Source organism: Oncorhynchus keta, chromosome 25 (assembly GCF_023373465.1).
Source record: "Oncorhynchus keta strain PuntledgeMale-10-30-2019 chromosome 25, Oket_V2, whole genome shotgun sequence".
NCBI classification, from domain to species: domain Eukaryota; kingdom Metazoa; phylum Chordata; class Actinopteri; order Salmoniformes; family Salmonidae; genus Oncorhynchus; species Oncorhynchus keta.
This window is the reverse complement of record NC_068445.1, coordinates 7891649-8035827: the sequence shown is the minus strand read 5'-3', so window position 1 is coordinate 8035827 and position 144179 is coordinate 7891649. Positions and strand designations below refer to the sequence as shown.

Genomic DNA, 144179 nt, shown 5'->3' with positions numbered 1-144179 from the left:
GCTCGCTCCGTTTTTGCTCAATGCTGATTGGCTATTGTTTTCTACTTTTTTTAATCAAGTGAGGCCAAATGCTTGCTGGCTTCCCTTGCATTCAATGCTATGGGTGGCAACAATGTCATACTCTTCATGACCAGATAGAATCAGATAAATGGCCTTACACATGACATACAGAGACCGTAAGGCACTGTTTCCCTCGGATGCTGTCTCCTGTGAGATACATTCAGCCTCTTGTGAATTGAAGGAAAATTCTGAAAACACAGAGATGAAATATACATTATTTTATGTTTTTTGTGTGTCATTTTTGGTGTAAGACTGGCTTCCCTTGGCATCCATGAATACACGTCACTGCTTAGAAGTACTTTTCACATGCAAACTTTAAAAGTCTGAACTCAGAATCTAATATGCTTCCCAAAGATAACACGGTTGCTGTCATAGAACGTTTATTTTGATTGGCGATTTTCTGCATTTATCAGTGCCATCAGGTAATAATACTGTCCATATACCAGTATTATTAGGGACATTGTTCTTCTTGCAAAGCATATATACTTTTTAATCAAAATATTATATTGTGTGCATGTAATCGTACTCATTGAGTGATAGTCATAAACCTTAATTTACGTTACAATGGTTTGGGTTAGTTCTGTATAATTGTAGCTATCGTACAAGTGCAGCTGTTTTTTGGCGAATCGCCAAGGCGCCAAAAGTTGGAGGCATGGAGAGTCCAAATGTTTGTGGTGCTAAGGTTCCCATAATCATTTTTGGACTTCGCGCGAAACACACTAAATATGTGATATATCTACATGTTAGAACGATAATAGCATTAGCTAGCTACAACCCTATATGAACACAACTAGTAAGTATTTATTTACATTATGATCAAGACTGAAAGTAAAGGACTGCTGCAAGTCAACCAAACTATTTCGGTACGGAAGATTGGTGGGAACAATATCTTCAGACCCGCCTCCATTATGTGAGTGACAGATGAGTTATCCAATGATTGCTATTTATTTACAATTCAATGTCACTTTCCACCAATCGAAGCAGCTACCTCTTTCTTCAGATACACATGATTTCTTAGCCATTTTTTGTTCTTGCGTTCTTCCTCAGCGAAGGGTCGAAAAGGAGTAGCAACGATACACGGTGTAGCGCAGGTCTGTTTTACACACATTTCGATGTATCTCTGCAACGAATAAGTCCGTCATTACATGTTGATGCGATGGTATAAGCAAACACATTTGAAAGAATTCGCGTATCTAGCTATACCATTTCCAACTAAGACAACTAAAGTAGCTGGTTAATTATTGTAGTTAGCGATCCAGTGTAGCAGGCTAGCTAGCATAGCTTACACAGCTAAATTTAGAAAGGTATCAAGTGTAATTAGATATGGCTTTCAGAGCTTTATCCTAAAATACGATTGTGTTTCTTGTCCCTAACTAACGTTAACTACACTAGCTACATATTACTGTAGCAGTCCAACCGCTAACGTCGTTAGGTAACGTTAACATTAGCTAGTTACCTTAACTAACTAGCCACCTTTACTAAATACTTTCACCAGCTGAATGAACTAAGTAGCTTCCCAATATGCTAGCGAGCTATGTTTTTCTCGTATACACAAGAGAACTAATAGCTTGCTAACGTTGTTTTCTCAAACCGTATGTGCACATATGGCCTAGGAAGCCGATAGTGGGCGCCATAATTCGCCACGGCACTGTCGTCTAGGACTGATGCATTCCCTGTATATGCTCTTGTCCCCGGTGGACCATCCCGTAGACAAAGCATCCTCCGTTCAGTTTGGAAAGGCATCATTTCCCTCAACTAGGAGAGCCGCCGGGGGGGAATGTGTAGTCTTAATAAAACTAGATTTTCCACCACCATTTTCTGACCATTTAGGATGTGGTACACCCTTGGCCTGACGTGGTGTGCAACGTCCTAAACGAAACGTATTTGATTACAGTAAGACTACACATATTTTTCCCGGCGGCTCGCTATTAAAAATGGTAAGGAGGGATGTGATGCATTGCAGCTTGAATGGAGGATGTTTTATGTACGAGCCGGTCCACGGGGGACACGAGTGTATTAACGAGAATGCACATCAATCCTAGACGATCATTGGATCAACGCTGTAGGCTAGCTCGCACCATTAATCCAAAAATAATGCCAGATGAGCAAATGTATGATTGTAGCTAGCTATTTGTTTAATTACGATCAAGATAATTATCGGCGCGAGGTGATTCTGAGATGAGCCCTCGTTGCATTGTCATTTTGTCCCGACTCCGATATCATTGTGCCAGGTCGTATTATCAAATACATCTGTTTTGTAACTTCACTCATGCATTGACTTTCTTTAGAATAATAAATTAAATGTGCATTATTTCTCATCAATTCAGTACGTGTGTCTTCTGGTCGCCTTCAGAATTGTATTAAAGGCCAGGGGCATATTCATTAAGCCAATTCTACTGCAAAATGTTTGTTAAACGAGACAGGGAGGGAACCTACCTAAATATGTACAATAGAAATTCTAATTTTGCTCTGTTTGCTTCTTAAATTATTTTTTTTGTAATGAATATGGCCAGTTCAAGATAATACATTAATTTGAATCAATGCTGTTCCTCATCACACCTTTTAATTTTATGAATGTTGTCATTCATTGCCAAATGTTTATGCACTATTTATTACAATTTTATTATCATAGCGGTGTGTTATACAATTATTCTTGGGTAGGTTATTTTTATGCCGCTAATCAACCTTTGCCTTTTTTCAGTAGGTTTGCAGCAGCTCTGAGACTTTGTTTCGTTCCGCCCATAACACGCCCATCTTCTCACCATAAATAGTGGTAAGTGTTGGTCACCAGTCTAGTCTCTCTCCTCTGTCGTACTTTGTTTCGTCAGTTCTGAAAACCCCAAACCCTGATCTCATCTCTTTCCCTCGACCATGTCCATCCACAGCCAGTCAGACAGAGGTGCCCGCTCCTCTCTCCCCGCTGTTACCTGCTCCCAGGACCGAGGTGCCTGCCCTACCCAGCCCGGTGTTAGCCGACAATGGAGACAGAAATTGAGCAACAAGAAAAAGAGACCTCATTCAGCAACACAGAGACAAACGGTGAGTTGTAATCCTTTTGTGTATTAATTAAATAATTGTAACTGATCTAGAAAATGAATAAGAACAGTGTAGTTATTTTTTAAGCGGTGTGGTGCAAGGTTTATGCCCTCCTGTGTTTAAGACTTACTAATAATCAATGTCTGGTCGAAAATATAAACATTTCGATTCCTAAATTGAGGCTGCCAGTTATGTGCCAAAAGAAAGTGCAGAGCAGTTTTAATATGTCAGGACAATGAGTGGGCTATTAGTATTACATGTATATCATTTCTACATCAACTGAATGCAGATCCAGAGAACCAGTCAGTGTGTTCAGGGCTCCAGACTAACATTTTCCCCCGGTGACACTAACTTTTTCAGTTGGTTGCACCAGCCTATGATTTGGTTGCACCATAGGTTTTTTTTGCAATAGAACAACCTAGTCATAATCACCTTCAAGTCATTCACAGTGCTTTAGACAGTGTACTAGACTATAGAGCTGGTAGGCTATTCAAGAAACAAGTTGTATATTTAACATGTCCAGGTAGGAATGCATTATTGAATATATTTTGATGTGGTATCTAATCCATTGATTGTCATGAATTGTGGGTTGACAGTTGGATATTGTAATATTTTACTGTTAAAATAGGGCTCCAGAATTGTCTGTAGTTTGTTGTTCAATACAGGTGAATTTGTGTGTGTTTATGTCCACTAATTTATTTTGGGCTAATTCACCACATGAGGAAGTGAACTCAAAACACATTGGCAATACTGAACTAAAATATAAACACAACATGTAAAGTGTTGGTCCAATTTCTCATGAGCTGAAATAAAGATCCCAGAAATGTTCCATACGCACAAAACGCTTATTTAACTCATTGTGTGCACAAATGTGTTTACATCCCTTTAAGTGAGCATTTCTCCTTTGCCAAGATAATCAATCCACTTGACAGATGTGGCATAACAAGAAGCCGATTTAAATAGCATGGTCATTACACAGGTGCACCTTGCGCTGGGACAATCGGCTACTCTATAATTGGCAGGTTTGTCACATAAAACAATGCCACAGATGTCCAAAGTTTTGAGGGAGCGCGCAATTGGCATGTTGACTACAAGAATGTCTAACAGAACTGTTGCCAGAGAATTAAATGTTAATTTCTCTACCATAAGCCACCTCCAACGCCGTTTTAGAGAAGTTGGCAGTACATGCAACTGCAGACCAAGTGTAACCACGCCAGCCTAGGACCACGACATCTGGCGTCTTCACCTGTGGATCGTCTGAAGAGGGAAAGGGGGGGTGCTGAGGTGCATTTTTGTTTGTAATAAAGCCCTTTTGTGGCAAAAAAAACACATTCTGATTGGCTGGGCCTGGCTCTCCAGTGGGTGGGCCTATGCCCTCCTAGGACCACCCATGGCTGCGCCCCTGCCCAGTCGTGATATCCATAGATTAAGGCCTAAGGAATTAATTTCAATTGACTGATTTTCTTCTGTGAATTCTACTCAGTAAAATCTTAGAAATTGTTCCATGTTACAAATATATTTTTGTTCAGTATAAATCATTAACACCAAATATAATGCCTACTGCTAGTAGTCATGTATTAATCTAACAGTACATTTAATGTCCTCATGCTTGGTAAACAGTCGCCACAGCAGCCATTATGGAATGGCATGTTGCGCTGAACAACAAAGGAGCTGATTGGCTGACACTGCCATTCCAAAATGCCGGCGGTGGCTACTGCTAAATAGCATGAGAACAAAAAGGGATGTTTTCTGGAAAAACAAGTATTTCAATCTTCTCAAGGTATCAGTTTGGATGTAGGTGAAATACAGCGGCACATCCCATCCCTGGGTTGAGGTATGTTTCTGACCCATATCTCGGGCGGGCTCTGCGGTGTCTTAATCTAACCATGATTGCATTCCAACCTCGGTGTAAAACAAGCATAATGGTTGGGTCGGAATCTGCTTGCGACTATTGAGCTCAATATAAAATATTGCGAAATAGATATTATACCCACATAAAGTAATTAAATGTAAAGCTGGACATCCTCTCGTCAACGGTTTCAACAGTAGTTGCTTCTACAGCTGTGTTTTACCTGCAATTGGATTTTGAAATGTTATACAATCAGAACCCTCCTTTGTTTTGTGTGTGTGGGGAGCGCACATCAACGAAAAGGAAGAGAGAATGGCTCACTCATCACTAGAGGTCGACCGATTATGATTTTTCAACGCCGATACCGATTATTGGAGGACCAGAAAAGCCAATACCGATTAATCGCCCGATTTATTTTTTTATTTTTTAAAAAACATTTATTTGCAATAATGACAATTACAACAATACTGAATGAACACTTATTTTAACTTAATATAATACATCAATAAAATCAATTTAGCCTCAAGTAAATAATGAAACATGTTCAATATGGTTTAAATAATGCAAAAACAAAGTGTTGGAGAAGAAAGTAAAAGTGTAATATGTGCTATGTAAGAAAGCTAACGTTTCAGTTCCTTGCTCAGAACATGAGAACATATAAAATCTGGTGGTTCCTTTTAACATGAGTCTTCAATATTCCTAGGTAAGAAGTTTTAGGTTGTAGTTATTATAGCAATTATAGGACTATTTCCCTCTATACCATTTGTATTTCATTAACCTTTGACTATTGGATGTTCTTATAGGCACTTTAGTATTGCCAGTGTAACAGTATCACTTCCGTCCCTCTCCTCGCTCCTTCCTGGGCTCAAACCAGCAACACAACGACAACAGCCACCATTGAAGCAGCGTTACCCATGCAGAGCAAGGGGAACAACTACTAGAAGGCTCAGAGCGAGTGACGTTTGAAACGCTATTAGCGCGCGCTAACTAGCTAGCCATTTCACATCGGTTACACCAGCCTCCTCTCGGGAGTTGATAGGCTTGAAGTCATAAACAGCGCAATGCTTGACGCACAACGAAGAGCTGCTGGCAAAACTCACGAAAGTGCTGTTTGAATGAATGTTTACGCGCCTGCTTCTGCCTACCACCGCTCAGTCAGATACTTAGATACTTGTATGGTCAGTCAGATTATATGCAACGCAGGCCACGCTAGATAATATCTAGTAATATCATCAACCATGTGTAGTTAACTAGTGATTATGATTGATTGTTTTTTATAAGGAAAGTTTAATGGTAACTTACCTTGACTTACTGCATTCGCGTAACAGGCAGTCTCCTTGTGGAGTGCAACCAGAGAGAGGCAGGTCGTTATTGCGCTGGACTAGTTAACTGTAAGGTTGCAAGATTGGATTACCCGCGCTGACAAGGTGAAAATCTGTCGTTCTGCCCCTGAACAGGCAGTTAACCCACCGTTCCTAGGCCATCATTGAAAATAAGAATGTGTTCTTAACTGACTTGCCTCGTTAAATAAAGGTATAAAAATATTTTTAAAATCGGCGGCCAAAAATACAGATTTTCGATTGTTATGAAAACTTGAAATCGGCCCGACTTAATCTGCCATTCCGATTAATCGGTCGACCTCTACTCATCACAGCAGCAGGGTCCAGTGAAACAGTTACTTCGAAACTTGCGTGAAGGGAATCAAGAGGATAATGCACTTTACTGTTTGACCAAATCGTGGTTTTAGCTGCCCGAAAAAATAGGACTTTTTAAACTTTTGATTGGGGTGACCAGCTCGTTCCCATGTGGCCCAAAAAAATGTAACTTGCGAAGTCAAAAGGTTGAAAAATACGACTAAACGGTCACATTCTGGGGCCCTGGTGTGTGTGTGTGTGTGAGAGAGAAAGATTAGACTCTGTTTTTTATTCTCAGGTAAGCGTCCCACAGAAGACGTGGAGGAAGAGCAGTCCTTTAAGCGCTCTAGGAACACAGACGACATGGTGGAGCTCCGCATACTCCTGCAGAGCAAAGTCAGTCCTCTTCCTCATTCACAATCCCCTGCCTACCTTCAACAGCCACAATCTCTTCAGTGACTTAGCCTCCTATGTAGCCTATCTTTTTTCCCTTCCCCAGTTATCTATTTAACCTTTTTTTTGACAAGATCTATGGAGGATATTTTTTAAACTTTGTTATATCACAATAAGTTAGGTATCACCTGACTTTTTTTTCTCCGGTTCAGAATGCAGGAGCGGTGATTGGGAAGGGTGGTAAAAACATCAAATCCCTGCGCACAGACGTGAGTACATTTACACCACTCTTTTTGTCTGGGAATTTACAGTACGCCCCCTTCCGTGGTTGTACTTTGGGAGTGTCTGATTTGACTAGTTTGTCTCAACTTTTGCATACAATCTAAATTGGTAGGTTGGACTTAAGAAAATGGGTCTTGTTAACTATGGTTGGGGGAAGTAAAGTTGTGAAGTTTTTGGGTAACTGTTAATGGTGGGATATGTTGTGTATTGAGACCTGCTCTACACCTGTTGTGGTGTCATCATTCGAAAGTGTAATGTCTTTTATCAAAATGCCCCCCCGCCTCGCATAATCGATACGAAACCCATGGCCTTTTTAGCTGAAATGTATTTTTGTTTGCGTAATGAATAGTGATATTACTACCAGCCATCAGCACCACTAAGACTGTCATTAATGCTTGAGTGGGCCCAGTGTATTTTAGGGTGGAGCTGTTATAGCACCCGACACCAATTCAACCTATAGGAAATGTCTTGTATATAAACAGCCTGGCCAATTCTCAACTAATTTCATGTCATTACCCCTCTCTCTTTCTCCACCTTCCATCATTCTCCACTCTTCTCCCTCTCTCCTCTACCCCTCTTTCTCACCTCCCTGTCTACATCTCCCTCTCCTTTTCTGACTCCATTCTACCCCCAAACTATTTCTCTCTACCTGAATACCTTTGTCTCCTCTTCTATCTCCTTCTGTTCTTAAAAAAAAAAAAAAAAACATTCTGAGAGAATATCAAAATGAAGAATATTAGCCTGTATTAAAATGTATTCCTCTTCCCCCTCCCTCTTCCCTCTCCTGTTTTTTATTTTTGTTTATTTTTGCCCACTTCCTCTGTTGCCCATGTTCTGGATCGCCCCTCCTGCGCCCGCCCACCTGACACCCTGGCTGGCCCTGCCCATAATCGTGCCCCTCCCTAAATGGGCGCCTTACTTCATTGACATCTGTGTGCTCGAATGGCCCTGGCCCCTGCCCATGCCACGCCCACGGCCCTTGCAGTTCAATGCCAGTGTGTCAGTCCCAGACAGCAGTGGGCCTGAGCGGTATGTCCCTAAGCTCCTCCCTCTCACTGCCTGACTTCAGAAAATAAACAAACCTGCCTCTGTTCCTGTGACAAACATGTCAACTTTTGTTCAGTGACAGCATTATAAGCCTCTGTTTTCAGTGAGGGTTTCAACAAATACTTTAAACCTGCCTTTGTTCTAGTGACGGTATTTCAACATTCTATTTTATTTCAATGACAATATCTCTCCCTTCAACGTTCCTCACCTCCCTCCTTCCCCTCTCAGAGTTGGTGTACTGGTCTGTTTTAGCTTCTCACATTCCCCTCCTACCATCTTCCTCTTCCTTGTTACCACAGATCTTTTTTAGGGGGTGGGGGGGGTTGGACCACTATAATTACGTAAGACTTATTCCAGGCAGAGCTGCTAGGGTTCAAGTGTTGTATGTCTTTTTCCCTTCTACTCTCCATATTACCTTTGCCGTAGTTGGAACTGTTGAAAGTTAACTTATTTGTCACCTCATCCCTGTGACCCATGTCGCTCCTCCTTGCCTTCCCTCAACATCCTCCTGTCCATTGGTGGGAGCATAACGCACTGTTACCCTGCCATCCCTCACCCATCTTTAAGTTGACTTTAAACTGTTCCTTGTTTGATTATTTTGATTAGCATAGCGTACTACTGTCATTTTTTTATTGACCTTTTGTTATTTTTTTGTGTTTTTTTTCTCCCCCATGTTGTGTTATAATACAATTGCATTAGTGCTCTGGCAGCAGGCACCATCGGTGCAAACCGCTACCGCCCCCAACCTTTCCTTCCTTACCCCCCACTTCCAGTGGTCACTAAAACACACCTGCTGTCTTTGGGTTCCTTGTACCTGTTTAACAAAAAACTAAAAAATTGTGGTCTCCTTTGTCAGACACACTGGGGGGGTTAATTTTCTTTATTTGTGTATTTATGGATACCTGCTGATATGTTATAGATATAAATTGATAATGGGGTGTTCTGTCCTCTTATTCCTCTGTTGTAATTTGAATGGGGTTTGCACATAGAACCAGAATTACTACATATGGCCGCTGGTCCAATCATCACAGAACATTGACTTGAATGGGAATGTCCATTCTAGTAATTCTATTTCTATGGGACTGTACCACAACAGCTACCCGGTTAACCCCCACGGCTGGGACCGGATGAAAGGGGGAGGGTCTTCATTTATTGTCAGATGTTATGGTTGAAGTTCTGCTGAGGGAGAGTCAACCTTGGTTTTGAAATACTGTTTCTTTCCTCTCTAACACCTGGTCACCATTTGATTGGTCCCCCTGGGAATATCCTGCGCTGTGATTGGTGGCTCTAAAGCATTCTGAGCATCAGTGCTGAAATCGAGACCGTGGGAGAGATCCTCCTCAAGATCATCCCTACTCTGGAGGAGGTGAGCCTGCGGTTGGAGATGAGGGAGAATGAGACCAGCATTATGGCTGCCTATATTTTTCAGTTATAGTCCTGTGTGGTACTACTAGATATTGAGTGTGCAGATAAAACAAAACATACAATTTCCATTGGGATATAGATATAAAATGCTAAAGTTTTACACCCCCCCCCTCCCTCTAGTACCAACAGTATAATGGGATGGACTTTGACTGTGAGCTGAGGCTACTGATCCACCAGAGCCTGGCAGGTAGCATCATTGGTGTGAAGGGAGCCAAGATCAAAGAGTTACGAGAGGTACAGTTATGCGCTCTGAACTACTCCCACTCTTTTCTCCTCACCTGGGTCATGTCCAGTACATTTTTAAAATACTTGATGGGCCTACTACCTGAACTTGTCCAATAAGAATGGAACTGTTTTACTCTCGTTTAGAGCTTATTGAAGGTGACCCCGATTCAGTCTTTCTGTGGGTTCATCTCAGTCCTAAGGCCTTGCTTTGTCTAATTTGACCTGTGTTGACTCTGACTGTTGTAGAACACCCAGACCAGCATCAAGCTGTTCCAGGAATGCTGTCCCCAGTCCACGGACCGCGTGGTTCTGGTCGGCGGAAAGTCTGAGCGCGTCGTTGAGTGCATCAAGATCATGCTGGAGCTCATCGCTGAGGTTGGTGCTCTTATCAAACTGTTGGTTCTGTTGTCGAACCATTTGACTGAGCCGTAAATACCACAGCCAGCCGACTGTAGAAATGATGTATGATCCTATCCCCGTCAGGCTCCCATAAAAGGGCGCGCCCAGCCCTACGACCCCAACTTCTACGACGAGACCTACGACTACGGCGGCTTCACCCTGATGTTTGAGGAGCGCGGGGGTGGCGGCAGCCGGCGCCCCATGGGGGGCTTCCACATGCGAGGGGGACGAGGTGGCGGAGGTTTTGACCGAGGGCCCTCTGGACGAGGGGGTCGAGGGGGGCCCGTGCCTCCCGCCCGCAGGGACTACGAGGAGATGAGCCCCCGCCGTGGACCCCCGCCTCCCCACCCAGTGAGAGGGGGGAGGGGTGAGAGTCGTGACCGCAACCTGGCCCCACCACACAGAGGAGGAGGGTAAGAGAGCTTCACCATCGCTCATCTCCATTTCTTTTTCCCTACACCTCTTTCTATCCATTTTGCTTTGTCTACATCAGTTTGCGCTCAAAAGTGCAGGGACATATGGTCTTTCATTCATAGTGTGTGTGGGCTCGTGTGTTTTCCATTTCCACGTTGTTTGCAGAGATGACCAGTACTCCTATGACTCCTATCGGGGCAGTGCAGATGCCAGACCCAAGTAAGTCCTTTTCCAGCCTTGTAGGCCACTGGTCTGGAGTCAGTGAGTACTGTTACATGCAACAAAATGCCATTATTGTGGATATTCAGATGAATATAAAAGTTTGATTAAAACGTTACATACAGTTCCAGTCAAAAGTTTGGACACGCCTACTCATTTCAGGGTTTTTCTTTATTTTTACTATACTATAGAATAATAGTGAAGACGTCAAAACTATGAAATATCACATGGAATCATGTAGTAACCAAAAAAGTGTTAAACAAATCAAAATATATTTTATATTTGAGATTCTTCAAAGTAGTCACCCTTTGCCTTGATGAAGGCTTTGCACACTCTTAGCATTCATCAAGGCAAAGGGCGGCTACTTTGAAGAATATAAAGTATATTTTAATATGTTTTGGTTACTACATGATTCAATGCGTGTTATTTCATAGTTTTGATGTCTTCACTATTATTCGACAATGTAAAGAAAAATGGTTTAAAAAATGAAGAGAAACCCTGGAATGAGTAGCTGTGTCTAAACTCTTGACTGGTACTATACTTTGTCAGGAGGATTTCTTTAATAATACTGTTTACATGAACACATCTGAAATCAGGGTACTTGATGCCACTGATAAATGCAGACAATCGGTAATCAAAATAAACATTCTACCATGTTGTTTCTTGTGACGCATATTTTCAGAGTTTATATAACGTTTCAATGTGAACTACTTTTAAGACTCGTAGATTGTTGTTCCGAACTCACTTCACTCGCTCTGAAGACCCCCTGAAGTGAGTTCGGAACAATTGAATGTGCGCGTCTTAAAAGTAGTTCACAGCTCGCTTGGCTGGTACATGCACAGAACAAATGCACTGCTGGAACGCCGATTTTTAAGGTCTTCACATTTCCTAATAATTTGAAAGATTGCTCAGAAAACCAGGTTTTAATCGGCTTATACTTACTTCGATTTTGACTTGACGCAAATTAAGATAAGCCGAGTAAGGTTTTTACATGACTACTACATCATCTGCCTACTGCCATAATCTGGTTAATATTGAATTACTACTTTGCATGTAAACGTCCTCAGTCGGTGCTGTGGTCAGTCAGTCTAGCCTGAGTCTGTTCCTCTGATTACTGGCCTCGTCAGTGTTTCAGCCCTGCCATTAGTCTGTCAACGCCGCTCACTTTTGTGTTCTACATGGGTCTGTGAATGTGTGTGGTTTGACTTGGATCAGAGAGCTGCTGAAAAGCCCTCTGCCTTGTCAATATTTTTCTCAAGTCAGACTTTAATTTTCTCTGTCTTTCTCTTAGCAGTGACCGAAGAGGGAGACCAGGAGATCGCTATGGTGATAACATGGTTAGTGACCCTTAACTAAATGCATGTCGCTGTCGTCTTGGTATCTATTGGCTGAAGCATCATATGCTGAAACAATTGTTGGTCTTTCCTAGACAATGATTGTGATTGCCTGATAATAACCTCATCGCCATGGCCACAGCTAACCCACTATAAAACCCAACAACACCTTTACCACTAACATGTAATAAACATTACTTTACCATAGTTAACCATATGACCAAACCATAAACACAGGTAATGGGTAACTTCAGCAATAATTGACCACCATGACCACTACCATCTATGTAATTGTGGTCGGGGGGGTTGCTAGGTGTTAATAATAATGCTTTGTTGACAGACTGGTAGGTTATCTTTGAGAGCTGGCAGGATACTGCCTCCGGTTGCTCGGCAACTGATTTTTGAATCGCTTGTTGCCCTGGTGACTGAGCCGCTGAATAGCAGGTGAAAGCTGTGGAGTGAGTGGCGGATGGATGCAAGTGGAGAAGGTTGCAGGGGTCTCCAGCATCAAATAGGGGCTTTTGTACGAACTGGCCTCCTCAACCCTGACTTGATCGGAGGGATCGGATCGATAGTTACATATCACAATATTATTTTGGACAATATTATATTGATACTTTGACTCCAAGTGTCGTTGTTTTATTTTACGCTACCATGTTGCTAAACTCTGCAATTTTTTTTGATTCTATAGCATGTTCTCCGTCTTATTTTTAAATAGTGAGCCAATAGCACTTTTTTTCCATGGCTGATCAAAAATGTATTTTCTAATCCTCCGGTCTCTCTGCACCAGACTTACAGTGAGCAATATGTTTGGACATCAAATCGCAGTATCGAATTGCACTACATATAGAATTGTGAGAATCAATACATAATGTGTCGGCACCTAAGTATCGAGGTAATATTATATCTTGAGGTCCCTGCCCTAGTCCTGATCATGCAAGGCCAGGGTTGCTTGCATCCATGAGTGTATACAACAAATCACAAGGGAATGTGTGTTTAACCCTGCTCTCCCTCTCTTTTCTCTTTCTCCAGGGTGGGGGTGGATATGGTGAGTTGTTCTGTTCTCCCTATGTGGATCTGTCTGAGTTCAGTTTGTCACGCTGTCCCCGTGGCACAATAGTATTTCATTTGTAAAGCGCATATCCCATTCGCAATGCGTATCAGGTAGAAAACGAACCAAACCAAATTCAACGACAAAACATCAAAAAGTAGGATCATTTCAATAAAATAAACCATTACCTGCTAATAAAAAATAGACTGTGAACAGATTAAGCAATCAAAGATTAAAAGCTAGCTTGAAAAGGTAGGTCTTTAAATGTGTTTTAAACAAGGAAATGGAAGCTGCCTCCTTGACATGCAGGTAGAGCGTTCCAGACCTCAGGAGCCACATGGGAGAAGGCCTTATCACCTGTACTGCACAGGTTTGTGTCCAGGCAGTTTGAGTCTGGTTATCGTAGCGGTGTGCTGGGGAATAGTTCTTTAGAATTTGGCATATGCATTTAGAAGTTGGCATATGCATCACCCTTGAGGGCCTTTTAAGGTGCGCAGCAGAATCTTAAATGTGATCCTGTATTGAACAGGAAGCCATTGGAGGCTGAGTAAAACAGGGCGACGTGAGTTTTTTTTTGTGTAGTTTGTGAGCCCATCCTGGCAGCTGCGTTCTGGATCATCTGGAGTTGACAGGAGCCTTACTGTCAGCAGTGCCGAGATGTTACTAGGGCATGCACACAGCATCCACAGTGAACAAGAAAGACCTGATACAAGGTGGCAAAATTACACTTTATTTTGCGAATGTGTGCTTCAAATAAGAGGCTAGAGTCAAAAATTACACACAGGTTTCTGGCAGTGGGGGAAGCTGTGATTGAGTCATCATCCAGAGGAAGGGAGAATGTGCTCATTTTGCTCTGTGTACTCTTATAGCAAATAAACACAAGCTCTGTTTTGCTTTTGGAAGTTCAACTGCATCCATCTCTTGATTGCATCTAGACAGTCTGTTAGTTTGATTGTTAGTCTGACTTGTCCTCACATATTTGTGTCATCAGTGTAAAAATTCAAGTTTAGTCCAAATCTCCGTATAAGTATACCAAGTGGCAGCGTGGGTGTGTATAGAGAACAGGAGTGGCCCCATAGCAGAGCCCTGTGGAACCCCTTGAGTGACTGTGGCAGGGTTGGATCACAAATTATTGTTTGTAAGTCAGGAGCTAAACCACAGGAGTGATGTGCCAGAGAATCCAAGCTAGTTCATAAGTCTGCTGATAATCGCATGATTCTCTGTGACAAAGGCTGCTGTGATGTCCAAAAGTTTAAAAAAAGATGCTAGTGTCTCCATCAGCTGTCATCAAGAAGTAACTTTTACCAGGGCTGTCTCTGTGCTGTGCTGTACATGCAACCCGGACTGGAAGGGTTCATGGAGATTGTTGGTTAAAGGTAGTTCTGTAGCTGTATTGAGACCACACGTTCAAGGATCTTTGATAGAGAAGGGTAGGTTGGAAACAGTGGTGGGAAAAGTACCCAATTGTCATATTTGAGTAAAAGCAAAGGTATGTTAATAGAAAATTACTCAAGTAAAAGTGAGTCACTCAGTTAAATTCTACTTGAGTAAAAGTCTAAAGGTATTTTAAATACACTTAAGTATAAATAATTATATTAATATTATATTATATTAATCAAACCAGATGGCACCATTTTCTTTTTTTAAATTACAGATAGCCAGGGGCACACTCACAACACTCAGACATAATTTACAAACAAAGCATTTGTATTTAGTTAATCTGCCAAATCAGAGGCAGTAGGGATGACCAGGGATGTTATCTTTTTCAAGTGGGTGAATTTGACAAGTTTCCTGTCCTGCTAAGCATTCAAAATATAAGGAGTACTTTTAGTTGTCGGAAAATGTATGGAATAAAAAGTAAATTTTCTTTAGGAATGTTATGAAGTAAAAGTTGTCAAAAAAATAGTTACGTACAGATACCAAAAAAAACTACTTAAGTAGTGCTTGAAAGTATTTTTTACTTAAGTACTTTACACAACTGGTTGGAAATTGGTCTGTAATTGCTTAGGGTGTTAGGTCCAGGTTTTTTCAAGATTTGTATAATGGAGGCAGTTTTCAGGGAATTAGGCACAGTGCCTGAATTAAGTAATTTATGATTTTGGTTATAGTTGGACTGAGAAGAGTGAGGCTGGATTTTGCTTTGGCAATAGGGTCGAAGGGGCAGGTAGCTGACCTCATATTTTGGACAATTTCAGAGACCGATGTTGGGCTTGTCCTTGATAATTTGTTGAAACTGCAACTAGGAGGCTCAGTATGAAGCATAGGGGCACACCCCAAGCAAGGGGTAGTTTGTACAGTGCGGTACTTAATTTTGAATTGGAAAAAATCAAGAAAACTCCTCCATCAAGCAATGCAACAGTAATCTGGAGGTTTACATTTCTATTAGGACAGAAAATAGCATTCTGGGGTTTCCCCACACAATTTGCAATGCGACTGCGTGCAGTGTTCAGTACCTCTGTATGCAATCTGATGATATACCAGGGCTTGGGCATGCATAGTTGGGTTTGTTTTTCCTCAAACCTCTTTCCAGTTTACGCCGAGCAGCTTTCATAGAACGTAGAGGGCCAGTGGTTCTCCAGTGTATGTTAAGGAACCTGATTTCAGCTGGTCTACTGTACCAAGCTAGACATTCTATTGTTATTTTTATTTGGGCAGGGTAGTCTCTTTTACAAGGGAACCCTGTATGACTGACAGTTACACAATCAAGGCAGCATAGGATATAATACTCAACAGCCTTGAGTGTATTGTTTTGAACCAGTGTACTTGTCGACTATCTTTGTTTTGTCATTTCGACTGTTTATTGGAAGATCCTCTTTGAAACGTGTTGGCCTGCTCTGTATCAGGTTGGTAAATACGTGTTTGTTTATGGTGCCAGTCTGCAGTGGATGTGTACATTTTAGCGTATTTTCTTTTCAAACTTTCCCTAACTGTAGCTCTATTTTCTCTCTCGCCTTTCAAACAGATAACAACTCTTCCTGGGACTCCTATCAGTCTGGTGAGTCTGAGCTAGAAGCACTTCCCCACAGCTTCCCACAGCTTGGTATTCAATATGTTAGGTTATGGTGTTGTTAGAGCCTAAACACTTCCTCAAGCTGTTTCTCTGATCTCTCCTTGTGTGTATGTCACTGTATGCGCCGTGTGTGTTAGGTGGACGCGGTTCCTACAATGATATGGGAGGGCCAGTCATCACCACACAAGTGACGATCCCTAAAGATGTGTGTATAACCAGAAGAGGGGGGACTCCCCATTTACCTCTCACACACACACCGACACACTATGTTCTCACACAGCAATGGCTCGGCCTGTCTCGCCCTCCATGGCCTATGAAACCCTTATGCAACATTCACACGCACACACAGAACACACTTTTCCTGTATTTTCACACTATTGTGCACGACATTCAGTTGACCCCGGTGTTTTCTACAGCTGGCCGGCTCCATCATCGGTAAGGGAGGTCAGAGGATCAAGCAGATCCGGCATGAGTCTGGCGCCTCCATTAAGATCGACGAGCCACTGGAGGGTTCTGAGGATCGCATCATCACCATCAGCGGCACCCAGGACCAGATCCAAAACGCTCAGTACCTATTGCAGAATAGGCAAGTTCTGGACGCCCTCTGAGGGAATAGAGTTTCATGTCTGCCTTTTCTATACCTTCCTGTTTTTATAGCCACATTTCGATCTCAAAATATATATGTGTAGATCTATATTTTTCTACCTCCTTTTAATCTCTTATTGTATTTGTCTCTGCTGATGTTGACTAACCTCTCTCCTCCCATGCAATGTGAAAGTAGTTTCAGCTTCCTCTTGTGAAATGTCTGTATTAAAATCTGTACACAATTTGTACAAAATACTTGTACAAGTATTCTTATATTGATACAAAATTGTAGGTCAATATTTGTTTGTGTTAATCATTCAACATGTCATGTTTTTGAAGAATATGATCGGTGAAATGTTTGGTTTTATGACCTAAGAGCCTTTTCGGTGTGAAGCAGGGAGTGGACTTCTTCCCTGCCTGTTGCTGTGTGGAAGACTAGTGATTTTGTTGTTTTTAGTTAGATGAATCGACAACAAATCACAGTCCGCCAAACGGCACAGGCTCCTCCTCTTCTGTCTCCCCGGCAACCGTCAGCGTGTCTCATTGCGCAGATGTTGAAATGCTAACGCTGCCTCGTAGCCATGGTGACTAACCTTGTCTCCCTTCCTCCTCCCCCAGCGCACTGCACCTGCTCGGACACCAGGACTAACCCTCGCCTCCGACTAGGCCCGCATCACGTGCTCTCTCCCCATCTCAGACTCTCCCAACCCCCTCTCCCACCCTCAACCACCTCTCCCACCCCCAACCCCTCTATATCTTTATTGACTCCTGTGAATTTTCTTTTTCTTTTTACTCTTTCAGTGTGAAGCAGTACTCTTGTCAGTTCCTCTAAACCAGGAGACTCAGATTGAAGCAAATCCCTCACATCCCCATCTTATTGTCCTGGTTTGTGGGCATTTTGTTATTTTTTTTATTTTAAGGTCCAACATTCCTATGTTAAATGTAGACGTTCTGCATTTTTTTGTGTAGTTCTCTACTCCATCTCTTGTATTTGTATAAAATAAAATAAAACATTTGTCAAAATATTTGGAGTCTCCTGACAGACAAGTGAACATTATCTTTATTTTTGGATGGGTTGATTTCTATTGGTGTGTTTGTCAGTAGAGTACGACTGCCCCATGTGTGTTTTCTTTCTGTCGGTATTAGTTACTCACACACACCCCTTACCATCACACACACCCCTTACCACCACTCACACACACCCCGTACCACCACTCACACACACACCTTACCACCACTCACACACACACCTTACCACCACTCACACACACCCCTTACCACCACTCACACACACACCCCTTACCACCACTCACACACACCCCTTACCACCACTCACACACACCCCTTACCACCACTCACACACACCCCTTACCACCACTCACACACACCCCTTACCACCACTCACACACACCCCTTACCACCACTCACACACACCCCTTACCACCACTCACACACACCCCTTACCACCACTCACTCACACCCCTTACCACCACTCACACACACCCCTTACCACCACTCACACACACCCCTTACCACCACTCACACACACCCCTTACCACCACTCACACACACACCTTACCACCACTCACACACACACCTTACCACCACTCACACACACACCTTACCACCACTCACACACACACACCTTACCACCACTCACACACACACACCTTACCACCACTCACACACACACACACCTTACCACCACTCACACACACACACACCTTACCACCACTCACACACACACCTTACCACCACTCCGTGCAACATGCAAAATGTACGCCTTTGTTTTTTTTTTTTAAGGAACATTTTATTTCATGATTTTAAAAAATTAATGTAGAAAATTGTCATTTGTCATGTTTTTAATTTTAATGAAATGTTTCAGGATGTATCGGGGTGACATGGGGATTATACACAAGTATTCTTATTAATCATCACATTTCCTGGCTGTACACTTTTGTAGGACTGTTTTTTTTAGTCTTGGCGATATAGTCATGCCATAAAGCCTGCTTTATTAGCCATGCTGAACAGTCCTTATTTTTGGCATGGGACATGATAATATGGTTACAAGCAATGTCTGGTGTATGCATCTCCTAGGGGGTTAGGCTTTTCTTCTAGAATCCTTTTTTAAAGTTTTTTTTAAAAATAAAGATTGAAAAGTCTGCAGATGCTTGGCTAAGTTTTATGGAGATCCTGCTTAGTAATGTTCTTGATGTAGCCAATGTCCCTCTGACATTCCTGTGACCCCATAGGTCAAAGAAATACTTCAGCCTGGCCCATGCCCTGCTGCAGAGAAAATGGCTGTCTTTTTATTTGATTTAAGTAGGTTAAGAACAAATTCTTATTTACAATGACGGCCTACCAAAAGACAGAAGGCCTCCTGCAGGGACAGGGCTGGGATAAAAAGAATATGCATATATATATATATATGTGACAAAACGCACATCACGACGAAAGACAACACAATAGTACATCAAGATAGACCTAAGACAACAACATAGCAAGGCAGCAACACAGCATGCTAGCAACACAAAACATGGTACAAACATTATTGGGCACAGACAACAGCACAAATGGCAAGAAGGTAGAGACAACAATACATCACGCAAAGCAGCCACAACTGTCAGTAAGGGTGTCCAGGATTGAGTCTTTCAATGAAGAGACTGAGAACTCCAGTTTGAGTGTTTGTTGCAGCTCGTTCCAGTCGCTAGCTGCAGCGAACTGAAAAGAGGAGCAACCCAGGGATGTGTGCTTTGGGGACCTTTAACAGAATGTGACTGGCAGAACGGGTGCTTGTATGTGGAGGATGAGGGCTGCAGTAGATCTCTCAGATAGGGGGGAGTGAGGCCTAAGAGGGTTTTATAAATAAGCATCAACCAGTGGGTCTTGCAACAGGAATACAGAGATGACCAGTTTACATAGGAGTATAGAGTGCAGTGATGTGTCCTATAAGGAGCATTGGTGGCAAATCTGATGGCCAAATGGTAAAGAACATCTAGCCGCTCAAGAGCACCCGTACCTGCTGATCTATAAATTATGTCTCCGTGATCTAGCATGGGTAGGATGGTCATCTGAATCAGGGTTATTTGGGCAGCTGGGGTGAAAGAGGAGCGATTACGATAGAGGAAACCAAGTCTAGATTTAACTTTAGCGTGCATGTGCTGAAAGGACAGTGTTAACGTCTAGCCATACTCCCAAGTACTTTTATGAGGTGACTACCTCAAGCTCTAAACCCTCAGAGGTAGTAATAACACCTGTGGGAAGAGGGGCATTCTTCTTACCAAACCACATGACCTTTGTTTTGGAGGTGTTTAGAACAAGGTTAAGGGTTGAGAAAGCTTGTTGTAGAGCATTTAACACAAAATCCAGGGAGGGGCCAGCTGAGTATAAATAAGACTATAATCTGCATATAAATGGATGAGAGAGCTTCCTACTGCCTGAGCTATGTTGTTGATGTAAATTTAGAAGAGCGTGGGGCCTAGGATTGAGCCTTGGGGCACTTTATACACTGCACTCTTTGAGGTAGTTAGCAAATCAGGCCAAAGACCCCTCAGAGACACCAATACTCCTTAACCAGCCCCCAATAATGAAATGGTCCGCTGTATCAAAAGCTTTGGTAAGTCAATTAACTTTTTAAAACATTTTATTTCACCTTTATTTAGCCAGGTAGGCAAGTTCTCATTTACAATTGCAACCTGGCCAAGATAAAGCAAAGCAGTTCGACACATACAACAACACAGAGTTACACATGGAGTAAAACAAACATACAGTCAATAATACAGTAGAAAAATAAGTCTATATACGATGTGAGCAAATGAGGTGAGATAAGGGCCATAGTGGCGAAGTAAATACAATATAGCAATTGCTTAGAATCAAGGGCAATTGTGACATAATTAAAGTTGCAGTGACAGATCCATAACCTGAGCGGAAACCAGATTGCATACCAGAGAGAATACTATAGACATCAAGAAAGCCAGTCAGTCGATTATTGACACGTTTTTCCAACACTTTTGATAAACAGGGCAAAATAGAAATTGGCCTATAACGGTTAGGACCAGCTTGATCTCCCCCTTTTAAATAAAGGAAGAACCGTGGCTGCCTTCCAAGCAATGGGAACCTTCCCAGAAAGGAGAGACGGGTTAAAGAGGTCAGAGATAGTCTTGGCGATGATGGGGACAGCAAACTTAAAAAAGAAAGGATCTAAATCCTCATCTGGGTCAAGTTTCAGGAGCTCCTTTAGCACCTTGGACTCAGTGACTGCCTGCAGGGAGAAACTTTGTAGCGGGGCAGGGGGAAAAGAGGGAGAAGCTTTGTGGCTAGTCGCATTAAAAGGGGTGGGAGATGAGGAAATGTTGGACGGGCAAGGATGCATGGCTGAGTCAAATAGGAATCCTGACTTAATGAAGTGTTGATTAAAGAGCTCAGCCATGTGCTTCTTGTCAGTAACAACCACATCATCACCATTAAGGGTCATGGGCAGCTGTGAGGAGGAGGGTTTATTCTCCAGGTCTTTAACTGTTTTCCAGAACTTCTTGGGGTTAAACCCACAGAGAGAAAACTGCTCCTTAAAGTAACTAACTTTGGCCTTCCGGATAGCCTGAGTGCACTCATTTCTCATTTGCCTGAACGAGAGCCAGCATGAGTATGCGGGTGCTGAACCTTTCACCAAATTCAATTCTTGAGGTGGATTAACTCTGCAAGATCACGGTTGAAAATGATGAAATGTAAGTTTATGCCACTGGTTATGTGTAGTACACAACCGTGTGTGTGTGTGTGTGTGTGTGTGTGTGTGTGTGTGTGTGTGTGTGTGTGTGTGTGTGTGTGTGTGTGTGTGTGTGTGTGTGTGTGTGTGTGTGTGTGTGTGTGTGTGTGTGTGTGTGTGTGTGTATATATGTATACATATACACAAAGAAATTGAGTAGATGTCCTGGAACAAAATCCTCATGATCACCATACTCATCTAGTGTTTTGACAGACTTTCAACTTTATGTTCATGCTAATTTCACTGTTTCAGAGTCATGGCCAAGCAACAAAGGGTTCGATGTCCAAACAATGTTCCTCTCTGCTGTATAACGGATCTAGGGTGCAATATGGCATGGGAATCCAAACGTAATAGCTCCATTTAGCTTGTTACACTTACTGATAAGATAACCGAGTGATTCATTTTGGATGAGTAACAACAACCCGAAACGGCATATCCTTTGATACTGAAAAGTCAGTTTCAAAACCCAGAGATGCAACATTGAGAGACTTCCTGGAACGCATGTGAAACATTTGTCTGACACGTGTTTTTCGACCCTAAGCACGCAGCCAAGACAACGCAGGGGTGGCTTCGGGACAAGTCTCTGAATGTCCTTGAGTGGCCCAGGCTGAGCCCGGACTTGAATCCGACCGAGAGACCTGAAAATAGCAGTGCAGCAACGCTCCCCATCCAACCTGACAGAGCTTGAGAGCATCTGCAGAGAAGAATGGGATAAACTCCCCAAATACAGTTGTGCCAAGCTTCTAGCGTCATACCCAAAAGACTTAATACCATCAATACTGTTGAAACTATTTCTTTGAATTGTTTTAATAAATGTGAATATTTGTTGCTACTTTTTAAGTAAATACCTGCAGTCAACTTGTGCAATACCTTGGAAGATGAAGCAGATCACATTCATTTCACCTGTCACATTATTTTACATTATGAAGTTTACCGTAGTTCCCCAGAACAGTTGAGCCAGTCACATGTTTGTTTGTAAATAAAGTGAGAAAGCAGCAGGTGAGTCCTACTGAAAGTCAAAAAATGTTGTTGCTTCAATAGAGTGATCAGGGACGTGCAACTATAGTATTATTTCAAGAAAATACATTAGTGCAACACATTTGGCAGGAAATAGCTTCATCAGATGACAACAGAACTAAAATGTTATTTGGCTGGCAGCCACACAAGCAAAGGAGCTTACAATGTAAAAGCACTGTATTTTTTATTCCTGTTTACCATAGAATCAGCTACTAATGTTTTGCATCAAGTTAATCTTGCATTTTAATCTGGCATTTTAACAGAAAAGTAGGCTACACCGAGAAACGTACAGGAGAAAAGTAGCTACACATCAGTCAGAGCGTTGTCTGCTGATAGAATGCCCATTTGTGAATTCTCATCTGAGTGGAGAAACCGCAACTGAAGCACAAAATTAGTCTGATGCCAAACATTTTTGATCTGCCTTTACAAAAACGCAGCAAGATATTTGTTAAGCATTTTATTATTTTATACTGTGTGAAAACGCATCCTTCTGCATTACTGCGACCCCTAAGTTTAACTTGCTACTTATCTAAGTAAGTGTCTGAATTAACAAGGCGACGGGGACAGCATATTGTGTTAGCTTTCTGATGTGTTTGAGAAGTCAAAGCGTTTTGGATGAGAGTTATCTGTACAGCTGCCACTATTATCTTGATTTCCTTGCTTTTTTTCTCCTCTCCCTTCTCTGGCATTCTGCTCCTCCACCCCTCTTCTCTGAGCAGAGTGGGCAGGCCCATTGCCCTAGCGACTCCAGACTCAACACAGACACAGTGTGTACACATGCTGCGCCAGTACTGTTCCTCCTTCAGACAAGCATGCGTCAAGACATTTTCACAGTCTCTCGTTCACATTCACTTGTGATATGTCCAAACTCACCAAAAATGACATTCGGTAGCTCCTACCTGTACTGCTAGATTGCCGTCTTTGCGATTTATATATTTTTGTTTGCACCCATTATCATAATTAGCTAATAGCCTCCATAAGAATTCGCTATTACTTGTGCTAAATTTGTTAGCATGCCGGTAATACCGTAAATCTGGGATGAGAGAATGACAGTATTCTACACCCTATTCTACACACAATACCCCATAATGACAAACTTAAAACATGTTTTTAGAAATTTTGCAAATGTATTTAAAATGAAATACAGAAATATCTAATTTACTTAAGTATTCACACCCCTGAGTCAATACTTTTTAGAAGCACCTTTGATGGCGATTACAGCTTTGAGTCGTCTTGGGTATGTCTGTATCAGCTTTGCCATCTGGATTTGGGGATTTACACACAATCTTCCTTGCAGATTTTCTCAAGCTCTGTTAGTTAGATGGGGAGTGGCGGGCAACAACAATCTTCAAGTCTTTCCACAGATTTTCAATGGAATTCAAGTCTGGTCTTTGGCTGGGCCACTCAAGGATTTTCACATTATAGTTCTGAAGCCATTCCTGCATTAATTTGGCTGTAAGCTTGGGGTCATTGTCCTGTTGGAACATAAATCTTCACCCCAGTCTAAGGTCGTTTGCACTCTGAAACAGGTTCTCATCAAGGATTTGCCTGTATTAGTCTCTGTTCATTGTTCCCTCTATCCGTACCAGTCTCCCAGTCCATGCCCCATGCTTCACAGTAGGGATGATGTTAAATGGATGATGAGCTGTATCTGGTTTCTCCAGACATAGTGCTTTGCATTCAGGCCAAAGAGATACATTTTTGTTTCATCAGATCACAGAATCTACGAATCTCTTGCCGTATGCTCTCAGAGTCATTTATGTGCCCTTTTGCAAACTCTAGGCATGCTGTCATGTGCCTTTTTCTCAGGAGTGGCTTCTGTCTGGTCCTTCTCCCATAAAGCCCAAATTGGTTAAGTGCTGTAGAGCCTGTTGTCCTTCTGGCAGGTTATCCCATCTCAGCCAAGGAACTCTGTAGTTCTGTTAGAGTGGTCAATGGGTTCTTGTCACCTCCCTGACCAAGGTCCCTCTCCAGTTAATGATTTTGGTCGGCCGGCCAGCTCTAGGCAGAGTCTGGGAAGTTCTATAATTTTTCAATTTCCCAATGATGGAGACCACTGTGCCCTTGGAAACTTTCAACACAATTGTTTAATACCCTTCATCAGATATCTAGTTGAAATCGGAGGTTTACATACACCTTAGCCAAATCCATTTAAACTCAGTTTTTCACAATTCCTGACATGTAAATCCTAGTAAAAAAATCCCTGTCTTAGGTCAGTTAGGATCACCACTTTATTTTAATAATATGAAATATCAGAATAATGGTAGAGCGAATGATTTATTTCAGCTTTTATTTCTTTCATCACATTCCCAGAAGTTTACATACACTCAATTGGTATTTGGTAGCATTGCCATTAAATTGTTTAACTTGGGTCAAACGTTTCAGGAAGCCTTCCACAATCTTCCCACAATAATTTGGGTGAATTTTGGCCCATTCCTCCTGACAGAGCTGGTGTAACTGAGTCAGGTTTGTAGGCCTCCTTGTCTGCACACTCCTTTTCAGTTCTGCCCACACATTTTCTATAGGATTGAGGTCAGGACTTTGTGATGGCCACTCCAATACCTTGACTTTGTTGTCCTTGTGCCATTTTGTCACAACTTTGGAAGTATGCTTGGGCTCATTGTCCATTTTGAAGACCCATTTGCAACCAAGCTTTAACTTCCTGACTGATGTCTTGAGATATTGTTTCAATATATCCACATAATTGTCCTGCCTCATGATGCCATCTATTTTGTGAAGTGCACCAGTCCCTCCTGCAGCAAAGCACCCCCACAACATGATGCTGCCACCCCGGTGCTTCACGGTTGGGATGGTGTTCTTCAGCTTGCAAGCCTCCCCCGTTTTCCTCCATACATAACGATGGTCATTATGGTCAAACAGTTCTATTTTTGTTTTGTCAGACCAGTGGACATTTCTCCAAAAAGTACAATATTTGTCCCCATGTGCAGTTGCAAACCATAGTCTGGCTTTTTGATGGCGGTTTTGGAGCAGTGGCTTCTTCCTTGCTGAGCGGCCTTATGTTATGTCGATATAGGACTCGTTTTACTGTGGAAATAGATACTTTTGTACCTGTTTTCTCCAGCATCTTCACAAGGTCCTTTGCTGTTGTTCTGGGATTCATCTCTAGGAGACAGAACACGTCTCCTTCCTGAGCCATGACATAATTTTATGGAATTTCCTAAGCTGTTTAGAGGCACAGTCAACTTAGTGTATGTAAACTTCTGACCCACTGGATTTGTGATACAGTGAATTATAAGTGAAATCATCTGTTTGTCAACAATTATTGGGAAAATGACTTGTGTCATGTACAAAGTAGATGTCCTAACCATACTTGCCAAAACTATAGTTTTTGTGGAGTGGTTGAAAAATAAGTTTTATTGACTTCAATTGTATGTAAACTTACGACTTCAACTGTATGCTTCATCACAATAATAGCGAAGACATCAATACTATGAAATAACACATATGGAATCACGTAGTAACCAAAAAAGTGTTAAACAAGTCCAAATATTTTAACAAATCCAAATATTTTATACTTGACATTCTTCAAATATAACATATTAGGTGTGTTCAAAAGTTAGGTGTGTACACATTTTTGACTGGTATGCATGTAAATAAAAAAAATGCTACAATTTCGTTAAACGTCTTTTCACGGTCATTATGGGTTATTGTGTTTAGATGCGTGAGAAAAAAATGTGGAATAGCTCAAGGGGTATGAATAATACATTCTGAAGGCTGTAAATTGTCCTTGAACCTTTGAACCTTTTAATGTCTATAAATGTCAATAAAACTGTACTTGACAACAACTTCATTTGATAACTCATATATGTACCGTAATAGTATTATAGCTGCCCATCACAGAGCAGCATCCCTCAGGACACGTGAGGAACACCTGTTGTCACTGTATCTTAGTTGTCACTGTATTAGACTAAGCATAGGTGATTTGATGATGTTGAAATATTGAAGTTGAAATGGTGTTGGAATATAGTGGAGGCAGCTCCTGTTTTCATTGCGACTTGTGGTTCTAAATCTATAGTTGTTTAGTAGTCTGAAAATCTCTGAAACATTAACTTGCTTGACCGTGCTGTAGTAGGTCATGTAACTATTTGAACTAGATGTTCAACTCCGGATTTGTGATTAAACAAATAATTTATTCTAGCATTGTGTCTTCTTATTTTCTCATCCTTAGGCCTATACATCACTGTGACAAGGGACGTGTCACATGTGCTCCCTCTCCGGCCTCTAGGTCACCAGGCTGCTCGTTTAGGGCGCACTCCTGTCACCAGCATTAGGCGCATAATGACACACCTGGACTCCATCACCTCCTTGATTACCTGGCCTTTATATGTCACTCCCTTTGGTTTCTTCCCCAGTCGCCATTGTTCCTGTATCTGTTCTTGTCGGTACGCTGTTTGTGTTTCTTGTTTTGTTCATTTATTAATTAAATGTATTCACTCCCTGAACTTGCTTCCCGACTGTCAGCGTACATTGTTACTATATGAACTAACAGGTTATAGAGAAAACACTGCAATTATCACAACATAGGTTGTAATATGGCTTTTTTTCCCCTGGCTGGGCATCCTCAGTGACCTTTACCCACGCACCGCTACTGCACACAACACAAACTCTCCAACATAACGTATGTGTGGAGAGTGGCTATTTGAAGCACAAATTGGCCTCAAATGCAGTTGGAGTAATGTGGAAATGGTGCCCTGTGGAAGCAGGGGTTAAGCCGCTTTTCAACTACACACAATACAGTATACTATGCTATACATACCTTATTGATTATACAGTGGCATATAGACATCCTACATTTGGTTAAACAACCACACTACTGGAAATCCATCTTTTAGAGCTGAAATACTATAGAGCTTAGCCATGTTACACAAGGATTTAGGTCAACAAGTCATTGTTTCAGTCAAAGTATGATATATTTGGGCTTGAAGTACCAATTCTGAACTGCCCACAGTTCTGAACTGCCCACTTCTTGCAAATCCGTGTGAATGCGGTGTCTTTTCCTAAGACATGACATACAAATTATTTTCAGCCTAAGTTTTGTTTCAGGCATAACCTCAGGAAGTAGGGATGCAAGCACCCCCTGAAAAATCACAATTTAAAAAACAAGTCAAACATGTTTTGCCAAACATTCTAAGCACCCCCAACCCCAAACTGCTTTCCTACGGCTATGGTTTCAGGGCTGGGTTTTATTTGAATGTTACCATCTGTAGTGGAATTTTACTGTGTCTCTTTCTACTTAGTTTTTTTTTTCTGTCTCACACTTATCGTACATTTTTGACCTGTTGCATACTTAGAAATGCGCCTACAATATAGACAGATAGGGTGCCTGAGGTTTGCTCTCAAAAGGTTGGCCCGGTAGGATTGGAACATTGGCTGAACACCCAGACTGCTAGATAAGGTTTGGTTGCCAGTTGTTCTTCTCCTGGGCAGCCATTCTCTGTGAGCAAACGCTTTGCTGAGAAAGGATGCACTTTTTTGAAAAAGTGATAGTATAAATATCCTGAGGGGGAAATACCTCCTCAGAGCTTCTGACTAACTTGTAGTGTGAAGTGCTGTTTGTAATCGCTTCACTGGCGTGAATTAACATAAATTCATTTAAACTTGACTTTGGGATCCTTAGTGGTAATTTCCTCAACACACCCACCAACATGGCATTGTTAATTATTCAGAAACAGCTGCAATGTTATTCCACTTCATGACTGAGATGAGCCAAACAGCCTTGTGTCCATCTGCCTGAGCCATGGGAAAAAAATCTAATAAGTGTGTTTTTGCACATCCACTTGTTTTGTTTCCCAGAAAATTATCATAATCCATTGGATAATTTGTCAATTTTCACTTATTTTCAAGCTAGTCTGTAGAAAAATTATATAAATCTGACCATCTTAAAAATGGCATAATTGTGTGATATGATAGCATTGACCACTAAAGTGTTGCTTCACTACACGTTCCACTTCTTTGATTGGTGTAACATTAGTTAGAAACCAGATAATGAAAAGGCACCTGCAAAATACAATTTGAGGAATTTGTAGTTAGTTACATGTCATTTGCGGCATGCATGATAAAGATAAAAGTCCTTGTAGCCTATCATTTCACTTCCCCTGTGAGAACCACAAGCATGGGCTAACTTGGCCTACCTATCGAAGGTTGCACCGTGTCCAAGACAACGTAGAAAACTCATATCAGCCATCTTTCAATTGTTATCCATATTACCGGAGTGTCAAACTTATTCCTTCTAACTATTTCTATGGTGGATTCGCAGCCGCAATTTATGGAAGATGCCAAAACATTGGAGATAACAATAGATGGCAAGGTCAAAGACAGGTCAGTGATTTCCATCTGTTGTGAAGTTTTCCCTAAATTAATGCTTATGACAAATCCAGCTCCACAAACAGCCAGAGAGTCAGCTGGCTAATCTTTTGAATATGGTGTAGTTAAAAAAAACAAGCAATAGGCAAGATTAGCTAGCTAGATAAGGTTAGCATGCTAGCTAGATAAGGTTAGCATGCTAGCTAGATAAGGTTAGCATGCTAGCTAGATAAGGTTAGCATGCTAGCTAGATAAGGTTAGCATGCTAGCTAGATAAGGTTAGCATGCTAGCTAGATAAGGTTGGCATGCTAGCTAGATAAGGTTAGCATGCTAGCTAGATAAGGTTAGCATGCTAGCTAGATAAGGTTAGCATGCTAGCCAGCTACACTTACAGCTGTCAGTGCCCTATTTGTTGATGTTTATCAACTTCACATGGACATTCCCACACTCAATTTGTGAATTTGTCAATTGGAGGCAGGAACCTGTTCAATCGTATGCTTACAACTCGTGCTAAGTTGAGATATTATATTGAATTAAATCAACCAGACTCAGAGGTCAACTTCAACATGTCTTTACTCCATCACGGTCTGTGTAACCCCTCACATTCCTTTACCGACGTGGTGACATCATATCTCAGTAAGTCACATCAGTACACAACAGAACCCAAACGTGTATGTTCTCTCTAGGATGGGAAATTACATTGAAATAGGGGTGGCAACTGCCTTTGTGTGGGGAGCTCAGATTCTTGTGGCTGATTTTCTGGTTCTCATGGAGGCTAGGGGAGAGGAGGCTACTCTGCTGACTACTGTACAACAGGCCCTAGTCCACCTGGGGGCACTTTACTACTCAGACACCCTGACAGAGACATTAAGAAACTGTAAGTATTCTTTCCCCTGTTATGTGTGCATGTACCTTCTTTCTTCTCTCAGGTGAGTTGCTCAGCTCAGAGGCGACAGTAGAAATGTGGCGATTTGTGTCTGCTCTATCTGGTGTGTGGGAGGATCAAGGTGCACCTGTGGAGTCTGGTTGAAGAGTGAGATGGCCAAAGCTACAATATCAACTCTTTATCTCTGACACAGGCCCACACAGAGAAACTGACTATTTTTGTGATTAAAAAACAGCAGAAAATCTAAATGTAGTTGTTTTCCTACAACAACAAAAAAGTATGAAAAAAATGGGGAAAATAGAACAAATGGGAGAAATCCAAATAATGGAAAAACAAAAGAGAGAACTGAATTTTAAAGAGAAAAAACTGAAGTAGACCTACATGTAATATACCACATCTTCTGTCTGAAATGGGTACGAAAGACCTAGTCATGATTCCTGCATTTTCACAGACCCTGCAACTAAAATACAGGTATCGAGTCTGTGACTCGTTTCGTTGCTTAAAGGCCCAATGCAGCCGTTTTTATCTCAATATCAAATCATTTCTGGGTAAGGCCGTACTGTGATTGTTTTCAAACAAAATCGTCATAAGAAAAAAAATTGCTTCTTAGCAAGAGCAATTTTTATATCTGTCTGGCAGTGGTCTGAGTGGCAAGGGGGAAACCGAAAATGAGCTGTTATTGGCAGAGAGGTTTGGAACATTTTCTTATTTGGTCTATTAACTAATTTATTGCTTGGGGATGTCACCAGGCAGGACAAACACCATCCCACCAAAACAGGCTGAAATTTCAGGTGGTCTTTTAAAACAGCTCCCACACTAAAAATACATTATTATAGTTTTCACAATTTCACAGTATTATTACTACCTCATAGTGTGGAAATATATAAAAAACACAGGGGGGGAAAAATAACGTTTTTGACTGGACCTTTAATACCTTCCTAATTTGCAAACAGACCCCATGGTTTAACAACACCTCCCAATTTTCCAGTTACCCACTGATATGTATAAAAGGGGTATACCTGCAAGAAACTATTAAAATAAGAGCTGTTTGGAAGGGGGTTGCCTTGTATTTTCTTTTTTTTTACCGGTAATACCGGTGTCTGAATTTTGTATTTGATAACTTAGAATTTGCCCACAGTAGCACAACCACGCCGTAGGGCGGCGCTGTAGCATCAGATTGTGTCTTACAGCGAGTCTCTTTCCTTGGATAGAAAAGCACGCGCTTTCCTTGATTTATCGGTGAAATCCATGGCAACGAGTGATAGACAACAAAAGTAGTCAGACGACAAGTAACAACAATGGAGATGGACGGTAAGATAGTGGAAAACTAAACGTTAGCTAGGTACTGTAGCGAACCCAGCAATCAACGGCCAGCTCGAACAGTTATTTGTTCAAGTTAAAAAGTTGAAGTTGAACTTTGTTCTTTCAAATCAACAACGCCAGATATGACAGCTTTTCGTTTCACAGTCCAAAGTGCGAAAAAGTCGTGGTTTCTGAAGTGAACAAGTTACTGTACAAGTAACGTTAGACGTATTTCTTTCAACATGCCTTTATCGAGAAGACAAAGTGGGTGTCTTGTGTGAAAAATGTAGTATCAGACGTTACCAGTGACGGGTTTGGTAATGGAAGAGGTGTGTGTGCAAAAAGGTGCTCCACAACCACCAGCAGTGTGTGGTGCCCGACACCGTCCAGGTGATGCTGGGTAGCGACCGACCACGCCTTTGGACCGACGGCACGGTCAGGTTTACAAGTCCTGTGTCAAACCTCTGGTGGCATCTCTAGTTGACGGCTCCAATGCTACAGTGTTCGCCTATGGACAAACCGGGTCTGGAAAGACATACACCCTTGGTGGGGGACATGTAGGTAAGTTATTGGTCCAATGCAGCCGCTTTTATCTCAATATCAAGTACTTTCTGAGTAACAATTAAGTACCTTACTGTGATTGTTTTCAATTAAAATGATCAAAATCAATTCGCTTCAAGAGCTAGACTGTCAGGGAGGGGTCTGGGTGGGAGGGGAAACCTGGAAATGTGGTTGATGTCACCATGGAAGGCTAAACTCCATCCCACCAAAAACAGGCTGAGATTTCAGGCGCTTTTCAAACAGCTCTTACAATAAAAGGGCATTGTCATTATTTTCACCATTTCAAAGTATTATTCCAACATCATAGTGTGGAAATATATATAAAATGTAGGTAAATCTAGTTTTGACGTCACTGGGCCTTTAAAAGTGTGAGCCCAATTGTACTCTTTGACATCATGCAGACGCCAAGTGCATTGAGGGATGATGATGTTCTGACATGAATCCTTGAATAATCTATCTACTATGATTCTACCCTGAACTGTCATTTGAGGCAAATGCAGAGAATCTTATGATTATACAATTACACTATTATATTATCATCAGACAACTCTGCTTTTGTGTTTTCACCAAGGAAGTTGCTCTCTCTCTGTACTTGTACCCTTGTTAGCATCTCTGCCGGAGGAGGAGAGTGGGATCATTGGTCGGGTTGCAGCAGATCTGTTTGTGCTCTTGGGGGAGAGGAGAGCTGCGGATGCCAGGGCTGCGGTAGACGTTAGGGTGTCCTACATGGAACTGTACCAGGAGGAGCTCAGGGACCTGCTGGAGGTCCAGACTGGCAACAAGGAGCTGCATGTCAGAGAGGATGACAGGGGTAACACTGGTAACACCCCTTGCTCTGTCTGTGCTAGGGTGTGTGTGACGTGTCAAGTGTGTGTGTTTAAGGCCGATGTCCGCGCCCCATAAAAATCTGTCAGTTTGCATGGGATGTATCTCAATCCACTGCATATGCCTATGTCGTACTTCCGCATCTCTGGCGACAGAGCTAGACCGTGGTTTGTCAGACCATAAGACATCCCGAAAATCGGTCTTCTCACAAAATCATCTGTATCATCCGAACGGTTTGGCCTACAAAACTATGGAAAGATGAGACTCAAGAACACAAGGATGTTCTCCGGTTTTCTCTACTCCCTCCACAAGTCTCAGGAGACTCGTCTGAAGTCGGTACAACCAATCTGACATCTTCTTTCTGTGGTGTCCAAACTGTTAGGGCTACACACTAATATGACCCCTCTGCACAAAGGTGAGACTCTCACACACATGTTTTGCTCTAGGATGCCCACAGGCCTCACAGGACTCGTCTGAAGGTCCCCCCCGGTACCAGTTGAAAAAATGAATGGAAGTACAATGCATTCGGAAAGTATTCAGACCACTTGACTTTTCCACATTTAGTTACTTTACAGCCTTATTCTAAAATTGATTAAAGCATTTTCCCCCCCTCATCAATCTACAAACTGTAGCTCAGTTGGTAGAGCATGGCGCTTGTAACGCCAGGGTAGTGGGTTCGATTCCCGGGACCACCCATACATAGAATGTATGCACACATGACTGTAAGTCGCTTTGGATAAAAGCGTCTGCTAAATGGCATATATTATTATAATACCCCATAATGAATGACAAAGCAAAAACAGGGTTTTTAGAAATTTCAGCAAATGTGTAAAAAAACAAAACAGAAATATGACATTTCTAAAAACCTGTTTTTGCTTTGTCATTCATTATGGGGTATTGTGTGTAAATTGATAAGGGGAAAAAAAACAATTGAATCATTTTTAGAATAAGGCTGCAGTGTAACAAAATGGGGGAAAAGTCAAGGGGTTTGAATACTTTCCACATTTTTTACATTTATTTTTATTTAACCAGGAAGGGCTCATTGAGATTTAAAATCTATTTTTCAAGAGGGTCCTGGCCAAGATCGGCAGCACCAAGTCATTACAAAAATTACAGACAAACAACATGGAAAAACTACAAATAATCTAGTAAAAAAAACATGGAATTCACAAGAGTATAACACAATCAAAAACAGCAAATGAAAAACATTGACAGGTCAGGGAATCAGTCTCAAGATCCTTCATCAGTGATTTAAAAATACGAATCGGGGCGAGTTCTTCCAGTTTAAAAGTATTTTGTAAGGCTTTCCAAGACGATGGCGCAGAGTACATAAAAGCCCTTTTATCAAATTCAGTTCGGACATTTGGAACAGTTAGCAGGATAAAGTCCAGCGAACGAAGAGAGTACCCACCCCATTTCTGAACAATAAAAATGCCCAAATAAATAGGTAGTAAACCCAAAATGGCTTTGTAAATAAAAGTATACCAGTGACTGAGCCTACGAGTGACTAGAGAAGGCCAGACAACCCTGGTATACAAAGTGCAGTGGTGCGTAAGGGTTTTGCAGTTTAAAATAAATCTCAAAGTGCCAATGGAAAGGGTGTCAATTGATCTCAAACACTGAGCGGAAGCATTCATATATAAAATATCCCCATAGTCTAGTAAAGGCATAAAAGTAGCTGATACTAGCCTCCTTCTGGCTTCAAAAGAAAAACAGGCCTTATTCCTAAAATAAAATCCCAATTTCAGCTTCAATTTTGTTGTAAGTTGTTGAATGTGCAATTTAAAAGAGAGGCCGTCATCAATTAAAATTCCAAGATATTTATATTTGGTTACAACCTTAATCTCCTTGCCCTGACAGGTAGTAATAGGTGAAAGGTTCAGAGGTCTATTTATTGCTTTAGAAAACACCATTAGTTTAGTTTTGTCAGTATTGAGGATAAGCTTCAATTGACACAAGGTATGTTGAACAGTATAAAAAGCTGTTTGCAAGTTCTGGAAAGCTTTTGTAAGAGACGAGGCACAACAGTAAATAACAGTATCATCAACATAAAAATGAAGTTGCGGATGTTGGACATTTGTCTAAATCATTTATATAAATAGTGAATAGGAGAGGACCAAGTACAGAGCCTTGGGGCACACCATTAAAGACAGACAATTTAACAGACATAAGCCCATCAAATTGAGTGCACTGAGTTCTATTAGACAGATAGTTAGCAAACCATGCCACTGCATGCTCCGAAAGACCTACACTCGACAATCTCTGCCTTAGTATAGCATGATCAAGAGAGATCAATAAAAAGTGAGACACAGTGCTGTTTTTTGTCAAGGGCTTCAGTGATATCATTTAAAACCTTCATGGCAGCTTTAATTGTGCTATGCGTCTTCCTGAAGCCTGATTGGTACATTGATAAAATAGTTAGTAAATAAAAACTCTTAGCTGTTCACTCACAAGGGTTTCAAGTATTTTCACCAGGGGTGACAGCTTTGAGATTGGCCTATAATTATTTAAAAGAGTTGGATGTCCCCTTTTTAAAAGTGGTAGGCCAAATGCTGATTTCCAGATCTTTGCACTGTACATGCTGTATGGAATCTGACTGTAGTGTGTGGGTTTGTTTCAGTGGTAGTTGTGGCAAGAGAAACTGTGAGTACCTCCGCTGAGGGGTTGCTGAGCGTCCTGGAGGCTGGCAATGCCCTGAGGCACACTGGCCCCACTCAGATGAACGAGCGCTCCAGCCGCTCTCATGCTATCGTTACCCTACAGCTGACGCAGGATGACCACGACAATGACTCCCTCCGCTCCTCTAAACTCCACCTGGTGGATCTGTCTGGGTCAGAGCGGGCTGCACGCACCGGGAACACAGGCCTGCTGGTGTTGGGCAACGTCATCCCCGCACTCTCCAACACGCACTCTCCAATCGCCGGCACAACCACGTGCCGTACCCCGACGCCAAGATCATGCGTATCCTCCGGGACTCACTGGGCGGCTCTGCTCATACACTGATAGTGGCCTGCGTCAGCCCTTCCCACCACAGTTTCGCAGAGACGCTGAGTGTGCTTCAGTTTGCCTCGCGGCCATGCTACGTGAAGAACCAGCCTGGGTTGTGTCCTGCCAGGGCGTGTTCGGGCTGGCAGCCTGGAGAGGCTCGTGTGGGGGAGCTGGAGCAGGAGGTCCAGACTCTGGGAGAGGCACTGAGAGAGTAGGATAAGACAAGGAGAGGGATTGCTTTGAGTGACAGCACCAAACAGGCCACTCAGGAGGAGCGTGATGACAGGGGGCGTCTCTAGTGGAGGAGTCCCAGTACCGCTGCCTTGCACAGGACGCTGCCTTCCTATTGGAGGAGCTCCAGAACTCCACCCGGAGTCCTGCTCTGCAGCAGCGTTTGCAGGAATGGCTGGAGAGACACAGGGAGCTTAGCCACACTGGCTATCAACAACCTGTGGGGGGTGCAGGGGATGAGTCTCAACAGATCACCACCCTCCAGCTCAGACGTGAGCTCAAGAACTGCCAGGTTATGTGTATAGTGGACTCTGTTTCTCAGCTTTGTTTGCTCAATATAATCTGTTTACAAATTATATTCTAAACATAGGTATAAATTGTATTTGTCTCTCTTTTCCTCCCCCCCAACTCTATTTTACTCAGTCTCTCTCCCACTCTCCCTTCTTCCATCAGTATACTCTGGCTATAGACAAGCAGGTGTTTGACCTGAGGGAATCTGAGCTGGAGCAGGTGTAGAGGCAGGTGCAGACACTGCTACAGGAGAAACAGACACACCTGCAGTCCTTACAGGAGGAGAGGGAGCACAGACAAATTAAGGTAGAGAGAGAGAGAGAGAGAGGATATTGAGATACGACGATTGAATGGGGCATTTGTACAGTGGGTGATGACTGATGTTTTTTCCGTTGGTTGGGCGTGCAGAAGGAGCAGCTGGTGGAACAGCAGCTGTCTCTGTGGTGACCTCCTGACCTTCAGGATGGGATCCTTTAGACCCTCGCTGGACACTGGGGCTTCTGGGAAGTCAGCGAGGAGACCTCAGTGTTCCCATGATCAGCTAAGGCCATGGTTGTACGAGGAAGGTGTGTGTGTGTGTGTGTGTGGCTGTGGCGGTCACAATTATTGTCAGCTGGTGATTGTCAAGCAAATAACTGTCAGTCTCCGGTAATTGCCCGTTAATTAACATAAACACATTTAGCATCTTCTGGCTTCCACACATAGCCTTCAAGACATTTAAAAAAAAGTCTAATACATCCATGTAATATAGCCTACACCTTCACAATAAATGTATTGTTTATTTTAGACAGGTCTAAAGAAGCATGATATGAAGAAACTGTAGTGTATTTCAGAAGAAAATAATAGTACAGTATACTCTGAGTTGTTCTGATGTGGCTATGCCAAATGGATGTGGGCTACACTTGTTCATTTGGCGGACAAGATTTGTTTAGAATTCCGTGGCATTATTTTATATTGTTTTATAGTATGAAGAATACAATTGAGCAAAGTTCAATAAAATATAAATATTTTCTCCAAAGGATTTGAGGGAGTGCGCACATTCGGCTATTCTGTGTGAAGCGGTTGACAAAGGAATAGGTCTTCCTATATGCTTCATTTAGAGTTATTAATGTAACTTTAGTTGTTCTACAAACGATATGTTTTGATTTTTAATACATTGTAAGGCTGCATGATGCGACTCTAATGAGGATTTGAAAAAATTGACCATATTTACTTTTCATCAGCCAACAAGATAAGCCCTAAGCAACAGCAATAACACTAGCCTATGTCAGTCTACTATTCCCCATAGTACAAAAGTCGACCTATTCTATTCTGTGCGAGAAATAAATATTCCAAACAGTCTGGGACAGTTGTGGGATTCGATAGATCCCAAATTAATATAACGGCTAGTATAAAAACATTTTTTTTTATGCAATGTGGCTGACGCAACAGATCAGAACGTTTAGCTTAAAATATTGATAAACTATAAGGCTATTTCTTCACATTCTAAGCGCAGCAATGTGCACATGGTAGTAGGCTAGAAGCATGACTGTTCCATTAGTGGAACACACCATTATCAAAAGTGACCGCAAATGCAATTATGCACGTAATGCTTTTATTATAAAGGTGCATTTTTATGGTGAAAATGATCTTCCCCAAACTTGAAACTCACACGCTGCTTATATCTGCCAGTTAGGCTCTACACACCCTGCAAAGCAGATTGATGTGCATTAATTTTAAGAAGTTATTTGGCCACTTTTATTAGAGACCATCACTCCGTTTTCTCAATTGCATAGCCTATAGAAATATTGCGAAACATTAGCTCATGGGCTCTCATTAAGTGTTTGATTTAGATTTCCAAATACATTTGCATTGATGTCAGAGTGATTAGAGGGACAATAGAGTGCTGAGTACCAGGCAGTTAGCAAGTTTTGTAGGCCACTAATGACCAGCAGCAGCATCAGAGTTTGGATAAGACTAATTACTGTGACTAAATGGTAATTTGACTGCCTTCAAGACTCGTGACCGCCGGTGTGGCGGTATGTGTGCAACAATGGAGTTTCTGTTAGTGTGTTTCTTATGTAGATCCATACTAGTCCTCCGGCCTGTTCGTTGGAGAGGGTGATGGCTGCCTTTAAGACCCGCAGTCAGCTGCTGCTGGCTCAGATAGAGAGAGATGAGGTCCACTGCCCTCAAAAAACACTGAAAGAAAGGAGCGAAGATGAGGAAGAGGAGGGAGAAAGGGATTCAGGTGAGCAAGTCTGTAATACTGTAACATCCTGCTTCAGAGCTATGTAATTGTTCTGTTTGCTCAAGACAGACTACTTCTTTAATCAGATGGATATATCGCAGGCGCTCTATGAACCGCACATTGACAAGCAAACAGAATCCAGCCTGCTTTGACCAGAACCAGGCACAAAATATTAGTTTGGACCAGATTCAGGACGGGCTCCAGTTACTTCAGCCGTCAGAACGCCCTACAGGTAAATACAGTTATGAGTCTTAGGGGGAATATGTCCTGTAATTTCTGTTTCATTGCTAAGACCGGCCTGTGCCTTTTGTAGGGTGCAAGGAGCGCAGAGAGAGGCGGAGTCAGACGGTGAACCTGCTGCGCCTAAAGAAGGCGGAGACACAGAGCAGGGCTAGCCTCCAGAATTAAAAGTGTGGCCATATTACATCGGCAAGGGATCACAGGTTTGAGTTGCCCCTCCTTGCAGTCATGGTGATTCCTTAGATCTCATTTGGATATTCAACATAGTTGAAAATAAGCAAACTGCGTGTGTGTTTTGACGTGTTGATGTGTTCGTTTTGCCCCTGTACGATGCCCAGCAGTCTGAGAGACGTGTGTGGCTGGAACACGAGGAGCGTGCTCTGGAGAGGAGGAGGGGCCTGCAGGAGCTGGAGGAGGAGCTGAGGTGCAGAGAAGAGAAGAGGTGCTGCGGCACCGAGAGGCCTGTGTTCAGGAGAGGAACCAGCTGCAGGTCAAGAAGCTTCGCTCCAGCCAGGTAAACACAGAGCGGGGCTTAGAAATACAAAGTATTGACGTATGAAAAAAAATGAAAAAAAGAACCGTACATTTTGTGTGTGTTGGCATTCCTATGTTGTTGTCTGCAATTGAAAAGTGCGTGTGCGTACGTTCACGTGTGTTCCTCAGGCTCTGAGTCAGGACTTGCTGCTCGTGTCGGCCCGTCTGGGAGATCTGGATCAGGAGCTTGAGGAGAGAGGAGGGGTAGAGAGGCGACTGTCCCTCTCTGCAGCAGGGCTGTGTGGAGTGTCCGCGGAGGAGCTGCTGAAGGAGAGAGAGAGATCCTGCGTCGGAGGAGGGACACGCAGCTGAGGGACGGCAGGGTGCTCACGCCAGAGGTGAGCTCCTTAACGTTGCCTATTTTCCTTCAGCGTGGATGTCACACTGACTTACAGGGGGCTGATGTGGAAATACATGGTGTGTGTGTGTATAGGAGGAGCATGCTCTGCTGCAGTCGGAGGAGGTCTTGGAGGCTCTGGATGCTGCAGTAGAGTTGAAGAACTATTCCATCCAGGAGAGACAGAGAGACCTCGGGGACACGGAGATGACCACAATGACGTCATGAGGGCGCCGAGAGAGCTGTCACTTCCAGAGGCCTCGGCACTGTTGGTCAAATACTTCAACAAGGTCAGAGTCCCAACACACACACACCACAAACTACTTTGAGCAACCAAGCTACCGTAATTCAGTTATTTTCGACGAAGGAGGCGACATGAGGAGAGTGATTTGACCATTGGCGAGCGATACGACCAGATTTGTTCAAAGTGAAACTCAATGCAAATCATCATCAGAGATTTCGCAGTGTGATAACCAGTCTGGGGAGGGAGGGTCTTACTAGCCTAGCTAGCTTTAACACTGCTGGATAGTGAACATGCTATTTGGAATAAACACTCACAATGGGCGAACTAGGTGATGCCTACTACAAAGTAGTATCTCTAGTTGACAGTACACTCTGCAATAGAACCCGCATTTGAGGAAAGGCTGGGGTGCTGGGATTGAGATTAGGGGGTCGAAAAGGGTTTGGGGCAGAATTGAAACTGGAAAAGGGTTTGGGACAGAAGTGGGACTGGTTTAAAAGTTCTCCATAGGCAAACATAAAAGAGATGGTTCACTGCACTCCTAACCTTCCATTACCCTCCTGCTAAACTACCCGTCAATAACTGAGTGGATAGTTGAAAGCGTTCCCTTGGCCCCTCCAGGTGCTGTGTCTGCGGGAGTCGGAGCGGCGGCTGCAGCTGCAGAGTGGCGAGCAGGAGGCGGTGACCAGGGAGATGGAGGCAGCTCTACAGCGCCTCACTCTGGACACAGACCGCCGGCTCACTGAGCAGCATCAAGAGCACCAGCACAACATACAGATACTAATGCAGCAGCTCCAAGGTCAGTTTGTATGCGTCAATGTGATAAATGTTTATGAGTGTGGGGTATTCCTGCCCCTTCGTTGTGTTTGTCTGTTTTACAGTATTATCACTGCCCGTTTTGTCCTCGTGTGTAGAGGGTGGCTCAGGGGACAGTGGACAAGTGTTCCATGTTAGGCTGCAGCAGCAGGAGAGAGACCTGTTCTTCTATAAGAGCTCCAGCCGTAAGCTGAAGAGGAAGCTCTGAGAGCTAGTCACCGACTCCCTCCGCCCCCAGGCTCCAGACCTGCAGACCCAGGGCAGGAAGGCGGCCAGCGACGGAGCATTGGACAGCCCCAGCCCGCAGATTCCCAGAGTGGAGCTGGCCCCGGTCCGTCTTTCCTGTAGAGAGCCGAGGCAGATCTCACCCTCTGCCTTCTGCAGCACTAGGAGGCACTCTACCCTGAGGGCCAGCAGAGGCTCATTCCAGGAGGACTCCATCGAAGTGCCCCAGAACACTGACCATGAGGCTCCAGCACATACTGACCACTTATTTCCTTCATCCACACTAATCTAGAAGAACAGGTTAGTTGAAACTGAGGGCTCTTTTCAATCAGATCCACTTTAGCCGACATCCACATAGTGGTTGTTTTGGCAGAGGTGTCAAATCTAAAAGTGGCTCACGACAGTATACCTAAAGCTGGACATTGCCATTAGCTGCACGGAGTCACATGAAGTCATCCCATTCAGCCACGTTGAAACAGTGTAATGTGAGATGTAATCTACACCTCCATTAGGATGATAGAAATCCTCATTATTTAGTTGAATGATTTTTCAATTTGAGTATAATTACAATGTATATACAAAAGTATGCGGACACCCCTTAGAATGAGTGGATTCGGCTATTTCAGCCACACCCGTTACTGACAGGTTTATTCAATGGACCACACCGGCATGCAATCTCCATAGACAAATATTGGCAGTAGAATGGCCTTACTGAAGAGCTCAGTAACTTTCAACTAAAATATCACTATCATGGCACATTTCCTTTTATTTTTTTATTTTTACATTTGTAATTTTAAAGATGATTTTTCCCTTAGTTTAGTGATGCCACCTTTAATCCAACAATGTAGTGCTCAAAATATGAGCTGCAGAAATGCATCTAAGAAAGGCAATTGGAAAAATAAGAATCATTCCATACATTATTTTTTTTTACAAATACATATACCATTTAATATCTATATATTTAGAATTGGATTGTTTTCATTATACACTGCTCAAAAAAATAAAGGGAACACTAAAATAACACATCCTAGATCTGAATGAATGAAATATTCTTATTAAATACTTTTTTCTTTACATAGTTGAATGTGCTGACAACAAAATCACACAAATTATCAATGGAAATGAAATGTATCAACCCATGGAGGTCTGGATTTGGAGTCACACAAAATTAAAGAGGAAAACCACACTACAGGCTGATCCAACTTTGATGTAATGTCCTTAAAACAAGTCAAAATGAGGCTCAGTAGTGTGTGTGGCCTCCACATGCCTGTATGACCTCCCTACAACACCTGGGCATGCTCCTGATGAGGTGACGGATGGTCTCCTGAGGGATCTCCTCCCAGACCTGGACTAAAGCATCCGCCAACTCCTGGACAGTGTGGTGCAACGTGGCATTGGTGGATGGAGCGAGACATGATGTCCCAGATGTGCTCAATTGGATTCAGGTCTGGGGAACGGGCGGGCCAGTCCATAGCATCAATGCCTTCCTCTTGCAGGAGCTGCTGACACACTCCAGCCACAAGAGGTCTAGCATTGTCTTGCATTAGGAGGAACCCAGGGCCAACCGCACCAGCATATGGTCGCACAAGGGGTCTGAGGATCTCTGTACGTAATGGCAGTCAGGCTACCTCTGGCGAGCACATGGAGGGCTGTGCGGACCCCTAAAGAAATGCCACCCCACACCATGACTGACCCACCGCCAAACCAGTCATGCTGGACGATGTTGCAGGCAGCAGAACGTTCTCCACGGCGTCTCCAGACTGTCACGTCTGTCACATGTGCTCAGTGTGAACCTGCTCTCATCTGTGAAGAGCACAGGGCGCCAGTGGCGAATTTGCCAATATTGGTGTTCTCTGGCAAATGCCAAACATCCTGCACGGTGTTGGGCTGAAAGCACAACCCCCACCTGTGGACGTCGGGCACTCATACCACCCTCATGGAGTCTGTTTCTGACTGTTTGAGCAGACACATGCACATTTGTGGCCTGCTGGAGGTCATTTTGCAGGACTCTGGCAGTGGTAGCGGTCCTACTGCTGGGTTGTTGCCTTCCTACGGCCTCCTCCACATCTCCTGATGTACTGGCCTGTCTCCTGGTAGCGCCCCCATGCTCTGGACACTACGCTGACAGACACAGCAAACCTTCTTGCCACAGCTCGCATTGATGTGCCATCCTGGATGAGCTGCACTACCTGAGCCACTTGTGTGGGTTGTAGACTCCGTCTCATGCTACCACTAGAGTGAAAACACCGCCAGCATTCAAAAGTGACCAAAATATCAGCCAGGAAGCATACAAACTGAGAAGTGGTCTATGGTTATCACCTGCAGAACCACCCCTTTATTGGGGGTGTCTTGCTAATTGCCTATCATTTCCACCTGTTGTCTATTCCATTTGCACAACAGCATGTGAAATGTATTGTCAATCAGTGTTGCTTCCTAAGTGGACAGTTTGATTTCACAGAAGTGTGATTGACTTGGAGTTACATTGTGTTGTTTAAGTGTTCCCTTTATTTTTTTGAGCAGTGTATTTTCTTTTACTGACCACAAAGTAACAAGTATATGACCTTTACATACAAAAGCAGAAACTTCATGAATAAATAAATAAATATGTTAACTTATAAATAGATGTTACAAGATAATACAACTGTTTGGTTTTCTTATTCTGGTGTGACATACAGCAGTTTGCCTTCACAGAGAACCATCAATACTCAATGCAACAGGTGTCAACACATTCATGAAACAACACTGGTAGAACTGAAATTATGTTCTACCTAGGCAATGGAAAACAGGAATGGTGGTTCACGAAACATATTCATTTACAATTAGCAGTAGTTTAAGGGAATGAAAGCGCACACATGTTCTCCCCCACAAATCTTTACTAGCTACTTCAAGATATAGTAAAACACCCTAATCCTTCATCTGTTTCCTAGATTCACCCGTTTTAGATGGATTTAAGGCCAAAATTCATATCCATATCCGTCTTGATCTTGTTGGCCTGGGATCTAAGCATCCCCCAACCTTAAATTGGCAACCATGATTGGCAATTGTCACAGCCCAGCTATTGTGCTCTATCTAATAGGATATTCACCATTATGTTCCAACTTTTAAAGCAAAACTGAATACATCATTATTTTTGGAATCCTATTTCCACTCTCTCTGCAAATGCAGCCAACCACTTCTCCAAAAGAAAAACAAAAAACATTAAGTGGACTAAAAGAACAGTGGAACATGAAATGCCAGAAGACAAGACAAGGTTCTGAGAAAGCAACACAACTGACAGAATATAGAGTGGCTCACTGGAGTATATCAATCATTTAAAAAGAAATAAGACCCATGTTAAATAGTCAACTGTTTTTTGGGACTCATTTCTGCTCAGACAACCATAAGTCACATGTACGATCATATATGTATCATAAATATGTGAAGGTTTAAAATGACCTTTGTCTAGTTCTCATTTAAAGTACAATTCATACACAACAGTATACAGAGACATAATATAGAATAGACAAAAGGCAGAATGAGAAAATCAAAACTCTGCTCATTACTGACATGGCTCCAACTGATTCATGACTCCTACCAGTGTGCAGTGCCACACGTCGTGCCCATACACACAGGTTTACAGGTGATACAGACAAGTGGCAGGTGTCTGTTAGGACCTGGCTGATTTGGGAGTTTAACAAATAATGTAGAAACCAGTGATTTAATCAAAGATGGAAGGAAGAGGAAAATCCTATTTTAACTGTCTGACTTTTCTTGTCTCCCCGTAAGAAGTTACCATTCTATCCTTTAAAAGGGTGAACCGGCCGTGATCGGGAGTCCTATAGTCCTATAAATTCTCAAATATATTGTGATATAACATCTACCTACATGCAGTAACAACTTACTTGGGACAAGGTTACTTGCGAGGTAGTCTACTTATTCAACACAGTAGAAAATCGAAGCTGATTTAATTTTCTCCCTAATGCTGTCCTTTGGCACATCTAGCAGGGACATTACCTGTTAACTAATTTACGTAGGTAAACTACTGCTCCAGACAGGCTGTAAATATAAGTTTAAACTCCAACATTATGGACATTTCACTCAACCAGGTTAATCCTACTCCTGTACTGAATTGCACTTTAATAAAGATTATTGGTAACTATCACATCTTAAAATATTCCAGGACTAATTGTTAATCTTATTTTTTTTAAATAAAATTAAATGGTTAACCGATATTCAGTTCTTGAGTAACTATGGCAGAATTTTTTTTCTATATTCATTTGAACTGGGTCTGTGAAACCAGCCTTGTGTATGTATATTCTAACTAGAGGTCGACCGATTATGATATTTCACCGCCGATGCCGATTATTTGAGGACCAAAAAAGCTGATGCCGATTAATTGGCCGATTTTTAAAAAAATAAGAAGAATTCAATGTATTTGTAATAATGACAATTACAACAATACTGAATGAACACTTATTTTAACTTAATATAATACATCAATAAAATCAATTTAGCCTCGAGTAAATAATGAAACATGTTCAATTTGGTTTAAATAATGCAAAAACAAAGTGTTGGAGAAGAAAGTAAAAGTGCAATATGTGCCATGTAAAAAAGCTAATGTTTCATTTCCTTGCTCAGAACATGAGAACATATGAAAGCTGGTGGTTCCTTTTAACATGAGTCTTCAATATTCCCAGGTAAGAAGTTTTAGGTTGTAGTTATTATAGGAATTATAGGACTATTTCCCTCTATACCATTTCTATTTCATTAACCTTTGACTATTGGATGTTCTTATAGGCACTTTAGTATTGCCATTGTAACAGTATAGCTTCCGTCCCTCTCCTTGCTCCTCCCTGGGCTCGAACCAGCAACACAACGACAACAGCCACCATCGAAGCAGCTTTACCCATGTTTGAAACGCTATTAGCGTGCGCTAACTAGCTAGCCATTTCACTTCGGTTACACCAGCCATATCTCGGGAGTTGATAGGCTTGAAGTCATAAACAGCGCAATGCTTGACGCACAACAAAGAGCTGCTGGCAAAACGCACGAAAGTGCTGTTTGAATGAATGTTTACGCGCCTGCTTCTGCCTACCACCGCTCAGTCAGATACTTAGATACTTGTATGCTCAGTCAGATTGTATGCAACGCAGGACACGCTAGATAATATCTAGTAATATCATCAACCATGTGTAGTTAACTAGTGATTATGATTGTTTTTTTATAAGCTAAGTTTAATGCTCTCTAGCAACTTACCTTGGTTTACTGCATTCGCATAACAGGCAGTCTCTTTGTGGAGTGCAACGAGAGAGAGGCAGGTCGTTATTGCGTTGGACTAGTTAACTGTAATTTTGCAAGATTGCATCCCCCGAGCTGACAAGGTGAAAATCTGTCGTTCTGCCCCTGAACGAGGCAGTTAACCCACCGTTCCTAGGCCGTCATTGAAAATAAAAATGTGTTCTTGACTGACTTGCCTAGTTAAATAAAGGTATAAAACAATTAAAAAATATATATTTAGTTTAAAATCAGGCCCAAAAATAGATTTCCGATTGTTATGAAAACTTGAAATCGGCCATTCCGATTAATCGGTCGACCTCTAATTCTAACCCCACTTCAATCAAGACAGGCCAGGCATACCACATACATCCTATGATGACTAAGTATATGTCACAGTTAACAATTAAAAATAAATCAAACTGTTTCCCTGACAGAATAACTGGAGGTAAAAGTGACCCTTCCCTTGGTGTTCCATGACATGACCTGAAATGACAGAGTACCGGCTGGTATTACATAGATAAGGAGAAGGCAGTGAAAAGTGGAGCACATCTCAGTCATGTTCATCAAGGCACGCAATTGAAAACATTTTGTGACTGAAAATGAAATTGACAGTTTCTTATAGGACTAGTCTAAGTAGTGCCTCCCTATGTCTGTTTTATTCCATTTGGTGCCTAATGAACTGGACCCTGATCTCTGATCGGTTGCAGCTGTTCAAACTGACCATAGAAAATGATAGAGGTCTCTATTAGCCAAAACGCTGTTTTAGCATGGGCAGCACCGTGTCATCAGGAGGGATCAGCCAATCGTAAAGAAGAAAATTTACTACTTTCAAATGGAGATGGCCTCAATGGCACTGCCCATGCTGTCACAGACGCTATAATAGAACAGATACAAATATGAGTCCTCTATCTATCTCTATGTTTGAGAAAGACTGTTGAGGAAGAGAAGTGGATGACTCCTGGAGATCACTTGTTCTCAATGAGAGTCTGCACCTTGCACACCAGTTCCCGGGCCAGTGTCAGGATCTGCTTGCTGTTGTGATGCTCAGCCATTTCTGAAAGGAAATGAGAAGATTTCATTCCCGCTGGACCACTTCCAACATTGATGCACAAGGTTATAATACCATATTTATTTTGTGTGTGTTATTCATTGAACCATTAACTTACTCAGCACAGGTACTCATTCAACATTATTATTTGCCTTTCAGCTATTGACAAAGTGGGAAATTACAATAAAAAAAAAATTTAAAAAGCACTTTTAGATTTCTCTAGGAAATTAAAGCAGTGGACCGCTCCACATCAAACGATCTGTAATCTACAGCTTTTGCCCTATTCGAGTGTTTCATCTTAGCTGCTGCAAGGTGGTAGACAGTTTACTATTTAAAAAAAAGGTATACTGTAGTACTGTACACATACAATTTTGGGTTTGAGTATAGCGGGTAAATATAATCCCATCCACAATATTACTTGCATTGTCTGTTGTGACCAAATTGTTATGTTGGGCCACAAGTTTCCACTTTGATGGGAAACTTGTCTGAGTCGTATGAGCGAGAGGAGAGGGAGCAGCACACACACACTTAGTGGAGACAAAGCAGCAGTGGGAAACGTCTTTGGGCGCACTTTTAGCGAATTACATACATTTGCTCCGAGGTGGTTTAAACTGCATTCTAATGTTGACTTTGCTTAAAGAAAACGGTATCAAGCTAAGTGTTTTATGCATGCTCAGTTCTTGGGTCTCGGGGCTGCCCGAATTGAAATTTGAAATGGAAGTTTTGGAACTCCCTTGCGTGGTTCATTTTATAGGGAGAAGTCCTCAATGAAACTGATACTGTACATTTGCCTCTGTTGGCTATAAAGTAGCCTATTCATTTATATGCTACAATAAATACAGTGCTACAAACTAAATATGCTTCAAACATAAAGATATAAAACTGTATTTTTGTTCAAAACAAGTTTGGACACAATCATGAAGTGGAACGACATTTAGAAATGTCCTTTTTTTGAAAAATTGAAAAATTAAAAAACTGCAATTAAAATAACATCAAATTGATTCAGAAAACAGCTACTCAGTGAGGTTGGATGACATGGTTAATGCAGTTTTCAGTTCTTTCCAAATTCTATTGTAGCTGGAAAATTCTAACAGATATTTTTTTGCTTTATGTTTTGGATCATTGTCTTGTTGGAAGACAAATATCAACCCATCTCAGGTCTTTTGCAGACTCCATCAGGTTTTCTTCCAGAATGGTCCTGTATTTGGCTCCATCATCTTCCCAACCATCACCCTCCTGTGAAGAAAAGCAGGCCCAAACCATTCCAGTTTGACATGGGGATGTGTTAGCTAACCTAAGTTTTGATTGTTTTAAAAGTTCAATTTTGATCATTAGAAAACTTCTTCCACATGTTTGGTGTGTCTCTCAGGTGGCTTGTGGCAAACTTTAACACTTTTTATGGATATCTTTAAAACTGTTTCTTCTTGCCATCTTCCAAAAGAGATTTGCAATTAAACTGATTGTTGTCCTATGGACAGAGTGTCCCACTTTCATCCACTCTTGGCTGCATCTCTGATCAGTTGAGATATCTGGAGCATCAGCATTTGTGGGTTCAGTCCTTGTATGAGCTGAAAGTTTAGAAGGATGGCCAGTTCTTGGTAGATTTGCAGTGGTCTGATACCATTTCAATATTATCGCTTGCACAGTGCTCCTTGGGATGTTTAAAGCTTGGGAAACCTTTTTGTATCCAAATCCGGCTTTAAACTTCTTCACAACAGTATCTCGGATTCTGAGACTATCACAGTGCAGGTGCATTTATACGGAGACTTGATTACACACAGGTGGATTGTATTTATCATCATTAGTCATTTAGGTCAACATTGGAAAATGGAGAGAGTTTGCTGCCTAAAAGTAAAGGGCCTGAATAATTTTGCACGCCCAATTTTTCAGTTTTTGATTTGAAAAAAGTTTGAAATAAATAAATGAACTTCATGATTGTGTCCCAATTCTTCAAAAAATATACAGTCTTTATGTTTGAAGCCTGAAATGAAAGGTCAAAGGGGGCTACTTTCGCAAGGCACTGTATGTTAAAATTATACTGTTCAAAAGTTTGTCTGTTCTGTTTTTTAAAGAAAATTCTGATCAGAAATGAAATTACTATTGTAGCCGGAGGCAGATATTTTTATGGAAAATCAACATAGGTGTACAGAGGCCCATTATCAGCAACCATCACTCCTGTGTTCCAATGGCATGTTGTGTTAGCTAACCTAAGTTGATCATTTTAAAGGCTAATTGATCATTAGAAAACCCACAATTATGTTAACACAGCTGAAAACTGGTTCTGATTAAGAATAAAACTGGCCTTCTTTAGACTAGTTGAGTATCTGGAGCATCAGCATTTGTGGGTTCGATTACAGGCTCAAAATGGCCAGAAACAAATAACTTTCTTCTGAAACTCGTCAGTCTATTCTTGTTCTGAGAAATGAAGGCTATTCCATGTGAAAAACTGCCAAGAAACTGGAGATCTCGTACAGAGCTGTGTACTACTCCAGTCACAGAACAATGCAAACTGGCTCTAACCAGAATAGAAAGAGAAGTGGGACTCGTAACCAAAAGGTTGCAAGATCGAATCCCCAAGCTGACAAGGTAAAAATCCATCGTTCTGCCCCTGAACAAGGCAGTTTTTTTGTTGCATATTTCCCAGCATGCCTTTCAAGTGAATGTGAGAGATACCCACCCATGACTGTATTGTTAGTGACAGAGCCATGGTTGTTGCATTGAATAACTAGTCCTGAAGCATTAACCAAGTGATTGCCTAAGTGAGTGAGTTTAAATTCAAATTAAACCCTCTATGACCATATATTATACATTTGATAAGGCCTTTAGTTGTGGCCTGGTTATCCCCAACATTGTGGTCTGAATATAGTGCTACATCTGACCTGCAAGCCACAATAAGATGGTTAGTGAAGTGATTAGTAATTCCTAATGGAATCCAGCCAGAGTGAGGATATTCAACACTATGAATATTTTATCATTCAGAATGACTGCAATGGTGAAGGACTTGATAAACAAGATTACCTAAACCATCTAAACTGGAACAACCATTTTAGTAACAGGTGCAATAAATCCAACCATTTACAGATTGGATTAGTTTAGAAAAAGGTAAGTTACTTATCTTTGTATAGTGTAAGATCAATTAATCAATCAATGTGCATGCAGAAACGTAGATACTAAAACAATGAATTATAAAAAATCTGCCTGCAACAAAGCATTCTGGGAAGAATGATGAGGCCTCACCCATGTCTTTTTCACTCATACAGTTAACGGAAATCAACTTCGACAGTCGAGTAACCACAATACGTAGTGTTGATTCCACTGTGATTCCACTGATTCCACTGTCCTAAGCTCTCGATATGCTGGTTGAAACGTTTTAGTTTCTCTTTTGCTAGCGTCACACTGTAGCACTGTGGGAGCAGGCTCAATTTTAAGTATGATTTTCTTAAAAAACACCTGCGTCACGGTGAAGGGTTACTTTTAAACTAGTGCAACTGTGTGAAGAAAGGCTCCAGACTTCCAATTCTCCACAAACAATTGAATGAATGTTGACTTCATTGTTAAGACGGTGTACCGTTGAAAAACTTAATGATGTCGGTGAAGTCCATGTTGTTCTCCAGAATGATGTCCCGGTAGACCTCCACCAGTGCCAGAGCGATGAAGAGGACAAAGTGGCCAGAGGAGGCGTACTTTGCTGCCCAGATGGTTTCCCACACCGCAAACACATCGTCATACACCAGCTCTGAGAAAGAAAAAGGTACAGTGGATGCAGAAGTTAGGTGTGGTTGGGGTATGGCAGAGCCGGATTAACAAATCATAGGCCCCGGGTGGCCCCCATTGATCTTGTTCGTCACTCTCACTCAGATATCAATAACATGGCATAAGTCATGGCAAAATGTGTCGGATTTCAGGTAATTGGCTTTAAAACTGAAAAGAAAATGACTCTCCGCCACATGGCAAGATGTGTACAATTGCAGAAGATTAACTCTCTCTGCCGTCAAGGGGGGGGGGGGACTAAAATATTTTGCCAGGTGGGTGGGCCCCCCAACGAATTCTCGCTTGGGCCCCCAAAAGGCTAGGACCGACCCTGAATCAGTTACCCAACCAAGGCAGGGCCCCCTAGTTACCCAGGTGGGCCTGTTTTTCCTGAGTGATCTTGCCATATCTTTGATGTGGAAACGGCTCATTAGAACTAGGTCTTGTTAGCCTTCTTCTTTGCTGTTTGACATTTGGTTGACGGTATGAAAACACTCAGTTTAATTGGCATTTTCTATGGTATAAAATCCCCTAATAGCAGGATGTAATTATTACCACGCTTTAAGTCTAGAAGGAACCATCGGTAGCAGAAGTAGAAGTGGGTGTAGTCGCCATTTTGGTGCATGAGCTCAAAGAGCTCAGAATCCAGGATCTACAGAGGGATAAGAGGAGGGAGGAGGGGAGAGGGATGGGTTGGGGGGAGTAGAGGAAATGGGTCGGGGAAGAGAGGAGGGGGAGGTTAGTGGAGAGTTGGATGTGTTATATTCACTGTATCCTACTATTCATGAAAACTGGATGCATGCCAAAATATATTACTTGACTAAAAGTATAATGGGAATTAATATGGAGTTGGTCCCTCCTTTGTTGGTGCATCCTGCTTCCATTGATCATCCTTGAGATGTTTCTGTGGTCAATTTAATTGATTGGACATGATTTGGAAAGGCACACACCTGGCTCTATAAGGTCTCACGATTGACAGTGCATGTCAGAGCAAAAAACAAGTCATGAGGTTTAAGGAATTGTCCGTAGAGCTCGGAGACAGGATTGTTTCGAGGCACAGATCTGGGGAAGGGTACCGAAAAATGTATTCAGCATTGAAGGTCCCCAAGAACACAGTGTCCTCCATCATTCTTAATTGGAAGAAGTTAGGAACCACCAAGACTCTTCCTAGAGCTGTCCGTCCGGCCAAACTGAGCAATCGGGGAGAAGGGCCTTGGTCAGGGAGGTGACCAAGAACATGATGGTCACTCTTGACAGAGCTCTGGAGTTCCTCTGTGGAAATGGGAGAACCTTCTAGAAGTACAACCATCTCTGCAGCACTCCACCAATCAGGCCTTTATGGTAAAGTGACCAGACGGAAGCCACTCCTCAGTAAAAGACACATGACAGCCCGCTTGGAGTTTGCCAAAAGGCACCTAAAGGACTCTCAGACCACTAGAAACAAGATTTTCTGGTCTGATGAAATCAAGATTGAACTCTTTGGCCTGAATGCCAAGCATCATGTCTGGAGGAAACCTGGCACCATCCCTACAGTGAAGCATGGTGGTGGCAGCATCATGCTGTGGGGATGTTTTTCAGTGGCAGGGACTGGGAGACTAGTCAGGATCGAGGGAAAGATGAACAGAGCCAAGTACAGAGAGATCCTTGATGAAAACCTGCTCCAGAGCGCTCAGGATCTCAGACTGGGGCGAAGGTTCACCTTCCAACAGGACAATGACCCTAAGCACATAGCCAAGACAGAGCAGGAGTGGCTTCGGGAAAAGTCTCCGAATGTCCTTATGTGGCCCAGCCAGAGCCCAGACTTGAACCCAATAAAACATCTCTGGAGACATCTGACAATAGCTCTGCCGAGATGCTCCCCATCCAACCTAACAGAACTTAAGAGGATCTGCAGAGAAGAATGGGAGAAACTCCCCAAATATAGGTGTGCCAAGCTTGTAGCGTTATACCCCCAAAAAACTCTATGCTGTAATCGCTGCTAAAGGTACTTCAACAAAGTACTAAGTAAAGGGTGTGAATACTTATGTAAATGTGATACCAGTTTATTTTTGTATTCATTTACAAAAAAAATGTGCAAACATTTCTAAAAACCTGTTTTTGCTTTGTCACTATGGACTATTGTGTGTAGATTGATGAATTCAATTGTTTTTTCCCCCTTCATTTTAGAATAAGGCTGTAATGTAACAAAATGTGGAAAAAGTTAAGGGTCTGAATAGATACATTAGTGTATATATAGAAGTTACAAAGTGTCTCTGTGGCCTCACCTGGATGAGAGAGCGCATGTTGGCAAATTGAGTGTCCATGCCACCGCCATGGGGGAAGTTCTGATTCATCCGCTTCATGAGCTCAGTGAAACAGCTGAAGGCCATGGCCTCTGAGTGAGTGAGAGTGAGAGTGAGAGAGTGAGAGAGAGCGAGAGAGAGAAAAAAAAGACACAGGGAGAGATGAGGAAAGACCGGGAGAGAGATTGAGGAAAGACAGAGAAATGTTGAGCGGTCCACTTCCATCGCCATTTCTGTTGTCCTCCCTGAAGCACAACAGTATCCCTGTTCTCTGTTTCATAAGATTATATTCATTGTACTCTTTCTTCACATTCCAATACTGCCATATGATAGAGATAGTCTATGATGAGTCTCATTGACAGATTGTCGTTTGACTAAGCTTATGTAGAATCTTAATTTGACCTATTGCCACAGAAAAATAATCCTGTCGAAACAGGATTTGAATGTTTAGTCAGTTATGTTCCTTGATTGGTGGTTAGGCTATTAACTCGCCAAAAGTAGGCTACATGAAGTGAAATACCGTTAATATAACTGTGCGTTAGTGTGGGTTTTCAGTGAAATTATGTAAATCATGAAGCTCATCTGCACTTCCTGCAATTTTCAGCAACAAAAGAGTGATCAAATTAAGATCCTACATCTGTATGTGTCACACTCAACGTCAACAAAACTAAGGAGATGATTGTGGACTTCAGGAAACAGCAGAGGGAACACCCCCCTATCCACAGATGGAACAGTAGCGGAGAGGGTAGTAAGTTTTAAGTTCCACATCACAGACAAACTGAATTGGTCCACCCACACAGACAGCATTGTGAAGAAGGCGCAGCAGGAGGCTGAAGAAATTCGGCTTGTCACCAAAAGCACACAAACTTCTACAGATGCACAATCGAGAGCATCCTGTCGGGCTGTATCACCGCCTGGTACGGCAACTGCTCCGCCCACAACCGTAAGGCTCTCCAGAGGGTAGTGAGGTCTGCACAACGCATCACCGGGGGCAAACTACCTGCCCTCCAGGACACCTACACCACCCGATGTCACAGGAAGGCCATAAAGATCATCAAGGACAACAACCACCCGAGCCACTGCCTGTTCACCCCGCTATCATCCAGAAGGCGAGGTCAGTACAGGCGCATCAAAGCTGGGACCGAGAGACTGAAAAACAGCTTCTATCTCAAGGCCATCAGACTGTTAAACAGCCACCACTAACATTGAGTGGCTGCTGCCAACACACTGACTCAACTCCAGCCACTTTAATAATGGGAATTGATGGGAAATGTAAAATATATCACTAGCCACTTTAAACAATGCTACCTAATATAATGTTTACATACCCTACATTATTAATCTCATATGTATACGTATATACTGTACTCTATATCATCTACTGCATCTTTATGTAATACATGTATCACTAGCCACTTTAACTATGCCACTTTGTTTACATACTCATCTCATATGTATATACTGTACTCAATACCATCTACTGTATCTTGCCTATGCCGCTCTGTACCATCACTCATTCATATATCTTTATGTACATATTCTTTATCCCCTTACACTTGTCTATAAGGTAGTAGTTTTGGAATTGTTAGCTAGATTACTTGTTGGTTATTACTGCATTGTCAGAAGTAGAAGCACAAGCATTTCGCTACACTCGCATTAACATCTGCTAACCATGTGTATGTGACAAATAGAATTTGATTTGAGTAAAAAAAAAAGGACTGCTCAAAACAAATTTCGGAAGGCAAAATAATCATGAAGGTTGACACATTTTTCTTCCATCGCAAAATTCATATAGCAAATACCAAGGAGGAGAGTGAGGGAGGAACACACACAGTCACAGCCTTGCCTCAACGGCGTTAACTCACCATCATCCAGAATGACAAGGAGGGGAGCCAGCAGGTCACACATGCCCTGCACATAGCCAATCTCCAGGTGCTGCCAGATATAGCTGAGAAGAGAAGTCGACATCACGTGCGGGTGTAACTCATTTATTCTTCCTATTTTCCCATTTGACATTGAGCTCCACACATAACATAATGACTTATAGATTATTTCCAAACCTTTCTGCAAAAGTGCACTAGAGAATCATGAAAGACATTGTTTTTACTTTACCTGCACATGATGTTGCGCAGTTTCTCCAGGTTGGCAGGGGTAAAGTACCAGTAGTTCCTGTCACACCTCTGGACATCCTTCTCAATGCGGTGCAGGTTCATCGTGTACATGTCCAAAAGCTCTTGCTACAACAAAGGCGCAACCCCCCCCCCACACACACACACAAAATGTTTTAGCATAACTTACTCGTAATTGTAAAAACAAAAAGCAAAATAAATATTATGAAAATAAAATGGCAGGTGCCTACAGAATAGGTGGTTCCGATGGATGACACTGGAGAGATGTCCTCGTTTGTCAGCTCTCTGCCCACGGTCAGGGAGTCAAATTGTGGGAAGATCCTCTCAATCTCAGGCTCCTCGGACAAGGTTAACTCTGTTCCCTCTGGGCTGGTTTTGCACTGCTCCTCCTCCTCCAGTTGGAGCTCCAGATGGGGGACTGAGCCCTCAGAGAGAGCAGCCCCGACCCCGGAACTGTCGCACGGACCAATCCGGTCCCACAGTGGGGCAATGGAGACGTTTGCCATCTCAATGGCTGAAGGAGACTCCTCAGATTCCGTGGTGGCCAGAGCCTCCTCACTCTGGGTGGTGCTACTAAATGCTTCCATTGCCCTTGCCACCCTGGTGTCTGCTACGGGGCTTGTATTCTTCTCCATCGCTGACCGCTTGGTCTCCTCCTCGCTTTTTCCCACTTCCTTAGATTTTGTAATGTCCTCCACATTTTCCTCTGCAACTTCTTCGTGTGACATCGTCTTAACCCCCTTTGTTTCGGTTACCTCTTCAAATTTTAAAGTCTCATTGGCTTCTACTTCTTTCTCAGTTTCTGTCTTTTCCATAGTCTTTCCTTCGGCTTCCTTTACTTCCGATGTTTCAGCATTCTTTGTTTCTCCAGCCTCTGAAGTTCGCTCAACCTCGAATTCTGATGTCTTGTCCTCCATTGCTCCTGCAGTCATCGTTGATGTCAATGCCTTCTCCTCTTTTGGCTCTCTATGGTTTGTTTGGGATGTTTCATTCTCTTCTGGATCTACAGACTCTGGTTCTGATCCTTCGTCCTCTGTTTCTCTTGACTCTTGAGTTTTCATTGTCTCTGCTTCCAGTGACTGCAACTCCTCTGTGTCTGCTCGCATGGTTGGCTCTCCATCCAACATTTTCACCACTTCTGTTTCAGGGTCTTTAGCCTCCGTTGTTTTGAACTCATCCGTTTTGGACTTCACCGTTTCTTCTACAGCATCCACTTCTGCTTTCGGTAACTCAATGTCCCCCTTTTCATTGATCCTTACCTCTTCTTTCTCGGCAGGTCCAGTCACGGGTGTATTTTCTTCCTCTATTTTCTGGCTCTCTAACGCACCTAGGTCTGCTGCCTTGTCCTCCCTTGTCTCTGTGTTTTTGTCCATTTCAATCTCTAGCACCTCTGTCTTCTTGTCAATTTCTACTTCTGGCATTTCTGTCTCTACTGTCACTGTATTTTTGCCTATTTCTATATCTGGCACTTCTGTCTCGTTGCCCTCAATCTCCTGGGTTACTTCGGTCGCACTCTCTTTTTCCTCCTTGGCCTGGAGGTCCTTCTCCTCCTGCAGGGCCGGGGGTTGGGCTTTTGAGCTATCTGCCTCCAACTCTTCCTCATGGGCTTTGACTGGGCTCTGTGGGGCTGGGGCCAACTGTGGAGGAGTGCTGGTGATGTTTTTAGGGGTGGTGTCAGGTGCAGTGCTGTCCTCTGTGCTCAGAGAGCGGTCTGACAGGCCCGAGGTGACTGAGAAGTTGCGAGAGGAGGGGTGCCCCGAGTCTGGGGAGCTGGTCCCATTGGGCAGGGCTCCTCCATTGGGGATCTTGGGCACCTGCTTGGCCTCTTTGCTCTTGGGCTCGGTCTCGATCTGATCCACCTCCTCCACAGACTCAAACACCTAAAAGAACAAGCCAGAGGGAAGCAGGCTAAGGGAAGGGAGGATGTGAACTGAAGAACTAGCAGGCGAGAGAGTGTGGTTTTGAGCAGGCGAGATAATGTGGGGTTGAGGAATACTGGTTCAAAAAAGCAAAAGATCCCTTTACACATAATATAACAATATAAATATAACTGTAATAGACTAGAGCAGCGTTTCCCAAACTTTTCTTCTTCTTTGAGATTGGGTTGGTGGATCGCATCCAACTTTTAAGGTACATACACCGCCACCTACTGTACTGGAATGTGAGGCCAGTCACAGCCAACCTCATTCAATTTTCTCTAAGAAAGTTAAGAGCCCTAGACAACATGTCCCTCCCCTTTCCTCCCCCCACTACATCACCTAAACCCCAACCCCGTCCAGCCTCTCTAACCCTTTCACACAACCTCTCCCTATCTACGTCATACAGTTCACAAAATAACACATGGTCCACCGTTTCCTCCATTAAACACTCATCACACAGACCTGTTTCATGTCACCCAATCATTCACAAAATGGCATTCAAACCCGTGTGCCCAAACTGTAGTCTATTCAGCACTACATCCCATACTCCCCACCTCTTCCTTAGCTGACTGGTGCATGCAATAAAATTGCTTCCTCTCACCATTAGCATCCCACTCGCTTTGCCAAAGATCGAGCCCTTTTGCCTGGATCAAGTACTTAACATCCCTACGGCCCAACGGGACCTGAATATCTACCCTCTCTCCTCACCGCACTCTTAGCCACCACATCAGCCTTCTCATTACCCTCCACATCCACTTGGGGAGGAACCCAACAAAAGCTTACCACCACTCCCATCCTCTCCAATCCCATTAACAGCTACACAAGTCTCCCCTATCTGACCTGCCCGTCTTCACACTACTCAACACTGCAGCTGAATCAGAGCAGATCACCACTCTGAATGGCTTCACCTCCTCCACCCATCTCAAACCTAGAAACATGGCCATCAACTCGGCCACCTACACTGACACATAATCAGTTAACCACTTACATACTCTAACATTGAAATCTGGGATATACACTCTTGCCCCCTCCCTACAAATGACTGGATCCTTTGAACCATCTGTGTGTGTGTGTGTGTGTATATGTATATATATCCTTAACAATAAATAAAACATGATTTTCTAAAATATACATACATACATACATACATACATACATACATACATACATACATACATACATACATACATAAAGTTGAAGTCGGAAGTGTACGTACACTTAGGTTGGAGTCATTAAAACTCGTTTTTCAACCACTCCACACATTTCTTGATAACAAACTATAGTTTTGGCAAGTCAGTTAGGACATCTACTTTGTGCATGACACAAGTAGTTTTTCCAACAATTGCTTACAGACCGATTATTTCACTGTATCACAATTCCAGTGGGTCAGAAGTTTACATACACTAAGTTGACTGTGCCTTTAAACAGCTTGGAAAATTGCAGTCAATTATGTAATGGCTTTAGAAGCTTCTGATAGGCTAATTGACATTATTTCAGTCAATTGGAGGTGTACCTGTGGATGTATTTCAATGCCCATCTTCAAACTCAGTGCTTCTTTGCTTGACATCATGGGAAAAATCAAAAGAAATCAGCCAAGACCTTGGAAAAAAATCGTAGACCTCCACAAGTCTGGTTCATCCTTGGAAGCAATTTCCAAACTCCTGAAGGTACCACATTTATCTTTACAAACAATAGTACGCAAGTATAAACACCATGGGACCACGCAACCGTCATACCACTCAGGAAGGAGACGTGTTCTGTCTCCTAGAGATGAAAGTACTTTGGTGCGAAACTTGCAAATCAATCCCAGAACAACAGCAAAGTACCTTGTGAAGAATTTTTACATTTACATTTAACATTTAAGTCATTTAGCAGACGCTCTTATCCAGAGCGACTTACAAATTGGTGCATTCACCTTATGACATCCAGTGGAACAGCCACTTTACAATAGTGCATCTAAATCTTTTAAGGGGTGAGAAGGATTACATCTATCCTGGCCTTAAGAGGTGGGGTTTCATACCACCATTGGGGAGCCAGAGCACGAACAGTTTTGACTGGGCTGAGCGGGGAACTGTACTTCCTCCAGTGGTAGGGAGCGAGCAGGCCAGAGGTGGATGAACGCAGTGCCCTTGTTTGGAGTGTAGGGCCTGATCAGAGCCTGGAGGTACTGAGGTGCCGTTCCCCTCAGCTCCGTAGGCAAGCACCATGGTCTTGTAGCGGATTGTGAAGAATTTTTAATAGGATTAAATGTCAGGAATTTTGAAAAACTGAGTTTAAATGTATTTGGCTAAGATGTACAGTATGTAAACTTCAACTGTACATGCACACACACACACACGTGTTTTGCGGATACTATTTAATGAAGTTGCTAGTTGAGGACTTGTGAGGTGTCTGTTTCTCAAACTAGACACTAATGTACTTGTCCTCTTGCTCAGTTGTGCACCGGAGCCTCCCACTCTTTCTATTCTGGTTAGTCAGTTTGCACTGTTCTGTGAAGGGATTAGTACACAGTGTTGTTTGAGATCTTCAGTTTCTTGTCAATTTCTCACATGGAATAGCCTTCATTTCTCAGAACAAGAATAAACTGACGAGATACAGAAGAAAGTTATTTGTTTCTGAACATTTTAAGCCTGTAATTGAACCCACAAATGCTGATGCTCCAGATACTCAACTAGTCTAAAGAAGGACAGTTTTATTGCTTCTTTAATCAGAATAACAGCTTTCAGCCTTGCTAACATAATTGCAAAAGGGTTTTCTAATGATCAATTAGCCTTTTAAAATGATAAACTTGGATTAGCGAACACAACATGCCATTGGAACACAGGAGTGATGGTTGCTGATAATGGGCCTCTGTACGCCTACGTAGATATTCCATTAAAAATCAGCCGTTTCCAGCTACAATAGTCATTTACAACATTAACAATGTCACTCTATTTATGATCAATTTGATGTTATTTTAAATGGACAAAAAAAAGGGCTTTTCTTTCAAAAACAAGGACATTTCTAAGTGACTCCAAACTTTTGAATGGTAGTGTGTATATATGTATACATCTCCACATCCCGTCTCATGTCCTCACCTTCCCTCAATCATATCCACAGCTACACTTGGTTTCGGAAACAACCATGGAGGAACGTTCCCCAATGCAATTGCCGGCCCTTTCTCGCTCTCCCCTGGTCCATATTCTACCACTTTCTACCCAATTGTCCACCCTTCTGCTTACCCACTCCTCGGTCCCAACATTCCCCATTTGCCATGGCCGCAGGATATCTTTTTGAACTCCTTTTCAACCTTTCCGAGTACGCTAATGCAAGTTTGTCCCGCTTTATCCTCAGTGCCAGTTCCCCACTATCCACCTGCAATGCCTCAAGAAGTGGTGTCGTCCTGAAGGCACCAACAAGCACTCTCAGGGCCCTTGACTGTATCCTATCCAGGCACTGTAGTACCGTTTTGGCTGTCGATCCATATACAAAGCACCCATAATCCAAAGATGACCTGATCAATGCCTGATACATATATACAACAGTGTTTGTCTATCCGACCCCCAATCACATCCTGCCACTACCCTCATGAGGTTCTAGACCTTCATCCCCTATTTTCAATATACTCAACATGTCTCTTCCACGTAAGCCTCTCATCAAACCACATACTCAAAATACTTTGACTCAGACACCCGATCTATATCCTGAACGTATATTTGCAGCCTAACATCTTTAACCTTTCTCCTATACAAACACCATAAAGCAGGTCTTGGCCACAGACGTCCTAAACCACCACGTTAGAGGCCGATCTTCCACAACCCCCACAGGTTCTTCCTCATCACATATTCCACATTCCTACCTCTCTCCCATCCAGCCCCATCATCAGCATACAAGGCCACACTCAGTCCCTGTCCCACCTTTTTAAATATATAATCTATCATCAGGGTGAACAACATCGGACCAACCACACGTCCCTGAGATGTACCATTGTCCACTTCAAACCACATTGACAATTCTGGACCACCACACGTTTCCACCCAGCAGGTATCACCCCAGTCCTCAGCACCTTCTTATACAACCCTAACACTGCTTCCAACGCACTGTCCGGTGCACGTTAAACATCACATAACACATCTTCTCCAGGAGCAGTCCGTCCGCATCCCTCCAACGCCCTCGTCATATCATACATAGAAAACTCTGCATCCATAGCTTCTCCTTACCCCCCTGTTTTTCTTTAAAACATGTCCACGCTCCTTTAACTTTCCCCAAAGTCTCATCTTACAGGTGCTGACATCTATGAACCACTGCAAATGCACCACCTAGGAGAGTTGGCTTTTCTTTACTTGATACAGCGTTGACATTTGTTTCTACCAACACTGGCATTCCAGGATTTTTACCCTTCCCCGTCATTTTCTTTTTTACATAGGTGTGCAACATTAGGAATATTATAGTTGTATAAAATGACAAAAAAATTAAAGATTAAATGTATAAAAACAATGTCTAGCTTTTGGAGGCGCTCTAAGATGCTTATCTTGACGCCATAATACAACATATTTCCATGAAAATAGTGATTGTGTTCTACACTTTTCAGTATTGTGGGACTAAGCAGCTCTAGTGTATGAGTTATGCTACAGAAGTGGTGCAAATTGGGGGTTGGAAGAAACTATTCCAACATACAGTATATACAGTATTTACCTGAATTCCTTAGCACCCCACTAAATTTGTCACTACCAAAACATAGTGAGAAGGTTGCAATGAAGGGAGAACCATGCACTGTAGTAATTTTATTAACCTTCTATTACAGATACAGTAGCAGTCAAAAGTTTGGACACACCTACTCATTCAAGGGTTTTTCTTTATTTTTTGCTATTTTCTACATTGTAGAATAATAGTGAAGACATAAACTATGAAATAACATATGGAATCATGTAGTAACCAAAATAGTGTAAAACGAATCAAAATGTATTTTATATTTGTGATTCTTCAAAGTAGTCACCCTTTGCCTTGACAGCTTTGCACACTCTTGGCATTCTCTCAACCAGCTAGGTAGTCACCTGGAATGCATTTCAATTAAAAGGTGTGCCTTGTTAAAAGTTAATTTGTAGAATTTCTTTCCTTCTTAATGAGTTTGAGCCAATCAGTTGTGCTGTGACAAGGGGTTGTATACAGAAGATATCCCTATTTGGTGAAATACCAAATAGCTATTAAGGTGAGAACAGCTCAAATAAGCAAAGAGAAACAACAGTCCATCATTACTTGAAGACATGAACGTCAGTCAATCTGGAAAATGTCAAGAACCTTTAAAGTTTCTTCAAGTGCAGTCACAAAAACCATCAAGCGTTATGATGAAACTGGCTCTCACGAGGAACGCCACAGGACAGGAAGACCCAGAGTTACCTCTGCTGCAGAGATAATTTAGAGTTAACTGCAACTCAGATTGCAGCCCAAATAAATGCTTCAGAGTTCAAGTAACAGACATCTCAACATCAACTATTTAGTGGAGACTGGGTGAATCAGGCCATCATGGTCAAATTGCTTCAAAGAAAACACTACTAGAGGACACCAATAATATGAGATTTGCTTGGGCCAAGAAACACGAGCAATGGACATTAGACTGGTGGAAATCTGTCCTTTGGTCCAAATTTAAAAATTTTCGTTCCAACCTCCGTGTCTCTGTGAGTAGGTGAACGGTTGATCTCCACATGTGTGGTTCCCACCTTGAATGTAGGAGGAGGTGTGATTTTGTGGGGTGCATTGCTGGTGACACTGTCTGTGATTTATTTATAATTCAAGGCACACTTAACCAGCATGGCTACCACAGCATTCTGCAGCAATATGCCATCCCATTTGCGCTTAGTGGGACTACACCTCCAGGCTGTGTAAGGGCTATTTGACCGAGGAGAGTGATGGAGGGCTGCATCAGATGACCTGACCTCCACAATCACCCAACCTCAACCCAAGAAGGATGGTTTGGCATGAGTTGGTTCGCAGAGTAAAGGAAAAGCAGCCAACAAGTGATCAGCATATGTGGGAACTCCTTCAAGACTGTTGGAAATGCATTCCTCATGAAGCTGGTTGAGAGAATGCCAAGAGTGTTTATTCCAATATGTATGTAACTAGGCAAGCCACTTAAGAACACATTCTTATTTACAATGACAGCCTACCTCGGCCAAACCCAGACGATGCTAGGCCAATTGTGCACCGCCCTATGAGACACCCTGTCACGTTGGTATGAAGAGATTCTGGAGACAGGCGCAGGAACGCATAGATTTTTTTATTAAGCCCAAATTACGGCGTGCCGTGTAAAGGCACGGGGACGAAGACCAAACAAACACGTAACAAAACACAAGGTAGAAACCCAAAACAAAAGAGCGAGGAGTACCTCGAATAAATAACACGTGCACAATTATTATCACACGGGACAAGACCCGTAATCATCTGCGCAATCCACAAGGGCACAAAAGCCCAAACCACACAGCACAGCACACGCACCAACGGATGGAAATCAAAGGGCACACTTATACAAGTACTAATCAGTGGGAATAGGGGACAGGTGTGCGTAATGAAAGTTCCGGAGGGATCCGTGACACTCCCAATCACGGCTGGATGTGATACAGCCTGGAATCGAACCGGGGACTGTGACACTATTTCATAGTTTTGATGTCTTCACTATTATTCTACAATGTAGAAAATAGTCAAAATAAAGAAAAACCTTTGAATGATTATGTGTGTCCAAACTTTTGACTGATACTGTACATTTTATAAATGCTATATGCATACCATTTAACTAGATTTTTAAAACTGAATTTATAGAAATATAATCTATTCTGTTCTCTGTTGACTGTATGAATCTGAAACGTGTTAATTGATTGAATTACTTATACATCCAATTAATGATGTTGTTAGATGTTTCAATTATTACTTGGGTCCAATGGGTGGATTGCTATGGGTTGAGAGTGATCAGCCAATCATCAGAGAGCATTGCCTTCTTCAAATTGGGTTGCCTATGGTTTGTAAACCAAAGACTAAGGTAATATCCAGGCCAATAACAAGATTTATACCAGGACATTGGTCCCAAGATCCAGACCCAGTGAGATAAGACTATTTTTGTTATGTCTCAAGACCAAGACCACTAAATCAAGAGTCCATAGGCCCTTTCTTCAATTGTAAGAAACTCAAATAGAGTAAATTTGAGTACAGTAGGGCACATATAGACATCTATGTTTTGGCCAAATAGATTTGGGAGCCCCCCTGCTGGGTATACATTTCAATACTCTACACTTTTTCCTGAAGTGTACACTTGTCCCCTACCCACATGGTGGTCTTCTGTAGCTCAGTTGGTAGAGCACGTCACATGCAACTTTAGAAGGGATTTATCCTCAATGGCGCTGCCCATGCTGTCACAAACGCCATATTGCCACAGATAGAAATATATCTCTAATGGTGTCAATTTTCTCAGTTGTGACCATTTCAGTTTGTACAATTTTGACTTATTTTGTATTTAAAAGAATCCCCATAGTTAGCCATCTTCCATTTGGACGGATGTACATCCCAGCGAACATATATTTTAGTCACAAAGGCGTACTCCTTATACTTCTTGATACATTAGTGACACTGTAAAAAAATACATGAAGATTTACCAACTTGCTCACTGATTTTCCCCTAAAGGTTTGCAGGACAGACTACTCACCATGTGGGGTACAGTCTCGTCACCTGGTGACATCTGCAGGGGTGTGACTTAAGGCACATTTATTCTAAGGTCTTCTAACATGTGTGTTTCAGTAGTGATATCAAAAGTTGGGACAGCCTTTCTGAGAAAGCTGTTTAAAAAGAAACCAAAACTACTTATTAGATCAGTGTATTTCAATGTAACAATACAACTCAAATCATTAATTGCTTTATTTTCGATGAAGTTCAGGAGTCAGGGTTCGGGACAGCCATTGCGCAATATAAACAATGACTTTTTCCTATATTGTGTACTATATTACTTTGTACACTATGTTTTATTGCCTCGGATTGAATTAGAACATATCATGATGTAAATAAATGTCCTAAGTTTGGAGACTTAAGCGTTTTTAAAATTGTTTTTGCGGGAATGGGACTGTAATTTGCTCAACTTTTGTAGAATCACCTGTATACAGGCAAGTGTGTATTCAGCCCTGTGTGTGTTATTATTCGTATGATTAATTATTATGAATAATATCTACTTTCAATTATGTGAGCATAGAGGGGGATAGAATGACATACAAAATCAATGTAACATTTCATCTACATTATTTAATAGGACTCTCAGAGTGCATGAGGTGTACCTGGGTGCTGCTGCTGGAGTCACTCTGCAGGCGAGCCAGGCTCTGTCTGTCTGAGCTGCAGCTCCGGGAGGACTGGCATGGTTAGTACCAGAGAACCAGGGGAGAAAACAGGTCAATAAGAACCTGGCACAACACAACATTCCAATGTGGACAAGTAGGCCTGTATGCAATGATACGTAACTGTCATAAAGGCCGTGTATTATTGGTGACCCAAGTGAACACTTCACTATATGCTTTGTACTTTGAGGCGTTGGAGATCTAACATCTTGGTCAAAACAACATATTGGACCACCGGGTATCCTGTGTGCCGCAAGGCTATGTGTGCGTGTGGACAGGCGTGCGCGCGCCACCTCATTGCTGATGCTGGAGTCATGGTGCAGCATCCTCTGGACAGGGTTGGGATTATCCACGCTGGCCGAGACAGACAAGCACTTAGCCAGCGCCGCTGCATGCTGCTCCTTCTCCCGCTGCCGCACGATGGCCTCGCAGCCCAGCCACTCGCTCATGGTCTGCTCGTAGCACGCCCGCACCTGTTCATCCACCTGCAGTGTCACAGGGCAAGGGTCAGGGGTTGGAGGTAAAGGGGTTTTGGTGGTGACATCTAAATGGCAATGGTGACACCAACCTCTTTCCTGTCAGACTCAGACATGCCAAACTGGTAGTGGCCCAGGAGGAAGGGCCACACCTCCTTACGCAGCGAAGGATCAACACCGCCGAAGTACACCAGGCGCAGCAGCTCCTGCTCATTATAGGCCTGGAGAGCAGAGAGGGACAGACCTCAGTCAATGAGATATAGAAAGGCCTCTGTACAGACTTGGGTTCAAATACCAGTAGTTGTCGTTTTCTTTAAGTTACTAGTTTTGTGAGTTTGATCGAGCCTGTCTAGAGTGCGGGTTTCACTTTTAGGACTATTCCATTGGTTCGATTGTGCCAGGTGAGCCCAGGTCGGAATATACTGTACAGTACACACAATGACGTACCCACACATGAATAGACTAACGTTTACATATACTGTACACTAACATAAAACAATTCACAAGAACACATTGTCTACAAAACAAAAAAAAGCAGGCCAGTGGCTTATCTAGAGTAGATAAATTATTCTGCAGAATGGTTGTGTACACTGGATGTCAGTGGGGGTCCTTAATTAACTGTTGAATAATGTATAATACATAATAAAAAAATATTTAACTCGGCAAATCGGTTAAGAACAAATTCTTACTTACAATGACGGCCTACCCTGGCCAAACCCGGACGACGCTGGGCCAATTGTGTGCCGCCCTATGGGACTCCCAATCACGGCCGGTTGTGATACAGCCTGGAATCGAACCAGGGTGTCTGTAGTGACGCCTCAAGCACTGAGATGCAGTGCCTTAGACCGCTGTGCGGGAGCCCATAATCTAGCCCTTTTAGCTAAATGCCCAGATTGAATACAGACAGTAGGACTGTACAAACACAGGATTGGACACACATGGATGAACCAGATAGATTATTAGCCACCTGAAACCCTCCCATTGGTTGATTAGTCAACTGAATCCCACCCATTGGTTGATTAGTCAAATGAATCCCACCCATTGGTTGATTAGTCAACTGAATATCTCTCATTGGTTGATTAGTCAACTGAATCTCTCTCATTGGTTGATTAGTCAACTGAATCCCACCCATTGGTTGATTAGTCAACTGAATCCCACCCATTGGTTGATTAGTCAACTGAATCACTCTCATTGGTTGATTAGTCAACTGAATCCCACCCATGCAAATGTCTGCTGTTGATCTTAATGGCAAGCCACCCTTGCAGATGTTTGGCTGTGTGAGTAAGAATGCGGTGAGTGATTTGATGATTAATGGGTGAATATAGATGAGTGTGCGTGTATGTGCGTTTGCATCTCGTCGCCAGGGGGTTTGGGCTGGTTGGTACTGTACAGTGAGTGTGTATCTCTGATGATGTTAGCAACGCTGCTAATAATGTGATGGTGATACTTACAGTGCAGTCCTGAAGGAACCTCTGCCACACCTCAGCGGTGAGGCCGGTGAAGGCATCGCAGGGCACATCGGGTGCCACGATAGTGTGGTTGACCAGGGCCGAGAGGTGTGTACGTACAGTGGACAGTTGACGACAATAAGCTAGCCCTGAAATATAAAAACATAACCGCTTTCAAATGATCCTCCCTTCTGAGATAAAGTATTTAATAAGGCGTTCAAACATCCGCTAGGCTAATTGATGAACTGTTTGAAATGAAAATACATTGCAACGCATTGCAAATCATCTAGGGGTAGAAAAGATGGAAGAGTTGTGTTCACAATCACGTACAGCCATAGAACGCCCGGGAGATTATCTGATACTTCATTTGGTCACACAGCAGCTTCAAAGGGGCTCTGTAGAGGGAAACAGCATATAAATCAAAGTGTCCTCCATAATGCCTTCTCTTCGATCTTCAGCCTTTACCGATCCTACTGACCTGAGAAGGATACGAGCTCCACACACCCGGGTTCAAATACTAGTTTAGGTCAGTGGAATCTGTAAATGCCAGGGATGATGTCTGGGTAACCACCAGTGTGTGTCCGTCTCTGACCTGTCATGGTTGCAACCGTTGGGGGGTCCTCCATCTGAGAAGCTGCCCTGGGTACAGGATGAGTAGGAGGACTTCCTGGGGATGGACTGCCAGATGTTGGCCCCCTGGTCCATTAGCTCTGGAGCCACTGCATCACAGAACAACACACACAAGCATCATGGTCAGCGCACAGTATAAGGTTTGAAACATATCAGCCCCACGTCAAGTACATAAATCAAATACATGAAAGTATTTGAGGTGTACCTGATTTAGCTTGGTGTTGCCATTGTACTGGGCAAACTATATCAAGCAAAGCTCAAGTATTTGTGAGTATATGACTTATATGTACAGGAAACTGCCAAAATAAAGGAAATGTAATGAACGCAGGTGCTTCCACACAGGTGTGGTTCCTGAGTTAATTAAGCCATTATTATAACATCATGCTTAGGGTCATACATAAAAATGCCCAGTTGCCCATTATTTTGGCTACCATGGCTAGAAGAGATCTCAGTAGCTAGGTTTCCATCCACTTGGCGATAGTTTCATGTGAATATTCAAAAGAATCTGCATAAAGAAAATCTGCATGTTTTCCCACCAGTGTTGTGTTTCCACCAAACTGACTTTGTTGCGGATAGAAATCAGTGCGTGATGACATAAACAAAAAAAGGTACATTTTGTGTGCACTAAGTTTTCACGTACCGAATAAAAATCCAAAGTTCAATGTGTTTCCGCTGCATTTTCAACTCTAACGATAGTTTTGTCACAAACAGTTGCGTTAAATAGCAAATGTGACCACTCTGGTCTTGACACGTACGCTCTAGCCAACAGCTCACAGATACAGTGCAGGTAGGCTGTGTGAGTTGGCTAGTCTACATGATGGGATTATTCATATTTTTAGTGGTCAAAACGGCAGACAAACATAAATCATCATGTCACCAGAATAAGACTCTCGATATTTACTAGAAAGGAGCATCAAACTCATCACCTTGCTCTTTCACCAACCTGTGAAGTTCATCATCATGTATTTAATCTGTAGCCAAATAAACTGCATGGTTTATTGAGTCGTAGTGGGACGACCACACAAGATATCATCGCGTGACTCCAAGTTCACTTTGATATGATGGTTATTATATCAATATTTGTGCATAAAAGCCTTTGCATCGCAGTTTCTCGCATAATACAGTTGAAGACGGAAGTTTACATACACTTAGTTTGGAGTCATCACAATTCCAGTGGGTCAGAAGTTTACATACACTAAGTTGACTGTGCCTTTAAACAGCTTGGAAAATTCCAGAAAATTATGTCATGGCTTTAGGAGCTTCTGATAGGCTAAATGACATCATTTCAGTCAATTGGAGGTGTACCTGTGGATGTATTTCAAGGCCTAACTTCAAACTCAATGCCTCTTTGCTTGACATCATGGGAAAATGAAAAGAAATCAGCCAAGACCTCAGACATTTTTTTGTAGACCTCCACAAGTCTGGTTCATCCTTGGGAGCAATTTCCAAATGCCTGAAGGTACCACGTGCATCTGTACAAACAATAGTACGCAAGTATAAACACCATGGGACCACGCAGCCGTCATACCGCTCAGAAAGGAGACGGGTTCTGTCTCCTAGAGATGAACGTACTTTGGTACGAAAAGTGCAAATCAATCCCAGAACAACAGCAAAGGACCTTGCGAAGATGCTGGAGGAAACAGGTACAAAAGTATCTATATCCACAGTAAAACAAGTCCTATATCAACATAACCTGAAAGGCCGCTCAGCAAGGAAGAAGCTCCTGCTCCGAAACCGCCATAAAAAAGCCAAACTACGGTCTGCACATGCGGACAAAGATCGTACTTTTTGGAGAAATATCCTCTGGTCTGATGAAACAAAAATAGAACAGTTTGGTCACAATGACCATCGTTATGTTTGGAGGAAAAAGGGGGATGCTTGCAAGCTGAAGAACACCATCCCAACCGTGAAGCAAGGGGGTGGCAGCATCATGTTGTGGGGGTGCTTTGCTGCAGGAGAGACTGGTGCACTTCACAAAATAGATGGCATCATGAAGAGGGACAATTATGTGGATATATTGAAGCAACACCTCAAGGAAGTTAAAGCTTGGTCGCAAATGGGTCTTCCAAATGGACAATGACCCCAAGCATACTTCCAAAATGATGGCTTAAGGACAACAAAGTCAAGTTATTGGAGTGGCCATCACAAAGCCCTGACCTCAATCCATAGAACATTTGTGTGCAGAACTGAAAAAGCGTGTGCGAGCAAAGAGGCCTACAAACCTGACTCAGTTACACCAGCTCTGTCAGGAGGAATGGGCCAAAATTCCCCCAACTTATTGTGGGAAGTTTGTGGAAGGCTACCCGAAACGATTGACCCAAGTTTAAATTGTTTAAGGCAATGCTACCAAATACTAATTGAGTGTATGTAAACTTCTGACCCACTCTGAATGTGATGAAATAAATAAAAGCTGAACTAAATCATTCTCTCTACTATTATTCTGACATTTCACATTCTAAAAATAAAGTGGTGATCCTAACTGACCTAAGACAGGGAATTTTTACTAGGATTAAATGTCAGGAATTGTGAAACTGAGTTTAAATGTATTTGGCTAAGGTGTATGTAAACTTCTGGTGTATGTAAACTTCCAACTGTACATTTTACAGACACAAAAAGATCCCACCATGTCAAACAAAAAAAATATGTTGCATTTATAAATTTGCACCAAAACATCCTGTTTCCGTCATAGCTGTTGGGATTTTGTTTTTAAAAAGGTATATCTTAACTTGCATAAAAACTGTGGATGGAAATGTGGTTAGTGACTTTAAAAGAGGGGTCTCAAAGGAGCATAAAGGGTGTGTGAGGTTTAAAGGGGGTGTGAGTGTGTCTCAGTCACCAGATTGCAACCCAATTGAACACTTCTGGGAGATTCTGAAGCGCCGCCTGAGACAGCGTTTTCCATCGACAAAACACCAAATCATAGAATTTCTTATGGAAGAATAGGGTCGCATCCCTCCAATAGAGTTCCAAACACTTGTAGAATCTATGCCAAGCGCATTGATGCTGTTGTGGCAGCACATGGTGGCCCAATGCCCTAACAAGACACTTTATGTTGGTGTTTCCTTTATTTTGGCAGATACCTGTATTTGACCCTGGTCAAACTCTGACCTATACTGTAACTGCACAGCCTCAAACTCTCAGACACAGTCACATTGCACCATCATGATTTGGACACCTCTGGAGATGATTCTCAAGACACGAGCACAGCTGAATTAGACAGATTGGGTATGATACTGGACATGATCCTTCATTAGATTAGAGGATAGGTTAATAGCTGCCATAGAGGTTAGGTGGTATTGGAGAACAAATCAAGCACATCACCAAGGACATTTGGGGAATCGAAACATGTCAAACTGTGGAGGGTGTACAACTGTCTGTTGGCATCGTAATGACTACATTCTTATTGGGCTTTCTTTATTCTGTTAGCCCGCACATACTAAAGTTCTTCACGCAAATTTTTCATAGACGTCAAGGCATGAATTTCAGAGTTGTGTGTGCATCTGAACTTAGGATTCAGCCTTTAACATGTCAATTTCAACATTTGCTCTTTTGCTACTACTCTAAACCACTATGCACCTCGACATAACGTTTTGATTTTTCGATTGGAAGACCCGTTGTCCAAGAGGGACTGAGGTTAAGGAAAGGGGACAGAAAGTGCATGATTAGGGGACTCATTTGTAAGGTTTGCAGGGAGGAGACAGAGTGCGAGGCGTGTGATTGAAGCAAAGGAAGTGGACAGACAGACAGATGGAGGAGCTGAGGTGTGGCAACATTACAGCTGTTCCCTGTGGTGGTTGAGGAGTGGTCTCTGGAATAGCTGCAGGAGCGCTTAGGGACCACCAAGATCCCTTTGGTCGGGGGCTTTCCTCTCAGATGGAGGGAGAAGGAGCGGGACAGGAGAGGAGCCCCCGGGGAAACATGGAGAGGGTGTATTATAGTCACTGGAATGGACAATGAGGACAGTTGGATAACAAAAATAAACAAAAAACATCACTCCGGGGCCACCTGAAGTTAACTCGGATAATAGGTGTCATGGAGCAAATGAAAACCAGGATGTTACCAGTGCTCTGGAGGAGGGGTCAAAGTCACTTACCAAACTCTGATTGGCTGTTTGGGAACAGGATGCGGAAGACATAGTCTGTGGCCTCATCCTCCTCCTTATCAGACACCGAGTCCGAGGAGCCCTGTGAACACTTGTTTCTCAGTTTAGGGAACACCTTCCCCTGTAATCAGAAATGAGGTGAATAGTACATACAATAAATGCCAACAAAAACATTGTTAGCTAAATCTGTACCTAGATTTCTTAAACATCCACACTTTCACCAAACAGGAGGACTGACTATACAAGCCATATTTAATGAGGTCTGTCTTAAAGCAGCCATGTGTGGTTAGTTTTTATCATTTATTTTGCTCAGTAGACATGATGAAGTCTTTACAGTCTAACACATACAGTGCCTAGTGAAAGTCTACAAACTCCTTTCCCAATTGTCAAAAAAGGCATTCAATTAGATTTTTCCCCCTACAGATTTACACAACCTGCTCCACATTTTCAAAGTAAAAGAAAAATTATAGAACACTTTCTAAATTTAAAAAAAATTCACACCAATAGTTAATACTTGGTGGAAGCAGCTTAAGCAGCAATTCATTTTTTTTTACAGATGCAATTCAATTTGAATAATATTCTACCCTGTACAACTCTTAAGGAAACATACTCTACATATACAAAAGTATGTGAGTGAAGAGGCATTTTCAGCCACACCCGTTAGCACACTGCCATGGAATCTACATAAACAAACATTGGCAGTAGAATGCCCTTACTGAAGAGCTCAATTAATTTTTTATTTTTTAAGGAGCTCAATGGCTTTCCATGTGGCAATGTCATAGGATGCACCTTTCCAAAAAGTCAGTTCTTGAAATGTCTTCCCTGCTAGAGCTGCCCCGGGCCAAATGTAAGTGCTGTTATTGTGAAGTGGAAACATCTAGGAGCGATAACGGCTCAGCCGCAAAGTGGTAGGCCACACAAGCTCACAGAACGGCAGCAGCACAACTGTTCAGGAACTTAATGAAATGAGTTTCCATGGCCGATCAGCAGCAAACAAACCTAAGATCACCATGCACAATGCTAAGTGACGGCTGGAGTGGTATGAAGCTCGCCGCCATTGGACTCTGGAGCAGTGGAAACGAGTTCTCTAAAGTGATGAATCACACTTCATCGTCTGGCAATCGATTCGGCGGATGCCAGGAGAACCTGCTCCAATGCATAGTGCCATCTGTAAAGTTTGGTGGAGGAGGAATGATGGTTTGGGGCTGTTTTTCATGGTTTGGGCTAAGTCCCTTAGTTCCAGTGAAGGGAAATCTTAACGCTACGGCATACAATGACATTCTATACCATTCTATGCTTCCAACTTTGTGCCAACAGTTTGGGGAAGGTCCTTTCCAGTTTCAGCATGACAATGCCCCCGTGCACAAAGCGAGGTCCGTACAGAAATGGTTTGTCAAGATCGGTGTGGAAAAGCTTGACTGGCCTGCACAGAGCCCTAACCTCAGCCCAATCAACACCTTTGAGATGAATTGGAACGCTGACTGCGAGCCAGGCCTAATCACCCAACATCAGTGCCCGACCTCACTAATGCTTGTGGCTGAATGGAAGCAAGTCCCTGCAGCAATGTTCCAACATCTAGTGGAAAGACTTCCCAGAAGAGTGGAGGCTGCTATGGCAGCAAAAAAGGGTACCAACTACTTCTAGAAATGTTTCCAAATGTATTAAAAATAAAAGTATTCAGACCTTTTCCTATGAGACTCAAAATTGAGCTCAGGTGCATCCAGTTTCCATTGATCATCCTTGAGATGTTTCTACAACTTGATTCCATTGATTGGACATGATTTCAAAAGACACACACGTCTATATAAGGTCCCACAGTTGACAGTGCAAGTCAGAGAAAAAACCAAGCCATGAGGTCGAAGGTATTGTCCGTAGAGCTCTGAGACAGGATTGTCTGCAGCATTCTTAAATGGAAACATTTGGAACCACCAAGACTCTTCCTAGAGCTGGCCGCCCGGCCAAACTGAGCAATCGGGGGAGAAGGGCCTTGGTCAGGGAGGTGACCAAGAAGCTAATGGTCACTCTGACAGAGCTCCAGAGAGTTCCTCTGTGGAGATGGGAGAACCTTCCAGAGGGGCAACTATCTCTGCAGAACCCCACCAAATCAGTCCTTTATGGTAGAGTGGCCAGATGGAAGCCACTCCTCAGCAAAAGGCACATGACAGCCCACTTGGAGTTTGCCAAAAGGCACTTAAAGAATTCTGACTATTAGAAACAAGATTCTCTGGTCTGATGAAACCAAGATTGAACTCTTTGGCCTGAATGCCAAGTGTCACATCTGGAGGAAACCTGGCACCATCCCTACAGTAAAGCATGGTGGTGGCAGCATCATGCTGTGGCAATGTTTTTCAGCAGCAGGGACTGGGAGACTAGTCAGGATCGAGGGAAAGTTGAACGCAGTAAAGTACAGAGAGATCCTTGATGAAAACCTGCTCCAGAGTGCTCAGGACCTTGGACTGGGGCGAAGGTTCACCTTCCAAAAGGACAATGATCCTAAGCACACAGCCTAGAAAAAGCAGTAGTGGTTTCAGGACAAGTCTCTGAATGTCATTGAGTGGCCCAGCCAGAGGCCAGACTTGAACCCGATCGAACATCTCTGGAGAGATCTGAAAATAGCTTTGCAGTGACGCTCCCCATCCAACCTGACAGAGTTGGAGAGGATCTGCAGAGAAGAATGGTAGAAACTACGCAAATACAGGTGTGCCAAGCTTGTAGCGTCATACCCAAGAAGACTCAAGGCTGTAATCGCTGCCAAAGTTGTTTCAACAAAGCACTGAGTAAAGGGTCTGAAGGCTGCTTTGTCATTATGGGGTATTGTGTGTAGATTGAGGGGGGAAAAAACTATTTAATCAATTTTAGAATAAGGCTGTAACGTAACATGTGGAAGTCAACGGGTCTGAATACTTTCCAGATGCACTGTTTTTGTAAAAATGTCTCAATATCGGTAAATTCGGTTGGGAATCATTAATGGACAGCAATATTCAACATTTGTCTTGGATTTTCAAGAAGATAAAATGTCAGGACTGAGACTGGACCCCTCAGGAACACTCAACACCTCTTGGAAAGCCATTCTGGTTTCTTTGGCATAATTTGAGGGGGGAATTGTCCTGCTGAAAAATGTAATTATATCCCAGGGTTGTGTATTCAGGAGACTGGGGCAAGTTTTAATCTAGGTTTTGCTCCTTTCACATTATTTTGATCCTGACAAACTCCCCAGCCCCTGCTGGTGACAAGCATACTCAAAACATGATGCTGCCCCCACAATACTTGAAAATATAAAAGGGATCAACAACATTGCATTCACTTCACATTACTGGATTTTTTTACAAAGTGAAAAGAAGGAAGCCTGTGCTAAAAAAATATATATTTCAAGTCATCCATTAATGTTTGCAAAAGGGCCCTTAAGTAATACTGAAAGACTTCGTGGCAAATAAATAAACCTTTTGGCTTAAAATAAAAGCTGCAGGTTAAGGACAAATCCAATAAAACACATCACAGTGTTTATTTTTAAGTATTGTGGTGGTAGCATCTTGTTATGCAGTGGGGAGAACAAGTAATTCATTTGCATTTTATTGCATGACATAAGTATTTGATACATCAGAAAAGCAGAACTTAATATTTGGTACAGAAACCTTTGTTTGCAATTACAGAGATCATACGTTTCCTGTAGTTCTTGACCAGGTTTGCACACACTGCAGCAGGGATTTTGGCCCACTCCTCCATACAGATCTTCTCCAGATCCTTCAGGTTTCGGGGCTGTCGCTGGGCAATACGGACTTTCAGCTCCCTCCAAAGATTTTCTATTGGGTTCAGGTCTGGAGACTGGCTAGGCCACTCCAGGACCTTGAGATGCTTCTTACGGAGCCACTCCTTAGTTGCCCTGGCTGTGTGTTTCGGGTCGTTGTCATGCTGGAAGACCCAGCCACGACCCATCTTCAATGCTCTTACTGAGGGAAGGAGGTTGTTGGCCAAGATCTCGCGATACATGGCCCCATCCATCCTCCCCTCAATACGGTGCAGTCGTCCTGTCCCCTTTGCCGAAAAGCATCCCCAAAGAATGATGTTTCCACCTCCATGCTTCGAGGTTGGGATGGTGTTCTTGGGGTTGTACTCATCCTTCTTCTTCCTCCAAACACGGCGAGTTTAGACCAAAAAGCTCTATTTTTGTCTCATCAGACCACATGACCTTCTCCCATTCCTCCTCTGGATCATTCAGATGGTCATTGGCAAACTTCACAGGCCTGGACATGCGCTGGGACCTGGTTTTCTTTGAGACTGTGGTCCCAGCTCTCTTCAGATCATTGACCACGTCCTGCTGTGTAGTTCTGGGCTGATCACTCACCTTCCACATGATCATTGAAGCCCCACAAGGTGAGATCTTGCATGGAGCCCCAGACCGAGGGTGATTAACCATCAACTTGAACTTCTTCCATGTTCTAATAATTGCGGCAACAGTTGTTGCCTTCTCACCAAGCTGCTTGCCTATTATCCTGTAGCCCATCCCAGCCTTGTGCATGTCTACAATTTTATCCCTGATGTCCTTACACAGCTCTCTGGTCTTGGCCATTGTGGAGAGGTTGGAGTCTGTTTGATTGAGTGTGTGGACAGGTGTCTTTTATACAGGTAACGAGTTCAAACAGGTGCAGTTAATACAGGTAATGAGTGGAGAACAGGGGGGCTTCTTAAAGAACAACTAACAGGTCTATGAGAGCCGGAATTTTTACTGGTTGGTAGGTGATCCAATACTTATGTCATGCAATAAAATGCTAATTAATTACTTAGAAATCATACAATGTGATTTTCTGGATTTTTGTTTAAGATTCCGTCACTCACAGTTGAAGTGTACCTATGATAAAAATTACAGACCTCTACATGATTTGTAAGTAGGAAACACTGCCGATTGTGCAGGTTATCAAATACTTGTTCTCCCCACTGTAGGTACGCTTCTCACTGGTAGGGACATCAGGAGTTTGTCAGGATCAAAATAAATAAGCACAGGGAAAAAGCTAGAGGAAAACCTTTTTCTGTACTTCTATAATTTTTTATACTTTTTCTTTCACTTTGAACATGTGGATCAGGTTGTGTAGATCTGATGGAAAAACATCCAATTTGATCCCTTTTTACATTTAATTTTAAGGCAGCAAAAATGTGACATCTATGCAAGGGGTGTTTTAACCCTGGATTGCTGACGCTATGTATTGGCCATTGAGAGGCTTTGAAGCCACCGGTCAGCCATATTGGTACTCCCCAGTAGGAGCATTCAGCCATATTGGTACTCTCCAGTAGGAGCATTCAGACATATTGGTACTCCCAGTAGGAGCATTCAGCCATATTGGTACTCCCCAGTAGGAGCATTCAGCCATATTGGTACTCCCCAGTAGGAGCATTCAGCCATATTGGTACTCCCCAGTAGGAGCATTCAGCCATATTGGTACTCCCCAGTAGGAGCATTCAGCCATTTGGTACTCCCCAGGTACTCCCCAGGAGCATTCAGCCATATTGGTACTCCCCAGTAGGAGCATTCAGCCATATTGGTACTCCCCAGTTTCAGCCATATTGGTACTCCCCAGTAGGAGCATTCATTTGGTACTCCCCAGTAGGAGCATTCAGCCATATTGGTACTCCCCAGTAGGAGCATTCAGCCATATTGGTACTCCCCAGTAGGACATTCAGCCATATTGGTACTCCCCAGTAGGATTCAGCCATTTGGTACTCCCCAGTAGGAGCATTCAGCCATATTGGTACTCCCCAGTAGGAGCATTCAGCCATATTGGTACTCCCCAGTAGGAGCATTCAGCCATATTGGTACTCCCCAGTAGGAGCATTCAGCCATATTGGTACTCCCCAGTAGGAGCATTCAGCCATATTGGTACTCCCCAGTAGGAGCATTCAGCCATATTGGTACTCCCCAGTAGGAGCATTCAGCCATATTGGTACTCCCCAGTAGGAGCATTCAGCCATATTGGTACTCCCCAGTAGGAGCATTCAGCCATATTGGTACTCCCCAGTAGGAGCATTCAGCCATATTGGTACTCCCCAGTAGGACATTCAGCCATATTGGTACTCCCAGTAGGAGCATTCAGCCATATTGGTACTCCCCAGTAGGAGCATTCAGCCATATTGGTACTCCCCAGTAGGAGCATTCAGCCATATTGGTACTCCCCAGTAGGAGCATTCAGCCATATTGGTACTCCCCAGTAGGAGCATTCAGCCATATTGGTACTCCCCAGTAGGAGCATTCAGCCATATTGGTACTCCCCAGTAGGAGCATTCAGCCATATTGGTACTCCCAGTAGGAGCATTCAGCCATATTGGTACTCCCCAGAGGCATTCAGCCATATTGGTACTCCCCAGTAGGAGCATTCAGCCATATTGGTACTCCCCAGTAGGAGCATTCAGCCATATTGGTACTCCCCAGTAGGAGCATTCAGCCATATTGGTACTCCCCAGTACTCATTCAGCCATATTGGTACTCCCCAGTAGGAGCATTCAGCCATATTGGTACTCCCCAGTAGGAGCATTCAGCCATATTGGTACTCCCAGTAGGAGCATTCAGCCATATTGGTACGCCCCAGTAGGAGCATTCAGCCATATTGGTACTCCCCGGTAGGAGCATTCAGCCATATTGGTACTCCCCAGTAGGAGCATTCAGCCATATTGGTACTCCCCGGTAGGAACATTCAGCCATATTGGTACTCCCCAGTAGGAACATTCAGCCATATTGGTACTCCCCAGTAGGAGCATTCAGCCATATTGGTACTCCCCAGTAGGAGCATTCAGCCATATTGGTACTCCCCAGTAGGAGCATTCAGCCATATTGGTACTCCCCAGTAGGAGCATTCAGCCATATTGGTACTCCCCAGTAGGGAGCATTCAGCCATATTGGTACTCCCCAGTAGGAGCATTCAGTAGGAGCATTCAGCCATTGGTACTCCCCAGTAGGAGCATTCAGCCATATTGGTACTCCCCAGTAGGAGCATTCAGCCATTGTAGGAGCATTCAGCCATATTGGTACTCCCCAGTAGGAGCATTCAGCCATATTGGTACTCCCCAGTTCAGGTACTCCCCAGTAGGAGCATTCATATTGGTACTCCCCAGTAGGAGCATTCAGCCATATTGGTACTCCCCAGTAGGAGCATTCAGCCATTCTCCCCAGTAGGAGCATTCAGCCATATTGGTACTCCCCAGTAGGAGCATTCAGCCATATTGGTACTCCCCAGTAGGAGCATTCAGCCATATTGGTCAGTAGGAGCATTCAGCCATATTGGTACTCCCCATTCAGCCAGTAGGAGCATTCAGCCATATTGGTACTCCCCAGTAGGAGCATTCAGCCATATTGGTACTCCCCAGTAGGAGCATTCAGCCATATTGGTACTCCCCAGTAGGAGCATTCAGCCATATTGGTACTCCCCAGTAGGAGCATTCAGCCATATTGGTACTCCCCAGTAGGAGCATTCAGCCATATTGGTACTCCCCAGTAGGAGCATTCAGCCATATTGGTACTCCCCAGTAGGAGCATTCAGCCATATTGGTACTCCCCAGTAGGAGCATTCAGCCATTTGGTACTCCCCAGTAGGAGCATTCAGCCATATTGGTACTCCCCAGTAGGAGCATTCAGCCATATTGGTACTCCCCAGTAGGAGCATTCAGCCATATTGGTACTCCCCAGTAGGAGCATTCAGCCATATTGGTACTCCCCAGTAGGAGCATTCAGCCATATTGGTACTCCCCAGTAGGAGCATTCAGCCATATTGGTACTCCCCAGTAGGAGCATTCAGCCATATTGGTACTCCCCAGTAGGAGCATTCAGCCATATTGGTACTCCCCAGTAGGAGCATTCAGACATATTGGTACTCCCCAGTAGGAGCATTCAGCCATATTGGTACTCCCCAGTAGGTTCAGACATATTGGTACTCCCCAGTAGGAGCATTCAGCCATATTGGTACTCCCCAGTAGGAGCATTCAGCCATATTGGTACTCCCCATTCAGTAGGAGCATTCAGCCATATTGGTACTCCCCAGTAGGAGCATTCAGCCATATTGGTACTCCCCAGTAGGAGCATTCAGCCATATTGGTACTCCCCAGTAGGAGCATTCAGCCATATTGGTACTCCCCAGTAGGAGCATTCAGCCATATTGGTACTCCCCAGTAGGAGCATTCAGCCATATTGGTACTCCCCATTTCAGCCATATTGGTACTCCCCAGTAGGAGCATTCAGCCATATTGGTACTCCCCAGTAGGAGCATTCAGCCATATTGGTACTCCCCAGTAGGATTCAGCATTCAGACATATTGGTACTCCCCAGTAGGAGCATTCAGACATATTGGTACTCCCCAGTATTCAGGTACTCCCCAGTAGGAACATTCAGCCATATTGGTACTCCCCAGTAGGAACATTCCATATTGGTACTCCCCAGTAGGAACACAGGTACTCCCCAGTAGGAACCATATTGGTACTCCCCAGTAGGAGCATTCAGCCATATTGGTACTCCCCAGTAGGAGCATTCAGACATATTGGTACTCCCCAGTAGGAGCAGTCCTCCATATTGGTACTCCCCAGTAGGAACATTCATATTGGTACTCCCCAGTAGGAACATTCAGACATATTGGTACTCCCCAGTAGGAGCATTCAGACATATTGGTACTCCCCAGTAGGAGCATTCAGCCATATTGGTACTCCCCCTCCCCAGTAGGAGCATTCAGACATATTGGTACTCCCCAGTAGGAGCATTCAGCCATATTGGTACTCCCCAGTAGGAGCATTCAGCCATATTGGTATTCCCCAGTAGGAACATTCAGACATATTGGTACTCCCCAGTAGGAACATTCAGCCATATTGGTACTCCCCAGTAGGTTCAGACATATTGGTACTCCCCAGTAGGAGCATTCAGCCATATTGGTACTCCCCAGTAGGAGCATTCAGCCATATTGGTACTCCCCAGTAGGAACATTCAGCCATATTGGTACTCCCCAGTAGGAACATTCAGACATATTGGTACTCCCCAGTAGGAGCATTCAGCCATATTGGTACTCCCCAGTAGGAGCATTCAGCCATATTGGTACTCCCCAGTAGGAGCATTCAGACATATTGGTACTCCCAGTAGGAGCATTCAGACATATTGGTACTCCCCAGTAGGAGCATTCAGACATATTGGTACTCCCCAGTAGGAGCATTCAGACATATTGGTACTCCCCAGTAGGAGCATTCAGACATATTGGTACTCCCCAGTAGGAGCATTCAGACATATTGGTACTCCCCAGTAGGAGCATTCAGACATATTGGTACTCCCCAGTACTCCCCCCCAGTAGGAGCATTCAGCCATATTGGTACTCCCCAGTAGGAGCATTCAGCCATATTGGTACTCCCCAGTAGGAGCATTCAGCCATATTGGTACTCCCCAGTAGGAGCATTCAGCCATATTGGTACTCCCCAGTAGGAGCATTCAGCCATATTGGTACTCCCCAGTAGGAGCATTCAGCCATATTGGTACTCCCCAGTAGGAGCATTCAGCCATATTGGTACTCCCCAGTAGGAGCAGTCTCCATAGGAATGAATGTAATTCTACAGTATTTCAATCCAATGTTTATCTGACAAAATTACATGTATTTAAGTATTTTTTTGTTTTAGTGAGGAAAGTAACATTAAGGATTTTTGAAAAATATATTTACATTTATATGTTTAGTTCACATAATATAATGTAAAAGAATTACGGTGTCTGTAATAGAGTACATGTTGTAAAAACTAATGTAGACATTAAGAAATGCATTTCTATAGCTTTAAAAATATATTTTATAATAGTGGAAGAGTGCAAAGATGGAGTCACGGTGGCTTCAATAGTGCGCCCCCCTATCAGTCAAGTGTATATACAGTGCATATACATATCATTGATGTGCATGTTCCAAAATAACCCAATATTCCCCCCCCCAAAAAAAATTTTGAATAATTAAATTAAATAATATTTAGCTCTGTCAGGGACCCCCCCATTCACATGGTTGTATTGAACTGTTGGATGACTAAACAGAGCATCCCCCCACGTGTCACCCCTCAGATAGTCCCTTATGAGTAGACATCCAGGGCTGACCTTTCCTCTCTGGGACCAGAGTGGAGGATCCAGCTGGCCATGGGGCAAGAGGCCATTCTCCAGGCAGGAGAGGAACTGGAGCAGATGCCCCCCTCTAGGGAAGCGCAGCGGGGGTCTCTGGATGCCGTCCTGGCTCACCAGCACAACCGTGCCCCCGCTGTCCACTGCAGAAACAATATTATATCTTTTATGGACCTTTTAAACCTATTATTGCAGTTTTTATGGGAAAATCATTATGAAGAAAATGTGCAAATGGATTATCCATTGTAAGGATATGAACAAATGGATAAACAAACCAGAACTCGCTGTTGTTGATATCAGTAGCTAGCAGACGAGCTCCATAAAAGACACGCCAATTACATTCCAGACATTACACTGAGCCTGTCCTCTGAATGTTTAACATCCACTAGCCTCTGCTGGTGAACCTACCCTGCTGATGACAGTGCAAATAAACAATTTCCTCCAGACGGATGGTCATAGCGTAATCCCAGTACACACTGAAAGAGATGGAATCAAAGCTGGGGTTATTGAGACATCACTCACCTAGCAACAATGAGCTGAACAACAACGTTGGCCAATGGGATATGTGTATTGTATTACTCTTGGTGTCTGTAGAACTCTGAATATGATCGGTGTTACTGAATGTAGAATCGATTTAAGTTGGGGTTCAGTATTTTGCATAAGTAAGTGGAGTGAGGGGTATTATATTGTACATTGAGAATGTGGGGCAAAGAACCAGATGCGTGTTTGACATGTTCTTTAACACTTTGACACGTACGAACATACAGGTGTGATCATTCTACAGTGGTCCCTGCAGCGTACGCTCAAACCGTTGTGATTAGAACACTGCTTTAGAATGTCTAGTTACGGTTGACGCAACAGTCAGCGTTTGAGCTGGCCACACTGTTTTTTCACAGAAACGTTATGTCCTCAGTGTGAGCAGTTTATTTTTGGATGCAATGTTCAGACATTCATAGCAGTAGCAACAGTACCACACAATTCTCATCCAAACTGGAAAATGTAGGCTACGTTATATGAATTAGCTAATAGCAATAACTATTTACAATTCATCACATCACGGGTGACCTCACCAGTGATCTAAATAATTGATTCAAAATCGAAAGTTATCTGACGATGCGTCGTTTGTGCACACCGCCATGTTAGTAAAAAAAAAGAGGTTACAAGAGGTTACAAGATGAGTTGGGTCTGTTTACAGTATGCATGTTGAAGGGGGGGGTGTCGTCTACCATCATTCACTTCCGTCATTCACTTTACTCGAAAGACGAGTGAACCATCCCTTCACTTCGTTTTGTTATAACATCTTTGGTCTGACAGACATTTACGTGACAACCAGAATGCATTGCACGTCAACAAATATGGAGCTACACATAGCTGGAAATGAGCTTAGCATAAGCTCATCATAATCAGTACAACCTTCCAAAAAGTATTTTACAGACATCATATGTGTCCATTACAATCTATGCAAGAATCGGAATGCATGATTTGTCACCAGTACTTGAAAACGTGAATAAAACAGTAAATACATTATGCTCCATACATACAGTGTGCTACAGTAGAAACGACAACACGATATACATAAACTCTAAAGATAAACGTAATAATAAAGATAACGTAATAATATAAAATAATATAAAAAAGAAAGATAACGTAATAATAACTTAACTTTGATAGGAACACACACATATTATTAGTAGTGAAGGCAATGCGGGCGTGCCAGATGGAAAATGTGCCAGGGAGGAAAAAGTTTGTGCTTGGGCTCTCGTCAAAAGAGTTCAGTAATGCCTCAAACGTAAATGGTCCACAGCAGTGAAATGGGCTACGTCTATGTGAATTAATGAGGAGGCGGAACACACCTCAATTCAAATTGTTGTTAGAAAATAAAAGTTGTTAGAATATAATTGACAAGTTGAAACATCGCCTATAGATAATTGGCAGGCAGCGGGCCTTGGTTTGAGGGCAGCGTGGGTTAACTGTCATGTGGCATAACAATCACATTTTGGAACAGTGAGTGCATTCTGACATCACCTGCATAAAAAAAAAAAACTTGCGCCTTGGGGGCGACCATTAGGAGATTTTGGAACTCACGTGTGAAAAGGTTAATACAGCCACAAACTTTACGGCCTAAGAACCACAGTCACTAAAATAATAAGACTGGTTGATTTGAAATATGCATGAACATTTCCCCATCAAAACCGTTCCCCTGCTGCCCCTGAAAGCAACCCTCATTATATCCCCCTCTCCAGAGTTGACCCCAGGACAGAGAGCCCTCCTGAGTCTCACTCAGACAGACACGCTGCATGATTTAGTGACACTGAGCTGCTGCACCAATTGTAGACAATAACTACAACACACAGGTGGTGCATGTCATCGCTCTGTTGTGCCATCTTGACGTACATAAATAAGAGACATGATCGTTAGTGAATTGCTCTCCACACCTGTGCTCATAGTCCAGGTCTCCCACAGAGCCGTTCATCAGCTGATTGGGCGTCCACTTCAGCGTCATGATGTCGGCGGTCTGGTGGAGAGAAAGGTATCCTGGGATAGCCTCCATGTCATCTCTCTGTAACAGCAAGAAGGATATTAGTTTGACGATCTGTTTTCTATAGTGAACTATGAAGAAATGTTTGACACTTTCATAGTTTAACACTTTTTGTTACAGATTGGCATTAGAAATGTGTCTCCAAATGGGTCTACTGTTTTGTGGTGTTAACAACGGGTGTATTCACTTTCACTGAATATTTGAGAGTTTCTGAAAGCTATCATAAATATGGAGGAGTCCGGGCACTGACAAGCAACGACAATATGACCAATCTCTCTACATATTTTATATGGCTCTGAGCATATCTAGAGATGCTAATTTCTTATTTGTACAGTACGTAGAACACTCCTAGAGATGGGAGAAGGATGAAATGTTTACCGGCTGCACCAGCACGTTGTTCTTTCCAAACAGCAGGGTGGCTCTGTTGTTTTGGTGCAGTGACTCCACATAGTCCCGGGCTGAGGGCGAGGGGGAAGGCCGCTCATCAATGCTGCTACTTGAATGTCTCTTCTGGATCTGGAAATGCAGACAATGTGTATGTTTTTACCCCCATTCCACTCCATCCAACCATCCAGCTTCCCTATATTGGCAAATTAGTTTGTAGGTGAAAACGTGATTTGGTGATGACATTTCACTTCCTTATATATTCGTAATCTAATACATCCGCTAATAAGCACCGATGTCTGTTGACAGAGGGTTGCAGTGAAACTTTTTGGGATTTTTCATTTTGTCGTCATCTTCCAAGTTGTTTCCGTGGGTCACAAATAGCAAAATTAGCATGAATTAAGTGTAAAAGGCTTTGGAAATAAAAAGCTTTTGGTACGCTCAGTGCTCCGCTGACATTTCACAGAGATACGCTTGTTTTTGTGAAAAGGAACAGGAACTTCACATTAATTCGATACTTTAGAATTAGGGCAAGGAGGCCATTTATCTACTTCCCCAGAGTCAGATGAACTCATGAATACCATTTTTATGGCCAGTATTAAGGAAGTTGGAGGTAGTTTTGCGAGCCTACGCTAACTAGCATTAGCGCATTGCACTAACGCTAGTTAGCAACTTCCTTCAAACTGCATACAGACATAAATACGGTGTCCACGAGTTCATCTGCCTCATTGCCAAAATCCCAAAGTATCCCTTTAATATGAACATCGTATAGTAAAACATGAAAATGCTGCATTTAATATCTCGAAATCGATATCTATCTTAACTCTATATTATTTTATGTCCTCTGGATTTGAGAAGAAAGATGACGAGTTCAATGGTGAGCCTCACAGGTAGCCTTAATTCTCACACGGCATCCAGCCTTGCTGACGGGCTGCTATTTTACAGATGTTTTAAAACTTTTTTCCTCTGGCCTCTAACTTAGTCACCCTAATTTTGACCATCCCTACACGGGTAAAAACTCAGATACCTTTTGAATGGGGTATGATAGAGACATGAGGTTTGGACCATTCATTTTCTTAGAGAATGATCTACACAATTATTATATCATTTTATCCATTGGTTAAAATATGCATTTTTGATTGGACACCCTACACATCAATGGTACAAAATGTATGTATTGTGCCATATTGGGGCGGCAGGTAGCCTAGTGATTAGAGCGTTGGGCCAGTAACCGAAAGGTTGCTAGATCGAATCCCCGAGTTTACAAGGTCAAATCTGTCATTCTGCCCCTGAACAAGGCAGCTTAACCCACTGTTTCTAGGCTGTCATTGTAAATAAGAATTTGTTCTTAACTGACTTGCCTAGTTAAATGTAAAACATATTGTTCATTTTGCGCATTTAGTTTGTTTGATACTATTTACCACAAAAATGATCCACTGGGAATGAATTAGCGATGATTCAACTTATTCAGCTCTTGTAAGAACCCTTTTAAGCCCTGTGTTTGAGTCAGGTTGCTACTCTTGCATTTGCTTGCTTGAAGAAAAACTAAATGGGAAACCATCTCGCCACTTTGTTTGTGTTGACAACGCCCATTACATTTGCCTCTGTGGTAAAAAAAGATACAATGCTGCAATAAGCAACTCTCCATTGTCAACGTGGCATGGGAGTGGGATACGTGGGGAGATGTTTCTAGTTGCAGGGGTCAGTGACAATATGAAAATACACTCTTGTCCTCTCTCACGGGACGCACTGTGCTCCTTAATGCATTGACAACAGCAGGTCTTCTACTGAAAGAGAGAAGCTGAGGTTGGCTTCAATGACAGGATTGGTCACCGATAACTGAGCTAATTATGTGCAGTGTCAGCCAAACAAAGTTGTGAAATAATCAATAAAGCGACTTATATGGACAATCCTATTTGGGGGAGTTTGGTAGACTTGTTGGATGAGATTCAGACCCCTACTCTTCCCAGGAACCTTACACAAAGGGCAGGCCTCTTGGTGGGGGAGTCCTGTCTGCAGTGACCACTGTGGATGCGGTGTCTCTGGACCAGCTCGTCTGCTGAGGGGTCTGTCCAGAAGTGGTCCGCCGTTTTCATCTTCGTGTACTCCAAGGCACAGGGCCCCACTGCCAGAGTACAGAACAATGGCATGTAAAGATGCGCGTGAGGAGAATCCCTTACATCAATTGGTGCCCTGTGTGAGTAGAATCCCCTTCCCTACACTGATATAATGTCTGAGATGAGATGTATGTGAGTAAAAGCTTAACAATGTTACCTAACAAAGAGGCCAGAATGGGTCCGTCCACCGGATCCATCAGAATGGCCTCTTTTTCGTAGAATTTACTGGAACATAAAGATGTGATGGAGGTGAGCCATGAATTTCTGCATTTTAATTTCCTCCTCCTTGCAGGAGACCATGCCATCCCCCCCCCTAATATGACTCACCTGCTGTTCTCCACGAGGTAGAGCACGATCTTGTCCAGCACCTTCTCGAAGAGGGCCGTGCGGATCCACAGGTTTCTGACCACCTGCGGGCTGAGGCTCGACAGCCTGGGCAGTCTCCGTACGCTGTCCTGGTTGGGCATGCTTTGGTTCCGCCTGAGGGAAGGAGGAACCCAGAAGTTTCCTTTCTATTACAGTATGTTACATCTTTGTTGCATCAGTAAACTATAAATATGTGTGAGTAGATGCTGTATGACAGAAATCGTGACGAGGACTTGTTAGAAGTACTATACAGTAACAGCTCTTTGATTTTGAGTGCTACAGTCTGTCTGTACAGGGATCCGGTGGTGTGTGTGTGTGGATATGGTGTGTGTGTGTGTGTGTGTGTGAGTGTGCTCTCACTTGCTCTCAATGATCTGTTCCAGCTCCTGAGCCTTCCTGCACAGCTCCTCTGCCGGGGTGAAGCTCTTCCCCACCTTCATGAAGAGCGCTGCTATTTTATTGCTACGCAGGAATCCCGCCGCTCGCCGCTTAAGCCCATGTAGAACGCAAGCCTCCACCGCAGCTGTGTACACACACACACACACACACACACACACACACACACACACACACACACACACACACACACACACACACACACACACACACACACACACACACAAATAATAGTAACTTCTAAAGATTGATGGGAAACACCACAGGACAGTTCACTGAAATTATTCATCATGATGACAAGGTTACGTTCTGCATTTTCCTTTACTTGTATTATTTGTTAACTTGTCGACAAGTTAACAGGATATTTATTGTAATAAGTGATATTGAATTGTGTTTGGTTGTAGACAAACTGGACTTAACGCCAGACTAAGTCAGTGGCACAGATGGAGTTATCCAAGCAGAAGATAAATCTCCTTCAAATGTTGATTTATGGTTGTTTCGACAATTCAATATCACTAAATATCATTACATTTGAAATCAGAGGTTGAAACCCTAGGGCAAATATTCCCACTCATTTTTATTTTATTTTTTAGCTCTGAGCAAATTTCAGGTCTGCTGAGCACAAACTTGATCGTTTTGAAAATTCTGTGCTTCTTCCAGCATGCGTTTACTGTGAACACTGAGGCTTTAGCCACTTTAAGTTACAGTTTTAACAGTGGTCAAGTAGGCTACTGTAGCTATTTGATCATAATGTAGGCCTACCCGAGTGGCCTACCATCAAAATCAATGAAGAAAATCACATCCCTTAACATTTTAACATGGAAATAGCTGTTCTATCATTCAGCCTACAGTTGCAGCCAATGTGTGTTGTTCAATGTAGGCCTACAATCCATGAGACTTTTGAGAAAACATGAACCTGTTTATCCACTTGTCCTTCAGACAAAATGAAATGCATTATTATTCCCATGCCATTATTACAGAGAATCAGACAAATAATGCTACCCTCTGCCTATTCGCTACTTAGCTTATTCAAGCAAGTCTCAAAATACAGAACTGCCCCTTTAAGACAATTTTTAAAAATTTACCTGACTTGCTTTTCAAAGAAATAGGAAGAAAGCGCATTTTATGGCTTATAAAAGTGTTGAATACAAAGTGTTGACAGTGCTGAGTAAGATCTTAAACAGCATCTCTTTGTTGTATTCGTTGACAGCCTCTCTCTGGTCATGGTTTTAAACGTTTTGAGATCACACACTATCAACTTTGCTGTAGCTTTCTTTTATACCCTCTACCTTACTGCGTACACGGTCATCTGAGCCATCCGATTGGCTAGCGGTAGGCCTATAGTGCACTTGATTTGCTCTCTGGGCCCGCCGGGAAGGCAGAGCTTGTACCTTCAGACACATGAAATGGTTCAAAATCGCAACAGTTCGCCTACCTGCCCAACAGCCCGAGACGAATAAAATAATAATAGGAACACAGGGCTTTATCGTTGGGTTTTTAACAGAAATGTTTGGCAGTCAACTAGGAACGCCTTGGATCACGATCTACCGGTTGGTGACCACTGCTCTAGAAAGTTCAATCTCTCTGTGGGCTAATATTTCTGCACCGGCAGTCCAGGGGAGCTGCGCGGCAGTCTCGGGCTACTGCGCTAGGGAACATTGCCTTGGCCAAATTGTATTGTCATTTTTTTTTGTTGAATTGAAAACAATAACTGTTGATGACTTTACAAATGCCATACAGGCCTAAATAGCGTCATTGATGTTATGGGTGATAAACTATTGTCACATTTCATTTGCTCTGTTAAACCTACCCTTTGGAATGACTTCGATAGCAACAGTGAATCTATTTAGTTTTTTCAGTGGAGATCTCTCAACAATCATTCTCACGATAGCACATTGGTAATAGTCAGTGACAGATGGCATAGCTAAACTGGGTGTGGTTAAAACTCTGGATGGGAGACCAAAAGTTTGCTGTAGATAGGTCAATGCTCCAGTAGGAAGTGCTGCCCAATTTTTTTCTTCTTCTGATAGTGTATTTAACCGTTGAAGATCTGATGTTGTTAGAAAGGTACAAATTCAGCATATTTTCAACAAGGTTTGTCTATGTAGAATTTTGGTTACAAGTTTGTTTTTTTAAATCCAAATTTTCCATGTCGATTCCACTTCACAATAGGATGACAAATTACGTTGAAACAGTGTTGATTCAACCAGTTCGTGCCTAGTGGGTAACTTCTGTGTAATTATGACTCAGCCGCATGATAGACACTTCAGACAAAGCTTTGCGGCTTGAGGCTCTTATGAGTGGCTCAAAGAAGCCAATCATTTTTGTCAAGTTATCCATAAACGTGAGCTTTGCAGTAAATACAAGAGCACAGACACACACATCCATACAGTACAGAGACACACATCTTCCTATAAGGCCTATGTGGCATGCCTTGAGCGGTGTTGACATTTGAGCTCTCTCTCAGGACTAATCCTGTTGTTCTGCTCACATGGGGAAGGCCATGGTCGTCATGGAAACCCCTGCTGATGGAGAGCTTCAGCACTGGGACTGAGAGCGCAGTGGAGGGCTCTCTCTCTCTCTCTAACTAGATTACAACAGGATAAAGGCGTCTTTTTTTAGGACTACAAAAATACATGTTAAAGGACAAGTGCAGTCAAAAACGTGATTTCCCTATGTTTTATATATAATTTCCACACTATGAGGTTGGAATAATATTGTGAAAACTATGATAATGCCCTCTTAGTCCATGGTGACATCGTCATGCGGTAGATTAGTGAGTAGCCCATAGGGTTGACCCCATTTAGTCCACTTGTTTGGTCGATCAAGATTTTTTTGTCGAGCAGTGGCAAATATCTAAAAGCAAAACGATGGTACACGAGACACCTGTACATTGCGGAGGATTAGTATCACTAGTACTTTACTAGTGCAGCATCATTTTAAGTTCTCATCTACAACGTTTGTTTGGTTACAGAAATTTCTGTTAATGAATTCAATTATATTATTATTAGTCTTACCGTTGTCATTGCAGAAGTGGGCATGTTGTTTGCAGAGCGCACAACCTAGGCTACACTTGTGAGGAAAAAGTTTGGGTTTATTTCGTTATTTTCATATTTCATTGTCTGTTGTTTGGAGTGCTCCTGTCCATCTTGAGTACAGACATGCACCGGATTACGCATAGAACTAGGCCTAGGCTACCTGGCCTCCGCGTAAATGTGCCCATTTGGGGATCTGATACTATTTCTGATTGACTTAACTCACCATCACCGTGGAGCTTCTCAAAGTAATTTTTTCTTCACCTCAAAAAGCAAGTAAACAAAGTCTGTTTTCACATCTATAGACAATGACACTAGCTCCACAACATAGCCTATTTGAAAAATCTTTCCAGCTCTCTCTTTCGATAACCACTCAGCATGAAAGGGGAAAAAATGTCAGGCCTTGATCCAGTGGACATGACATAAAAAGGGCCCACCTGATTACTTCTTATCCCTTATTATTACTTCTTATGGGGCTCCCGAGTGGCGCAGCGGTCTAAGGCACTGCATGTCAGTGCAAGAGGTGCCACTATAGTACCTGGTTTGAATCCAGGCTATATCACATCTGGCTGTGATTGGGAGTCCCATTGGGCAGTGCACAATTGGCCCAGCACTGCTGGAGTAGGCCATCATTGTAAATAAGAATTAGCTCTTAACTGACTTGCCTAGTTAAATTAAAAATGAAAAGAATCCCTTGTGCAATTAGCCTAAAGCTGTGTCTGTCCAGAGATCACTGTCTCCAAGAAACTCCAGGGCCCAGAGATGTTTATAAAATGTTCCAAGTTTGCTAGTGTGAGCTTCAGGCCAGATCCAAGATAATAGTTGATACAATGTTTCAAGTTCCTTGCAGACAGGCCATGCGTAGCCAATGTGATTTATAGGATTTTTATTTGTATCAATATATTTTGTACCTGCAATGTTTTTATTTGTTGGCTTTACATAGGCTTTTTATTTTGACATATTACATATTGGCAATGGCAATACTTTTACATTTGTATCATTTTCATTTAGATAGAATTTTGATTAACCACATGACATTGATTGAGATATTTCGACATTATTATAAATGAAATGAAACTGTTCCAAGGAAATGTGCATATGAAAATCATAAGTGGCACGCAGATGTGTAGAAATGTACGATAACATGGCACTCCAAATGCAAAAGGTTGCCGACCGCTGGTGTAGCCTATTACCAGCAACTTCAAGAGCATAATGGCAGAATCTGCTAAGGCCAGTAGCAACGGAAGGAGGAGGAGAGACAGGTTGTTTTTCTTCTGGTTAGGCTATATTTATCTCTGGCTCCCTCTTTAGGGTATTTTGTGTGTCTTTATTTTTAATTGCCGTGCTTAAAGCATCAGACAAAGCAGCCTACATATAGTTGATTTTATTCAAACATCTATATATGGAATAATTCACTTTTAACATTTTAACCAATCGATTGGTCAACCAACATTTTTGGGGGTCGGGGACAGCCCTAATAGGCCAATAAGTAAGAGAGTTCCAAACCCCTCTGCCAATAACTGCTAGTTTTCCATTTTCCATTCTCCACTCAGACCACTCCCAGACAGTCCTACCAAAATTCTTGCTTGAGAAACTGCTCTTTGCTACGAAGCAATGTTGGTATATTTGTTTTTATCATTTTAATTGAAAGCAATCACAGTAAGGTACCAAAAACGATTTGATATTGAGATAATAAAACCTGACCACGACTTCCTAAAAAATGTCAACCTGCGATGCATTTTTTTTTATACCAACTTAGCCCACCGGCTCTACAGTATCCTCATAACATAGCCCATATGAAAATCATTATCATACCATGTCCATTATTGCACTGAATAACTAAACTTATCATGTATAGAAATAGCAACAACTAAAGTTTACACAGATCTGCAAATAATAAATGAAACCATGTAATCAGAGTTATCATATTTTCCAGTTGTTCAGTAGCTTTGTAATTGTAATGTTGGAGCAGTTTTCTGCATACACTCACTGATACAGTATCTATTCTCTCTCTCTTCCTTTCTCATTATCTCTGTTGTCTTTTCCTTATTATTACAGGGGAGAGAGAAGCGCCATTTGTAATAAAACTCAAGAGGTCTCAATAGGATGCCCCTTGTCTTTCCAGCTATTACAAAACAATTTCAAATATTGAAAACAATATTCCAGAGGGTGAAACCTACTTGGCTTTGTGATACTTTGGCTCAACATAACCCGGGGACGATGCAACCAAAGCAATATTCACCGCGTCAAACATACCCTGTGGTTGAAGCAGTCACAGGAAATGAGTGGCTGGACCCGGTCCTCTCTCTACACAGGCACTCTTATTAAAAAGGTCATCACAGCTACGGAAGTAATGACCCCTAATCAGCATGTGTCTGTGGCAACAGAACACATTAGGGGACTCCGTGTGTGTTGCTACTGACCCGGACCGGCTCATCTAGTGCTACACTCACAGGCGATTTCAGCACAATGACATGAACACATTCTAAATATGGCCAACCACCATATTGGCTTAGATGAATTCTTCAACGTGCCAAAATCCTGGGTGCCTTATGGAGTTGGCAAAAGAGCAGAAACAGATCGGACTCAGGCTACGTCCACGGCCACACCTTTAATACTAAGCTTAATTAACAATTGGATGACTGTTGACCATCTCGGTCACAGCAGTGAAACGAATAATAGCTCTTTTGGTGAGGAGAAAAGGATGAAGAGACGTGTCAAACGGCTAACGCTTGACATTTTCCCAGGCGCTCCTGCCTTAGCGACTTGTAAAATGTGACCATGATGATAGAGGCTAATTACTCCCTGGTGACCTGCCCAAGCAAGTCCTCTCCTCCACCCCTCGCCCTGCCAGTCCATCCTGTGATCTCTGCACAGACACATCTCTATTGTGACAGCTTGGTGTACAACGTGAGCAGAGTAGAATATGTGTGAGTAAAAGAGCCACAACAACACAGAGAGCCTTTCGGGGGGGGTGGGTGCAAGGGGGAGCTAACACCCACCACGGTGTATGAGCTCGAGGGAAAGCTCTTACTTCCAGGTCTGTTAAAAGGCAAGCTACTCTACTGTTGCTGTGGGAAGGGAGAGCCTTTCCTTAGAGATGGATCTCACAGTTGTCAGCTAGCAGCCGCTCAAACGTTCCACCCACAGGTTGAAGTGATATGCAGATTTGGTATTTTCCTTTGCCACTTTTATCAGTTGATAAAATAGCCTGCGAACCTCGGTAAGGATGTCAGTGAGGCTTGATGACTAACATGTAACCCACCCTCCCCCACGTCAGTGACTGTGAGATGATTCTTTCACACCCCAATGCAGTGCAACAGATTGCCATTATCACCTATCCTTATGCTTACAACAAGCCTTTTTTTTTAACCTAAATCACCTAAACTCTTCACAGGGCTCTACGACCTTGTTCCCTGCCTGTGTTACATAAGAGGCTTCCCAGCAATAGTTGCAATGACGTGATTCTGACAGATTTTCTTTGCGATGTCAGGTTTTATAGACATATTTTAAGATACCAGAAAATGGGAAACCAATATTATTCTTATACCAAATATAATAAGAGTGTATATAACATTAGCAACACATTCCTAAAATTCAGTTGCACCCCCCTTTTGCCCTCAGAACAGTCTCAATTCGTCAGGGCATGGACTCTACAAGGTGTTGAAAGCGTTTCACAGGGATACTGGCCCGTGTTGACTCCAATGCTTCCTACAGTTGTGTCAAGTTGGCTGGATGTCCTTTGGGTGGTGGACCATTCTTGATACACACGGGAAACTGATGAGTGTGAAAAACCCAGCAGCGTTGCAGTTCTTGACACAAACCGGTGTGCCTTGCATGTACTACCATACCACATTCAAAGGCACTTAAATATTTTGTCTTTTCCATTCCCCCTCTGAATGCTAAACATACACAATCCATGTCTCAATTGTCTCAAGGCTTAAAAATCCTTCTTTAATCAGTCTCCTCCCCTTCATCAAATCAAATCAAATGTATTTATATAGCCCTTCGTACATCAGCTGATATCTCAAGGTGCTGTACAGAAACCCAGCCTAAAACCCCAAACAGCAAACAATGCAGGTGTAAAAGCACGGTGGCTAGGAAAAACTCCCTAGGAAAAAATCATCTACAATGATTGAAGTGGATTTAACAAATTACATCAATAACGGATCATACCTTCACCTGGTTTCACCTGGTCAGTCTATGTAATGGAAAGTGCATGTGTTCTTAATGTTTTGTCCACTCAGTGTACATCTGAAAAAACACCTGGCCAATGGAAGCTGTCTGACTCATGTCCGACAGGAGACCTGTTCCTTCTGATTGGCACAATGACCAAAGATGATATTTTTAGGTGATTAATGAACAAATATGTCCCAATAGTTGAAACTCACCACAAAACGAGACAATGTGGCTGCTGTCTTCATGTACAAACTTCCTGGTGACAGCCTCCTCCATGATCTGCTTCACCTGTGAATGACAGAGGGAGACACTCAGACATTCTCGATAAAACCACTAGTCTACGGAAACGAGGAAAGGATTTACCAGTCAATTTCTACTGCATTTTTTCAACATTGGTAAGAGATCAGAGGGGTGGAGGGAAGGAGGAAAGGAGAGAGTGAGAGAGAATGAGATGAGTGCGTGCCAAGAGTACACGCCAAGTTAGATGAATGAGTCACCCAGCTTGCATCAAGCTGATCTCAGATGGATAGGGCTGAAGAGGGTTGAGGTTGGGTGGTTAGGTGAGTGGGCTACTATACCCACACTTCTGGGGCCCACCTCACAGCCTGGCTTTGTAATCAAATCTCTTGAGATGTGAATGGAGAAAGAGAGAGCGTGAAAACACAGTGTCGCCGGCTTTTCATGTTTCGTCGAGGCTGGCACCATACGACACCTGCAATTGAGTCAGTGACGTCAGATATAGCAGAAACCTCACTCGTGCAGCCACAGCTTCAGGGGGAAAAAGCGGGAGGGGGGGTCAGAGTATGACTCATTTGAAGGGTTTGGTTTTATCGAAACCGTGGTTTCCCCCTTGCTGACCTGGACACAGGCTGTCCTCGCAGGGACAACATCAGACCTGCACCCCAGATGACTGATAACTCTGACCCTGGTGAATACGGGGACATCTCCTAGCACTGCCACTGCTCTACATCTGGGGAATCAGCCTGCATAGAGAGAAGCCCAGATAGCACTAATTTCCTGTTGTAATGAGTCTTTCCTCTGAGGACATATTACCCTGCACAAAGAGAGGTGGTGCCTGCCTAGAGAACACAAAGACACAGACACACACGCACAGCTGTGCAGACAGAGGAGCTTTGAATATCACTACGGAGGGCGGATTAAAAGTTCACAATGTTCCATTGAAGCAGAAGCAGAAATGACTTGATTGTGTATCTCTGATTGTAAATCTAGTATGGTTAAACAGATGTGGAAGTATTATTGTCTGTCATCAATATAACAGAGTAGCCTTGCCCGAGACCTGTACAGTAACTTGCTAATTCTTAGGCTTAGATCAGTGGGGAGTCTTTTGGCGTGAAGGCGGGTCACAAACAAACACACAGCCATTTCAGTTTGTGGATGTAAATCTTGCCCATAACATGATGGCTGGAGTACATTGGTGGCACCACATTCCCGGAGTTCCACTTCCTTGATCTGTTGGCTAAGACGGTTGGCTGTGAATGGTGTGTGATGTGGTGCAGAAGGTTGAGAGTTCAAACCCTGCAAATGCACTGTGACATACAGTGGGGCAAAAAAGTATTTAGTCAGCCACCAATTGTGCAAGTTCTCCCACTTAAAAAGATGAGAGGCCTGTAATTGTCATCATAGGTACACTTCAACTATGACAGACAAAATTAGAGAAAAAAATCCAGAAAATCACATTGTAGGATTTTTTATGAATTTATTTGCAAATTATGGTGGAAAATAAGTATTTGGTCAATAACAAAAGTTGATCTCAATACTTTGTTGAATACCTTTTTGTTGGCAATGACAGAGGTCAAACGTTTTCTGCAAGTCTTCACAAGGTTTCACACACTGTTGCTGGTATTTTGGCCCATTCCTCCATGCAGATCTCCTCTAGAGCAGTGATGTTTTGGGGCTGTTGCTGGGCAACACGGACTTTCAACTCCCTCCAAAGATTTTCTATGGGGTTGAGATCTGGAGACTGGCTAGGCCACTCCAGGACCTTGAAATGCTTCTTACGAAGCCACTCCTTCGTTGCCCGGGCGGTGTGTTTGGTATCATTGTCATGCTGAAAGACCCAGCCCCGTTTCATCTTCAATGCCCTTGCTGATGGAAGGAGGATTTCACTCAAAATCTCACGATACATGGCCCCATTCATTCTTTCCTTTACACGGATCAGTCGTCCTGGTCCCTTTGCAGAAAAACAGCCCCAAAGCATGATGTTTCCACCCCCATGCTTCACAGTAGGTATGGTGTTCTTTGGATGCAACTCAGCATTCTTTGTCCTCCAAACACGACGTGTTGAGTTTTTACCAAAAAGTTCGATTTTGGTTTCATCTGACCATATGACATTCTCCCAATCTTCTTCTGGATCATCCAAATGCTCTCTAGCAAACTTCAGACGGGCCTGGTTTAAGCAGGGGGACATGTCTGGCAGGACGGCGTAGTGTGTTACTGATGGTAGGCTTTGTTACTTTGGTCCCAGCTCTCTGCAGGTCATTCACTAGGTGAACCCGTGTGGCGCACGTGACAAATAAACTTTGATTTGATCAGAGAGGTGCGGGGAGGTTGCCTTAATTGACAATCACGTCTTCGGTGCCCGGGGAACAGTGGGTTAAGTGACTTGCTCAGGTGCAGAATGACATATGTTTACCGTGTCAGCTCGGGGATTCGATCCAGCAACATTTTGGTTACAGGCCCAACGCACCAACCACTAGGCTGCCGATCTCTAGAGTTTGCATAATCAACTAAATGAGACAAAACAGAAAAATTAGGGTAGGGAGGTGAAGAGAAAATTAGGGAAGTGAAAACATCATATTCTACAGATGTAGGATCTGAATATAATCACTCTTTCATTGCTGAGAATTTTCCTGCACTGCAGGAAATGCAGATGAGCTTAGTGATTTACATAAATTCACTGAAAACCCACACTAACGCATTAACACGTGCGATTCTCACACTTGTATATGTATTGCGATAGCAACATAGAGATTTTATTGCGGTTCCATGGTCCAAACATATTGTTTACCATGTCTGCTGCAGAGGGACAAGGGAGCCATGTGAAAATGAGTTTTGATTAGTCATGGAAATAAGATATGAAAACATAGAAGATGGAGAACAAGCTATGAAGGAGAAATAATGGAGTTTTGTTGCAGGTACAGCCAACGATTGCAAAAATAATATTGCGATATTGTCAAAACGATACAGTGTCATGTACACGTTTAAAGTTGCATTTAAATAACAAAACAAATTGACAATATAACTTTCATAACAGTTACATTGGCAAGCTAATAGTTTAACCACCGATAAAGCAACATTATGGACTAAACGTTCAAATCCTGTTGCTGCAGGATTATTTTGCTCTGACAATATGGGTCAAATTAATTATCAGTACATCTCATCACGAAATCGCATAACATTTGCCCAACTCAGTTTCTGATTATAGTACATTATAGTACATATTATAGTACATTATAGTACATTATAGTACATATACACATGAGTTAATCCCTCTGTTGGAAATAATATTGCAGTTTATACACTTACACTTTTATTTAACTTATTATACATGTTTTTTTGTCCAGCTTCAGGTCAATTGGCTTTATATTTAGAATGTCACTATCATACCCTCTCTACCCCGGAGAGGATGGGTTTCTCCTCATCAGGGCAGTCCCTGGTCTCCAAAGCCACCCGGAGTTTTATCCCAGATTGCTCCCCAGCTCTGGGCCAACTCAAGTAGGTGAGTCTTTTCACCAGCCTCATCATGCGATGGTAGGGCGATAACTGCTGGTCCGGGAACTAATCCAGAAACACCAGGATCAACACATGCTTCTGCTCATCAAACAGACTGAAGCTGGCCATCTGCATCTCCCGAGAGTACCATTCACTCTCCAGGTAGCGACGACTGATCATGTCGATGATCTTGCGGCTCCCGGAGATGGCGTCTGTGATGTTGTCTATGATGGGTTTGCCTGGCTCGAAGAACCGGTGGTGCAGACAACCTCCACCCCTGCTCTCTCTTCAGCTTTGGCAGAAGCTCCCCCAGGACCCAAGGCTCATCGTGGGCATTGTAGAAGACAGTGGCATCGTACTGACCTCAATGAGGCGCATGTGTCTTCCTCCTCTTTGTATCGTGGAGATAAGTCAGGAAGAGGTGGTAGGCATAGACCACCTTCCATCTCAGGAGATGGTAGGTAAAGGACCCCATCAGGATGAGGAAACGCAGATAAGTGGTGGAGATTAAGTAGTAGAAGCCTATGTCTGTTGAACAGTAGTGGGTGTCAAGGTCCAACAGTTTGGTACCTCTTTTGTCAACTGGGATGATACAGGCATAATCATAGGCATCAAAAACTTGCCATCGGTTGTCTATTTTCATCTGGGGACAGGGGTGACATGACCTCCCCACATTCTGAAATAGTTTTTTAATTGAGCTGTGATACAAAACGTGGCTCCGGTATGCTTTAGGACCATGCAGACGCCTCAGGGAGGTCAGGTAGGCCGTTTTCCGGTATTAGCCGGCTGTATGAAGTCAATGCTTCGGAAAGGCTGTATAGGACCAGCATAGGAGAGATGAACAGAGGCAGCTGCTGTCTGTGTTGCACTTTTTCTCAGAGTTGTAAAAGCAAGCAGAGATGAAACGGGCTACTCTTTAGTTGACTGATGTAGCTATCAAGGTAACTGCTGTTTGACAGAAAAATAAATATTTACTCCCAGTGCTGATATACTACTAATGTAACTGACATGTTAGCTAAAGTTAGCTAGCTAGCTAGCTCACTGACTTTAGCTATTATTTTTGACTCAATTACACTAGACCTGAATCAAACGATGAAACCAGCAGCCAAATGATTGAAGACCGATATTCTGACGTTTTTCTGCGTTTTTCTTCGTCAGTATAGCAATGTAACGTTATCAATCTGTCAGTTTCCTCACAGCTAACTCCCTACTTTTCACACAGACACGGTATAAACAGCTCTACAGGCGTCACTTTCATAGTGCACAGTCAGTACACAACACTATGCTCATCATGTCTTAGCAGGGTCAGACAGCCAGGGAAGACCACTCTACAGAGCTCAGGTACATTTTGCAGTACATTATAATCAGTGAATGGATACTGTGACGGCCCTGAATTTTTCTGAACCGTCTCAGTGCAGCTCCTTCCAATAGGGCGCTTTCCCTTTAATTCCCAATTAAATAGCCAGCATCAGCTGCACGAAAGGGGGGTTGTGATGGAGACGTGCATGAGGATGTGTTCAACCCTCAGTTCCGAAGCTTCTCTATTCCGTTTGTTTTGTTGCCGTTAAACGTGTGTTTTGTAGCCTAAGAGAGTTTACCCAGGATGGATCCACTCATCGTCCCTGGACTACACCTCTGTTCTTCATGGCCTCTCCGCTGGAGATCTATTGGCGGATTGGATTGTCTGACTGACCGACTGACTACCACCTTTTTGTATACGGTATTTCATTTGTTTGGATGTGATGTATACTGTGATTTGTGTAGTTAGTGGTAGTTGAGGACCAAGAGTTGATCCGGAAAGTTCTGTGGTAAAGTAATTGTTATATTGATTGTATGTTTAATACTGGGTTTACGCTACACTGAATGAACGGACAAACATCGGACAAAAGTCACTTGAGTTCACTGAACTCCTTTTACCGGGCAGGACTCTTTTTAGGCCCGAGGTAAACATTTCTGGAGGAACCAGAACTCATTGTGATATTATTATATGTGTGTGTGTAATCATTGTTGCTAATACAACCCACGCAACAGAATATAGTTGTTTTTGAAGTTCTTTCCAATGTTTTAAGGGTTTATGAAAAGTTTATTTCCATCCTGACTTTTACATAAGTCCTTTGTATTGGTGTAGACTTGACGGACCAGATGGGACTCATTCCCACCCAAACTAAAAGGAGAAACCAATGTTTTCTCTGGTAGGCACAACCTACCTGGCACCCCTATAAATAATAACCTCAAGTCAAAACCGTTACATAAAAAATGGCACCCCAGATGGGACAGCTCAACATTGAGAACTAACCTAAGCAAATATTTTGTGTGGAATTAAAACAATGGATTCACCCCAAGATAATGTGCTCATCCATGTCATACCTGTCAATGGGAATACACAGGGCCATTCTGACCATCAAGCTGACAATACAAATCATAATGTGAATGGAGATAATGGAGTTGATTTGGGCCAGAGCCCTGGGAATCTGAATGCTCATGAGCCACAGGCCACAGGAGGTCTAACCAGTTACTCACTTATTGACATGGATCTGTGAAGTACTGAGCTAGTCCTCCCTCTGACACCCAACCTTCCTCCATTGTCTGGTTTATCTCCAGAGGTTGTAGTCTTACAACTTCAAGGTGACATCCTTGATATTCGTCAGACTCAACAACATCTCCAAACTCTTATCCACCATAAATTCAAATGTCTGAGGGAAGAGCAACAACAGAGTGCCATGGAATTCAGAAACTCACTGAGCACTCTAACCCACACGCTGAAAGAGCTCAGTGAGAGTGGAAGACGGGAAATGACTGGTGCCATGGACAGGCAGTTTGACTACCAACGAAACCAACTCACTGCCACTCTCCAATGGCGCCTGCAACATCACCACACTGAGGTCCTCAAGGATGTTAATTCTGTTTTTTCTCCCATGGTTAACACTGTAGACCACTTGCAGACAGAACTCTCTAATTGTGTTAAAATGTTGGATGACGTGTCTGTGGACATGGCCTCCATTAGGCACAACTCCTTACACAGAGTTTCCCTGGTGTCCACTTCAGTTCAGACCACTGAGGGCCAAGCTGGCACCTCTGAATGTCCAAGACCGTATCAAGTAAACCCTTCCAGAAACCACAAATCACAACAGGCCAACACACCTAACTCTCTTCGCAGGAATGACCATCCTTCTCTGGGTGCTTTAACCAGAGCTGAAACCCCAAGAGTCACTGCCTACGCCCCCATCGACATCCCCTTCCTTTCAGTTAATACCGCACCAATCGGAAGCTAAAAAGTTACATGATTGGGGTTCAAATGTGGCAGTCTTCTCTGCCATTGCTCCGTACCACTAACCCTTGATAATCCTTCTGATGATCTCCTTTTACAGGCTGTGAGAAGAGCTCAGCTGGAACAGCCAGAGGAGTTAAGGCTGTTAGCAGCTGCAGAATAATGCTGATGTATGTACTTCAAAGCTGGGACGCACCAGGCTCCTGAAGCACAAAATATTCCTTACACAGGAAATGCCGATCAAGCAAAAGCCATATCGTTTGTCCCCAGCGAAGCTAATCATCCAAAAGGGACTCATTAATGATATGTTAACACAAGATATAATAGAACGTTCCTCCTCTCCCTGGGCTGCTCCTGTTGTCCTCATCCCAAAAAAGACTGGTGGTCTTAGATTTTGTGTGGACTATAGGAAGACCAACAATGTTTCCCAGACTGATGCCTATCCTCTTCCCACCATCCATGAGATCCTGGAGTCATTGTCTGGCGCTGTTGTGTTCACTACCCTTGACCTCAATAGTGGTTATTGGCAGGTTGAGATGGACCAGGAAAGCAAGGACAAGACTGCGTTTGTCTGTGCCGAGGGCTTGTTTTCCTTTAAGGTGATGCCCTTTGGATTAAAGAATGCCCCTGCCACTTTCCAAAGACTCATGGAGATTGCGTTAGGTGAGCTCAAAGGGAAGATCTGTTTCGTCTACCTGGACGATATAATTATCTACTCTCAGAACAGAGAAAGACACTTTCAAGATCTTCAAGCAGTGTTGGACAAGCTAAGAGAAGCTGGTCTGACCTTAAATATGAAGAAGAGCAACTTCTGCCAAACCTCCCTGAAGTTCCTTGGCCATATTGTGTCTTTCGACGGCATTCATGTGGATCCTGAAAAGACAAAGGCTGTACAAGACTTCCCTGTGCCAACCACACTCAAGGCCCTTCAACGGTTCCTTGGTATGGCTGGATGGTACCATCGGTTTGTGTCGAACTTCTCCCAGGTGGCAGAACCCTCAACGCGATGAAGCGAAAAGGAGCGAAATTCCAATGGACGGCAGAGTGCCAGACTTCCTTTGAAACCCTGAAACGACATCTCGTCACACCTCCCATTTTAGGTCATCCCAACTTTGATTGCCCTTTTGTTGTTTACACTGATGCAAGTGATGTTGGACTTGGTGCTGTCCTAGTCCAACAGACTGGACTTGGCACTGAAGAAGTGCTAGCGTTCGCCAGTCGGACATTGAATGGAGCAGAACGGAACTACTCCACAACAGAGCAAGAGTGCCTTGCAGTGGTCTGGGCTTTGGAAAAGTGGAGGTACTACTTGGAGGGAAGACACTTCACTGTGGTCACTGACCATTCCTCCCTTGTGTGGGTGTTCAAGACCAACAAACCAAGCACCAGACTCATAAGATGGGCTCTACGGTTGCAAGATTTCACATTTGCAGTGGAATACAGGAAAGGAAAATACAACACTGTTCCAGATGCCTTGTCCAGAGCTCCTACTTGTGATAACGGTGGCCCTGATCTTACATGTGCTACTGTCCTGTCAAGCAGTCGAGACTCGCCCAAAACGGACTTTCCCATCTCTGATGAGGCCATATGGAAAGCTCAACAGGATGATCCAGAAGTACAGGCTTTGTACCAGACTATCCTGGAAGATGGAGAAAAGATGGTCAATCCTACCACAAAGCTGACCATCATTGAAGATAAAGTCTACCGAGTCGTACAACTACCTCACAGAACACTCTACCAAATGTACATACCGGACACTCTACGCCTACAACTGCTTCAACATTTCCATGAAGACCCATTAGCTGGTCATTTGGGCAGGTTCAAAACCTACAAGCGGTTGCAAGCGTTACTCTACTGGCCACATCTGAGCATGGATGTGAAGTCACACATCCGAAATTGTCAGGTTTGTCAAATGTACAAACCAGAAGGTAGAAAGCCTGCTGGCAAGTTGCAGCAAACGGTGGTTACCCGACCTTGGGAAATGTTAGGAGTGGATTTGATGGGTCCATTTCCTAGAAGCTCCAATCAGAATGTGTACATACTTGTTTTTGTTGATTACTATTCAAAGTGGGTGGAACTCTTTTCCCTGCGTCAGGCCACAGCAAGGACCGTCTCTAACATCCTTACGAAAGAGATCCTGACTCGCTGGGAGTGCCTGATTACATCCTGTCTGATCGAGGTTCCCAATTTGTCTCTGATCTCTTTGAGGAGACCTGCCAAAGATGGAACCTGAGGCAGAAGTTGACCACGGCCTATCACCCACAGACCAATCTCACTGAGAGAGTAAATCGAACCTTGAAGACAATGATTGCTTCCTATGTAGGGACCCAGCACAAACACTGGGACAAGCACCTTCACGAGTTTCGATTTGCCCTGAATTCTGCTGTGCAAGAGTCCACTGGAGTCACACCTGCAGAGCTGAACCTAAGTCGTCCTCTCCGAGGACCCTTGGATATGGTGCTACAGCCCCAGCAGCTTACTCCAGACGCTGCTTGCTATGACCAGGTAGGCCATCTCCATGACTTGAGAGCTCTTGTCTCAAAGAACATGATCCAGGCTCGACTCAAGCAGAAGAGAAATTATGATAAGAACAGACGAGACATGCAGTTCCAGCTTCGTGATCGGGTGTGGCTTCGCTCTCATCCTTACTCAAAGCTGAACAATTCTTCTCGGCCAAGCAAATGGCAAGGACCATATAGGATTGTGGAGCAGATGGGCCCTTTGAACTACCGAGTGGTGAAAGAGGACACAGGTGAAGATATGCGCATCGTCCATGTCTCACGCCTTAAGGCCTGTTACCCCTCGGCTGAGGAATTGGAGGCGATTGAGCGCCGCAAGGTCCTGGATATCTTTGAAGAGGATAGTGAGGATACTTTTCTCGGATTCCCAGACCCAGAAGTCTCGCACCTTAAGGCCTGTGACTCCTCAGCTGAGGAGCGTGAGCTCCAAAAAGTAATGAATATTTTTGTAGAGGAAAGTGATGAGGAGACCTTTCTCGGTTTCCCCGACCAAGATGTGCCTTCCAGGGCAATGGTCGGCTTTTTCCAGGGGAGGGGTGTGACGGCCCTGAATTTTTCTGAACCGTCTCAGTGCAGCTCCTTCCAATAGGGCGCTTTCCCTTTAATTCCCAATTAAATAGCCAGCATCAGCTGCACGAAAGGGGGTTGTGATGGAGACGTGCATGAGGATGTGTTCAACCCTCAGTTCCGAAGCTTCTATTCCGTTTGTTTTGTTGCCGTTAAACGTGTGTTTTGTAGCCTAAGAGAGTTTACCCAGGATCGGATCCACTCATCGCGTCCCTGGACTACACCTCTCTGTTCTTCGTGGCCTTTCTCCGCTGGAGATCTATTGGCGGATTGGATTGTCTGACTGACCGACTGACTACCACCTTTTTGTATACGGTATTTCATTTGTTTGGATGTGATGTATACTGTGATTTGTGTAGTTAGTGGTAGTTGAGGACTTAAGTAAGAGTTGATCCGCTTTAAAGTTCTGTGGTAAAGTAATTGTTATATTGATTGTATGTTTAATACTGGGTTTACGCTACACTGAATGAACGGACAAACATCGCGTGACAAAAGTCACTTGAGTTCACTGAACTCCTTTACCGGGCAGGACTCTTTTTAGGCCCGAGGTACAGGACATTTCTGGAGGAACCAGAACTCATTGTGATATTATTATATGTGTGTGTGTAATCATTGTTGTTGCTAATACAACCCACGCAACAGAATATAGTTGTTTTTGAAGTTCTTTCCAATGTTTTAAGGGTTTATGAAAAGTTTATTTCCATCCTGACTTTTACATAAGTCCTTTGTATTGGTGTAGACTTGACGGACCAGATGGGACTCATTCCCACCCAAACTAAAAGGAGAAACCAATGTTTTCTCTGGTAGGCACAACCTACCTGGCACCCCTATAAATAATAACCTCAAGTCAAAACCGTTACAATACAAAGTTCCATCTTGAGTTGATGGGTAGGCTACAGTCTGGGATAAACGGTTATTTAGATTGCTGAACCATTGATTATATTCATGGATAATATAACGTATAAATGTACACCAATGTAATTCTTTGTCATGCCTCATCTGAGCAGGATCAGATGGTGACAGGGGTCTCATCGGGGTCAGGCAGCCAGGGAAGACCAGTCTGGTGATGGAGCTGAGGGGAATTTTTGCAGATACAACACTATTTTCTCTGTGCAGCAAACACTGGACAAGCAAGAAGCTTCAAACTATTTTAAGGCAGTCTGACAAACCTCTAAAGTTGATTTCCAAACTGTATCAAGGGTTGATAGAGGCTTTTCCTGATGACACACAACAAGTAAAACAAAAATGTGAGGAAGACCTGGGAGACAATACTGATGATAATGAATGGATAGAGATATGTTTGAATGCCCAGTCATGTTTATATCATCCCAGACATAAATTACTGCAGTTTAAGACCATCCATAGAACATACTACATGCCAGTGAAACTGAATATCATGCACACAAATGTAACTATTCTGCTGGAGGTGTAAAACACAAACACGGGACATATTTGCAGACAGTGCATTTGGAAAGTATTCAAACACCTTGACTTTTTCCACATTTTGTTACGTTTACAGCTTTATTCTAAAAGAGATTCAATTGCTTTCCCCCTTATCCATCTACACGCAATACTCCATACTGACAAAGCAAAAAACAGTTTTTTAAAAACATTTTTGCAAAAGATATAAAGTTAGCCATGGAAAACTGCAAATGTGTTGCTACTGCTCTCAATAATATTGCTGCTATGAATTTATCAGGCGCTATTGACAAAGGTCCGTGGGAAAACGTTGTGATGGACTACTTTCAGGAGGACGATTTTTGTGGCATTGCACATGGTCAGTGTGAACCAGAGTGACTTGACAAAATGGGCCAAGCAAGCTGTACAAACAAAACGGAAACTACACAGGACGTCTTATTTAATGAAAGGGATTGCAGTCTGCTGTGAAGCGTTCATTCATGTACACGGGTAAGAGTCTATCTACAGTTTCAGATATTATACATTTCTAATTTTGTCAGAATGTTGTTTTCAGTGCAAGTTAAAGCTTACTGTTAGCTAGCTACCTAACATTAGGTGGCTGGCACTTTAACATTACATGTATGATCTGTGAAGTAATATTATCTCAGAAAGCCATTTGCATTGCTAGTTATAGCCTAATGTTAGCTAACTAACCAGCTAACGACAGATTTTTACATTGTCAGCTCGGGGATTCGATCCAGCAACATTTTGGTTACTGGCCCAAAGCTCTAACAACTAGGCAACCTGCTACTATGCTAAAATGCTATGCTAAAATATTTGTATCTAGAATTTGTCTTTCAGCATTCAGCATAAACAACACGTTTTGATTGTTTAATTTACCTCCAACATGATTGGCACTAATTTCATTGATCTCCTATTATTTCTGTATTAGCACCATTTCTACACCAACTACGGAATTGGAGAAACACATGTGGACCTGAATTGTGATAACTGCATTGGTGAAAAAAAAAGAAAGTTTGTGGTCTCGAGATTGCTGGTGTTGTGAAGGACAGCACTGCGACAGGGGTCAACATCCCATAGCTGTTTGGACTAGAGGATTGTACGGTACTAGTGGAAAGCTATGCCTGGCAACAACACCTGACTTCGTACTTCAGGCCGCTGCCGCAGATCAAGCAGTACCAACACTTCAGGAGAATATCATTTTCATTGCATTGTATAAGGTTATTCTTCTTATCTAAACTTGAGAGGTGAATTGATGTTTTGCAAGGCTGTAATTTCTTCTCAATTTGTTTTCTTATTTCCTGTTTTACAGCTTTGATGCTCTGGAGCCTGGTGTTGTTGTTGCCAATGAGCATTTGGACTCAGTCGGGACCAGGTTTCAGCTCCTGCGCAACGCCGACATCATTCCTCCAATAGATGGTCTGCCTGTACAAGCACCACTTGGACTGGAAACAGCAAGACAAACTTACATTTCTGAGAAGATCAGGGAGTTTTGCGATGAAGAGACTATGGACATCACATGCCCTGCACCAAAGTCAAGGGCAGGAAAGAAACAGGCCCTCCGAATATAGATTCCCTTGTTCATGCGCGGTTTGAACGGACCAGTTCATCACTGGGGTGCGAGTTCCCAGTCATCAGCACTATCTGCAGTGCCTCTATTCACTCTCCTAACACACACGCCATACATTAAGGCTACTATTTATTTTTTTATCCTGCTGCTCAGGCACTTTACCCGATTGTATGCATCTATCACCAGTATCAACGATATCGTTATTGTTCTTGTACATACGGTATATTATTTTGTTCTTTCTCTACTGGCATTGACACTTTTTCTTATATTTTCTTTATATTGACACCATCTATTTTTGATATTGCTACTATGCAAGTAACCATTTACTGTACCGTTTACACCTTCTGTAGTGACCCATCCACTAAGCTAGATGTGGCTGGGGGATTATAGCATTTCTTTCACCAATTTAGACAAGTGTGTCTGGGTAAGAATCATCTAATATTTATACAATATTTGTTATCTGGACACTTTCTGTTTACCTGGAATTTTTTCTTATTGTAGGCTACAACTTTTACCACTTTTAGTCTTAATCTTTACTACACTACTCAGTGTTTAGCACATGACCTCACATGTGAATCCTTAAAGAGATGGGTGGGTCTGGTTTAAGACGGTGTGAACAATGCTGAATAGGTGTAGACAAAGCTCTCTCCAGTAGGTGTACCAAAACATTCAATGGCCACTTTCTCAAAAGTGGGATTACAAGTTCATCAACTTTCAAAGCAGAATTACTTTCCCATTGTTCATCAAATGCAGTGTATGATATAACATTTTGTAGCTCTGTGTCTGCTTTTATCCAATGTCAAAAACACCATTTCAAATACTATATTATCCTACTTATCATGTTTCACGTTAGATTTATTAACTACTAAAATGTCAAATGTTTTTTTTTTCAATTCTGGTGCAGCTCTGCACACAAGCTTGTTAGCTACCTAGCTCAAGCTTGTTAGCTAGCTAGCTCAAAAAGGACATTCAAAGTGCCTTCATAGAAGCCAATCCTCTAGGTATAATTATGTGGACCTAACTCAGATAATGCATGCCATAACAAGATGCCCAGCTCTTCAAACCTCCTCCTCAACCCTCTCTCGCTCTCTCCCCACCTGCAACATTTCAGTCGCATCTTGTTTAGTTTGCCTGCTCTATCCGCACTAATTGGGGAAGTCATTTAATGAGATTAAGGTTAAACAAACTCTGGGATTCAAAGTTTAAAAATGAAACAGAATTTGTAAAAATGATGGTTCAGTTCAGAATGAAATGATTGGTTGGTTGGAACCATTTCCAATGGTACATACACACAAAAAGTAGGTTTACATGGGAGAGATGCGTTTTACCGTGAGGTGTTGTCTTATTTGTTTTGTGAAACCAGGTTTGCTGTTCACTTGCGCATATATGAGATGGACGGGAGTTCCATGCAGTCATGGCTCTGGATAATACTATATGTTTTCCTTGAATGTGTTCCAAACCAAATCTATTGGTCGCATACACATTTAGCAGATGTTATTGCGAGTGTCACAAAATGCTTGTTCTGGACTTGGGGACTGTGAAAATACCCCAAGCGTGTGTGTCAGCGCTGTGTGTACATTTACTACGCAAACAATTTGGAATTTCCAACACATTAATGTTTCTTATAAAAATAAACTTCCTCGCAGCACTTGACCATATGACTCTCCCTCAATGTCAACAAAAACGAAGGAGCTGATCATGGACTTCAGGAGACATCAGAGGGAGCACACACCCATCCACATTGACGATAGAGAAGGTGAAAAGCTTCATCAAGATAAGATCAAACTTGAGCCTGCAGGACTTGCTTTGTGGAGTGTGGTGTCAAAAAAGCAGAGCATCTCTTTATGACAGACAGACCTCTCACCATCTTTGCAACCATTGAATCAATATTTTTTTACAATGACAGTTACAATCTAAGGTAACACCAAGTAATTTAGTCTCCTTAACTTGCTCAACAGCCACACCATTCATTATCAGATTCAGCTGAGGTCTAGAACTAAGGTAATGATTTGTACCAAATACGATGTTCTTAGTTAATTAAGGACCAGTTTATTACTGGCCACCCATTCTAAAACTGACTACAACCTATTGTTTAGGGTTGCAGAGATTTCACTAGCTGTGGTTGCAGACGCACAAAAAGTGAAGGGGAAAAATTCAGACCCCTTCACTTTTTCCACATTTTGTTACGTTACAGACTTACTCAAAAAAAGTTTTTTTTATTAAACTCTCAGCAATCTACACACAATACCCCATAATGACCAAGCAAAAACCAGTTTTTAGGCATTTGTAAATTTATTACAAATTAAAAACGGAAATATAACATTTACATAAGTATTCAGACCCTTTACTCAATACCTTCTTCAATCACCTTTCCTCCAGATGTGACACTTAACATTCAGGCCAAAGAGTTCAATCTTTCTTTCATCAGACCAGAGAATCTTGTTTCTCAATGTCTGAGAGTCCTTTAGGCACCTTTGGCAAACTACAAGCGGGCTATCATGTGCCTTTTACTGAGGATTGGCTTCCGTCTGGCAAATCTACCATAAAGGTAGAGTGCTGCAGAGATGGTTGTCCTTCTGGAAGGTTATCCCATCTCCACAGAGGAACTCTGGAACTCTGTCAGAGTGACCATCGGGTTCTTGGTCACCTCCCTGACCAAGGCCCTTCTCCCTCGATGGCTCAGTTTAGCCGGGCGGTCAGCTCCAGTAAGAGCTTTGTTGGTTCCAAACTTCTTCCATTTAAGAATGATGAAGGACACTGTGTTCTTGGGAACCTTCAATTCTGCAGAAATGTTTTGGTACCCTTCCCCAGATCTCTGCCTCGACACAATCCTGTCTCGGAGCTCTACGGACATTTCCTTCGACCTCATGGCTTGGTTTTTGCTCTGAAATGCACTAGTCTACTGTGGGACCTTATAGAGACAGCTGTGTGCATTTCCAAATCATGTCCAAATCAATTGAATTTACCACAGGTGGACTCCAATCAAGGCCATGGCTCAGGGGGTTGATGTCCTTGATTATATTTTTGGCCTTCTTGTGACATCGGGTGCTGTAGGTGTCTTGGAGGGCAGGCAGTGTGATGCGTTGGGCCGACCAAAGTTTTTGAAGGTCTTAGGAACCAAGCCAAATTTTTTCAGCCTCCTGAGGTTGAAGAGGCGCTGTTGCGCCTTCTCTTCCACACTCTCTGTGTGGGTAGACAATTTCAGATGATCAGTGATGTGTACGCCGAGGAACATGAAGCTTTTCACCTTCTCTATCGTCAATGTGGATGGGTGTGTGCTCCCTCTGATGTCTCCTGAAGTCCATGATCAGCTCCTTCGTTTTTGTTGACATTGAGGGAGAGGTTATTTTCTTGGCACCACTCCACCAGGGCCTTCACATCCTTCCTGTATGCTGTCTCGTCATTGTTGGTAATAAGGCCTACTACAGTTGTTTCGTCTGCAAACTTGATGATTGAGTTGGAGACATATGTGGCCACGCAGCCATGGGTGAACAAGGGGTAGATCAGAATTAATATTGTAGATAGACTGGCTTTTATCAATGCAATTGTCTGCATCATTTCCAATCCCCCATAGGTTTTGGAAATATATAAATGATATAGATATTGTTATATATACACAGTACCAGTCAAAAGTTTGGACACACCTACTCATTCATGTTTTTTTTTTTTTTTTTACTATTTTCTACATTGTAGAATAAGAGTGAAGACATCAACACTATGAAAGAACACATATGGAATCATGTAGTAATCAAAAAAGTCTTAAACAAATCAATATATTTTATATTTGAGATTCGTCAAAGTAGCCACCCTTTGCCTCGACGACAGCTTTGCACACTCACACACTGGCATTCTCTCAACCAGCTCCCACTGGAATTTTTATTTGATAAAACCTTTATTTAACTAGGCAAGTCAGTTAAAAACAAATTCTTATTTACAATGGCAACCTGGAAAGCATTTCCAACAGTCTTGAAGGAGTTCCCATACATGCTAAGCACTTGTTCACTGCCTTTCCTTCACTCTGCGGTCCAACTCATCCCAAACCATCTCAATTATATTTTTTCCCTTTTTTCTCCCCAATTTCATGATATATCCAATTGGTAGTTACAGTCTTGTCCCATCGCTGCAACTCCGGTATGGACTCGGTAGTGGCGAAGGTCGAGAGCCATGCGTCCTTATGAAACACGACACTGCCAAGCCGCAATGCTTCGTGACACACTGGGCGCATAACCCAGAAGCCAGTGTCAGCGTGCATGCACCCGGACTGCCACATGAGTCGCTAGAGCACGATGGGAAAAGGACATCCCAGCAGGCCAAACCCTCTCCTAACCCAGACGATGCTGGGCCAGTTGTGAGTCGCCTCACTGTGACACTGCACTGCAGTGCCTTAGACCGCTGCGCTACTCGGGAGGCTCAATTTCGAGTCTCATAACAAAGGGTCTGGGTTTTTTTTACATTTGAAAACATTTCTAAAAACCTGTTTTCACTTTGTCTTTATGGGGTATTGTGTGGAATTTAATAAATGTAAGAATAAGGCTGTAACGTAACAAAATGTGGAAAAAGTCAAGGTCTGAATATTTCCTGAATACACTGTATTTCTAAGGCTACATATAATATAGGCTATTGAGGCGTTGAATAAGGCCCTGTCTGGACCACTTCTACCGGGAGAAAGGAACCAAGCCAGAAGTCGGTGTACAGTATCCGATCTAAGCTATCAACTGCTTTTCTTTCATGTTTCTCTCAGGAGTGTGAGAGGAGTCCACGTGGAGTGAGGATGGAGAGAAATCTGTTCTAAACGTTTCTTATGTTGCTAGTATCATGGTTGACGAATGGACAATACATAATAATGAGTGGTAAAGATGAAACATTGAAATTGGGACATTATCATGGGCCATCCACTTTGAACTGTAAAGCTATCTGAAGAAGAAGGAAAACGACGCCAGAAGAATCAGTGCCTGAGAGAGGGGGTTGGTCAGCTGAGCCAATAAAATTGTTTTAGACTTTTGAGGTATCAGGTTGATTGTAGAGGTCTACACCACATAAAATTATAGTAATTTAGATTAATAATGCATTGAGATACTGATCTGTATTATAATCGTGATTAAAAAAGTTAATAGTAGAATTATGGGATAATTATACTGAATGTTAATATGAATGTAAATTCTGCTAATATTGGTGTGTGTTGAAGTGAGTTTTTTTACTAATAGTGATAAGACCAATTTGAAACACAGAGCAATGTCATTCTAAATTTTGGTTGGAGAAATATTTGATTTTTTAAATTATGATTTGGAATATGAATGATTTCCCTGACCTATTCTCTATTCCTGACTACATCTCTAAGCATAAGGACTTAGAGGGATGCCTGTCCTATATGTTGTGATGACGTCTGCGTTTAGACACTGGTTCTCATGTAACTCATGTATTTCTATGTTATATTTGTATTTTTCTCAACAATTGATTATTCTGTGTGATTAAACCTGTGCAAGTTTGTCTTGTAGAATAAAGGTTGTAAACTTAGTTTCAGAAGGGAAAAAGCTTACATATAAGCTAAGGTATTTGACATTGAAGGGATTTAGTTTTTTATTTTATATTAAATATTGAGTATGTAATTACTTTTCTGATTCTCCAGAAGGGACAATGTCCCTTGAGAGGGGAATGTCGTGGCTGAATCAGAATTAGTTAGGTAACATAGATAAATAAGATGTTTTATCTTATTTTTGTCATTAGAATGTCTTCTTTTGGACCATACTGTTGGCAGTTGCAGTTATCCCTTCTCAGCTAGGGCTCAGTCACTTGGGGCCCAGAGAGGGGAGAGGTCAGGCTTGTCTTCATATGTCAATGTATCTGTTAAACCATGTGATGCTATGAAGAATATCAGAAGGGGAGGAGGACAGAATGGAGGCTTGTCTTCTTATGGGAATGTGTCTGAAACTATTGTATGTCCCCTCTGAGGTTGCCCTTATCTTGACCTAGTATATGACCTAAGAGGCTCACTGTCTCTGTGAGCTTGTCCAGGAGGGATTGTATTTGAGATGGGGGTATCTAGAATTGACAATTGATATATGCCATTGGATGAGGCAATGTTTTGGTTCTAAGTGGTACCAAGAATGAGATTAGAATCTCGTCTCAAGAGACCAAACTGAACAGTAATTTATAGCTAATGCTGTCTGGCTATGGGATACTCCTCTCTCAATTAAAAGTTATTCCTTTGTAATGTTCCTAAGATATGTTATTCGTCATGTGAGTTGAGAGGGGTGTGTCTTGGCTATAAATGATGCTAAGAATGATTTTGTAAGCACTCTCAGAGAATTAATTTACAGACACTGAGTTGATCTGAGAGTCACAGGGCTATGGTGAAGCTCATATATAATTAAAGATGGACTTTATAATATAACTCTGACTTGTGTGTGGTTTGCTCTCTCAATGTTTAGTAATACAGGAAATTACCACGACAAGATGCACTCAGAAATACTCATCCTTCCTCATTATAGAAATGCTAATAAAAATACATTAGATTTATGTAGGATTTTTTTCTAGGACCCAAAGTCCATTTACATAGTTTACTGAGAAGGGAAAAACACTGGTGACTCATATGATATTTGACTTGAACCATGGTAATTAAAGTATGCTAACTAAGGCTTGGATACAACTGATGATACTAACGTGTAAATACAGCGCATATTCAATTTTGGCCCCCTGAAAGCATTAAAATAGAAATGCTATATACCAATATCAAACCAAAAGCCCTGCCTTTGGCCGTCTGAGTTCACAACCTTGTCAGCGTCGGCAGCAATGTTAAAAATCAGCCACAAACATGACTCATGCTGCCATCACGATAACAATAGCAATCCCAAAGTCTGATCTCTCACACACACACACACACACACACACACACACACACACACACACACACACACACACACACACACACACACACACACACACACACACCTTGCTCATTAGGGGCCCACCCTGCTGTGAGAGAGAGAGGCTCAGGAGGCCGCAGAGTGACACAGTTAATCAGAGCAGCTGAAACATCAGGCCTCTGGTCATTACTGAACATGAGACAATACAATGAATTTACTCATTCACTGTTTTTAAATTTAAGGTTAAGTTGATGAAAATACTTGATTTTTGCAGAAAGCTTTGAAGTGCATCTCCTTGTTGTTTTACAAGCAGTACATGCTGGCTGTTTTAAAATTCCCCCACAACCCACATTCCCACTGAGATGAAGGCCTGAATAGTGAATATTGATTTTTGCAAATTACCATGTGTTCTCAATGGCTTACAGTACCTACATCAATAACAGCACCACTTCTGACCCCTAGTTAGTCCCCTTTGGTTTGCCCACGTGACCTTTTCTTTATAGGAGAGGATGAGGTGGTGGAGCTGTGTGTCCTCAGGGCCCAGGGGCAGCTGCTCAAACAGCTGGTGTGGTATACCCTCATGCCTTAAGGCAACGCCGAGTCCAATATAATTGAATATACCACAGGTGGACTCCAAGTTGTAGAAACATCAAAGGATGATCAATGGAAACAGGATGCACCTGAGCTCAATTTCGAGTCTCATAGCGAAGGGTCTGAATACGTATGTACATAAGGAATTTCAAAACAAAATGTGGTCAATTTGCACAAACAAATACAAACCTGTTTTCGCTTTGTAATTATGGGGTATTATTGTGTTTCGATTAATGAGGACATTAACGTAAGAAAATGTGGGGGAAATCAAGGGGTCTGAATACTTTCCGAATGCACTGTTTATGGTTGTCTTGCCTACTTAAGTGGAATGACCTGATTGCATGTTGCTGTGGATAAGAGATATGTAGGTGATAATGTAGGTTCAATCAGTAAGGCGGTCTGAATGGTGTGCTGCTTTGACGTCATCCCATATTCACATCGTTTCCTCTCTATGGGAATTTATATTTGATGTTGATGCGCTCATCAACGTCATGTCACTCCTCGTCCTTTACTATCAAATAGCCATGTGCAGAATGTCAGTCACCTATTACCCTATGGCCAATGAGCAGAGCTGACTAATGCAACTTTCCCACGCTTGCTAAACAACCTATTACCTGGGTAATAATAGCTACCTTGCTCTCTTTTCACCAGTGGTAGAAAAAGTACCCAACTTTGCTTGACATCATGAGAAAATCAGCCAAGTCCTCAGAAATTATTTTGTAGACCTCCACAAGTCTGGTTCATACTTAGGAGCAATCTCCAAATGCCTGAAGGTACCACGTTCATCTGTACAAACAATAGCACGCAATTATAAACACCATGGAACCACGCAGCCACCATAACGCTCAGAAAGGAGATGCGTTCTGTCTCCGAGAGATGAACGTATTTTGGTGCGAAAAGTGCAAATCAATCCCAGAACAACAGCAAAGGACCTTGTGAAGATGCTGGAGGAAACAGGTACAAAAGTATCTATATCCACAGTAAAACGAGTCCTATATCGACATAATCTGAAAGGGCGCTCAGCAAGGAAGAAGCCACTGCTCCAAAACCGTCCTAAAAAAGCCAGACTACGGTTTGCAACTGCACGTGGGTGTCACGACTTCTGTCGAAGTCGTTGCCTCTCCTTGTTCGGGCAGTGCTCGGCGTTCGACGTCACCGGTCTTCTAGCCATCATTGCACCATTTTTCATTTTCCATTGGTTTTGTCTTGTCTTCCCACACACCTGTTTTCAATCCCATTCATTACCTGTTGTGTATTTAACCCTCTGTTTCCCCTCATGTCTTTGTCAGAGATTGTTTTATTGTCAGTGTTGTTTATTTGTTGTGTTGGTGCGCGACGGGTCTTCGTACCCATGTTTTTTCATGTCTGTACTCTTTAGTGTTATGGAGCATGTTCTGTGGACATTTATTTAAAGACTCCATTTACACTCCATTTTGACTCTCCTGCGCCTGGGGACAAAGATCGTACTTTTTGGAGAAATGTCCTCTGGTCTGATGAAACAAAAATAGAACTGACCATCGTTATGTTTGAAGGGAAAATGGGGAGGCTTGAGCAGAAGAACACCATCCCAACTGTGAAGCACGGGGTTGGCAGCATTATGTTGTGGGGGTGCTTTGCTGCAGGAGGGACTGGTGCACATCACAAAAAAGATGGCATCATGAGGGAGGAAAAGTATGTGGATACATTGTAGCAACATTTCAAGACATCAGTCAGGAAGTTAAAGCTTGGTCGCAAATAGGTCTTCCAAACGGACAATGACCCAACCATACTTCCAAAGTTGTGGCAAAATGTCTTAAGGACAACAAAGTCAAGGTATTGGAGTGGCCATCACAAAGCCCTGACCTTAATCCTATAGAAAATGTGTGTGGGCAGAACTGAAAAAGCGTGTGTGAGCAAGGAGGCCTACAAACCTGACTCAGTTACACCAGCTCTGTCATGAGGAATGGGACAAGATTCACACAACTTATTGTGGGAGGCTTGTGGAAGGCTACCCAAAATGTTTGACCCAAGTTAAACAATTAAAAGGCAATGGTACCAAATACTAATTGAGTGTATATAAACTTCTGACCCACTGGGAATGTGAAAGAAATATCATCTGAAATAAATAATTCTCTCTACTATTATTCTGACATTTCACATTCTTTAAAAAAAGTGGTGATCCTAACTGACCCAAGACAGGGAATTTTTACTAGGATTAAACGTCAGGAATTGTGAAAAACTGAGTTTAAATGTATTTGGCTGAGGTGTATGTAAACCTCAGACGTCAACTGTATATGGAAGGGCTTACATGTATCAATCTTCACAATGAAGGTGTTTATGTTTTGTGTGAATGAATTGAACATCGCCAAATGCATCATAAAAAAATATTGCGCCTATTTAAGCCAACCCTTGATGTTTACAAAGCAGCACACAACAAACTCACTTTCTCATCCATAGCCTAAAAACGCATATCAAGTGCAAGTTAGCTGTTTAGCTCACATCTGAAGGCAGGGGGGCATTTAGGACGTCTTCTACTGTGGATTGCTAAAATATCCTAATGATTATGATCACACTTCCTCAATTCAGAAAATATTATAGCGACACTATACCAATGATGGTTTGGTATGATTTAGAAACCAAGCTCACCAGAAAATATTATTATTATATATTTGTTTGTTGTTGTTGTTTTATTCTATTTTCTCCCCAGTCCCTAAACATCTCTGCTTTGCAAAAGATGACGGAAACTAGATTTAAGCATTCATTCTATCATTCTATAGCCATTTGTGGCAACATCTAGCCTATCCTAAAGGACTGTAGGCATTATCGTCCAGATTTTACATTGTAATGTTGGCCTAAATGCATAGGTCTTATTGTAGCCGACTTCACAGTGGTGTTTTGCAATATCACTGTTATTTTAACCTAAAACATTTCAGTGGGGAATTTTTCATTAATGCTTCATGAGCTCAGTATGCCTCCTACTGTCACGCCCTGGTCTTAGTATTCTGTGTTCTCTTTATTATTTTGGTTAGGCCAGGGTGTGACATGGGTGATTATGTGTGTCTTGTCGAGGGGTTTTTGTAGATTGATGGGGTTGTGTGTAGTATAGTATTCTAGGTAAGTCTATGGTTGCCTAGAGTGGTTTTCAATCAGAGGCAGGTGTTTATCGTTGTCTCTGATTGGGAACCATATTTAGGCAGCCATATTCTTTGGGTATTTCGTGGGTGATTGTTCCTGTCTCTGTGTTTTGCACCAGTTAGGACTGTTGTCGGTTTTCACGTTACGTTTATTGCTTTTGTAAATTGTTCGTATTTTTCATCTTTTATTAAAGATGTATAAAGATAACCACGCTGCATTTTGGTCCTCCTCTCTTTCACCAGAAGAAACCCGTAACAGAATCACCCACCACAACAGGACCAAGCGATGTGGTGACAGGCAGCGGCAGCAGGAGCAGTGAAATCAGACCTGAGCCAACTCCCGCTGTTTATCGTAAGGAGCCAAGGAGGAAACCAGAACCAGAGCCGGTGTTGGAGGTGAGCGAAATGGGGAAATTGGAGGAGAGAGTTATGAGGGAGTTGCTGTGTTGGTGCATGAGGCACGGAATATTTCCCAGACGGAGCGTGTTGGGGATTTGATGGCACCTGGGTCAGCTCTCCATGAGGTGCGTGCTAGTCGGCTGGTGAAGATTGTGCCAGCCTCACGCACCAAGCCTCCTGTGTACCTCCTTAGCCTTGCATGTCCTGTGCCAGTTCAGCGCTACAGTGCGCCTAGCAGTGCTAACCGTGGTGGGTGTGGTACTGGTCAGGCACCGTGTTATGTGGTGGAACTCACGGTGTCCCCAGTACGAGTGCTTAGCCCGGTATGCTACATCTCAGCTCCTCACATCTGCCGGGCTAGGGTGAAGATCCAGCCAGGGCGGTTGGTGCCAGCCCTGCTCTCAAGATCTCCAGTACGCCTTCACGGTCCGGTCCATCCAGTGCCACCTCCACACACCAGCCCTCCGGTGGCAGCTCCCCACACCAGGCTTCCTGTGCTTGTCCTCGGCCCAGTACCACCAGTGACAGCACCAGGCACCAGGCCGCCGGAGTCGCCCGCCTGTCCTGAGCCGCCGGAGTCGCCCGCCTGTCCTGAGCCGCCGGAGTCGCCCGCCTGTCCTGAGCCGCCGGAGTCGCCCGCCTGTCCTGAGCCGCCGGAGTCGCCCGCCGGTCCTGAGCCGCCGGGTCGCCCGCCTGTCCTGAGCCGCCGGAGTCGCCCGCCTGTCCTGAGCCGCCGGAGTCGCCCGCCTGTCCTGAGCCCGCCCGCCTGTCCTGAGCCGCCGGAGTCGCCCGCCTGTCCTGAGCCGCCGGAGTCGCCCGCCTGTCCTGAGCCGCCGGAGTCGCCCGCCTGTCCTGAGCCGCCGGAGTCTCCCGCCTGTCATGAGCCGCCATCCGGCCAGGATCCGCCATTCAGCCAGAGCTGCCCCTCAGTCCAGTGGGGCCCTTTGTTAAGATTAGTAGGCCAAGGTCGACGGTGAGGGTTGCCAATCTAAGGACGCTAAGGAGGTGGACAAAGACTGATGGAGCGGGGTCCACGTCCAGCGACAGAGCCATCACCGTGGACAGACACCCACCCAGACCCTCCCCTATGGGTTTAGGTGTGCGGCTGGGAGTCCGCACCTTTAGGGGGGGGGTTACTGTCACGCCCTGGTCTTAGTATTCTGTTTTCTCTTTATTATTTTGGTTATACCAGGGTGTGACCATGGGTGATTATGTGTTTGTCTTGTCTAGGGGTTTTTGTAGATTGATGGGGTTGTGTGTAGTATAGTAGGTAGGTGTTTATAGAGGCAGGTGTTTATCGTTGTCTCTGATTGGGAACCATATTTAGGCAGCCATATTCTTTGGGTATTTCGTGGGTGATTGTTCCTGTCTCTGTGTTTTGCACCAGTTAGGACTCTTGTCGGTTTTCACATTACGTTTATTGCTTTTGTAAATTGTTCGCATTTTTCATCTTTTATTAAAGCTGCATAAAGATAAGCACGCTGCATTTTGGTCCTCCTCTCTTTCACCAGAAGAAACCCGTAACGCCTACTGCTTATTTTCTCATCACTAAACACTTTGTTGACAACAATGAATATCTGAGCAATTTACCAATTAACTAACATTTCGGTCATTTTTAAACCACTATAATTTACAGGTTTATTTCTGTGAGCTCAATGCACAGTTTCTCAAGAGATCAAGCATGAACTGTGCGAAGTAGTAGAGTTGTAGTTTCCAACAGGCAAATATTTGACATTGTTTAGGACAGAAAATGTGGTCATTAACTACAATGACCATAATCCATTGCGTTCCTACTTGTCCGATCTGGGAGAGAAGAGACAGAAGATGCGCGATCAAGTGGGAGAGAGTAGTTGCTTCACAAGGAATCTCTAACTGAAAATACATGCTCTAAGTGATTGATAGTTGGTGTTCAGCAGTCATAAAAGTGTGCCTTAATTACTTTGAAGAACTACTAAAAATCGTTATTTTGTCAGACAGGATAGGCAGCAGTTCTACAGAGATGATGACTTGGAATTAAATAAGTCATCAAATAAAAACAAATGAAATATTTTATTAAAGTAATGTGAATTATGGTTAAGAAGTGATAGGCAGTAATGGGCAGTCAATACCATCATGGGACTTTAATTAATTGTTTTATTCTGTGGTTTTACAGCATTCGACCCACAGTGCATAGCTCATTTAAATGTTTAAAACAACTATCAAAGCTAAAATAAAATAAAAATTCACAATTTCTTTATAATCAAACCAAAACCGAACCGACCTCAAAGCAGTAATCGTTCATCAGTATCAGCAAACTTAACTTCAATTTGTTATGTCGGTCCTTGAACCTAGTTTCAGCCCTCCCAGTAGCAAACCAAGTGGCAGGGCTGTCATTGACTGGAACATATTAATGAACAATTGTGGCTGTGAGCTGCAGTTTGTTACCTGCTAGATTTCATGCTTGTTGTCTAATAAAATGGTTTATCATTACATGTGTTGCTTCAGCTTTCAAAGGACCAGGCTACATCTTTCCTGTACTGAATTGGGGGAATGCATCTCCCTGCAAGCTTCAGCCTCCGATTTCGCCCGCCATGGTGGTCATACCACAACTACTGGTAGCAATCACAGACCTCCCTTCAGTTGTATTTTTTAATTTAACCAGGTAGGCGAGTTGAGAACAAATTCTCATTTACAACTGCGACCTGGCCAAGATAAAGCAAAGCAGTACGACACATACAGAGTTACACATGGTGTAAATAAACATACATTCAATAATACAGTAGAAAAACAAGTCTATATACAATGTGTGCAAATGAGGAGATAAGGGAGGTAAGGCAATAAATAGGCCATGGTGGCGAAGTAAATACAATATAGCAATAAAACACTAATGGTAGATGTGCAGTAGATGAATGTGCAAAGTAGAAATACTGGGGTGCAAAGGAGCAAGATAAATAAATACAGTAGTGGATGAGGTAGTTTGGGCTATTGACAGATGGGCTATGTACAGGTGCAGTGATCTGTGAGCTGCTCTGACAGCTGATGCTTAGAGCTAGTGAGGGAGATAAGTGTCTCCAGTTTCAGTATTTTTTGTAGTTTGTTCCAGTCATTTGCAGCAGAGAACTGGAAGGAGAGGCGGCCAAAGTAGGAATTGGCTTTGGGGGTGACCAGTGAGATATACCTGCTGGAGCGCATGCTACGGGTTGGTGCTGCTATGGTGACCAGCGAACTGAGATAAGGCGTGGCTTTACCTGGCAGGGTCTTGTAGATGACCTGGAGCCAGTGGGTTTGGCGACGAGTGTGAAGCGAGGGCCTGCCAACGAGAGCGTAAAGGTCGCAGTGGTGGGTAGTATATGGGGCTTTGGTGACAAAACAGATGGCACTGTGATAGACTGCATCCAATTTGTTGAGTAGAGTGTTGGAGGCTATTTTGTAAATGACATTGCCGAAGTCGAGGATCGGTAGGATGGTCAGTTTTACAAGGGTATGTTTGGCAGCATGAGTGAAGGATGCTTTGTTGCGAAATAGAAACCCAATTCTAGATGTAATTTTGGTTTGGAGATGTTTTATGTGAGTCTGGAAGGAGAGTTTACAGTCTAACCAGACACCTAGGTATTTGTAGTTGTCCACATATTCTAAGTCAGAACCGTCCAGAGTAGTGATGCTGGCCGTGCGGGCAGGTGCGGGTAGCAATCGGTTGAAGAGCATGCATTTAGTTTTACTTATATTTAAGAGCAGTTGGAGGCCACGGAAGGAGAGTTGTATGGCATTGAAGCTCGTCTGGAGGGTAGTTAACACAGTGTCCAAAGAAGGGCCAAAGGTATACAGAATGGTGTCGTCTGCATAGAGGTGGATAAGACTCACCAGAAGCAAGAGCGACATCATTGATATATACAGAGAAGAGAGTCGGCCCAAGAATTGAACCCTGTGGCACCCCCATAGACTGACAGAGGCCCGGACAACCGGCCCTCCGATTTGACACACTGAACTCTAGTAGTTGGTGAACCAGGCGAGGCAATTATTTGAGAAACCAAGGCTGTTGAGTCTGCCGATAAGGATGTGGTTATTGACAGAGTCGAAAGCCTTAGCCAGGTCGATGAAAACGGCTGCACAGTATTGTTTCTTATCGATGGCGGTTATAATATCATTTAGGACCTTGAGCGTGGCTGAGGTGCACCCATGACCAGCTCTGAAACCAGATTGCATAGCAGAGAAGGTACGGTGGGATTCGAAATGGTCGGTAATCTGTTTGTTAACCTCTTGCTCCTACCTGACATGCAGGCGTCCCATCTAGACATCTGGAAATGCAAATGTGTTACGCTAAATGCTAATAGTACTAGTTAAAACTCAAACGTTCATTAAAATACACATGCAGGGTATTGAATTAAAGCTACACTCGTTGTGAATCCAGGCAACAAGTCAGATTTTTAAAATGCTTTTCGGCGAAAGCATGAGAAGCTATTATCTGATAGCATGTAACACCCCAAAAGACCCGCAGGGGACGTAAACAAAATAATTAGCATAGTCGTCGCTACACAAACCGCACAAATAAAATATAAAACATTCATTACCTTTGACCATCTTCTTTGTTGGCACTCCTAGATGTCCCATAATCACTATTGGGTCTCTTTTTTTCGATTAAATCGGTCCATATATAGCCTAGATATCGATCTATGAAGACTGTGTGATAAACAAAAAAAAAATTGCGTCTTATAACGTAACGTCATTTTTAAAAATTAAAAAAGTCGACGATAAACTTTCACAAAACACTTCAAAATACTTTTGTAATGTAACTTAGGTAACTTAGGTTACTAGTATTAGTAAACGTTAATAAGCGATCAAATTGATCACGAGGCGAAGTATATTCTTTAGCTGTCCGTCTGGAAATAATGTCCGGGTAAATCTCAACCAAAATCTCCGGTCGGAGACCGGAAGAACTGCGCTGCCTTGCCTCTGTTTGACCAAGAAACAAATAGTAGGCAAATGACAAGACTCTAGACAACGTGTGGAAGCTGTAGGTATTGCAACCTCAGCCCCATTAAATGTGGTTCACCTTTATCAATGGGTTCAAGTCGCGCATGGATATATTTTTCCATTTTCAGTGATCAGATTTTCCTGCACTTTTCGATGAAACGCACATTCTGTTATAGTCACAGCCGTGATTTAACCAGTTTTATAAACGTCTGAGTGTTTTCTATCCACACATACTAATCATATGCATATACTATATTCCTGGCATGAGCAGCAGGGCGCTGAAATGTTGCGCGATTTTTAACAGAATGTTCAAAAAAGTAGGGGGTCGGAGTAACAGGTTAACTTGGCTTTCGAAGACCTTAGAAAGACAGGGTAGGATAGATATATCAGGTTGTGTCAAGAGTGTCCCCCCACCCTTTGAGGAGGGGGATGACCGATGCTGCTTTCCGATCTTTGGGAATCTTTGGGAATCTTCCAAACACCATGCATAGACAGGTCGGCTATCAGTCTACACCATACAATGTCAAAGTAACTAGCGTGATCATAGCTTATTGTTTGTCACACGGTCATGCCACTGATAATTTATGTATGCAAATTGGGCCTGGCGGCCAACTTCTATCACAAGCTCTCGTCACTAAACAGTTTACTGCTGAACATCATGTCTCTCGTCTTTGAAGCACAGTCTCGTAGTTAATCGCCAAAGTAGTTGTAGCACAAGGCGTACTTCCTTCCATATCTGGGGCCAGTGCTCCAAGCTTCAAGATTACTTGAGTACTCATTCAACTCATTTGGATTTCTCTATTCCATTCTCTATAAAGACTCTATTTAGCTGACGATTTTGTGAAATCGTATTTGGAAGTATTACTTACGTGCTCTAGTACTTTAATTTTCAAAAGGGTGAGCTAACATCATGATCATGCTAATTCATAGCTATTCTCTTCAACGTTGCATTAACTTTTTCAGCATCTTAAAGTTATTTTTACATCACAATTAGTATAACTGGATAAATTGGCTGCACGTAGGGCTCATCACTCTCCTATGTGTTTTTATTACATTTACATTTACATTACACTTGTATCCTTTTCCCTCTCGCTCTCATCTAACACCTCCCACACTGCCCCTACTCGGATGGTATCGCGCCGTCCCAACCTTCGCTCTCTCTCCCCCGCTACTCTCTCCTCTTCCATCCTATCATCTCTTCCCTCTGCTCATACCTTCTCCAACCTATCTCCTGATTCTGCCTCCTCAACCCTCCTCTCCTCCCTTTCTGCATCCTTTGACTCTCTATGTCCCCTATCCTCCAGGCCGGCGCGGTCCTCCCCTCCTGCCCCGTGGCTCGACGACTCATTGCGAGCTCACAGAACAGGGCTCCGGGCAGCTGAGCGGAAATGGAGGAAAACTCGCCTCCCTGCGGACCTGGCATCCTTTCACTCCCTCCTCTCTACATTTTCCTCCTCTGTCTCTGCTGCTAAAGCCATTTTCTACCACTCTAAATTCCAAGCATCTGCCTCTAACCCTAGGAAGCTCTTTGCCACCTTCTCCTCACTCCTGAATCCTCCTCCCCCTCCCCCCCCTCCTCCCTCTCTGCAGATGACTTCGTCAACCATTTTGAAAAGAAGGTCGACGACATCCGATCCTCGTTTGCTAAGTCAAACGGCACCGCTGGTTCTGCTCACACTGCCCTACCCTGTGCTCTGACCTCTTTCTCCCCTCTCTCTCCAGATTAAATCTCGTGTCTTGTGACGGCCGGCCGCCCAACAACCTGCCCGCTTGACCCTATCCTCTCTTCTCCAGACCATTTCCGGAGACCTTCTCCCTTACCTCACCTCGCTCATCAACTCATCCCTGACCGCTGGCTACGTCCCTTCCGTCCTCAAGAGAGCGAGAGTTGCACCCCTTCTGAAAAAACCTACACTCAATCCCTCCGATGTCAACAACTACAGACCAGTATCCCTTCTTTCTTTTCTCTCCAAAACTCTTGAACGTGCCGTCCTTGGCCAGCTCTCCCGCTATCTCTCTCTGAATGACCTTCTTGATCCAAATCAGTCAGGTTTCAAGACTAGTCATTCAACTGAGACTGCTCTTCTCTGTATCACGGAGGCGCTCCGCACCGCTAAAGCTAACTCTCTCTCCTCTGCTCTCATCCTTCTAGACCTATCGGCTGCCTTCGATACTGTGAACCATCAGATCCTCCTCTCCACCCTCTCCGAGTTGGGCATCTCCGGCGCGGCCCACGCTTGGTTGCGTCCTACCTGACAGGTCGCTCCTACCAGGTGGCGTGGCGAGAATCTGTCTCCTCACCACGTGCTCTCACCACTGGTGTCCCCAGGGCTCTGTTCTAGGCCCTCTCCTATTCTCGCTATACACCAAGTCACTTGGCTCTGTCATAACCTCACATGGTCTCTCCTATCATTGCTATGCAGACGACACACAATTAATCTTCTCCTTTCCCCCTTCTGATGACCAGGTGGCGAATCGCATCTCTACATGTCTGGCAGACATATCAGTGTGGATGACGGATCACCACCTCAAGCTGAACCTCGGCAAGACGGAGCTGCTCTTCCTCCCGGGGAAGGACTGCCCGTTCCATGATCTCGCCATCACGGTTGACAACTCCATTGTGTCCTCCTCCCAGAGCGCTAAGAACATTGGCGTGATCCTGGACAACACCCTGTCGTTCTCAACTAACATCAAGGCGGTGGCCCGTTCCTGTAGGTTCATGCTCTACAACATCCGCAGAGTACGACCCTGCCTCACACAGGAAGCGGCGCAGGTCCTAATCCAGGCACTTGTCATCTCCCGTCTGGACTACTGCAACTCGCTGTTGGCTGGGCTCCCTGCCTGTGCCATTAAACCCCTACAACTCATCCAGAACGCCGCAGCCCGTCTGGTGTTCAACCTTCCCAAGTTCTCTCACGTCACCCCGCTCCTCCGCTCTCTCCACTGGCTTCCAGTTGAAGCTCGCATCCGCTACAAGACCATGGTGCTTGCCTACGGAGCTGTGAGGGGAACGGCACCTCAGTACCTCCAGGCTCTGATCAGGCCCTACACTCAAACAAGGGCACTGCGTTCATCCACCTCTGGCCTGCTCGCCTCCCTACTCCCTACCACTGAGGAAGTACAGTTCCCGCTCAGCCCAGTCAAAACTGTTCGCTGCTCTGGCCCCCCAATTACATACGCACTAAGAACCCTAATCACATCCTACCCAGCTAACAACGGCTGGTCCCACAGTCACCACTTTATTGCATTTTTACGAATTATCTTTGAAAGACAGGGTCCTGAAAAAGGGACATTTCTTTTTCTGCTGAGTTTATATGTTTTGGCAGCCTATAAATTATTTGTAATTCTGTTCCGGACCCCTGACCATACACTCAAGACAAATGATACCTGGTGTAGACTATGTACACTCACTCTCCAACAACTACCGTAGGTTGATTGGTTGTCCTCTGCCTACCGTTCATTTGTTAGGCTCAATTAATAAACTTCATAATGGCTCCACGATACCTCAAATTATAGTTATTGGATAGTTTGTCATTTCATGTGAATAATAATTAATCATGCATATAGAGTTGTTGGTCATTCATTATTGCTTCGTTCATATAATTCTCATTCCGTAGCCACAGTTGTTGAGTATGCAATTACAAATGTTTGTGATTATTGTAATAGTAAATGAAAAGGTGGTTAATCATTATTACACATTCTCAAATTGAACAATGTTAGGCACTCTACATGCCTGCATTGACATGTGTCCCTACCTCCTCGCATTACAGCATGTGTGGTTGGATTCTAGGTACGAGCAGACGTAGCATTCAGTCGGTTTCTACGTAGAAGTAGATGCAGATGAAACTAAGATTCTGGTGCTCAGCAGGCCATGCGTCATCATAATTAATTTATCTATTCAAATCACATTACCACATACATGGTTAGGTTCTACTTGCATCTACATAGCATTTGGTTAGGTTCTATGTACAAGCAGACCTGCATTTCATCTAAACACATCAGCAGATGTTCAATTCTGGCACTCATTCTTTGCATGGGATCTCTTTTCCAAATAATTAATACATTTGTTTCCAATTTCTAGAGCCAGTCGTTGCTTGGGACGTGTCCCATCTCCCTGGTTAAAATGTTGCATGGCTTGTCCCTTCTCCCTGGTGAGTAACTCACATTCTTTCTGGGGGTGTTTCGATGCCAGCTGCCTCGCACAGGGCTACCAGCATCACAACATCTGACTCCGAGGATAATCCCTCGGAGATGAGGACCCTCCCCAAACAATTGTACCAAAATGTTTATACTTTAATTTGGCCTTTGTTGTTCATTCAGTTCGCCTGTCCTCGATTGAAATCTAAATCATGTTGGTTCAATCGGTAAGGCGGTCTAAATGGCTTGCTCCCGTAATAAACGACCGCATGACGGTCGGTTATGGGGCGGCAGATAGCCTAGTGGTTAGAGCGTTGGGCCAGTAGGTTCCTAGATCGAATCCCCGAGCTGACAAGGTAAAAATATGTAGTTCTGCCCCTGAACAAGGCAGTTAAACCCACTGTTCTTAGGCCATCATTGTAAATAAGAATTTGTTCTTAACTGACTTGCCTAGTTAAATAAAGGTCAAAATAATAACATATTCACATGGTTTCCTCTCCATGTGCACACACATTTGAAATTGTTTTGACGGTATAAGACGGTATTTTATGTTTTTGAATAATAAAAGTTACACATTTTCTATGAGTAGTGTGTGACCCTACATTCTATGTGTTTTCAATGGGTCCCTCTCCATTCTGATTGTTTTATACTGTTCAATTCAACTTCAACCAAAAATAACTTTCGGCATTTGCATTAACTTCTGCACTCATTTCAGATCATTTCCACACGGACACATAAGGCTGTATGATAAGGGCAAAAAAATCCAGGGTTTATTTTTAACTACATGTTGCAATTACAACTTAGATCAAAACAATGAGGTGAACTGTTAGAATCATGGGAAATTAATGAATATTCTAATTCATATTTGTATTTATTTTAAATGTAACCTTTATTTAACTAGTTAGATGATAATATTGGGCACTTTTAATAAAATGTTGTTTGTCATGACAATTAATTAAAATGCCATGGAGGAGTTATTGTGACAGGGTAATAGGAACCAAAGTCTTGGTCAGTGTTTCCTAGGGAGCCCTATCTTTGGCTACATTAAATGCGTTCTCTTAGCCCCTTCATGTAGGGCACATATTCATGCTTTACCTATTCCTCTTTGATTTAGAACTGTTGCACAAAAAACATGCTGATTTCGGCCTACACCATCACTGGTATAGCTGTATAGCTATGTTTGCCTAGCTAGCGATCCGCATTAGTGGCATTAGTGGCGAACACGGCTTAGCCACAACTTTCTAAGAAAAGACAAACTAGCTGTTTGCAGAAAGAAACGAATAGTGTAATTATAGAACGCTTGTGGATTTATATCAAGAAGCAAAGTTGAAACAGCATCGTTGTCATCAACATTGTTGCATGTGCTGCATTAACCACGCAGACTGAACTCAAGTGTCTCATGGTCGAGCAACAACAAATGCTTTCCTTGAGTGACAGGGGGCGGGCCTAGGTCTGTGTGGAAAGCAACATGGAGAGAGATGACTCAAGTGGCGGAGTACGCTATACAAATTGACGTTACACACGGCATACCACATTTAACAAACCAAACATTAAAATACCATTATAGAAGGTAAAGCAAAAACCCAAACCAGTCCGTGCATCAATACCGGTATATAGTAATATCTGATGTTGACAAGTCCTTAGCCACGTGTAGAATGTCAGTCACGTATTACTCTATGGCCAATGAACAGCAGCTGAATAATGCAACTTTATCACGCATGCTAAACAACCTATGGGCATACCTGGGCAATAATTACCTTGCTCTCTTCTCACCAATGGGAATACATGTTGTGATTTATTTAAATGAAGGCTTACTCTTGTTTCTCTCACTTGCGTCTTACTACAAAAGGTTCACAGCCGCCACAGCCTCGGAAACTCTTCCTCCCAGCAGGGAGGCACTCACAAATGTCAGCTCTAACTGGACATTAAATGTAAAATCTAGACCTACATTGTAATGTACAGTATACTGAGCAAAAATATAAATGCAACATGCAACAATTTCTATGGTTTTACAGAGTTACAGTTTACATAAGAAAATCAGTCAATTGAAATATATTCATTAGGCCCTAATCTATGGATTTCATATGACTGGGAATAACGACATGCCTCACAATGGGCCTCAGGATCTCGTCAAGGTGTCTCTGTTTATTAAAATTGCCATCGATGAAAAACAATTGTGTTCGTTGTCCATAGATTATGCCTACCCATTCCATAAACATAGATTATGCCTACCCATTCCATAAGCCCACCGCCACCATGGGGCACTCTGTTCACAACATTGACATCCGCTCACAAACATGACGCAATACACGTGGTGTGCAGTTGGGAGGCAGGTTGGACATACTGCCACATTCTCTAATGGGGTTGGAAGCGGTTTATGGTAGAGAAATTAATATTCAGTTATTTGGCAAAAGCTTTGGTGGACATTCCTGCATTCAGCACGCCAATCGCACGCTCCCTCAAAACTTGAGACATCTGTGGCATTGTGTTGTGTGACAAAACAGCACATTTTAGAGTGGCCTTTTATTGTCCCCAGTACAAGGTGCACCTGTGTTTATTTTTATTTATTTATTTCACCTTTATTTAACCAGGTAGGATAGTTGAGAACAAGTTCTCTATTGCAACTGCGACCTGGCCAAGATAAAGCATAGCAGTGTGAACAGACAACACAGAGTTACACATGGAGTAAACAATTAACAAGTCAATAACACAGTAGAAAAAAAGAGTCTATATACATTGTGTGCAAAAGGCATGAGGAGGTAGGTGAATAATTACAATTTTGCAGACTAACACTGGAGTGATAACTGATCAGATGGTCATGTACAGGTAGAGATATTGGTGTGCAAAAGAGCAGAAAAGTAAATAAATAAAAAGAGTATGGGGATGAGGTAGGTAAAAATGTGTGGGCTATTTACCGATAGACTATGTACAGCTGCAGCGATCGGTTAGCTGCTCAGATAGCAGATGTTTGAAGTTGGTGAGGGAGATAAAAGTCTCCAACTTCAGCGATTTTTGCAATTCGTTCCAGTCACAGGCAGCAGAGAACTGGAACGAAAGGCAGCCAAATGAGGTGTTGGCTTTAGGGATGATCAGTGAGATACACCTGCTGGAGCGCCTGCTACGGGTGTTGCCATCGTGACCAGTGAACTGAGATAAGGCGGAGCTTTACCTAGCATGGACTTGTAGATGACCTGGAGCCAGTGGGTCTGGCGACGAATATGTAGCGAGGGCCAGCCGACTAGAGCATACAGGTCGCAGTGGTGGGTGGTATAAGGTGCTTTAGTGACGGATGGCACTGTGATAAACTGCATCCAGTTTGCTGAGTAGAGTGTTGGAAGCTATTTTGTAGATGACATCGCCGAAGTCGAGGATCGGTAGGATAGTCAGTTTTACTAGGGTAAGTTTGGAGGCGTGAGTAAAGGAGGCTTTGTTGCGGAATAGAAAGCCGACTCTAGATTTGATTTTCGATTGGAGATGTTTGATATGAGTCTGGAAGGAGAGTTTACAGTCTAGCCAGACACCTAGGTACTTATAGATGTCCACATATTCAAGGTCGGAACCATCCAGGGTGGTGATGCTAGTCGGGCGTGCGGGTGCAGGCAGCGAACGGTTGAAAAGCATGCATTTGGTTTTACTAGCATTTAAGAGCAGTTGGAGGCCACGGAAGGAGTGTTGTATGGCATTGAAGCTTGTTTGGAGGTTAGATAGCACAGTGTCCAAGGACGGAAGTATATAGAATGGTGTCGTCTGCGTAGAGGTGGATCAGGGAATCGCCCGCAGCAAGAGCAACATCGTTGATATACACAGAGAAAAGAGTCGGCCCGAGAATTGAACCCTGTGGCACCCCCATAGACTGTCAGAGGACCGGACAGCATGCCCTCCGATTTGACACACTGAACTCTGTCTGCAAAGTAGTTGGTGAACCAGGCAAGGCAGTCATCAGAAAAACTGAGGCTACTGAGTCTGCCGATAAGAATATGGTGATTGACAGAGTCGAAAGCCTTGGCAAGGTCGATGAAGACAGCTGCACAGTACTGTCTTTTATCGATGGCGGTTATGATATCGTTTAGTACCTTGAGCGTGGCAGAGGTGCACCCGTGACCGGCTCGGAAACCAGATTGCACAGCGGAGAAGGTACGGTGGGATTCGAGATGGTCAGTGACCTGGCTTGACTTGGCTTTCGAAGACCTTAGATAGGCAGGGCAGGATGGATATAGGTCCGTAACAGTTTGGGTCCAGGGTGTCTCCCCCTTTGAAGAGGGGGATGACTGCGGCAGCTTTCCAATCCTTGGGGATCTCAGACGATATGAAAGAGAGGTTGAACAGGCTGGTAACAGGGGTTGCGACAATGGCGGCGGATAGTTTCAGAAATAGAGGTTCCAGATTGTCAAGCCCAGCTGATTTGTACGGGTCCAGGTTTTGCAGCTCTTTCAGAACATCTGCTATCTGGATTTGGGTAAAGGAGAACCTGGAGAGGCTTGGGCGAGTAGCTGTGCGGGGGGAGCTGTTGGCCGAGGTTGGAGTAGCCAGGCGGAAGGCATGGCCAGCCGTTGAGAAATGCTTGTTGAAGTTTTCGATAATCATGGATTTATCGGTGGTGACCGTGTTACCTAGCCTCAGTGCAGTGGGCAGCTGGGAGGAGGTGCTCTTGTTCTCCATGGATTTCACAGTGTCCCAGAACTTTTTGGAGTTGGAGCTACAGGATGCAAATTTCTGCCTGAAGAAGCTGGCCTTAGCTTTCCTGACTGACTGTGTGTATTGGTTCCTGACCTCCCTGAACAGTTGCATATGCGGGGACTATTCGATGCTATTGCAGTCCGCCACAGGATGTTTTTGTGCTGGTCGAGGGCAGTCAGGTCTGGAGTGAACCAAGGGCTATATCTGTTCTTAGTTCTGCATTTTTTGAACGGAGCATGCTTCTCTAAAATGGTGAGGAAGTTACTTTTAAAGAATGACCAGGCATCCTCAACTGACAGGATGAGGTAAATGTCCTTCCAGGATACCCGGGCCAGGTCGATTAGAAAGGCCTGCTCACAGAAGTGTTTTAGGGGTCGTTTGACTGCGGCTCCGTAGCGGATACAGGCAATGAGGCAGTGATCACTGAGATCCTGTTTGAAGACAGCGGAGGTGTATTTGGAGGGCCAGTTGGTCAGGATGACGTCTATGAGGGTGCCCTTGTTTACAGATTTAGGGTTGTACCTGGTGGGTTCCTTGATGATTTGTGTGAGATTGAGGGCATCTAGCTTAGATTGTAGGACTGTCGGGGTGTTAAGCATATCCCAGTTTAGGTCACCTAACAGAACAAACTCTGAAGCTAGATGGGGGGGCGATCAATTCACAAATGGTGTCCAGGGCACAGCTGGGAGCTGAGGGGGGTCGGTAGCAGGCGGCAACAGTGAGAGACTTATTTCTGGAGAGAGTCATTTTTAAAATTAGTAGTTCGAACTGTTTGGGTATGGACCTGGAAAGTATGACATTACTTTGCAGGCTATCTCTGCAGTAGACTGCAGCTCCCCCCCCTTTGGCAGTTCTATCTTGACGGAAAATGTTATAGTTGGGTATGGAAATCTCAGAATTTTTGGTGGCCTTCCTGAGCCAGGATTCAGACACGGCAAGGACATCAGGGTTAGCAGAGTGTGCTAAAGCAGTGAGTAAAACAAACTTAGGGAGGAGGCTTCTGATGTTGACATGCATGAAACCAAGGCTTTTTCGATCACAGAAGTCAACAAATGAGGGTGCCTGGGGACATGCAGGTCCTGGGTTTACCTCCACATCACCCGCGGAACAGAGGAGGAGTAGTATGAGGGTGCGGCTAAAGGCTATCAACTGGTCGCCTAGAGCGTTGGGGACAGAGAATAAAAGGAGCAGATTTCTGGGCATGGTAGAATATATTCAGGGCATAATGCGCAGACAGGGGTATGGTGGGGGGTGGGTCAGCGGAGGTAAGCCCAGGCACTGGGTGATGATGAGAGAGGTTGTATCTCTGGACATGCTGGTTGTAATGGGTGAGGTCACCGCATGTGTGGGAGGTGGGACAAAGGAGGTATCAGGGGTATGAAGAGTGGAACTAGGGGCTCCATTGTAAACTAAAACAATGATAACTAACCTGAACAACAGTATACAAGGCATATTGACATTTGAGAGAGACATACAGCGTGTAATGATCATGCAGTTTAATCTGCATTTTGATATGCTACACCTGTCAGGTGGATGGATTATCTTGGCATTTGAGAGAAATAAGCTTTTTATGCATATGGACCATTTCTGGGATCTTTTACTTCAACTCATGAAACATGTGAACAACACCTACACTGTACATGTTACGTTTATATTTTTGTTCAGTGTAAAACATTTCTTTATAACATCACGTTATCAAGCAGAATTTGCTTCCTCTATTAATCATCTATTATTTATGGATACCAACATGCTATGAAATACATTCATTAAGCTTTAATAATGCTGTATGTATGCAGCTATAATGTCTTGTTCATTGATGAAATGCTTATAGATGTGTAATACATGGATGTGTTAATGTGAATCTTTACCAAAAAACAAAATCAAACCACTGAAATACAATGGGGCACAGCAAATGTGCATTGATTGGTTGGCAGCTAAAGTAAATGTGCAAACTGGGGTAACATCACTTCTCTCAGGCATTACTGATTCTATCCCATCATCAGTCAGAATCTGGATCCTATTCAGTCATCACAGAATCTAACTGGTGAGCTGTATTAGCCGACGACCTGCAGGTTTCTATGGCGACGGCACGTGTCATTCTGTTGCCTCAGTCCCCACCAGCTATCTGAGAGATAGTGTAGCTGGTGGGGACTGAGGCAACAGTGACAGAGAACGTCAACAAGCCAATTAATCAATGAGAAAAACAGATGACTGGTATTATGCATGATCATTGGTTCGCATTTCCCTTCATCAGCATAGGAACCAGTTAGGTGGAGGGATACTGACTAAAGGTCGACCAATTAATCGGAATGGCCGATTGATTAGGGCCGATTTCAAGTTTTCATAACAATCGGTGATCAGCATTTTTGGACACCGATTGTGGCCGATTACATTGCACTCCACAAGGAGACTGCGTGGCAAGCTGACTACCTGTTACGCAAGTGCAGCAAGAAGCCAAGGTAAGTTGCTAGCTAGCAGGTAAAAAACAATTAATCTTAACATAATCACTAGTTAACTACACATGGTTGATGATATTACTAGTTTATCTAGTTTGTCCTGCGTTGCATACAATTGATGCGGTGCCTGTTAATTTCTCATCGAATCACAGCCTACTTCGCCAAACGGGTGATGATTTAACAAGCGCATTCGCGAAAAAAGCACTGTCGTTGCACCAATTGGGTACCAAACCATAAACATCAATGCCTGTCTTAAAATCAATACACAAGTATATATTTTTTAAACCTGCATATTTAGTTAAGATTGCCTGCTAACATTCTTTTAACTAGTCACTTCTCTTGCGTTCCGTGCAAACAGAGTCAGTGTATATGCAGCAGTTTGGGCCGCCTAGCACGCTGCGAACTGTGTGAAGACCATTTATTAATAACAAAGACAGTAATTATTTTCCCAGAATTGTACATAATTATGACATAACATTGAAGGTTGTGCAATGTAACAGCAATATTTAGACTTAGGGATGCCACCCGTTAGATAAAATACGTAACGGTTCCGTATTTCACTGAAAGAATAAACTTTTTGTTTTCTAAATGATCGTTTCTGGATTTGACCATATTAATCACCTAAGGCTCGTATTTCTGTGTTTATTATGTTATAATTAAGTCTATGATTTAATATTTGATAGAGCAGTCTGACAGCGGTGGCAGGCTGCAGCAGACTCGTAAGCATTCATTCAAACAGCACTTTTGTGCGTTTGCCAGCAGCTCTTCGATGTGCTTCAAGCATTGAGCTGTTTATGACTTCAAGCCTATCAACTCCCGAAATTAGGCTGGTATAACCGATGTGAAATGGCGAGCTAGTTAGCGGGGTGCGTGCTAACAGCGTTTCAATCAGTGACGTCACTCGGTCTGAGACCTTGAAGTAGTTGTTCCCCTTGCACTGCAAGGGCCGCGGCTTTTGTGGAGCGATGGGTAACGATGCTTCGAGGGTGGCTGTTGTCGATGTGTTCCTGGTTTGAGCCCAGGTAGGGGCGAGGAGAGGGACGGAAGCTGTATTGTTACACTGGCAATACTATAGTGCCTATAAGAACATCCAATAGTCAAAGGTATATGAAATACAAATGGTATAGAGAGAAATAGTCCTATAATTTCTATAATAACTACAACCTAAAACTTCTTACCTGGGAATATTGAAGACTCATGTTAAAAGGAACCACCAGCTTTCATATGTTATCATGTTCTGAGCAAGGAGCTTAAACATGAGCTTTTTTACATGGCACATATTGCACTTTTACTTTCTTCTCCAACACTTTGTTTTTGCATTATTTCAACCAAATAGAACATGTTTCATTATTTATTTGAGGCTAAATTGATTTTATTGATGTATTATATTAAGTTAAAATGAAAGTGTTCATTCAGTATTGTCATTATTACAAATAAAAAATTGGCATCAGCTTTATTTGGTCCTCCAATAATCGGTATCGGCGCTGAAAAATCGTAATCGTTCGACCTCTAACACAGAACCCAAACTGTCTGTGTGCGTGCGCCATCGTGCTATGTCCCCCTACACCAAACGCGATCACAACACGCAGGTTAAAATATTAAAACAAACTCTGAACCAATGACATTCATTTGGGGACAAGTCGAAAAGCATTAAACATGTATGGCAATTTAGCTAGTTAGCTTGCACTTGCTAGCTAATTTGTCCTATTTAGCTACCTTGCTGTTGCTAGCTAATTTGTCCTGGGATATAAACATTGAGTTGTTATTTTACCTGAAATGCACAAGGTCCTCTACTCTGACAATGAATCCACACATAAAACGGCCAACCGAATCATTTCTAGTCATCTGTCCTGCTTCCAGGCCTTTTCATATTTGAACTTATATGGTGATTGGCATCTACACTTTCATAGTATTACCACGACAACCGGCAAAACACTTCATATTTCAATCACCCATTTGGGTATAACCAGTGAGGAGATGGCATGTGGGTATCTGCTTCTATAAACCAATGAGGAGATGGGAGAGGCAGGACTTGCCGCGCGATCTGCGTCAGAAATAGAAAGGACTTCTATTTTAGCCCTTGGCAATGCAGACGCTCTTTGGCGCACACGAGCAGTGTGGGTGCAATAATTGAATCACATGGATTTCTAAATGTATTTTGCGACACTCGTGCACGCGACTTGTCCTGTCTGATCAGCATGTAATACTGACTGTGTTTAATTCTATAACAATAAATATGTTGGCCCCTTGAAACTGTGTACATTAATCTAGTTCCCAAAAACTTTTAACCTTATTTGCACTTTTGACGCTAGAGTACACTTCTCTTCCATTTCTCTTGTTTAGGCTAAATATATTTGGTGCCCCCTATGAGCAGTAATACTTTTGACAGCTAATAGGTAACTTGTTAATTGCCCAAAGAACAAGATCCCTTCCATGCACAATATGAATCTTTACTGTCGTGTTCTGCAACAGCAAGTGCTGGTGTCATTCTCTTTCAAGTAGCACTCTTCATCTCTGCTGTCACAGTGAGGATAAAATCATCAAACCTGGCAAGCCTCCACTACTGCATAAGGGGGCCTGGATAGAGTCTATTTACACAGTCTTCCCATTAACTCCTGCTACACAGCCACAATCGGAAAAAGAGGGAAGACAGACCAAGGCCCATACACCTTTCCCCATCCCCATGGGCTGTTACAGTGAAAAACAACTAGCGCAATTATGTAAGCCAAGCCGTTGGCTTAAATCATCTGTTCACAGTTCCTACTGTGCATTATTAGAGTGAGTGAATGACTCGTACACCAAAATCAAATACTGAGAAGTGACAGACTTGAGGCAAGATGAATTCACATTGAAATGCCTTGGTTAAAAAAGGTAGTTCAATATTCAAAACACCCTGTTGCAAAATGTCTTGAAGTAAGTTCCCAACTACTGGAAGCAAACAAAGAACCTTGTAAGGCCTCAACGATTTCCCTTGCTATTTTCAGTCTCCTTTGCTAAATATGGACAGTTTAAACACAGCATTTCATAATCAAAAATGGATGCATTGTTGGGTACGTTTCAAAATGTTACTCATGTATAATTATAATTTGTAGTATGTAATTCAGTTGCCAAGAATGGTAATAACCACCATTTATTCACAAAGCTTGATAACACATTCATTACCACCTCATTAATGACAACAGAGGCTTTCCTTTCCTGTTATTTGTGTTGCGTCTCTGTGCACCCAGGTAATAATATGATTGTCTACAATGTCTTCCATTCATGTGTGATTTGAGACCATGAAAAACATCTATTAGCCTGGAGACACAGCGAGAGGTTTCCCTGAGACTGGGCATCATAATTATGCGATATATTGGTTACGACCTTGCTGAAACCTTATCCTAAGTAAGAAGCCAGGCAAAAAAAGGTGTCTGATACAGAAAAGCAAATGAAAGGTGAGCTGTTGCCCACTGTGCCCTACTCCTCCTCTCACCTTATGTAAACACAGGTGTGTGTGTGTAGGAGAGGGGGAGGGAGAGCGAGGGAAAGAGAGCGAGAGCCCCAGATACGTCCGGTATAGGCTATTCACATGCTTCCTTCAATGAACCCCACAAGCATAATGTTCTGGCCTAGACCCAGGTGTACATTGTACAAAGTGGCACGTAGCCACGTCACATCACTGCCACGTCATTAGACAAGCCGTATCCAAGCTAACACAGGAGAGAAAGGACGAACTAACACAAACAGAGCATAGAGTACAACAAATCATGTCCAGGCGAACGTTCACGATCGGATCCTGACTGGTGCTGCACATAGATCTCATTTGTGGGTGATATCCTTAGTTTGGCAGCTTGCTACTTGTAAAAAGGTTAGCCGATGTAGTGGTAACACTTTTTATTAAGGTCTCTTAATAAACCATCGATAAAGAGGTTACTTCCCATTTGTTGATAATTGTTCATACATTTGTAAAATGTTATTTACGCATTTATAAACACTATTTTAATTGAACTGCCTTTTTCAGCATTATTCACATTTTCATTTTGTGAGTACAGATTAGCCTACATACTTTAATAGCTGGTAAAATAGCACTACAACCACTCATGTGTATTTGCTATCCATCATTGCAAATAAGATGAACATTGGGACAAGGTGTAAAATACATTTTAAAGTCTTATAAAGACAATTTTAACTAAGCTGCCTTTTTCGTCAGCATGCTATGCTAGCTAATGCTAAAGCATCCGGCAGCAACTCACCCCAAAGCTAGGTGTAAGGGGTGCGTGTTGGTGGCAGGGAAGTCAGGCGCAGGAGAACGAACTTGGTACAAACGGAGTTGTTTAATAAACAACCAAAATGTACAAAACTCCAAAACAACCAAAATGTACAAAATAACAAAGTGGGTACAAAACCCAACACTAAATAGCACATCACATACAAACAAAACAATCCCTGACAAGGACATGAGGGGAAACAGAAGGTTAAATACACAACATGTAATTGAATGTAATTAACATGTAATTGATGAAACCAGGTGTGAAGGAAGACAAGACAAAACCAATGGAAAATGAAAAATGGATCAGTGATGGCTAGAAGGTCGGTGACGTTGACCACCGAACACGCCCGGACAAGGAGAGGGACCGACTTCGGCGGAAGTAGTGACACTAGGTGTCACATTTTCATGGAATCCAATGGGCCGCATTAGTATCAGCTAGCCTAGAGACTATTTAGAGATTACTTATAGAGACTTTTACAAATGTAGGAATAATGATTAATAAATGGTAAGTAAACTCTTTACATTACTGTTTATAAATAATTCATTAAGGGACCTTAATATATAGTGTTACCAATGTAGCTAGCTAGTTAAGGCTGTGACTCAAAGGCAGATTACAGACATCGCACTAGACTTGACTTGTAGAACAAAGTCTACATACAGACTACTTTCTATTCCATTTTTTTCTTCTGATGCATGTAGCCTAGTAGCTGAACGTTCATGATGCTAAAAGCTCAACAGTTGGCCACTGCCTGTCTTCAATAGCTACTAAAAAAAAAGCTTTTAACAGCTCACTTTTAGTGATTCAAGGTCCATTTGCTTTCAGCAACCTCTTTTGCAGGGTGCTCAAGGTCTAAGGTCAAGGTCAGAGGCGTCTGTGCTTTTTCATATTAATAATAATCATATTGTATCACTGTATCACTCTGCTCCACTGCAGTTTAAGCGCTGAGCACTGAGGAGCTGAAATGAATGTGGGATCTTGGGGGAAGTGAATCTCAGTAGGGCCTCTCAAGACAGGCAGGTTTTTAATCACCAGGTGGGTATGTGCTCTACTGATAAGGCTGCTGACAGGCCTTTATGAAGATCAGGAGTAAGCGACGGGAGTTGAAATCTTTCCTTCATTCAGACACAGACTTGATTTGATGTCTTTGTTTGCGTGACACACGGGTCTCGCCCTTTTATGACACCAATAAAGATAGAGTGAGTCCTCTGATAAATAGACAAAACCGACTAATCACATCTCAAAGAACCCCTGAAGACAGGAGAGGAAAGTAAACGTGTTTCTTTGATCCATTATCGGCCTACTACACCAAGTATGTGGTGCTTAACAATCTGACCTAAAGACATCTGGGAAAGATTGAAATGATTTGATGAAGAAGATGCCGATGATGAGAATATAAATACTGTAGGAGAAACCCTTATTATTGAAGTGATAATCATTTTTTGTTGTTGTTGCAGTTTTAGCTTATTTTAGACTTCTCTAGGGTGTTGCTGTTTCCTCCATTTTTTTAATTTCCAGAATATCTTGTCGAGACATTTTTGATGAAGGTAGTAATACTAGTAAACACCGATTGTGTCAGTTAGCATTGCATTCAAAAACCATGGGTAAAGAGCCGTGTTTGGGATGTCAAAAAATAAACTACAGCATCCACACAAAAGAAATGCACTATACCTTTAAGATGACATGGATTTCTATGCAACAACTCTTCAATGGATTGATAGAACATACCTATAGCTTATTTAGTTAGTAACATAATTAGATGTCACTACGACATTAGAACGTGGCTTAAGAGTCTCGAATGACTGCATTATCACACATTCTACTTGATGTTAAACATGAACAATAAATGGGTTTAACAACAGCCAATTTCCCTTATGTTTCACAAAAACCCATATGAGTTTGGGCCAATCTGTTGATGAAGGCTCAAATAACAAATAGACCCTATAGGCTAGAGTTCCATGACTGGACCCTATAGGCTAGACTTCCATGACTGGACCCTATAGGCCAGAGTTCCATGACTGGACCCTATAGGCTAGACTTCCATGACTGGACCCTATAGCCTAGAGTTCCATGACTGGACCCTATAGCCTAGAGTTCCATGACTGGACCCTATAGCCTAGAGTTCCATGACTGGACCCTATAGCCTAGAGTTCCATGACTGGACCCTATAGCCTAGAGTTCCATGACTGGACCCTATAGCCTAGAGTTCCATGACTGGACCCTATAGCCTAGAGTTCCATGACTGGACCCTATAGCCTAGAGTTCCATGACTGGACCCTATAGCCTAGAGTTCCATGACTGGACCCTATAGCCTAGAGTTCCATGACTGGACCCTATAGGCTAGAGTTCCATGACTGGACCCTATAGGCTAGACTTCCATGACTGGACCCTATAGCCTAGTGTTCCATGACTGGACCCTATAAAAATATTATAATTGTAATATTATAACAAATATTATTTATACTATATAGCCTACCCTAAACCCCTAATTAAACACTTAATTACTTCTAAGAATATGGTCGACTTTGAAATAGATATTACACCTTGTCCCAATGTTCATCTTATTTGCAATGAAGGATAGCAAATACACATGAGTGGATTTAGAGCTATTTTACCAGCTATTAAAGTATGTAGGCTAATCTGTACTCACAAAACGAAAATGTGAATGGTTACTGTAAAAGTAAATAACTGGGGGAAAAAAACAAAAAAACATAGCCAATCTAGTCAGAGCGGGCCTATTTGAGCAATGTCGAAAGTTAACTCATAACCAAATAGTTCGTTTTTCTGATTCGATCATTGTTGCAGGCTGTCAGGTAACACCCACCTCCTTCTTGACGGTGCACAGTAGCCTCTGACGCATCTCTGCTTCTAAAACATATCAGAAAGGGTGTCATGTCATTTATTTTACCATACGTCTACATCTTCAGCACATGATATACACATAATTTGGTTATGTTTTAAACGGTCGTGTTTTCTCTTACCTGCCATTGCTGCTGCTGTTGTTGTTGTTGTTGGCATGGAATCCGGTCCCCTTTGCGTAGCTCCTTCACACAGAGACCATCAGCTCTATGTGGCTATATCGAACCGGAGAGCACTGCTTGAGGCTTTACTCACACCTCTTAAAGCTACAGCAATCACTAAATTCGATTCTTCCTGCTCCGGTCCACAGACTCTTCCCAGAAACACAAAATAAAACTGATACCTGTGAAGAATAAAGTGACTATTTTATACGTTTGCCGAGATTTTTTACATTTTATTTTTGGATTGTCTAACTCATCAAAGAGACAGTGCCATTTAGGCATAATGTAACCTATTAAATACCGAATAGCCTGAATTTGTCCAAACAGGTACCATATTCTTCACATGGCCTTCTTCTGTAAAGTCAGGAGCGTATCATGAACCATTAATTTCCATAATAATTAATCATTCTAATAACTGAGCCCTGTACTGCAGCAAATTTGGTTACAAACACACGGAAGCTTTCCCTCACCAATAAGATATTTTGCTAAGCAACCCCCTGAAACATATTAGCAGAGCAAATTGAGTTCATCAGTAGATCTGGTGTCCTGGTCTTACAGCTTCCATCTCTGGGGGTAAATGGCATCTTATACTGTTGGATAAATCTATATTGCTTTTTATAGACATTGATCTGGGCTCACTGGAAAATAATCCACCATTTTCCTGGGGCATTATATAAAAAGCAATACGAATCATAAGAACCATTTTGTGTATTCTAAGCTTGAATAACTCTGTGATGGTCAGGAATCATTCAAAAAGATGTGGACAAATATAGTGATGTGAATAGAATCTGGGAGAGCCAACAAACCTCAAGTCTGTCTAGTGGGGATATCCAAGTCCACATATATCCCATATGCCTTCAGGTTGCAGAGTGGGGACACAACATCCTTTAAAATTGATTAGAATGAATGAAATATGTCACAGGGATAGTATTGGTTCATTGGTGAACCAAAATGATGTCGCTTGATGTGTTTGTATAATAAGGAGTTTCCACTTCTATTTGTTTTAGACACACGGTCAGTAGCCTCTCCTTTTATTATTACTCCATCTTGTGGTGAAATGTTGAACCGTAATTCTGAGGGTGGTAGATGGTGGTAGAGTACTTGGCTAGTAGAGTACTTGGCTAGTAGGGCTAAGTAGCCTACCTTATCTAGCACTCCTGATGGAGACATGGATTACCCCAGAGAACACTGCTACTCCAGCTGCTCTCTCTTCATCTGACTACGTGTTCTCTCATAGTCAAAGAGCACCTGGGGTGGCAGGGTAGCCTAGTGGTTGGAGTGGTGAGCTACCAACTGAAAGGTTGCTAGATCAAATCCCCAAGCTGACAAGGTACAAATCTGTTGTTCAGCCCCTGAACAAGGCAGTTAACCCAC

General features: G+C 42.9%; 2 protein-coding genes, 3 long non-coding RNA genes and 2 pseudogenes across 13 annotated transcripts; 4 read left to right on the top strand and 3 right to left on the bottom strand.

Moving 5' to 3' along the window:
* Nucleotides 1-1037: 1037 nt before the first annotated feature.
* Nucleotides 1038-17988, top strand: LOC118358076 (heterogeneous nuclear ribonucleoprotein K-like). 3 transcript variants are annotated; one of them, XM_052478573.1, is made up of 17 exons: nucleotides 1038-1151; nucleotides 2765-2833; nucleotides 2946-3099; nucleotides 6878-6975; nucleotides 7185-7241; nucleotides 8240-8283; nucleotides 9595-9667; nucleotides 9847-9960; nucleotides 10198-10326; nucleotides 10435-10763; nucleotides 10930-10983; nucleotides 12278-12320; nucleotides 13350-13365; nucleotides 16331-16363; nucleotides 16516-16583; nucleotides 16795-16964; nucleotides 17582-17988. In XM_052478573.1, exons 3-17 carry the CDS (start codon nucleotides 3039-3041, stop codon nucleotides 17610-17612), a joined length of 1320 nt encoding a protein of 439 aa, XP_052334533.1. In that variant the 5' UTR covers nucleotides 1038-1151; nucleotides 2765-2833; nucleotides 2946-3038; the 3' UTR covers nucleotides 17613-17988. The 3 variants fall into 3 exon arrangements, with proteins under 3 accessions (XP_052334533.1, XP_035591398.1, XP_035591399.1); XM_035735505.2 differs by having other exon boundaries at nucleotides 12275-12320; XM_035735506.2 differs by having other exon boundaries at nucleotides 1054-1151; nucleotides 2762-2833; nucleotides 12275-12320.
* Nucleotides 17989-18052: 64 nt separating this feature from the next.
* LOC127911665 (uncharacterized) lies at nucleotides 18053-18882 on the bottom strand. Of its 5 annotated transcripts, none has more exons than XR_008078811.1 (4): nucleotides 18711-18882; nucleotides 18538-18583; nucleotides 18260-18422; nucleotides 18053-18213 (listed from the first exon to the last, which is right to left on the bottom strand). It is a non-coding gene; the product is annotated as an uncharacterized LOC127911665 (long non-coding RNA). The 5 variants fall into 5 exon arrangements; XR_008078808.1 differs by having other exon boundaries at nucleotides 18260-18399; XR_008078809.1 differs by having other exon boundaries at nucleotides 18260-18376.
* A 4873-nt stretch (nucleotides 18883-23755) lies between these two features.
* Nucleotides 23756-41504, top strand: LOC118357819 (kinesin-like protein KIF27; annotated as a pseudogene).
* Nucleotides 41505-41621: 117 nt separating this feature from the next.
* On the bottom strand, nucleotides 41622-142909 carry LOC118358072 (small G protein signaling modulator 1-like). Of its 3 annotated transcripts, XM_035735501.2 has the most exons (26): nucleotides 142767-142909; nucleotides 142610-142653; nucleotides 95490-95565; nucleotides 88028-88190; nucleotides 87629-87781; nucleotides 87459-87526; nucleotides 87164-87309; nucleotides 85179-85316; nucleotides 84697-84821; nucleotides 82670-82737; nucleotides 82241-82404; nucleotides 72151-72280; nucleotides 71834-71998; nucleotides 68020-68146; nucleotides 67758-67822; nucleotides 67431-67576; nucleotides 66072-66200; nucleotides 65797-65988; nucleotides 65447-65518; nucleotides 55470-57119; nucleotides 55223-55347; nucleotides 54976-55058; nucleotides 53093-53202; nucleotides 51384-51480; nucleotides 50647-50814; nucleotides 41622-47084 (listed from the first exon to the last, which is right to left on the bottom strand). In XM_035735501.2, exons 1-26 carry the CDS (start codon nucleotides 142801-142803, stop codon nucleotides 46996-46998), a joined length of 4530 nt encoding a protein of 1509 aa, XP_035591394.2. In that variant the 5' UTR covers nucleotides 142804-142909; the 3' UTR covers nucleotides 41622-46995. The 3 variants fall into 3 exon arrangements, 2 of the variants coding, with proteins under 2 accessions (XP_035591394.2, XP_052334532.1); XM_052478572.1 differs by lacking the exon at nucleotides 71834-71998; XR_008078806.1 differs by lacking the exons at nucleotides 41622-47084; nucleotides 50647-50814; nucleotides 51384-51480; nucleotides 53093-53202 and having other exon boundaries at nucleotides 55223-55343.
* On the top strand, nucleotides 87245-88191 carry LOC118358073 (uncharacterized). Its single transcript, XR_004820414.2, has 3 exons — nucleotides 87245-87381; nucleotides 87594-87821; nucleotides 88051-88191. It is a non-coding gene; the product is annotated as an uncharacterized LOC118358073 (long non-coding RNA).
* On the bottom strand, nucleotides 98899-99652 carry LOC127911664 (toll-like receptor 13; annotated as a pseudogene).
* LOC118358074 (uncharacterized) lies at nucleotides 107120-109189 on the top strand. Its single transcript, XR_004820415.2, has 3 exons — nucleotides 107120-107271; nucleotides 107714-108002; nucleotides 108095-109189. It is a non-coding gene; the product is annotated as an uncharacterized LOC118358074 (long non-coding RNA).
* Nucleotides 142910-144179: the final 1270 nt, after the last annotated feature.

Bases quoted from the DNA above. Each gene is read 5' to 3' on its own strand.
- LOC118358076 (XM_035735505.2), top strand. From the start codon at position 3,039: ATGGAGACAGAAATTGAGCAACAAGAAAAAGAGACCTCATTCAGCAAC. The intron at 8,284-9,594 runs GTATGTCCCTAA...GTGGCTCTAAAG, and splicing joins GACAGCAGTGGGCCTGAGCG to CATTCTGAGCATCAGTGCTG. The intron at 9,961-10,197 runs GTACAGTTATGC...TGACTGTTGTAG, and splicing joins AGATCAAAGAGTTACGAGAG to AACACCCAGACCAGCATCAA.
- LOC118358072 (XM_035735501.2), bottom strand. From the start codon at position 142,803: ATGCCAACAACAACAACAACAGCAGCAGCAATGGCAG. The intron at 57,120-65,446 runs GTACACCTCATG...TTGTTCTTTTAG, and splicing joins ACTCCAGCAGCAGCACCCAG to GTGTTTGAGTCTGTGGAGGA. The intron at 55,059-55,222 runs GTAAAGTAAAAA...TTCTCTTCTCAG, and splicing joins CTGCGCAACATCATGTGCAG to CTATATCTGGCAGCACCTGG.